The sequence below is a fragment of the Arachis ipaensis genome, chromosome B8, assembly GCF_059453495.1.
Source record: "Arachis ipaensis isolate K30076 ecotype BB chromosome B8, ASM5945349v1, whole genome shotgun sequence".
NCBI classification, from domain to species: domain Eukaryota; kingdom Viridiplantae; phylum Streptophyta; class Magnoliopsida; order Fabales; family Fabaceae; genus Arachis; species Arachis ipaensis.
In genome coordinates, this window is record NC_142443.1 from 19,087,168 (window position 1) to 19,231,346 (window position 144,179).

Below are 144,179 nucleotides of genomic sequence, written 5' to 3' on the forward strand. Positions count from 1 at the left end.
TTCATCTGCTAAAAATTTCCATTCAATATACTCTATCTTAGAGTGACTAATACATGAATCATGTATCTCCAAAATTTGTTTCCACATATCTAACTTTTTAAATCTTTTTGCAATTCTCCCATAACAACGATTTTATCAGCAAATTAAAGTATGCATCATAGTGCAAGTTTTTGGATATGCTTAATAAGTACCTCTAAGAACAAGTAGTGTATGTTAAAAGATATGGTATTTTAGATAACATTGGAATAATTAATTCTATACCAAGTATGAAAATTCCACTGATACACTACTTTGATTCTCACACTAGTTGTAACTAATTATATAGTAAATATCCTTAATTACAATATATGAGTTAATAGTCAAAATCGTCCTTGAAAGATATTTCGATTTTCATTTTCATCCTCGAAAGATAAATTTAATCAAAATCGTCCTCAAAAGATTTAAACTTAATCACGTTAGTCCCTCCGTCCATTCTGTCACTAACGACGTTAAGTTTGCTGACGTGGCAATTAGCTTCACAACTCAACCCAAACCAGATCCGGATCATACCCGCTTCCAATCTAACCCAAACCCAAACCCAGCCAGAAATAGTGTTCTTTCTTCCCACATTCAACAGCTTCTTCATCTTCTACCTGAAGCTCCACCACGCTGCCGCCCTGCAAGGTGTTCCACATCATCGTCAGTCCCTGTACGTTCCTCTACCACGATGCTGCCAGTCCTTACCCGCAGTTCTTCTCTTTGTTCCAATCCCATAATTTCTTTTCTCCTCCTCTTCCATCCCTTTCTATTATTCTTTTTGCCACCAACACTGAAACCCTTCTTCTCTATTGATTCCTGATTTAGATGAACATACACACTTGCTACTCTATACCTATTTCTTATTTTTCGGGATTTCAATCCCAGAACCCCAGTTGCTCAAAGATTGAAACTTTGATATAATATATGGGGTCTTTGTTCCAAGTCTCCCAAGGGTGGTGACAGGGTGGTTGCCACTACTAATAGAACCAAAGAAAACCATAACAGCTACAAGACCAGTGTGCCTTCTGATTTGGCACCTGTGCCTCACTCAAAGGAGGACATTAACAAGCAGAAACGTGGTGCTGAGAATGCTGCAGGGACTGGTGTTGTTGGTAATCAAAATATTGGTTAGTTTTATGTTAAGCATTTGATTCCGATTGAGAGGTTGGCATTTTGGGAATAGGTAGCTGCTGTTTTGCAGAACACCCTCCACCCAATGATGCAGAGATCGCCGCCGCTGCGCCCTCTAACTCCTCTCTATTCTATTCCTCAATCATCACTGCTGGCTTCTGGTGGAACGTGGTCTCTTCCTCCACTGCAACTTGCACCGATCTGCTCTGCTTGTGTCAGTCTTCCTCTGTGCTCTTCCATGGACACCGCCAAGTTGGAATAAAGACCATCACTGGAAGAATAGCATCGACGAAGAGGCAGCAGCTGTTGGAACTGGCATGGAGGCTGTGAGACGTGTAGAGGAGAAGGAAAGCTGTTGGATCGTTGGGTTGGGGCTCTAATTTAACTTCATTAGTGATAGAATGGACGGAGGAATTAACGTGATTAATTTTAAATCTTTCAAGGACGATTTTGATTAAATTTATCTTTCGAGGATGAAAATGAAAATCGGAATATCTTTCAAGGACGATTTTGACTATTAACTCTACAATATATATACAATTTTTATTCCTTTCTTCTCTAAAATGTTTAGTAGAATCTCTCTTTATTAATACCATGTTATCATATAACTAAATTTTTAATAGTTAATAATACTGTTTAAGAATTGGAGCGGACCGACAAATTTGACTAAAAAATCGATGAGCTTATAATCCGATTGGTTTGATTAGTTCTTTGGACCAGACTTATAGTTAAACTAGTCAACAGTGGTCAAATTTGTTAAAATTGACTGATTTGCACTTCGAACCGCTCCTAACCTGCATGGATCCACAATGCACTAGCATACTGCCAAACCACGAAAGAAGCTTCCGCAGGTAAATTAAATTCAAAAATCATGATGAGGAGAAAGGTTCGAACAGGAACACTATGGTTGAACCCGTTGTCTGATTGGTTCAATTAGTGTTCTGGACCAGACTTGTAGTTAAATCAGTCAATGAACCGATTTATACTTTGAATCGCTCTGACTTGCACGGGTCAACGATATGATGCACCAGCGTATCGCCGAACCAATACACCAACAAAAGTTAAATTAAAAAATCATGAGAGAGAGATTCGAACAGAAGCATCATGTGATGCTTCTTAATACTATATATGACAAAAATTAATCATATAGTAATCCTTGAATTTAATTTTATAGATATTTAATTTAATTTTAATTTATATTTTTAAACTAATTATATTTTTAATTATGTACCATTATTAATAAAAATATAAACTTTACTAAACATATATACATTAAAAAGAATTATCCTTCATTAATCATAATATATTTTTTTCTTTCGATAATTATATAATAGCTACCAATATTATTTTTAATAAATAATTATAATATAAATAAATAAATAATAACACAATAAGTATAAAATAATTAATAAATTAGTAAACTTTGAATATTATAATTATTTTAAGATAAAAATAAAATTATAAAAAGACACTTATTGCGAAAAAATATTTATATAATTATTTAATTATAATCGGTTCAACCAATTCAACTAATAATTCAATGATTGAATTAATAACCCAATAATTTAGTACTCTAACGGAATTGATTGCCGATTCAGTCTGATAACTATGGTCAATAACATGTATAGATCTTTCTTATTACTCTATATCTCTGGGCCTTTTTACCTAAATAAAACAAAGAGAATTCAAATTTATATGAATTCCCTAAATCAATTTCTAACACATGAATTCTCTCTTCCTATTTTTATGTAAATCATCACAGCCTAGTTAACTTTAGGTTAGTTAATTAACCACTAGGGCAAAAACAACTAGTTAATCGTCTCAGGATATTTAGGGTCATGGTATATACACGTTAATCATCCATAAGTACCATATTTAATGCTGAAGAAGAGTAAAATATAATTGTTTGGAACGATTTATGTGTTCTTTTAACTGGCAGAAGGCAAGGACGTTTTATACGGAAGGAATAAGCTCAATAGCATTTCATGATTAAGGTCTGATCAATTGGAAGCTATTGTCATCGCCGTGAAGCTTGTTGCTAACAGGAGATTGGAAGAAGAAGGAGGTAGCATGCTCATCAACGACAAGTTGTTGGCGACGCAAGTGAACAGTAGTATGCGAAAGAGGGTGGTTTGGACAACGGCGTGCACCGAAATACGGCAAAGAATAGCAGAGCTATGATCACTTAGAGATGGCTTAGGGAGGATGGCTGCCTTACGAAAGGGAGACATGTACCAGTTAGACGTTATTGCGCATGTGGTCAGATTCATTTTGTAATGTATATGTATTAACATGATATATTAGTGACTAGTAATTGATGAGAAGTGTTTTTCACGTTTTTTAGTTGTTGATGATACCATTGAATTAGTTTTATGTTTTGAAATGTCTTTAGTTGTTGTTCGAGTCATCCACCGTTCTAATAGGAGAAGTACGTAAACAAAGCTATAGTACCAGGCATATATATTTGAACTCTCAGGACCCATTTTGAAACTAGGTGGTAAGACTCTTCTCAATCTCTCTCTATATATATGTGCGATCGTCTTTAGCTTAGTTATAGCCATACTTTTCTATCTTTAACTTGGCTTGAAACCATATTTTGATGCTACCACATTCTGCAAAATCTTCACAAAGATTGATGCATCTGCCATAAACAATCATAGTATCGACGTACTTATGATATGATAATCAAACTGCATATGATCAGTGGATATCTTTGTTGTTAAACATGTGTACGACCCGTTGTATTTTTTTACTTTTCAGTAGTCTTTTTTCTGCATCATAGTCATACGTATCAACCAGTTACATTCATTCTCAAACTGCACACACTTTATACTCAACACCTTAGCGAATATTATAACTCTTCACTGTGAGTATAACTTTCTCTTTGCTTTGGAATCGCTTGCCGATTTTAAACTCGTCTATGCCAAACATCCCAAGTCCATCTCTATGAATAGTAGGGAGTTGTTGATTTGGAAATACAGATTGGTTCATTGTCTCAAGATCCAAATTAGAGAAGTGAAGATGGTGCTGTTGTGTCTGAGAGCTTGACTGGACTTGAGATCTTCCGACAGATGTTGTGTCTCTTTCACTGTCGCTATCATCACCAATAATGGGTGGATCTAAATCTGAATCATTGTCTCTTAAAGCTTTTGTAATTGGATCTCTATCTCTGACCTCCATGAATACAAGTGCACCTTCCAATACAAGTGCTGCTCTAATCTCATTGTAGGTGCAAGCTCCCCAAAGGTACGCACATCAACCAAGTCATCTCCATTATCTGCCTAGACATGCAAATCTACTGCAAATGACAAGGATGACACGTAGGCACTAACCTATTGACCTGTTGGAATGACACTATAACTACCCTCTATCCCGCCAGTTGGAGAATTTGGGGTAGATCCACTTGAACTACCATCCACATCAACCATCTTCGCAAATAACTCCATAGCACCCAAATATGGAAATTTAACTTGACTATGAAATATAACTCGCATGTTTCATCATCTTGAATTTCATAATTTTCAAATTTAACATAGTCTTGTTAAGTGAGATAGAAATTCTAAAAAAAAAAAATACTTACTTCACACTTTTTTTTGCTACACTTTCCCTATTTCTGTACTAGGTTATTTTGTAAATCCATCAAACACCAATATGCTTTTTACTAAAAAAAATAACACCCTCACTTGTGTTTTTATTAATTTTTTTTGAAAAGTCTAAGACCAGCAACTTTTGTGTTTTGTGGCCAGCACTTAACCATCAAAAGAAAAGTGAATGATCTCCTACCATTGGATGTAATCTCACACCATTAAAAAGACTATTGATGACTAATTGATGATTACAAAACACAAAAATTGCTGGCCCCCTAGCACTCCTCATTTTTTTTTTGGTGATGAATTAACAACAACACACTCTCAAACATTTTTTTTTTCTTTCTACACATTTAGACACGAGTTATGTCATACCCCTTAATTTATAGACTTTCTCTCCACGTAAATCGTCACAGGCTTTTGCGCTTTAACCATTCACACATAAGTTGTGCTGAATCTTTGTGTTTTACCTATTCTCACGTAAATCGTCCTACCCAAGTATGTTTTAAGCTAGAAAAATGTTAGGGTTAAGTTCGATTTTGGTCTCCAACGTAGAGGTCAAAAATCGGAATCGTCCCCAACATTTTTTTTTGCTACAAAATGGTCCCCAAAATTTCAGCTTGTTTTAAAATCGTCATTTTTATCAATTTTATTTTTTTATTACTAAATTACCCATCAATAAAAAAATATAAAATAAAATAAATATAAAATAAATAAAAAAAAAAGAAAGAAAGGGATAACAGAAGTGGGGGTAAGGAAAGAGAGAAGGGGGGGCGTGAGAAAAGGGGGGGAGGAGGGGGAGGAGGGGGGAGAGAAGGGGGATCGCCGCCCTACCGCGCTGCTGCCCTGCCGCCTGCCGCACCGCACCGCACTACCACCGCGCTGCCGCCCTGCCGCCTGCCGCATCGCACAGCACCACAACCAGCTTCTTCTTCTTCTTCTTCTTCTGTGAATTGGTTTTTATGTGAAATTTTGAATTTTTTTTGTGAAATTTGTTGTGGAATATTGTTGTTACTGAATTTGAATTTGGAATATTGTTGTTGCTGAATTTGTTAATTGAATTTGAAATCTGTGTATGTTGCTTGAATTTTCTGATGATGATGATGATGAGGCCATGATGATAATGGTGGTGGTGGTGGGTTCTTGTTCAGCTTGGACTTCTGATTGATTTTTGTTGATTTTGGGGAAAGTTCTGATGAAGATGATGATGACCATGATGATACTGATGGTGGTGGTGGTGGTCCTGATTGGGCGTAGGTTTCTGTTTTGGTGGTGGTGGTGGTGGTTGATTTTGGGGTGAAGGGAGAAGGGTATTTTCGTCCGAGGGACGATTTTAAAACAAACTGAAATTTTGGTGACCATTTCGTAGCAAAAAAAAAATTGGGAACGATTTCGATTTTCGACCTCTACGTTGGAGACCAAAATCGAACTTAACCCAAAATGTTACTTTTAATATCTTGGGACGATTTAATTATACTTTTAAATATTCATTATCTTAGAACAATTTATGCTCATTTTATAAAAGGAGTTTTAAACATAAATTGTCCTAAACTGTATTGTTTAACTAATAAACCTAAACTTCAATGGTCTTGGACGATTTATATATATATATATATATAGAAAGAGATGATTAATGTGTTAAAAAATTTTTAGGAGATTCATGTCATTTTGGTTCCTCTTTAATTTATTTAAGTAAAACAACCTAAATCTTATATTATGTATATTTTATGGTGGAAATTCAGATGCAGTCGACTTCACGTGAAGTTGATACCTGAGAGCCGTTCAATGTTTTATCTGATTTGACTAAATTTTTATCTAACGACTCTCAGGTATCAACTTCACGTGAAAGTCAACTTCACCTGAGTTTTTACATGATCACACGATGATCCAATGTGAAGAATTAAAGAGTAAATCTTTATGGAGACTAAGGGCCCGTTTAGGAAACTCTAGAAGTAGTTTTTTTTTTACTTTTGACTTATGAAAAGTAGTAGTATTAATGTTTGGTGCAATTTTCAAAACTAAATTACAACTTTCTAAGAAGCTATTTTGGAGTTTATAGAGAAGTTAAAAAAAATAACTTCTCTCATAATATTTTTACTTTTCATTATATTTCTATAAAATAAGCACTTTTAGAGTAAAAAATCTAGATAAAAAAAACTTATTTATAAATTATTTTTAACAGAATCATTTATTGTTTAAATTATTTTATCAAAATGAACTTAATTAAGTTGGTTACTTACACGGGCCTAATTACCATGAAAAAGACTTATTCACGCAACTTCATTCTCTTCACAAGTTGTCAGCTTCCTTCAAAACAAAATCCAAGTGAAAGGCTAGTTTCCCAAGTAACTTGTGGGTTATTAGCATTGCTCTTAACCATAAGGTCCTTGGATCGAAACTGGCACACAGAGGAAGCAAAAAAAAATCCAAGTGAAAGTGTGAAACTAGCACTTGCTAGCAATGCGGGTCAACTGCGGATCGATTTAAGTCAACCTTTTTTCTTTTTTCGGGTTGAAAAAAAAAAGAGAGAACTAGCGGACTTCCCTCCACCTTGAGTTCCAATCCATGTCCTCATCCTGCGGCCTGGAATTGGAACTCATCACAACAACGAAAAAATAAAAAGCAGATGATGGAAGTGGTTCTGAGTTTGATGCTAATTAGCAGTGCTCATTTTCTATTAACTGAAGAGAGCCAAAACGACAGCGTATCATCCTCTTCTGGAGGGAACGAAAGCTACTGCGACTTCCCTGGAATTTGCGGACCCAATGGGAACTGCGATGTTAATAAGCCGCTAGCTTGTGGATGCTTGGATGGTTTCACACCCAAGTCTCCCACTGCCTTCGATAGCCTCGACTACACGCACGGCTGCGTCAGAAAGAAACCACTCAATTGTAGCACCGACGTGTTCGTTGCCTATGCTGTGTTCCAAGAACCCACTGGCACGTCTTATTATCATTCTTTCTTCAACCAAAGTTCGGAAGCCGAGGGTTGCAAGGAGAAATGCAAGAGTAATTGTTCTTGCATGGCGGCTTATACAGAAATTGGGAGTGGTGAATGCAAATTGTGGAGTGGTGATCTGTTTGATGTTAGGGTCATACAGGAAGGACGCCAATATCTTTATATACGAATGCCTGCTTTAGACCATGCAGGTTTGATTTGATTTCTTTCGTTTCTCTTGTAAATTCTAATGTTATTTGTCTGCCATGACCGGGTATTAATCTATCAGAGCCCGGAGGCCGAAGTCACCGGCGCAGCGACCATAAGGTGGTGGGAGTAGTTGTTGGCAGCGCCGCTGTTGTGATTTTGGGTATGATCTTGGCTTCTTGGTACATGCTCTCCAAAAGAACAGACCCACAAGGTACATTCCTCCTGCTTAGTAATATTTGAGAAATTATAATTGTGCTATCTTTTTGGATAATAAAGAGAACGGTGATGATACATGACTACTCATTCTGGTAATCAAGTTAGTCCAATAGCTTATTAGCACAACAAAGACCAATTGAAGAAAAACAGGAGAGACGCATAAGAAGAAGAAAGACTGTTAAACTTGGGTTATATAAATACCTTGTTCAACTAACATTTTTCTTAAACGAAATCTGAACTTGGGTGCTTATGTGCGGAATAAATTTCAGATTATCCTTTATATAAAATAAAATGTTCTGTAGTTCATAAATTCATTATATTACCCGAACTTTCACTATTTCTTCTTTTGCTCATTCTGTAGTTCACACTTCATAATAAATTTCTCTCTTAGACCATTATTTTCATACTATCTTCCCTTTGAGAATAGCATTGGGAGATGTAAGGATTGGTGAGATGCTTAGTCATGCCAATGAACAAGAAGGGGATCTGGAGCTTCCATTACTTGACCTATCAAGAATAGCTATGGCTACTGATAACTTTTCTCTCAATAACAAGCTTGGAGAAGGTGGTTTTGGACCTGTATACAAGGTGAGGTTCTAACATTGCTAAATTACTGCTTGTAGAACATACAAGTACTGAGTATGCAACTAAGGGAATATTAATTAATTTGTATATGCCATCTGTTATTCAGGGCGTATTAGATGATGGACAACAAATTGCTGTAAAGAGACTTTCAAGTAGTTCTGGACAGGGTTTAAATGAATTTAAAACTGAGGTCAAACTAATAGCCAAACTTCGACACCGTAATCTTGTAAAACTTCTTGGTTGTTGCATTCATGAGGAAGAGAAATTGTTGGTATATGAATACATGCCTAACAGAAGTTTAGACTATTTTATTTTTGGTTAGTACCCAACAAGCTACCCTATGTCTCTAGTTACATATATAGTTAGAGAAATGATGTTAACTGATGTTTGCATTATTTTTGTATATATTCTTTTGTACACTCTTTTTACAGTATAAAAGAGAAAAAAAACCTACTACTCTCACATTTTATCAATTACTTTTAATATCAACTGTAGAAGATGTATAAGAGAAATATACACAAAAATAATGCATATAACATTCCTCTATGTAGTTATAGTCAATTTTGACAGCATTCTAATTTTGATGAAAATATCATTGCATCATGACTAGATCAAATGCGAAAGAAGACTTTGGATTGGCCTAAGCGCTTTAACATCATTTGTGGAATTGCTAGGGGCTTATTATATCTTCATCAAGATTCAAGACTAAGGATTATACATAGAGATCTTAAAGTAAGTAATGTTCTATTAGATAGTAAAATGAATCCAAAGATTTCAGATTTCGGTTTAGCTAGAAGTTTTGGAGGAGATCAAAGTAAAGGAAATACACATAGAGTAGTGGGAACTGTGTAAGTTGAACTCTACATTTCTTTTATATTCTCTTATAGAAAAATTAAAACTTTTTGAGTGTTTACTAATCAATGCATAATTTTTATTTTGTCTATCTAAAGTGGATACATGGCACCTGAATATGCTGTTCATGGAAATTTTTCGGTAAAATCTGATGTCTTTAGTTTCGGTATTTTGCTACTCGAGATAATATCAGGAAGAAAAAATAGAAGATTTTATTATCCAAGTTCCAATGCCAACCTATATGGACATGTGAGTTTGATAATTTTTCTTCCTCTTTTGGTATACCTCACATTAAGTTTTTAGTCCGGCAAAATTTGTGATTTGTATTTTGAATTTTGCAATTTTTTTTTGGAGGATCTACAAAGATTAAATTATTTAATTTTGATATTTATTGTAATGCTCTGTCAAAGGTGACATAATGTTAAATGTCAATGTGTTATTGAATCTCCTAGTTGATATTTAACTTATATCACCATCTAATTGAGACATTTAAGCCTTTTGACTATATCCAAGTTGATAACATTACTAAAATGTGTGTGTAATAGGCATGGGATCTATGGAAACAAGGAAGGTCATTAGAATTGGTGGATGAATGGTTGAAGGAGACATGGAATGTGTCTGAAGTGCAACGTTGCATCCACATTAGCCTCCTATGTGCACAACAGCATCCCCAAGATAGGCCAACCATGTCATCAGTGGTTCTCATGCTTGGAACTGAAATTGATTTACCTCAACCCAAATATCCTACGTTTTTTGTTGCTGAATCTTCTGAAGGCACAAGTTCCTCCTCTTGTAAAAACGAATTGAGCGTTACAGAATTGGAACCTCGATAACAAATTAAACATCATATATAGATTTTTTCTTTAATAAATTATGTTTGGGCAGCATATTTACTAGCCTTAAGTTGCATTACCGATAGAAAGCTTAATGATTGTATCCATTAAGCACTTTTTTTCTTGTTAGTGACAACACAAGTAATACACAGCATTACACAAGCGTAAATGGAAGAAAGAAAGAAAGGAAAATTACATATGGCATCTTTTTCTGGCCAACTAATTATCAAAGACTCCTTTCTCTTATATTCCACAACTCCACAACTATTAGACCAAACGATCACCTTTTACTATTTGAATGCTCATCACTTTGAACTATACCCAATCGAAACTGTTGTTTAACTTGTTCACTATACTGTTAAGGACTAACATAGAGACCAATCACACTACAAATTGAAACCATTGATAAGTAAAGTTAGCACCCCTGTCCCAAAACATTCTTTCACTAGTTTTACGTGTCTTAATTTTTTAGCATCATTAACACCACCTATTGTCATGCAGTCACTGTGATTAAGATATCTATATTCACTAGCCGCTCTAAGATTCAGCCTATCTGCAATGGAGAAAAATCAACGGTGTGAGTAAATACTTACAACTTCAACTGAGCTTAAAGAAATCACATTGCAGAGGCAACTATAAAGTATGCATAAATTGGTGATGAATTTACATATAAAGTTTAGATAGGGCACAAGTTACTTTTTCTAACAAAACTGTTCAAGTTAGTGAAATGGGATTGGCATATATCAGTTACTTGAAAATTCTTGCATGTTTGAATTTTAGCCCCACAGATTTTCCCCAGTGCGCTGAAATGAATTTCGATCAATTTCCCCTGAGCCGAAATAAAGGCTTATATCAGTTAAACTTCTCAGCCGTTCAATGCAATCCACAAAGTGCTACATTGAAAGGAATGAGTTCCGGCATAATGAAAGGAAAAACAAAACTCGCAAATCTGCTAGAGTTTCTCGACAAGTTCTTCAAGTCTTTGTTTCTGATCGTTACTTTCATGGCCACTACTCTTGGAGAAGATTTTTCAAGAAAGCACTCCATTTTGACGAAGTTCATGGTTCTTTTTCTTACTCTGCCTACTGGGAACAATGTTTTCAAAGATGCTATTCTGGATCATGTTACTAACTGCATGTGTTTCTTCAATTCTGATTTTGACCATTGTATCTCTACTCCAATCACACATGCATTTAAGAAATTGGTTGAGAGCTACCGTACAAGAAATGAATGTGTATAAAGTTTGTTATTTATATTATAAAAAGAAGATATACAAGAAATATATGTACAAAATATAATGCAAACATCATTTTCTCTAAAAGAAAAGTAGTAACTAATTTTCTGTGGTAGAATCATGTTTGCACTTTAATTTGGATAAAAATGTTGAAAAGGAAAACCTAAAGAGGCCTCCAATTGGTAGTAGTGTGTATTAAAAAAAAAAGGTAATTGTCCTACTATTCAGTATTATATAACTATGGAAATTTTACAAAAAAAAAAAAGGATTAATTTGGCAATTAAAAAGAAGTTAATAACCAACAACTATAGCATAATAACTAGAATTTTGATTTAGTTTTTAAAATTTTTTGATATTATAATTTTAAATAAATTAGTCGATTTTACAAAATTTATACTAAATTTAACAATTTTAAAATTTAAAATTTAAATTTTAAATTTTGTTACGTTTTATATTTTATGTAATTAATTTACGTTTTTTATTTTAGATTTTCTCTCCTTTATTTTTTATCTGGTTCAAACGAGTGCAAACATGGCAGCAGATAATCTTGCTAATGGTCATGAAACAACCTAATACTATATCTAAACACCTGTGGCTGTAACAAATAACGAATTAACAATGTGTAAACTACATAAAACAATAATGTGCAAAGCACTACAAACATATGATTTATCTTGAATTCTTGATTCCACAATAATATTCGAATAAAGGAAATAAACAGTCAGTTTTTCTTTAAACAGCAACTCTCATAATTTGCTTAAGAAATAAGAAACAAGGAGTGAATATTGTTATTTCAAAATTGATAATGTTATTTTAATTTAATAAGAAATTTTTATAGATATATTTTATATTGAAGTAGTATCACCCAAATCAAAAGAGATATTATCAATCTTGAAGTGGTAATATTCGCTTAAACAATTAGTGAATTCATATTTGAAATTAAAATTAAAATTAAATTAAAAAACTAAGGGCTTTCTGTGGCGTCAGTTTTCCTGTAACTATGGTGGCTACAAGGAGCCATCCAATGAGTTTTTGACACCTAGATATCAAAAGGGTATGTGACTTTTTGCTGGCTGGTCTTAGTTACGGTAAAAATGCTAACACTGAAGGTAAATAAAAAAAATTCAAAAAACCATTATCAGCACAGAATCGATAGAGATGAAGTATGAATTATGATTGAGTTAGAATTTTCTGAAAATTCTGTATTTTGGGTTGAAAATGTTTTTAAGAGTGATAATTGAAAACAAACAAAACGCGTTTTTAACTTTGTTCTAATTCTTGAAAATATTTTTAATGAAAATATTTTTAAAATATTCAATCATATTTTCATGTCTTACTTTTATTTTCATTAAAAATAAAAATAAAAACGTCTAACGGCCACCTCCTCCTTTGCGCTACATGTTTCCAAACAACCACCATTAATTCCACAGTTCTCCATTCTACAACACATCATCAACCCATTACAACACAAATTTGCGCTACATGTTTCCGAACAACCACCATTAATTCCACCGTTCTCCGTTCTACAACACATCATCAACCCATTACAACACAAATCCTAAGACGACATCTATTACTCAGTGGAAGATAGCCATTAGAGGAACTGCCATGGCTAGCCATAAAGAATCTCTCTATTTACAATCTAATTTCTACAGTAATAACCGTGCTTAAATTTTAAAAAGAGATGAATGAAAACAACTTTTTCTAGCACGTGTCTTCTCTTCATTGGTCGGTCAACGTGTAGCCATCGGTAGCTACTGCGGGCACGGCCACCAGAGATGTGGCCAAAAAAACTATAATTAAATATATTTAAACTAGAGTATTGTTAGTTTGAGCAATCCGATTAAAATTGTTTTCATCCTGCAACTCTGTTTTATTGTACTAACAAATTGGAATTTTGTTGTGCAATTTGCAAAACGAGAAAGTTGTGATTTAGAAATAAGCTTGAAAAAAACAAAACAAAACAATTGTTAAACTAAGATAAATCAAATTAAATACAAGAGGGAAAAAAGAAAACCTAACAAAAATCTCAGCAGGATTTCACCCATAGACATATTACATTATGTATTATCATTTATTAAAATATACCTCATGTTCAGCTTTTTGAAGGTTTTAACAAAAGAATTCAGAATGAAAAAAATTAAAAGATATCTTCTATTAGAAGTAATTATAGTAAAGAATTTGAAAATCAATTTTTTAAATTCTTTTGAAATGAATTTAGAATTTCACATAACTTCTTGTGTCTAAGAATATCCCAATAAAATAGTGTTGTAGAAAGAAGAAATAGAAATCTTTAAGAAATGACTAGAATTATGTTGTATATTGTAACACCTTACCACACTAAACTTTACGCTTAAGTCGTAAAACGAAGGTGGTGTGATATTACGACCTCTAAAATAAAATGAGTACGTATAATAGCAGAAGAATTATAATATGCTAGGAGTCTTGAAGAATAGGAAAAATAAAAATCGCGAAATAAAAGCGCAACGCTCAAGGAAAGAGTTAACTTGCGTGCTAAGAAAACCATAACTATCAAACATAAAATAACAGAAGTAGGAATAGAGTGTCAAAGATACAAGATAACAAGCTCCTGACTCAGCCTGCGAAGTCAAGACTGGCCGGAGAATATTTACATATATATACATACATATCCAAAACCTAAAAGTACATATATACAATCCTGCCTCTCCATAAACCTCTAGGAGGATCAAAAGAACAAGTTATGTGGAGAGAAACTAAGTACATATATATATACATCGTAACATAACAAAATAACCCTGTAACCACTTCGCTTCAAGAGCCCAGACGCCTAACAAGATGCCTCTCGACCTGCATCTGAAAAATAATAACATAGTATGGAATGAGAACCGGAGGTTCTCAGCATGGTAATGGTTCCCACATACATAATATATAAGGTCTCGGGAAAGCCAGAGGCGATCCTAAAACTCCGACACTCAGATTTAAATCTTAAAGTTTATAAATGGAAAACCATAAATAGGGTAGGTTATCTAAGGTTCTTACTTCTAATTCCTTTCTAACTTAAGTCCTAATTTCTGCCTTCCTCCAATCCTCCAAAACTCCGGTGCACAGACAAGCAATATAGACAAAGCAAACCCAAGTAGGATACAGATACAGCAGATAGCAAATATAACAGGTAAGCATAATAATCACGTAGGCAAGCTCAATTAATGCACAATCAAACAAAATACACATATGCAAATGATGTATGTCTGCCCTATGGCTGATGAGTCTCATCTGTCAGTTATATAGCCAATCCGACATGTCCGGTAGCTAACCCGGACATCGTCCTCTTGAAAACTGGTGAGCGGTACAGTACCACGATCCTCACCTGGTAGGCGGTAAACCACCTCGATCTCCACAGACGTTTTCAATTGGAAAATAGCACATACGTGGGCGGTAAATAACCACGATCCCCACAAAACAATTTTATATCAAATTCATCCTCTTCATCATTCAATTCATTCAACAATTATCATAATCACACCTCCCATTCCGTTCATCAATAATTCATACTCAAAACATAATTCTCTTCTTAACTAAGTAAGACTCAAAACATAATACTTTTCTTAATAAATCAAGTTCCAAAACATAATGCATTTCTTTTCTTTATAAATAAAAGCCAAACAATATAATTCTTTTATCCATATTTGTCTAAATAATACTTCAAACTAAATCTCTAATTTTTATAAAAATTTTGACAACATTTCCTTTAAAATTCGGACTTTGCCACCCTACTCAGGTCCCAACCAAACTACCTTTCAAACCCTTTTCAAATTATTTCTAATAAACCAAACCAATTCCAATATCAAATTCATTTCCAACTCTCAATTCATTCATTACTCAACAAACACACATATATAAATAACTCAACCAATCCTCAATCTTTCATCATCAATAATCATTCATCAATTCCCATCAACAACATTAATTAACACAATTCCTACGACCAACTCAACAAATCATTATTCATCAACTCATTCACAATATAATTCCACATTTCCATCAAGGTTATTAGCATTAACACATTCCCACATTTTCAACCTATCCTATGGTCATCTAGCCTATGTTTTCATCAAAACATTATATATTATCTATGAGAAACCAAAACCATACCTTGGCCGATTCCGTGTAATGATCAAGGCAATTTATTAAAACCAACACAACCCCAAAACCTCAACAAAACTCTAGTGTTTAGCTTCCTCCAAGTTTCAATATCCACAATTTCAAGCTCCAATTATTTATTCACAACCTAATACACATTCATAACACATATATAGCTAATTTAATATCTAAAGCTCAAATTTAGTAAAATTAAAATAGAATTATGGTATCCTCACCTTACCCAAACTTCACATAAGTAAGAGTGAACGTTTTCCTCAAGCTAATTGGATCCTAAAATATCAAGGAACGAAGAAATTCAATATCCCCACTTAATTTTCCAAAATTGGGGGGAAGAGATGGCTGGAAACAGAAAAACGAGTTACCTATAAAATTATTCCGGTAGAAGTGTAGTGCTCGACGCGGTGGTCGCGTGGTCGCAAACGGTACGGCGATCGGAGCTCGGATAGAGGAGTTACGGCGTTCAGAAGTTTACCGTAAGGGTTCGGACCCTTCTTTTCTCCTCCCTGGTGCGTTGCTTCTGCTGCATCTTTGAAGAAGAACATGAGCTTTAGCTCATTTAAATGCTGGCCGGTTGGGCCCACGGGCCCGGTTCAACCGGTTTGGCCCGTTCGATCTAATTTCAGACCGATTTCTTTGAAATTGGTGTCAAAATTCTCATTTCGATGAGCTCTATTCTAATTTAATATAATATTCACATTTCTAATCTTCTTTATTAAAAATTAATTTTATTGGCTAATTTCTTTTTAATTTAACGGGGTTTACATATGTGAAAGTGAAATTCCTAAGTTTTTTTAGGCTGAAACCGTGAACAAGACATATTACATCTTAAATAGAACAATCATAAGAAGACTTTTAAAAAAAACTCCTTATGAATTTTGGAAAGAAAATCTACCAAATTTGAATTACTTTCATATCTTTAAATGTAAATATTTTTTTTAAACAACAAAAAAAATTTAAAAATATTTGATTCAAAAGCTTATAAAAGCATTGTTGTAGGTTATTCCACAACTAACAAAACTAATAGAGTTTATCATCAAGATATTATTGAAGAATCCATTACATATGAGTTTTAAGCTAAATACATACGAGTAAGCATGGGGTTGGCATTGTTCATTGTTTCCTTTTTCAACAATTCTTTAGCATATTTTTGCTAAAATACTAAAATCGAACTATCTGTAAGATAAGAAATTCTAAACCAAGAAAGTAACTAAGTTTGTAAAGATCTTTAGCATAAATGTATCAATTTCTATGTTGTCACTTTTAGTAACAACTATATCATTGATATATACCAAAAGGAAAGTAGTAGAAAGAAAAGTATGATTGACAAATAAAGAAATCTTAAACTTTGTTATAGTGAAACCAAATCTGACCAGGGTTGCAGTCAATGTATTGAACCAAACTTTTGGAACTTATTTCAATCCATTGATTGCTTTTCTTAATTTTATTTGATAAACAGGAGGTGGAGCATAAATACTTCTTCTTCTAAATCGTCATTTAAAACGGCATTGTAGAAATCAGGAGCATAAATACTTCTTCCTCTAAATCGTCATTTAAAACGGCATTGTAGAAATCAAATTGCCTTAATGGCCATCCAGAAGACAATGCAATAGTTAAAATGACTCGTATAGTTATAGGCCTCACAACTGGACTATAGATTTGGCCATAGTCAACCTCTTCAACCTGTAAAAAGCCTTTAGGTACAAGCCTTGCTTTTTATCCAATAATGTTGCCTAAAGGGTCTCTTTTAATTGCAAAGTCCTACTTAAAGCCTATGACAGTCTTATTGTGTGGGATTTCAACTAAATCCCATATTTTACACTTATTAAGAAGTTGAATTTCAGAATCTTATCCTGTTATCAATGAGGACATTGAATAGTTTGTTTCCCTAGCTATTTTTGATAAATTCTGCACCAAATCAGAAGATTCTGAAGCAATTGCTCGAAGAGCTTGAGATAGGAAACTTTTAGTTTTAGATCTAGTCATCATAATGTGGGTGTTAGCATAGGTAGTGTTTGTATTGGTGGAAGAGATGTTAATGTTGCGTGTGAGGTGTATGAAATTAGTCTTACAGTAAAAAAAGCAAAGAAAAATGAAGAATTTATAAAAGTTAAGAGTGAAGAAAATCAAATGGTAAGCAAATCTCAAGATCTAAAATAGGGACAATATTATTATGGGAAGTATCATTGGGAGGAGGAGTTTCTGTAGTTACTTGAGGGTCAACGCATGTAGATAGTAAGGTTAAAGTTGCCAATTCTGTAACATTAGTAGTAGTAGAAGGTGCAGCATATCTGGTGTTAGTTGGAAAAATCTGATTAGAGAAAAACATTGATTTGTATAAAAAGTCAGTTTCATCAAAGATAGCATGTCGAGAATAATGAATCTTACCTTCTTTGTCATGCACTTATAACCTTTATAACTATTATCATAACCAAAAAATAAACATTTGTCATATTTAGAAGCAAATTTCATCTTATTATATGGTCTAAGATGTGAAAAGCAAGCACAACTAAAAATTTTTAAACACTTATAATCTGGAAATTTACCAAATCGAATTTTAAATGGTGGCTTAAATTCTAAAGCAAAACTAGGCAACCTATTGATGAGGAGGACGCTTCACTAAATCAAGAAAATCGGCCTCAATGCTAATTGTGTGGACAAGTAGGTCATGTAGTGCAAATCTATTATTTTCACATATTTGACCCTAATTTCCAAACTTATAGCACCAATTCTCAATCACAACAATCTGAATTTTCTTATTTCAATATTCAACCATCACCTCCACCACCACCTTCTCAATTTTATCAATCATGTGCTTATTTTTTAAGTCCACAGCACTGACAAAAATCAGTGTGGTACCCAAATTCTGGAGCAAGTCATCATGCATGTGACACTAGATTCTCAACTAACTATAACTAATTCTATTCACTCATAGTAATGATATTTGGTATACGAAAATAATAGAATCAGAATTTAAGTTATTTATTTCATTTCATTCAAGTATTCAACAATTATTTAACTTTTTTAATTACAAAATTTGATAATATTTACACGTCCAAACACATTAATTTTATGCCTGGACATTTTCATAATTTGTTGTTCGTTTATTTATAGTAATTTAAATAATAGGCTTAACACTCTAACCTTTTTTTTCGCTATTATACTATTAGGAAATTATGAATATGAGAACGTGGTCTTTTTTTTGGATCTTATCATTATTTTTTATTGAGTAAGGAGTGTTATATTTTTTGTTAATTAAATAAATCATAACTTTTTATTTATTATATTTTAGATTAATAATTTAGATTTATAATTTAAAATTTAAGACTTAGAGTTCAAAATTTTAAAATTTATAATGTAGGTGTAGGAATTAGAATTTAAGATTTAAAATTTATGGTTAAATCTAGACCTTAAATTTCAAGAAATGCTGCATTTTTTATTTTCTCTAAAATGCATTAGAATTCTTTCTGTTTTTGGACCCTAAACATTTATCAAGAAATAATTGCAAATATATCGTTATATATATTTTGGTTTTGGACATAGGATGATGTAATGGTTTTAAAATAAAAAAAATTATATTTGTAATATTTTTTATGTTCAAATTTTTTTACTAAATGAAAAGCTAATTTTTTAATTTTTTATTTTTGTCAATTATTTTTAATCTAAAATGAAGGTTGTGGTAGGTTTAGAGAAGGGGGGTTGAATCTATGCCTTCCTTTTTAAGTTGTTGTTATTACCTTTTTTAAACAAACTTTCAATTCAGGTTCTGTTTGAACTCAGCAGCGGAAATTTATGAGACAATTTATTTTTGTCTCATGAATATCAGAAAACAGAACTCAGCAGAGAAGAGAAAAGCTAACACCAGCATGTATCCTGGTTCGGTTGCCTTGTGCTATGCAACCTACATCTAGTCTCCTCCACAACTATGGAAGAATTTCACTATAGTTAACAGTATTACATACACCAATTTCACAGGATTAACCCAATCCTTTCACACTCAAGTTCTAACCTAACTTGACATTGGCTATGCTAATACCTAACTATTCCTCTTAGTGCTAACCCAACTAAGAAAGGGATACCTTACAAGTACAAGATACAAGACACTTAATCAACCTAAAGAAATCAGAAAATAACTCTAGGCTTTTCTCTTAAGTGTATCTCTCAGCCTTTTTCCACTCATGGCTTTTTCTTAAGCTTTCTCACAATGCCTTTTCTCTTAAGAAATTACAGAAAGATAAACTTAGAAAAGTACATTACAATCAGTAAAACATGAAGGAGATTGACTTCATCAGCAGCCTCTTTGCTATGTGCAAAACCGGATTCGCAAACCTCAGATACAGTTCTTCAGTATTGGCCGAATGCTTCTTTGAAAGAAAGCATTATCCAAGTAGAGGAACTTCCTAACAGAACACTGTTCTCACACTCTGGTTTTCTCTCCTTACTTTCTGAATGAACAGCAAGCTTCATTTATCTCCTTGCATGTTGCTGGGTTCTTCTTCCAAGGTCAACACCTTGAGCCTTGAGCTTCACCAACCCACAGAATCACTTTTTCACCTTAATCCTTATAGAAGAAACTTTCCTTCTGACTTCCTCATCTTGACCGAAAGCTATGAAACAGCAACCATAGAAATCTTCCAACGGTCAACATGATCTGAGCCCTTGAGAACCAACTTGGTCCCTAAGTCTTGTTTAAGACCATAGATACACAGCAGGGATGAACAGATATCCTCTTTCCCTTGTATCCCATTTCGGATAGAGCAGAGAGTTGGGAAGAAGAGATGAAGCCGAGTTGCATGTATGAGAAAAAGATTTACCTATAACCTAAGCTTGATTTGGTTTGGATTTGTTGAGATGACTTCTGCCTTTCAAACTTAGTTTCTCTTTCTTGCTTCTTTGGTGACTATCTTGGTGAAGAAGCTCTCTCTCTCTCTCTTTCTCTTTCTTACTTTTCTGAAGCTGATTTGACTTGGTCAGAGAGAGATGAACGTTGCTTTTGGTTAAGCAAAAGAGAGGGATTTGCTTTTCTGAAACCAGATCGGGCTTGGATCGGGTATTGGTATGCTTGGCCCGATTTGATTTCTTTGGCTTCTTTCTTTGCTTTTCCTTGGGCTCTTAATTTTGCTTTCAGCCCAATATCCTTGCTGATTGCTTTTTATTCCATTTGGGCTATTTACATTTGGCCTGCAACAATAAACAATTAGTTTATAAGTAGATATAAATAATCAACACTAATTATTTATTTTACCCAAAAATAATGTTTGTTATCACTAATTAATTTAGTTAATTTCTTAACTCAACAATCTCCCCCTTGATGACAAACATGGTTTAAGCAATCTTCAAAAGGAAATGAATTTGAGTAAGGTTTAGAAACTCCCTTTGAATGATGTTGCTTGCTAATGTGTTGCTCCCCTTTCTTTTTCAACAGTAGCTCCCCCTGAATTTATGCTCTTTACTTTTTGTTCCTGTTTACATTACACTTAAAGAAAGCACAATGAAGAGCTATACACTTATCTTGGCTAAGGGATATCAAATAAGTAACATCACACATAATCAACCCAATATCATGCTGGTATTATCAGCAAAATGATTCAGCATGTGAAAGCAAGTATTAATGCAGCAAAAAATTATTCAGCATGTGAAATCAAGTGTTAGCAACAGCTAGAATCCCATCAAGTATTTGCAACAGCAAAAATCCACAGCAAAGATCCCAAAGGAAATATTATCCTATTGCCTATTACTATTACTCCCCCTTTTGTCATCAAGGGCGGATAATAAACAAGATCAACAAAAAACAAAGTCTCGTATCCTGCAGAAAATAGTTAGAGCATAGTCCAAAGTACTAAATAAACTATCACAGGTGCAGCAGTATCTAGAGTTATTACAGTCATCCAAAATAACACAGTTCAAAAGTAGCTAAAGAAACAGAATTTATGAGACAAAAAGAGAGCAGCAACAGCAGTTTTCATGAGACAATTCTAGGCATCAGAACTATTCCCCTCCGAAGCAGCTTCCTCTTCAACATCAGTGGCAATGTCTTCATCATTGTGAAGGTTATCAATGAAGGTCATGAGCACAGCCACCCTATCCCTTGATTTTCTCATAAAATTCTCATGCTTGCTAGCTAGCTTCCTTTGTTCCTTGCTCATGGCAATCATGTGGTTTGATTGAGAAACAAATTCTTGAGCGACATCCTTGACCACATTCAACAGAGCAGATTTCTTCCCAGTGGAGATGGAAGTTCCCTCGGTGGAAGGAGGAGGAGAGTCATCTGGAATGAACTCTTCATCATCATCATCTAGAACCACTCTTTCAGATCTAGTGGGTCCTTTGTTCTGTTTCACTGAACCACCCCCTTTTAGGTATGAATGTCTATTTTCATAGTCCTCATTGGTCAGGTCAACACCAAAATACTCAAATATGCAAGTTAAAAACATGCCATAAGGTAGTGCTTTATCTTTTACACTTCGAACAGAATCAAACATGTATCTAGCCATCAAGTAGGCAAAAGAGATTTCTGTTTTAGTGATTAGGGCATACAAAACAAGTGTGTCAGTGTAAGAAACCCTTTGATATGAACCACTTTGAGGAACCAAGATGTGGTTGACAATACGGTGCAACTGAGCACGTTCATATCCTAGGACTTTGTGAGTGGGTGTGATGCCATCAATTAAGGAAACATGTTCACAAATGTGAGCCAAAGCATCATGGTAAGAGATACCAACACCTTCATCCCACTTCATAGATGTATAAGCGCACGGCCCAACATCAGTGTACTTTAAGGAATCACTGATAGTTTCATTATTCAAGATAATGTCTCTGCCCTTAACATAAGAGTGCACACTTCCTTCATGGTGAGTCATGTTTGTATAAAATTCTTTGACTAACAGAGGATATACAGGTTTTTTGATTTTGAAAAGGTGATTCCAGTCTAAAAACTCCAAATTTTCAACAAAAGGAAAGCCTTTCTTTTTCAAATCAGGTAAATCAGCCAGAAAAGATGGACAGAGAGTACGATACTAAATAACTCCCTCATAAAAATCGTGGTTCATGGCAGATTTGAAACGATGGGGTTAAAGTCTGAGTGAGATGCCATGTAGTATGATTTGTGAGCAAAAGGATCAATGTCTGGTTCTCTAACAGATTTGAGAGGGCGATGAGGGTTACCTCTTTGTGAGCGCACTGGAACCGACCTGGATTTGGGTTGAGTTGGTTCGGGAATGGGTTCTTCAGTCGCCGGACGTTTGCCTTTGGAAGAGCTAGGCTTTGCAGAACCAGGTTTTGAGGAGCCAGGTTTGGAAGGTGTGGTCTTTGGTGGTGGCGTCGGTTTGGTAGGAGCAGGGTACCTTGGAGTGGTCTTGGTTCGCGCCATGGGAGCAGTGCGAGGAGGAGAGGTAGGAAGAGAAGGAGATGGAGTAAAGGTCTGGTCTTGGGAGCGAGTGGAAGGTTTTGAGGGAAGCTTGTACACTTTTTCACGAGGAGGTCTTTTAGCAATGGTCTTCTTCCTCATTTAGTTAGTTTCAGTCTTTTGAGGGAAGGGAAGCAGTAAAGTGAGTGGGAAGAAACCGAAGGGTTTGAGGAGAAGTTATGGAGGGAAGAGAGGGAATGTTGGTAACCGTACCCAAAAGTGGATTTCCAAAACCATGCAACTGCATCACCTAGGGATGTCAATGGGGCAGGGCGGGGGCGGGGGATGCCTTCCTGCTCCCCATCCCCGCCCTCAGATTTGCTCCCCATCCCCGCCCCATTCCCTGCCGTGGGGGAATATTGCTCCCCATCCCCATTCTCCGCGGGGACCCCATTCCCCATCTACATAATAGTTCTAACTAATTATTAATTTCCATATGAATAGAGCTGCAAGTATCTATCTTATACAAAAACTGCAAGATTTTATACAAAAAGTCTAAATGACACGATGGTAACTTCTTTCGAAATAACGCAATGGGGGACGCAACGACGAGTCAAAGAAAAAAGCAGTGGACGAGGTGGGAGATGCGGCAATAGAGAGGAGAATGGACACGACGGCAGAGTTACGAAAAGGAATGCCACAAATAGAAATTACGACGCGGTAAGGGTGATGGCATGGTGAGGTGTGGCGATGCGGTGAGAAGGGTGACGAGGGAGTGGCTGCAAAGAGGTTGGATGGAGTATGGATAGCCTTAGAGATCTCTGAATTGAAGAAGGGTTATGCAAATAAAGATTAGGAGTTTTGGGTTTCTGTATATATATATGTGTGTGTGTGTGAGAAATGACTAAAAAACATATATGAGAAGTAAACTATTAAGGGATAATTCAAGGAATTCATAAATTTCGGGGAATAGCGGGGACGGGGCGGGGATCCCCGCTCGGGTCCCCGCGTCTGCTTCGGGGGAATTTTGTCCCCCATCCCCATCCCCACAGGAAAAATTCTCCACAATCGGATTCCCATTCGGGGCAGTCCCCGCAGGGATCCCCGCGTCTCGGGGAATTTTGCCATCCTCATCACCATTTGAAAAGACTTGAAAAGACATGACCTCATAAAATAAAGATTTGATTTGATTTTCAAAACAAGGAAATTGAATTTTAAATTTTCGAAATCCTTAAAAAATTAAATCAAACTGAAAAAACTTTTTGAAAAAAAGTTAAAATAAAACCTTTCAAAAAAAATTAAACACACAGGCCAACAAAAATTATTGACCAAAAATTGTAACATTCATATTTGGGCCCAAGGATGGTTAGACTTAAGGAAACACATTTGGACCACTCATGATCTGAATTTTGAAGTTAGTCCAGATTGAGTTTCACTTGAAACAAGCCCAGAACACGCTGATTTGAAGGAAACGTTCATCACCTACCCAGAATTGTCTCATACCTGTTTATGAGACAAAAAGCTCCAGCAAATACATCAGCATTTTTCAAATAAAGAATCATAACTCAGAATTTCTAGACAAGTCCTAAGCATGCAGAATCTGTCCTCAGCTAATGGTTTTGTGAAAATATATGCTAATTGTTCCTCTGATTTAACAAATTGAATACAAATATCCCCCTTTTGGACATGTTCTCTTATTGAGTGAAATTTCACTTCAATATGCTTAGTCCTAGAGTGCAAAACTGGATTTTTAGAAATATCAATGGCACTCATATTATCACACATCAAGGGAATGTTTTCAGCATTTAATTTATAATCAGCAAGCTGTGTTTTTAACCATAAAAGCTGAGAACAACAAGAGGAAGCAGCTATATACTCAGCCTCTGCAGTGGATAAGGCCACTGTTGGTTGCTTCTTACTTGACCAAACATTCAATGACTTTCCAAGGAAGCAACATAGGCCTGAAGTACTCCTTCTATTAACTCTATCACCAGCAAAATCTGCATCACAATAACCAACTACAGAAAAATCATCAATCTTAGGATACCAAAGACCAAAATTGGATGTGCCATGAATATATTTAATGATCCTTTTAACTGTAGAAAGATGTGACTCTTTAGGTTTGGATTGGAACCTAGAACACAATCCAACACTTTGCACAATATCGGGCCTAGAGGAAGTTAAGTACATAAGAGAGCCAATCATTCCTCTATACCTAGTCTCATCAACATCTTTCTCAGTTTCTCCCTTATCTAATTTAGAATTAGGATGCATGGGATTCCCATGGGTTTGGCATTTTTCATACCAAATTTCTTAACTAATTCCTTGGCATACTTTTTTTGATGAATGAAAATACCATTTTCAGTTTGTTTAATTTGCAGCCCAAGGAAAAAATTAAGTTCACCCATCATACTCATGTCAAATTCACTTGTCATGAGTTTTCCAAACTCAGAACAAAGGGATTCATTGGCTAATCCAAAAATAATGTCATCAACATATATTTGGACTAGAATGAAAGAATCATTAGAATTCTTGATACATAGAGTTGTGTCAGTGGTGCCTCTTTGAAAACTATTTTTTAAAAGAAAAGAGCTAAGTCTCTCATACCAAGCTCTAGGAGCTTGTCGTAAACCATAGAGAGTTTTAGATAATTTGAAAACATGATTAAAATGCTCTTTATTTTCAAAACCAGGAGGCTGCTCCACATATACTTCTCTATCTATCACACCATTCAAAAATGCACATTTCACATCCATTTGATATAATTTAAAACCACAAAATGCAGCATAAGCTAAGAGAAGTCTTATGGCTTCCATTCGGGCAACAGGGGCAAAGGATTCATCAAAGTCTATTCCTTCTTCTTGGTCATATCCTTGTGCCACTAGCCTTGCCTTGTTTCTTGCAATGCTACCATCTTCTCCCAACTTGTTCCGAAAAATCCACTTGGTGCCGGTCACTTTCTTTCCACTTGGCCTTGGAACCAAAATCCATACTTGGTTCTTTTCAAACTCAAGAAGCTCATCCTCCATAGCTTTAACCCAAGAAGGGTCACTAAGTGCTTCCTTGACGTTTTGAGGCTCTATTTGAGAAAGAAGGGCAATGTTTGATCCTTCATTTGCCTTTCTAGTGGAAGACCTTGTTTGCACTCCATGAGAGACGTCCCCAATGACAAATTCCTCAGGATAATTTTCCAAGAATCTCCATTCACGAGGTCTGGTGGACTTGGAGGCAGATTGAGATACCAAGGGATTCTGGGTGCTGCTGGCTTCAGGATTTCCTTCAGATTCATGAGACAAAATGGAATTGTCTCTCAAATTTTCAGCAATTACAGTTTCTGATTCAATTTGACCAGAATTTTCTTTTTCATTATTTTGAGTGGTTTCATCTTCCTTTTGAGCTTGATTTCCTGCATCACAATCTTCCAAAATGCTTTGTACCAAGTTAGTATCACAAAATGTGACATGTATGGACTCCTCAATAATCCTAGCATCTTGATAATAAACCCTATATGCTTTACTAGTTGTGGAATAACCTACAAACAAACACTCATAAGCCTTTGGATCAAATTTACCCAAATTTTCTTTGTTATTTAAAACAAAACATTTGCATCCAAAGATGTGTAAGTAATCTAAGTTTGGTGGATAGCCTTTCCAAAGTTCATAAGGGGTTTTCTTCAAAAGTTTCCTTATGATTGTTCTATTCAAAATGTGGCAAGCCGTGTTAACCGCTTCAGCCCAAAGGAATTTTGGAACATTACTCTCACAAAGCATAGCTCTTGTCATCTCTTGTATGCTTCTATTTCTTCTTTCCACAACACCATTTTGTTGTGGTGTTCTTGGACAAGAGAAGTTGTGAGATATTCCAAATTCCTCACAAAAGGATTCAAATAGATTATTTTCAAATTCAGTTCCATGATCGCTTCTTATAGAAGAGATTTTTAAATCCTTTTCATTTTGAATTTTCTTGCAAAAAGGTTCAAAGGCCGAAAAGGCTTCATTTTTGTGTGCAAGAAATAAAACCCAACCAAACCTAGTATAGTCATCCACAATTACTAAACCATAATGTTTACCACCTAGGCTTTGAGTTCTTGTTGGACCAAATAAATCAATGTGTAGCAACTCAAGTGGTCTTTTAGTGGAGATGTCTTCCTTTGGTTTAAAAGAACTTTTTGTTTGTTTTCCCATTTGGCAAGCATCACAAGTGATGTCTTTGTCAAACTTTATCAATGGAAGACCTCTTACTAATTCTTTCTTTACAAGTTTGTTTATTTGAAACATACTTGCATGGCCCAATCTCTTGTGCCATAACCACTTTTCAGATTCTTTAGAGTGAAGACAAGCTACATTTTGATCCTTTAGTTCATCAAGAGTAAGTCCATACATATTATTGAAATGCTTGGCAACAAACATTACTTCATTTATCTTTTCATTAACAACACAGCATTCAAGTCTTTTGAAAACTACCAAATATCCTAAGTCACACAGCTGACTTATACTCAAGAGATTGTGCTTCAAACCACATACCAAAAGTACATCATCAATGAAAGTAGATTGTTCATTACCTACTTTTCCAATAGCAATGATTTTACCTTTACCATCATCTTCAAAGGTCACAAAACCTCCATCATACTTGTTTAGTTTGATGAAGTAGGTTGACCTTCCAGTCATGTGCCTTGAACATCCACTATCCATGTACCATATGTCCTTTTTGTTCTTGGATGCTAGGCAAATCTCATCAAGATTGTTGTTTCCAGCCATGAAGCAGTCTTTGTCATCTCCTTCATATTCTTCTTCTTCATTTGAGTCATTCTCAAGATCCTCCCAAGCTGCCATGAGTACTCTTTTCCTTTCCTTCTTGCCTTTGTCCTCCTTCTTGAGCTTTGGACAATTTAGCTTGAAATGTCCAGCCTCCTTGCAATGATGGCACGTCACCTTGCTCAAGTCTATTTTGTGCTCCTTTGAACTTGAACCCTTTTATTTGCCCTTGTTCTTCATCATCCTTCTAAATCTCCTAGCAAAAAACAAAAGTTCGTCATCTGAAATACCGTCACTAGACTCACTCTCTTTCGGTTCTATTTGTGACTTGAGGGCTATTCCCTTTTTCTTTGAGTCTGTTTTTGTGTGTGTGGCTTCATAGGCATGGATTTTTCCTCTCAGCTCATCATAGGTTATGGGACTTATGTTGTTACTCTCGGTTAGGACAGTGGCAGTGTTTTCCCATTCTTTTATGAGGCTTCTAAGGAGTTTTCTCACTAAGGTTTGTTCTGCATAGTTTGTACCCATAGCATCAAGGTTGTTGATTATGATTGAGAATCTCTCAAACGCTTCATCAATGCTTTCTCCATCCTTCATGCTAAACATCTCGTACTCTTTTCGCAGCATATCAATCCTCGTTTCTTTGACTTGTTTAGTACCCTCATGTGTAACCTGGAGTTTTTCCCAGATTTCTTTGGCTGTCTTGCATCTAGACACTTTCCGGTACTCTTCAAAACTGATAGCACAGTGAAGAAGGTTGATTGCTTTAGCATTCAGCTCTATCTTCTTCTTGTCATCTTCATTCCATTCAGCTTCTTCTTTTGGAGTCACCACTCCATCAGCACTTGTTTTTGTTGGGATCTTGGGACCGCTCACAACAATCTTCCATATGTTGTAGTCAATGGATTGGATGAAAATCCTTATCCTTTCTTTCCAGTAGGAGTAGTTCTTCCCGTTGAAGAAAGGTGGCCGGCTGTTTGACTGGCCTTCAGTGAGGGTATAAGCAACTGTGGTTGTGCCCAAGTTGTTCGCCATTGGATCTTTGCTCCAAGCGGTTAAGCTTGATTCTTGAGACCATAGCTCCTGATACCAATTGAAGGTTGTGGTAGGCTTAGAGAAGGGGGGTTGAATCTATGCCTTCCTTTTTAAGTTGCTGTTATTACCCTTTTTAAACAAACTTTCAATTCAGGTTCTGTTTGAACTCAGCAGCGAAAATTTATGAGACAATTTATTTTTGTCTCATGAATATCAGAAAACAGAACTCAGCAGAGAAGAGAAAAGCTAACACCAGCATGTATCCTGATTCGGTTGCCTTGTGCTATGCAACCTACATCAAGTCTCCTCCACAACTATGGAAGAATTTCACTATAGTTAACAGTATTACATACACCAATTTCACAGGATTGACCCAATCCTTTCACACTCAAGTTCTAACCTAACTTGACATTGGCTATGCTAATACCTAACTATTCCTCTTAATGCTAACCCAACTAAGAAAGGAATACCTTACAGGTACAAGATACAAGACACTTAATCAACCTAAAGAAATCAGAAAATAACTCTAGGCTTTTCTCTTAAGTGTATCTCTCAACCTTTTTCTACTCATGGCTTTTTCTTAAGCTTTCTCACAATGCCTTTTCTCTCAAGAAATTACAGAAAGATAAACTTAGAAAAGTACATTACAATCAGTAAAACATGAAGGAGATTGACTTCATCAGCAGCCTCTTTGCTATGTGCAAAACCAGATTCGCAAACCTCAGATACAGTTCTTCAGTATTGGCCGAATGCTTCTTTGAAAGAAAGCATTATCCAAGTAGAGGAACTTCCTAACAGAACACTGTTCTCACACTCTGGTTTTCTCTCCTTACTTTCTGAATGAACAGCAAGCTTCATTTATCTCCTTGCATGTTGCTGGGTTCTTCTTCCAAGGTCAACACCTTGAGCCTTGAACTTCACCAACCCACAGAATCACTTTTTCACCTTAATCCTTATAGAAGAAACTTTCCTTCTGACTTCCTCATCTTGACCGAAAGCTATGAAATAGCAACCATAGAAATCTTCCAACGGTCAACATGATCTGAGCCCTTGAGAACCAACTTGGTCCCTAAGTCTTGTTTAAGACCGTAGATACACAGCAGGGATGAACATATATCCTCTTTTCCTTGTATCCCATTTCGGATAGAGCAGAGAGTTGGGAAGAAGAGATGAAGCCGAGTTGAATGTATGAGAAAAAGATTTACCTATAACCTAAGCTTGATTTGGTTTGGATTTGTTGAGATGACTTCTGCCTTTCAAACTTAGTTTCTCTTTCTTGCTTCTTTGGTGACTATCTTGGTGAAGAAGCTCTCTCTCTCTCTCTTTCTCTTTCTTACTTTTCTGAAGCTGATTTGACTTGGTCAGAGAGAGATGAACGTTGCTTTTGGTTAAGCAAAAGAGGGGGATTTGCTTTTCTGAAACCAGATCGGGCTTGGATCGGGTATTGGTATGCTTGGCCCGATTTGATTTCTTTGGCATCTTTCTTTGCTTTTCCTTGGGCTCTTAATTTTGCTTTTTCAGCCCAATATCCTTGCTGATTACTTTTTATTCCATTTGGGCTATTTACATTTGGCCTGCAACAATAAACAATTAGTTTATAAGTAGATATAAATAATCAACACTAATTATTTATTTTACCCAAAAATAATGTTTGTCATCACTAATTAATTTAGTTAATTTCTTAACTCAACATAAAATATAAAAGAAATAATATACGCAAAAATAAATCATATATAACATTGGACGAGTTTTAAGTGTACTAAAAATATCAGTATTCTAATTATTTTAACCGTTGATCTGAATTATAAAATATATATATAATATATATTAATTAAAATCAACGGTTAAAATAACGAAAACACTAGTGTCGGTACACTTGAAATTTTTCCTGTAACATTTTTTCCTAAAAGAAATCAGAAGGCAAAATAGTACGGAAAACAAAAGTCGAATAAAACGTTGAGGCCCACCAGTTTTTTATTTCCCGTAGTAGTATAATACAGTTCGGTCATTAAGAGAATTTTTTCTTTTTCTTTTCCTTTTCCTTTATCTATTTTAATTTCTCAAAATCTTATTGTCCTACTTCGCTAATTAATAATTATACTTCACGTACGAACCCGCCCTCTTAGTCAAAGACTCAAAGTAGTATAATACGTTTAGTACTCTAAATATAATAAATAAATAAAGAACTAACATAAGCCTAAGTGGGAAAATTTATATAATACAAAGTTCATAAATAACTAACTCGCCCTCTTTGTCATGGCACTATTTTCCTTTTCTAGCTGAGAGTTCCCTGATATGGATACTACACACAGAAATGAAGCTCCAATGAGGTAATTAGTTCGTATTAATTATTAAATGCTCATTGATAACACTAATTAAGTGATGAACTTGTGAATTCTTTGCTTCATTTCAGTGTTTCTCATACACTATATATTATCTTAGAACCTTTGTTTTGTCTTCTTAGGGAGGAAAACGAACATGTGGCTGCTAAGTTCAAAGAATCATTGGAAACCATTGTGATATACCTCAACCTTCAGCTTTCTCTCATTTCCTTCTTCAAAGGTCAAGATTTCTTCGCAACCCACCCCAATGTTGGGATGGCTATGGTTTTCTTTGTTCAGCTCTTGTTCTTTGTGGGGCTTCTGGGAACAATGCTTGGTGGCCGGGTCTCGATGAAGATCCTACGGTGGATCATACTAGTTCTTGGAGGAGTGTCCTCTGTTTTGGTTCAGACTATGATGATATAGTCACCAATTGCTTGCTTATGATTAAGGAGGTTGTTACCATGAGCTCTGTAAACTACTTATCTCTTCAGCTTTTGGACTTAGGGAGTGTATCGAATATGCTGTAACTTTCTTTGTGTTTGTGTTTGTGTTTGTGTGTGTTTTTTTTTTTTTAATTGTTGGTCTGTACCAATTTGCTTATCTTGAATGGATTGTATTAAACTATTAATTAATGCAAATATTCCAAAAGTGGGTTTTAGCAGCTAACGAGGAAAGAGTTTAGATTTTATTATGACCTTTTTGTAGGCAGGGCAAAAATAAATGATGAAACTTGGGAAGAAAGATCTTGTCTGCAAATTAATATATAATCTTTGTAGATCTTATATTTGTTCCCGTTTTCTCGGTCCACAGTAAAATAATAATGATAACAGAGTCATATAATATTTTTACACAAGAAAAAAATAATGAAATTTGATAATACAAAACAAGCAACCCAAATTTTGTAAGAAGACTACAGCAAATATTGAAAACTCAAAGATACAATGTCTTGTCTTTCGTTCAACAATTACACGGTAATTATCGCTGCTAGCCATCCACATTCTTATTACTGATACAAGTAATCATCACCACATGTTACATAGCTTTACACAAGCTAACATGGAACCCAAAAAAAGAAAAAAAATTACACAACTGCCAGATTTATGAAGCCATTTAATATTCTTCTCATATTTTGCTAGGAGATAAGCACTATACATGTTATATTTTTTTAAGCAATGTTTTCCAAATTAACGCAGTTTTAAAATGGACATACTTAATTCATTAACGGAAGGTAAACTACTCTGATTTAATGAAGAATGTTCTCCAACAAATAGAGCTGGTTGTTTTGGTTTTGGCAAATAAATTTGACTGCCTAACATCATAACCACAGATGACATGGTTGGCCTGTCATGGGGATGCTGTTGAAGACAGAAAACTAATATGGATGCATCGCAAGACTTCAGAACCACTGTAAGATTCTTTTAGGTCTTCACTTATCAAGTCTAAAGGCCTCCCCTGAGTCCCCTCCATCCACAAATTCCATGCCTGAAAAAACACATCAAATTACGAATCAATAATATTATTAATTCATAGTTTTATAGTTTGCAGTAAGAATTGTTACCATGATACAAAGAGTTTATAGAAAAAAAAACGAAGAATTATTTAAAAAAATATTTTTATTATTCATATTTTCCTTCTGTGATTACAAGGTTATTATCAATATATAGATCAAGAATACACTCGTTATAGAATAATATACTAATAAATTACATTATTTTTTTTTCTAATTTTCTTTGATATTTTCCTGATTTTGTTCCCTAATTATGATATCCTAATATTCCCCCTCAAGGTGATTAGTGGGATCACCAATACTCAACTTGGTTAGAACTTTAGCAGGCTTGCCTTGGAACTTTGGAACTGCTTAAGTAAGAATATCAGCCAACTGATCTTCTGATCTCACAAATAGAAGCTCAATAATGTCATTTTCAATTTTTTCTTTGATAAAGTGTTGATCCACCTCAACATGTTTTGTTCGATCATGTTGTACGAAATTCTCTAAAATGCTAATTGCGGCTTTGTTGTCACATTTCAACTGGCTTGGCAAAGCAATTGTGGTGAAAACCCAATCTCAGTCATCAATTTTCTTATCAATAATACTACAGTTAGGCCTTTAACGATCCTTCGAAATTCTGCCTCTGCGCTTGAGAGAGCTACAAAGAGTATAATTTTTATTATTCATATTTTTCTTCTGTGATTAAAAGGTTCTGATGAGTTTGGAAAACTCTAATTTAAATTGATGATGATCAAACATTATTAACAACAAAATTATTAATTTATTCTTGATTAAAGTATGTTAATTGTAATAATTTTTACTGTGCAGATTCCTTTATGGGCCGAACAAAAAAATATTAAAGCAAGCCCATTGAAATAATTTTCTCTCAGCCTTGTTGAATGTTTCCCATACTATGTGGCTGAATTACTTGTTGTGTTTATTTGGGCCAGTTTTACCCATTATTGATACAAGCCCAATTAAAAGTCTTGGTATGAGACCAAATATGCTTGGTCTGAAATTAAAAGGAAATGGGGCACAATATTGTTTTATTTATTTAACAAAAGAAACTCATTCCTTTGATTATGTTGCTGCATGCTCCAACGGATATCACTTTTATCTTTTGATGGAATCCAAATTTTATTAATTGGAGTTATTACAGACCTTGGGAACCATGAGAGAGAAAGTGTCAATTGATTTGACGGCTTCTTTAATGCTGCACGCCACCAAGAAACAAACGAAAGTGAACATTTAATTTGCTTTATCAAAATCCAAGAGTTAATGTTCAAATTTCTCTTTCTTCTCTCTCTTGCATTTCTTTCTTCTCTTCGGTTCTTACAAAGTAAACAATGGAGATTTTTAGCTATCAAAAAGAAGGGAAGACAAGCTACAAGACCATCTCAATAATGGCAAGAAAACATAACAAAATAAAAGTATGTTGTGGCTGAGATTTTCACCACAAATGGTAAGATTTGGTGAGGTAATCTCGAGCTCTTCATACTCAAAAGAAAGAAGAAGATTTGGCCAGCAAGGAAGAGATTCTTGGAGGAATGGCTTTTCTTTGATTCCGCTCAACCACCACAGGAAGTAGCTAGAGTGGCGAAGTGATGGAAGAGGCAGAGATTGGAGCAGAAGAAGTCATCATCATCATGAAGCATCAAGGGCCAGAAATCCATCTTGGAGAGCAAGCCAAGGATGGAGCGCTCGGATTGATGAAGAGTGGTGACCAAGGAAGGACTAGAGGTAATTGCATGTTGGATTTTGCATGGTTATCTCTTCTCTCTCTATGTGGCCGAACCGGTTTTGTTTCTTGGAGAAGAAGAAGTTGGCTTGGGTTTTTGGCTTCAAGTGTGGAGGCTTCTCTTTTCTATAAAAAGAGTGAATAGCCACTGTTTGGAGCAAGGAGTTAGAAGTAAGCAGTGAGAGTGCAAGACACAGGATTCTCAGAGCTACCTAAGCTTACAGATTTTCTTCTCCTTCAATGTATTTTGTTTTGTAATTTTCTGTTTAATTTTGTCATGTCTTGAGTCTTATGGAAAAGGCAAATAGTGAGGTTTGTATGAAAAAGTCATAGAGCGAAAAAAGACAGAGAGTGCAAAATTAAAAGAAAAAGTCATAGATGTCCTTAGAGTTCCTTTGTACATCTGTGTTGTGTTTCATGATTCTGTGGGAATCCCCTTGTAAGTTGGGTTAGCACTTTACAGTCTGTAATCAAGAAGATTATAGTGAAATTTCATCATTGTTGTGATGGAGACTGGATGTAGGCTGCACTGCACTTAGCAGCTGAACCAGGATATGTGTGTGTAATTTTCTCTCTTCTCTACTCCATTTCTGTTTCAACTGCACAGGAGCTAAAACTAAAAATATCTCGTGTCAAGTGACGAGACAAAAATAAAAGTCTCGTAGCTAAGGACGAGACAAAAATTAAAAAGTCTCCTGAAGTTATTTCAAAGGCCAGCAAGTGTTACTAAACGAAAAGGGGGCTAATATTCAACCCCCTTCTCTTAGCCACTGAAACCATCGGGTTCTTACCAATATATAGATTAAGAGTATGCTAAGAGTACGCTCGTTATAGAATAATATCCTAATAAATTACATTGATTTTTTTTTTAATCTTTTTGATATTTTTCTGGTTTTGTTCCTTAATTATAATATTCTAATAGGAATAGCAATAATGACAATAATATATGTTGTGCTGACTCAAATACTCTAAGATATTTGAGTTAAAAAACTAAAAAATCAATCAATTAAATAACAATATTACATGTAAGAAAACTACTAATTAAAAAAAACAAAACAAAATTGGGAGACATGGTGTCTATCATCAACCAAACTACTAAAATGTCTCTCAGCAGCTATGTCATCGTCAATGATTCATTTAACATTTCAACAGTTTTAGGCTTTTAGCTATAAGCATTGAGCAATTGTATGGGCATACTTTCGGACTTTTTGGTGGATTTACAAGAAACATGAGCAATGTAGCCAATAACACTCTATATATATATATATATATTCCATTGATTAAAAAAAATGGCTAAGTTCTTTTATGTGTTTGTTTGGACGTCATTATTGTAATAAAACAAGATTTTTTTTATTGAAAAAAAGTTTTTTTTTTAGCGTGTTTGGCAAATTTCTAGTAGTAAAAGTAAAAGTATTAAAAAAATAAAAAATAAAAAATATTTTTCTTAGAAGCTGTAATTTACAGCTTTTTTTAAAAGATCTTTTTGCTTTAAAAAAAAAGATGTTTTTCATATAATAAATAAACAAAAAAGTATTTTTATATTGTTATACTGAAACATAATTGATATATAAAAAGATCTTTTTTACATGAGATACCCAAATATAAAATTACTTTTACTTTTCCATAAGATCTTAAAAAAAAAAGATAACTCGAAAAAATATATTTTCTTAGAAGTTCACCCAAACAAGTCCATATTAATATCCTTGTTGTTTGTTACATTTTTTCATATTAATTAAAAGATAGGGATTTAAATATATATAGATTATTGTGTAAATTAATTTTCTAATTTGTAGAGTGACCCTCTTTTATGTTTTCTCTTATACAGTTCGCTTGCGCTGGAAGACTACTCTCAGAACAACAAACACAACAGTCTGTATAGCACCCACTCTTTTCCTGTCTTGACAGGAAGAGGCCGAACTGTGCCCATGTATATGGGAGCCCCATGCTGACGGCAATTAATAATAATTAAGTGTGTGTTTGGACTAGAGTTTGCAAACAAGAGTTTGTATAAAATTGATTTTATAAATTTAATTTTGATAAAAAGTGAGTTGGTGTTAACGTGATTTATATTTTGTAATTTTGTATCAAAATAGATTATAATAAAATGAATGTTGTTTGGATTACATGTATTAAAAATTACGTTTAAATAAAAATTACTCAAATAGACATAACTTTATATCATTCAAAACTATATTATTTTAACACTCTTTGACTATAATTTTTTTAAAAAAAATTAAATTTATGTGTTGAAATTTAGTTCTTTTTTGTTATAGATCAAGAGTACGCTAAGAATACGCTCGTTATAGAATAATATCCTAATAAATTACATTGATTTTTTTCTATTCCTTTTTGATATTTTCCTAATTTTGTTCCCTAGTTATGATATTCTAATAGGAATAGCTATAATGACAATAATATATGTTGTGCTTACTCAAATACTCTAAGATATTTGAGTTAAAAAGCTAAAAAATCAATCAATTAAATAACTAATACTACATGTAAGAAAACTACTAATTAAAAAAAAACAAAATTAGGGGTCCATGGTGTCCATCGTCAACCAAACTACTAAAATATCCCTCAGCAGGTATGCTATCATCAATAATTCATTTAACATTCCAACAGTTTTAGCTATAAACATGGAGCAATTGTATGGGCATACTTTCGGACGGATTTACAAGAAGCATGAGCAATGTACCCAATAACCCTATATATATCCATAGATAAAAAAAATGGCTAAGTTCTTTTATGTGTTTGTTTGGACGCCATTATTTTGATAAAAAAAGATTTTTTTATTAACTTTTTTTAGTGTGTTTGGCAAATTTTTAATAGTAAAAGTAAAAGTAGTAGAAAAATAAAAAATATATTTTTTTAGAAGTTGAAATTTACATCTTTTTTTGTAAGATCTTTTTTCTTAAAAAAAAGATGTTTTTCATATAATAAATAAACAAAAAAGTATTTTTATATTGTTATACTCAAACATAATTGATAGATAAAAAGATCTTTTTACATGAGATACCCAAACATAAAATTACTTCTACTTCTCCATAAGATCTTTTAAAAAAAGATAACTCGAAAAAAGATATTTTCTTAGAAGCTCATCCAAACAAGCCCATATTAATATCGTTGTTGTTTGTTACATTTTTTTCATATTAATTAAAAGATAGGGATTTAAATATATATAGATTATTGTGTAAATTAATTTTCTAATCTGTAGAGTGACCCTCTTTTATGTTTTCTCTTATACAATTCGCTTACGTTGGAAGACTACTCTCGGAACAACAAAACACAACAGTCTGTATAGCACCCACTCCTTCCCTGTACAGGGAGAGGCCGAACTGTGCCCATGTATACGGAGCCCCCATGCTGACGGCAATTAATAATAATTAAGTGTGTGTTTGGATTAGAGTTTGTAAACGAGAGTTTGTATAAAATTGATTTTACAAATTTAATTTTGATAAAAAGTGAGTTGGTGTTAACGTGATTTATATTTGGTAATTTTATATCAAAATGGATTATAATAAAATAAATGTTGTTTGGATTACATCATTCAAAATTACGTTTAAATAAAAATTACTCAAATAGACAAAACTTTATATCATTCAAAACTATATTATTTTAACACTCTTTGACTATAATTTCTTTAAAAAAAATTAAATTTATGTGTTGAAATTTAGTTCTTTTTTGTTATAGATCAAGAGTACGCTAGCACGCTCGTTATAGAATAATATCCTAATAAATTACATTAATTTTTTTTCTAATTCTTTTTAATATTTTTCTAATTTTGTTCCCTAATTATGATATTCTAATAGAAATAGCAATAATAACAATAATATATGTTGTGCTTACTCAAATACTCTAAGATATTTGAGTTAAAAAACTAAAAAATAATCAATTAAATAACTAATACTACCTGAAAGAAAACTAGTAATTAAAAAAAAAAAACATTGGGAACCATGTCCATCGTCAACCAAACTACTAAAATGTCTCTCGGCAGATATGCTATCAGCAATGATTCATTTAACATTCCAACAGTTTTAGCTATAAGCATGAAGCAATTGTATGGACATACTTTTGGATTTTTTGGCGAATTTATAAGAAGCATGAGCAATGTAGCAATAACTCTATATATATATCCATTGATAAAAAAAAAATGGCATTTTAGTAGTTTGGTTGGATTAAGTGTGTGTTTGGATTAGAGTTTGCTATAAAAAAAAATTACTCAAATAGATATAACTTTATATCATTCAAAACTATATTATTTTAACATTCTTTGACTATAATTTTTTTTAAAACAAATTTAAATTTATGTGTTGAAATTTAGTACTATTTTATTATTGATCAAGAGTACACTTATTATAGGATAATATCCTAATAAATTATATTATTTTTTTCTAATCATTTTTTATATTTTTTTAATTTTATTCCCTAATTCTGATATTCTAATAGGAATAGCAATAATGACAATAATATATGTTGTGCTTATTCAAATACTCTAAGATATTTGAGTTAAAAACCTAAAAAATAATCAATTAAATAACTAATACTACATGTAAGAAAACAACTAATTAAAAAAAAAAATTAGAAGACCATGGTGTGCATCGTCAACCAAACTACTAAAATGTCTCTCAGTATGCTATCATCAATGATTCATTTAACATTCTAATAGTTTTAGCTATAAGCAAGGAGCAATTGTATGGACATACTTTCGGATTTTTTGGCAGATTTACGAGAAGCATGAGCAATGTAGCAGGCATACTTTTTGAATTTTTGGCGGATTTACAAGAAGCATGAACAATGTAGCCAATAACTCTATGTATATATTCATTGATAAAAAAAAGCTAAGTTCTTTTATGTGTTTGTTAGGGCGCTATTATCCCGATAAAAAAAGATTTTTTATTGAAAAAAGTTTTTCTTTTATTTTTTAGCGTGTTTGGCAAATTTCTAGTAGTAAAAATAAAAATACTAGAAAAATAAAAAAAAATATTTTTTTTAGAAGCTGTAACATCTTTTTTTAAAAGATCTTTTTTCTTAAAAAAAAAAAAGATGTTTTTCATATAATAAATAAACAAAAAAGTACTTTTATATTGTTATACTCAAAAAAGATGTTGAAATTTAGTACTTTTTTGTTATAGATTAAGAGTACGCTAAGAGTACACTCGTTATAGAATAATATCCTAATAAAATACATTGATTTTTTTCTAATCTTTTTGATATTTTTTTGATTTTGTTCTCTAATTGATATTCTAATAGGAATAGCAATAATGACAATAATATATGTTATGCTTATTCAAATACTCTAAGATATTTGAGTTAAAAAGCTAAAAAATCAATCAATTAAATAACTAATACTACATGTAAGAAAACTAGTAATTAAAAAAAAAAAATTGGGGGTTCATGGTGTCCATGGTCAACCAAACTACTAAAATGTCTCTCAGCAGGTATGCTATCATCAATTATTCATTTAACTTTCCAATAGTTTTAGCTATAAGCATGGAGCAACTGCATACTTTCGGACTTTTCGGCGAATTTACAAGAAGCATGAGCAATGTAGTCAATAACCCTATATATATCTATGGATAAAAAAAATGGCTAAGTTTTTTTTTATGTGTTTGTTTGGTCGACATTATCCTGATAAAAAAAGATTTTTTTATTAAAAAAAGTTTTTTTTAACGTGTTTGACGAATTTCTAGTAGTAAAAGTAAAAGTAGTAAAAAAAAATTTTTAGAAGCTGAAATTTACAACTTTTTTTGTAAGATCTTTTTTCTTTAAAAAAAAATATTTTTTATATAATAAATAAACAAAAAGGTACTTTTATATTGTTATACTCAAACATAATTGATAAATAAAAAGATTTTTTTACATGAGATACCCAAACATAAAATTACTTCTACTTTTCTATAAGATCTTTTAAAAAAAAGATAACTCGAAAAAAGATCTTTTCTAAGAAGTTCACCCAAACAAGCCCATATTAATATCATTATTTGTTATATTTTTTTCATATTAATTATAATGTATGGATTTAAATATATATAGATTATTGTGTAAATTAATTTTCTAATTTATAGAGTAACCTCTTTTATGTTTTCTCTTATACAGTTCGCTTACGCTGGAAGACTATTCTCGAAACAACAAAACACAGCAGTCTGGATAGCACCCACTCCTTCCCTGTCTAGACAGGAAGAGGCCGAATTGTGCCCATGTATATGGGAGCCCCGTGGTGATGGCAATTAATAATAAGTAAGTGTGTGTTAGAGTTTGCAAATGAGAGTTTGTATAAAATTGATTTTACAAATTTAATTTTGATAAAATGTGAGTTGGTGTTAACGTGATTTTTATTTGGTAATTTTGTATCAAAATGGATTATAATAAAATAATGTTGTTTGGATTACATCATTTAAAATTACGTTTAAACAAAAATTACTCAAATAGATATAACTTTATATCATTTAAAACTATATTATTTAACACTCTTTGACTATAATTTCTTTTAAAAAGAATTTAAATTTATGTGTTGAAATTTAGTACTTTTTTGTTATAATTTGTTAGTACTCTTCTTTAGTACTCTTTTTGTATTTAATTATATCTTTCTAATGAAATTTATATTATAAAATTAACAAAAATAAATAAAATATATATTAATTGAAGAACATATAACAAAAAATATACAAAGTCAAATAAAAAAAATAAAATTCTATAAACAAAAATATGTATTAATAAAAATGATTAAAAAATAAAAAAAAACAGATAAGTCCTTGACTTTTTAAATTTTTAACAAATGCATCCCTCATAAAATTTAAATAAAAAAAAAGTCCTTGACTTTAACAAATGGAGGACAATTTAATCCTTCCGTCTATTTGCCTCTCATACACCAAATGGAACTAGCTGACGTGGATGAAATGGTGTCCAGGTGTCCGTTACGGTACCACGCTGGAAGGAGAATAAAGTTCAAAGGACAAATAAGTTCTTGACGTCATTTTGCAAATAAAGTTCGAAGGACAAATAGGTCCTTGAGAATTTAGTTCATTATGCTTCTATATGTATCATATATTACTATCTAATTGAAATATACCTATATTATGTATCATATATTACTATCTAATTTATTAATCAAATGTATCACATGACACTCTTATTAAAATTGAGAGAAAATATTTTTCTTCAAAATTAATAAACTCTCTTCCTAAATTCTCTCATCTACCTCTCTCCATTCTTCTATTTCTCTTTACTATTTTTACTCTATATATAATTTATATTTTATATTAGTAATTTGACAAATAAAAATACGTCATCCGATATTTTTTTACAATTAAAATATTTTAAATGTAAAAGTATACACGTTACATTATTTTAAATTTTAGATAACGAATGTTAAAATTAATTATTAATAAAAAATTAGACTTTTTCATATAAAAATAATAAATAAAAATCTTATTATTTAAATTTTTATCTACAGATATCATGGTCTTCTTAACCAGAGACTTTTGTCAACTTACGACTTTTTTGTAAAAGAAGTTTGATTTTATAAATCTTTTATACCATGCATAATTTATACTATCAGAATAAAGTGAACTATAATTTTGAAAAAAAATTATTCCCGTAATGTTATTACGGATAAAAATACTAGTTCTAATATAATACACAAATGCACTAATGCTAACTTCATACATGAATGATGCACAAGTGAACTAATGCTAACTTGATGCATAAATGAACTGATGCTAACTAATGCCACTGGTATGATGAAAAATGAACTAATGTAATTTAACAAATTCTAATATAATACACAAATGCACTAATTCTAACTAATGCTAACTAATATGAGAAAACTAAACTAATGCAATTTAAGAAAAAAAAAAGTAGAAACAGAACAAGCCCAATTTCTACAATTTTAATACAAATAATCTAAATTGCAGAACACAATAAGTTAACTAGATTTCAAAATACAAGCATAATTTTATAAACTAAATTCTCATAATAGAAGCATAATGAACTAAATTCTCAAGGACCTATTTGTCCTTCAAACTTTATTTGCAAAATGACGTCAAGGACTTATTTGTCCTTCGAACTTTATTTCCCTTCTAGCGTGGCATCGTGACAGACACCTGGACACCGTTTCATCCACGTCAGCCAGTTCTGTTTGGTGTATGAGAGGCAAATAGACGGAAGGATTAAATTGTCCTCCGTTTGTTAAAGTCAGGAACTTTTTTGTATTTAAATTTTATGAGGGATGTATTTGTGAAAAATTTAAAAAGTTAGGGACCTATTTATCTTTTTTCTTAAAAAAATTTATATGAACAATAAATACTAAAAATTTTATTTAAAAAATACAATAATATACATAAATAAACTTAAAAAAAATCTCTAAAATAAAATATTTATACTATTAACAAGAAAAATAAATAAAAAGTTGATAAAAATTAAAAGTTAACAAAGAGTACTAATAATAATATTAAAAAAATATTTATTTGTTAAGTATAGCTATAAAAAAAATTCAAAAACTCTGATAATTATTTTTTGTATCTTTTATTTATTATAAATGAGATTGAATGGTAAAATTGATAGAATAGCAATAAACTTTTTAATTTATCATTATAAGGCTCCACATTGGTTGAAAAATTCAAACATTCAATGTCTTGTCTTTCGTTCAACAATCACACAGTAACTATCGCTGTTAGCCATCCACATTCTTATTACTGATACAAGTAATCATCACCACATGTTACACAGCTTTACACAAGCTAACATGGAAGCCAAAAAACGAAAGAAAAAATTACACAACTGCCAGATTTATGAAGCCATTTAATATTCTTCTCATATTTTGCTAGGAGATATGCACTATATATGTTATATTTTTTTAAGCAATGTTTTCCAAATTAACGCGGTTTTAAACTGGACATACTTAATTCATTAACGGAAGGTAAACTACTCTGATTTAATGAAGAATGTTGTCCAATAAATAGAGCTGGTTGTTTTGGTTTTGGCAAATAAATTTGACTGCCTAACATCATAACCACAGATGACATGGTTGGCCTGTCATGTGGATGCTGTTGAAGACACAGAAAACTAATATGAATGCATCGCAGGGCTTCAGAACCATTGTAAGATTCTTTTAGGTCTTCACTTATCAAGTCTAAAGGCCTTCCCTCCATCCACAAATTCCATGCCTGAAAAAACACATCAAGTTAAGAATGAATAATATTATTAATTCATAGTTTTATAGTTTATAGTAGGAATAGAAATAATAACAATAATATATGTTGTGCTTACATATTCAATAAGATTTTCTATTTTTGTTTTTATTTTGGTCTCCTCTGTTTTTCTTTCCTGACACTATCTCCAACAACAGAATACCAAAACTGAAGACGTCTGATTTTAACGAGAAGTTTCCATCTATTACATATTCTAGTCTATGTATCCACTAATGAATAATATATGAACATAATAATTAAAAACCAATATTATAGATAATTCTAGACTATATAATAGAAATTAAGAAATGTCGAGTGTCCATACTATGTTCCAACAATGCGACGTGTATTTTTTGTGCTCTGGTCTCTTTTTAAAATTCGAGCTAAACCAAAGTCTGACATCTTTGGATTCATCTCATTATCAAGTAAAATATTACTTGCTTTGAGATCTCTATAAATTACTCTAAGTCTTGAATATTGATGAAGATAAAGAAGCCCTCTTGCTATACCAAGTGTTACGGACTGACAGCCCAGATAAGTCATCGGGTCGGGGCACTACTGAAGAACTGAAGATTGATGGTTTAGAGGTTATAGTAAACTCTCGTTGTAAGTATAGTTACTAAACCAAGCAATCAACCTTTCTTACAAAAGTTTTGGTTGTCACAAGTAACAAACCCCTTTGAAATTGATAACCGAGTATTTAAACCTCGGGTCGTCTTCTCATGGAATTGCAGGGAGGTATATTCTTATTATTGGTTATGAGTCTTGTAAATTAGGGATTTTAGAAAGTAAGGAAGCAGTATGTTGAATGATAAGAAAAATAAAATAATAATAATAAAATAAACTCTTGACAAAGTATTATAACTGGAAGTCCTATCCTAGTTATCCTTATCGATTGTAATGAGAATTGGATTTTTCTCCCACCTTATTAATCTCTAACTATGAAGGTAAGTTAAGTGGATGAATTAATTTTTATTCCTCAGATCCTAGTCTTTCCTTGGGAAAGGCTAGAGTCATTGGAACTCGAATTAATTCTTGAAGAATTCCAATTTTCAATCAACAATGAGTTTGATAACTCAAGAGTCACCAATTATTTAACCAAAGTCAAAAGGGAAGAAAGTCTATTTGAATGAAAATAATTTGGATAAACAGAGAGCATTAATAAATTAAAGAGAGCAATCATAAGTCTGAAATACCTCGAATTATATTAAATAAAATATTCAAATCTTAACATGGATATTCATAAATTAAATTGAAAAAGTAAATAAAAGGAACATTGAACCTGGGATCGAGAGACACTCCTAAAACTAAGAGAAATCTTAAATCCTAAATCCTAAGAGAGAGGAGAGAACCTCTCTCTCTAAAAACTACATCTACTCCTAAAATTGTGAATATGAATTCTTCTCTTTGAATGGATGCAATCCCTCTACTTTATAGCCTCTAATCTGTGTTTTCTGGGTCGAGAACTGGGTCAAAAACAGCCCAGAATTCACTGGTTGCGAATTCAAACATGCTGATTTTCGTCACTGCGACGCGTCCGCATGGAGCACACGTTCGCGTCGCCTATCATCAGGGAAACTATGGCATATTATATATCAAATCGAAGCCCCGGACGTTAGCTTTCTAACGCAACTGGAACCGCGTCGTTTGGACCTCTATAGCTAAAGTTATAACTGTTTGAGTGCGAAGAGGTCAGGCTGACAGCTTTGCAGTTCCTTCAACTTCTTGTATTCCTTCTACTTTTGCATGCTTCCTTTCCATCCTCCAAGCCATTCCTGCCCTGTAATCTCTGAAATCACTTAACGCACATATCAAGGCATCGAATGGTAATAAGAGAAGATTAATAATTAGCAAATATAAGATCAAAGAAACATGTTTTCAGTCATAGCACAAAATCAGGAAGGAAAATATAAAACCATGCAAATAGTATGAATAAGTGGGCAAAGAGTTGATAAAATCCACTCAATTGAGTAAAAGATAAACCATAAAATAGTGGTTTATCAACCTCCCCACACTTAAACACTAGCATGTTCTCATGCTAAGTTCAAGAGAAGCTATAAAGATGAAGAGGAATGGTAGATTAATATGAAATGCAACCTATCTATATGAATGCAACTATATGCAGAATGTTTCTACCTACTTGGTTAAAAATAAATAGATTCTTCAAGACAAATATAAATCAGATTCTACTAATTCAAACCATACAGTAAAAACAAGTAAACTTGTAAGAAGATAGCTCATGAAAGCAGGGAACATAGAATTAAGCACTGAACCCTCACTGGTAGTGTATATCACTCTAGTCTCTCAAGTGTATAGGGTAATTCACTCTACTCTTCTCTAATCATACTTTCTAAATTTTGTTCTTCATCTAACCAATCAACAAATATTTAGTATACCAATGCAAATATCATGAGATCTTTTCAGGGTTGTAATGGGGTTGAGGTAAAGGTAAAGGTACATGTATGGCCAAGTGAGCTATAGTATGAATCTTTGACTAACCTAAGCTCTCACCTAATATACATATACTCTATATACTGTTAAATTCATGCCTAACTACCCATAATTCCCACTTTTGTATGATTCCCATACTCATGTACCAAATTTTTTATATTTCTTTACTTTTATCACATGTGCATTGATCTTTTAGCATTGGGGTAATTTTGTCCCCTTATTTATTTATTGAATTTTTTCTCTTTTTCTCTTTTTTTTTTGAATCATAAAAGCAAACATAACTTATCAATGCACATGGATTTTTAATTTTTTTCTGGTTTTACATGAGTAGGTTCCCAAATTCTCAATATTTAAATAAATTAGAAACATGATACATTCCCTTATTAACCCATGTTCCCACAATTTCCCCACACTTAGTTGATGCACAATCTCTATCTTAAGCTAACCAAAGATTCAATTGGGGTATTTAATTTGTTTTTCTGCTTAAGACTAGTGATGTGGTAAAATATAGAATAAATGGGAATAAAAAGGCTCAAAGTGGCTAACAAAGGTAATTGAAAGGGTAGGCTTATTTGGGATAAGTGAGTTTAACAAATAATGGCCTCAATCATATGCAAGCATGTAAATATACTAAATAATGGACATATAGAATGGAACAAAGCAAAGATTGCAATCATAGAGAAGAAAACACACAAGAATAAAATTTTATGGTTAAATAATGTAACCATGTAAATAAGCTCAAAATCTCACAGGTTGTGTGTTCTTGGATTTTTAAACTATATTCCAAATACAACTTCAAACAAATTTAACAAAAATTTTTCAATTTAAATTAGTGAAATACTATAAAAATTTCTTGAAAAAGAAAGTATTATTTCAACCAAGTAGTAACTAAGTGCATAAAATTGAACAAGTATGCAATCAAACATGCAAATGCAACAACTAACAAAAAATAAACCATTGGTGTTGAGATAGAAGAGTAACTAACCCATGGAGATCGGTATCGACCTCTCTACACTTAAAGATTGCACCGTCCTCGGTGCATGCTGAGATGTGCAGGTGGACGGGTTGTTCCAACTGATGCTTTCCTTTAAGGATTGTGCAGATGGACTTGTTTGTCTCCCCTTTTAGAAGTTTCTCCCTTTTTTTGTCTTCAGTGGCCAGCCTGAAAGAAGAGAAAAAGAAGAACAGTAATACCCAAAAGTAAAGATAAGAAAATAAATGAAGTATGGGTGGGTTAATGCCAAATGATAAGGGTCTCAATTACATGGAAGCTTCAACATGTATGTGAGAAAACAATAGAAGCCATGGCATACTCGTGGTGTAAAATTTGCAACAAAGGGGAGGTGTGTGGGTAATGAAAATATCAATATAAGTTCAAGTCAATGCAAGTGAAGTGCAAGTATCATAAAAGATTGGCATTGGCAGATAATTAATATCATTCCATAGTGTAAAACAAGTCGCTTAGTACCAAAATAATTCAAGAAAAGATGCAATAGTTGAATATGAACAAGTGACACCAATGGAAAAATAATAATTTTAGAAAAGAAAAGAAAAATATGCATAAAATTAAAATGCAATGAATGAAATATGCAAATAAATTAAAATAAAATAAAATGAAAGATAATAAGAATGAGAAGGGAAAGAAGGGAAGAAGTAAGTAAGAGAGGAGGGGGAAAAATTAGAATTGGAGAAGAAAAGATAAGATATTTGGCAAATTAGGATAAGCTGTGCGGCGCAAGCGACGTGGACACGTAGGTGACGCGTTCGCACGACTTGCGTCTAGATGGATTGACGCGGTCGCGTCGGTCACGCGGTCGCGTGACACAGTTTATGCGACTGGCGCGAGGGCAGCCTCGCGCTCGCACAACTCTCTGTTCAAAATCATTAATTGCCAAATATTGGGTGACGCAATCGTGTGGGGCATGCGATCGCGTGAGTGGCCAGTTATTGGGATATGACGCGGCCGCGTGAGGCACGCGGTCGCGTGAGGCACACGGTCGCGTGTAGGGGTGGCAAGCGGGGAAGCCTGCCCCGCCCCGCCCCGCCCCACCCCGCCAGAAGCCCGCCATTTGGCGGGCTGGCCCGCCCCGCCCCGCCTAGTGAGGCGGTCCCAGAATCCTAGCCCGCCCCGCCTAACGGCGGGCTGGCGGGCCGGCGGGCTAAGCCCGCCAAATATCCTCTTTTTTTTTTTTTTTTTTTTTTTTTATACTTTTAACTATTAAATAATATATATAAAGATATAAAAAAATCTCTTTTGTTTTTTACTTTTAACTATTATAATTTCTAAAAGTATAAACAAATTATAATTTTTGTATTCACAAACATTAAAGTCTTTATAATTATAAATATTGTTTCCAAAGCAAAATAAACATAATCCAAAACATAATTAACAATATTGTCTCTAAAACAAAACAAACATAATCTAAAACACCCAATTTTAAAACAAAACAAACATAATCTAAAACATAATTCCCCGGCAACGGCGCCATTTTGAAGAACTGAAGATTGATGGTTTAGAGGTTATAGTAAACTCTCGTTGTAAGTATAGTTACTAAACCAAGCAATCAACCTTTCTTACAAAAGTTTTGGTTGTCACAAGTAACAAACCCCTTTGAAATTGATAACCGAGTATTTAAACCTCGGGTCATCTTCTCATGGAATTGCAGGGAGGTATGTTCTTATTATTGGTTATGAGTCTTGTAAATTAGGGGTTTTAGAAAGTAAGGAAGCAGTATGTTGAATGATAAGAAAAATAAAATAATAATAATAATAATAAACTCTTGGCAAGGTATTATAACTGGAAGTCCTATCCTGGTTATCCTTATCAATTGTAATGAGAATTGGATTTTTCTCCCACCTTGTTAACCTCTAACTATGAAGGTAAGTTAAGTGGATGAATTAATTTTTATTCCTCAGATCCTAGTCTTTCCTTGGGAAAGGCTAGAGTTATTGGAACTTGAATTAATTCTAGAAGAATTCTAATTTTCAATCAACAATGAGTTTGATAACTCAAGAGCCACCAATTATTTAACCAAAGCCAAAAGGGAAGAAAGTCTATTTGAATGAAAATAATTTGGATAAACAGAGAGCATTAATAAATTAAAGAGAGCAATCATAAGTCTGAAATACCTCGAATTATATTAAATAAAATATTCAAATCTTAACATGGATATTCATAAATTAAATTGAAAAAGTAAATAAAAGGAACATTGAACCTGGGATCGAGAGGCACTACTAAAACTAAGAGAAATCCTAAATCCTAAATCCTAAGAGAGAGGAGAGAACCTCTCTCTCTAAAAACTACATCTACTCCTAAAATTGTGAATATGAATTATTCTCTTTGAACGGATGCAATCCCTCTACTTTATAGCCTCTAATATGTGTTTTCTGGGCCGAGAACTGGGTCAGAAACAGCCCAGAATTCGCTGGTTGCGAATTCAAACACGCTGATTTTCGTCACTGCGACGCGTTCGCATAGAGCACGCGTTCGCGTTGCCTATCGTCAGGGAAACTATGACATATTATATATCAAATCGAAGCCCCGGACGTTAGCTTTCTAACGCAACTAGAACTGCATCGTTTGGACCTCCGTAGCTAAAGTTATAGCCGTTTGTGTGCAAAGAGGTCAGGCTGACAGCTTTGCAGTTCCTTCAACTTCTTGTATTCCTTCCACTTTTGCATGCTTCCTTTCCATCCTCCAAGCCATTCCTACCCTGTAATCTCTGAAATCACTTAACGCACATATCAAGGCATCAAATGGTAATAAGAGAAGATTAATAATTAGCAAATATAAGATCAAAGAAACATGTTTTTAGTCATAGCACAAAATCAGGAAGGAAAATATAAAATCATGCAAATAGTATGAATAAGTGGGCAAAGAGTTGATAAAATCCACTCAATTGAGCATAAGATAAACCATAAAATATTGGTTTATCAACTACCCCGCCCAAGCCCAAAAAACCATAGCGGATCTCTTCGGGTCGATTAGCTACAACCGACCCAAGGTCCAACCAACTCAACACGTCAAGCGCGCCACCGGTCAGGTCGGAACCCCCAGGGTCGGCAACCGAAGTACCGACCCCAAGTACGGACGACCCGCACGCGTTGAATGTGATAGCTCAGCTCCTCAACCAATGGGCCAGGCCACTACTAGGCCCACCCAGCATAGCATATAAAAGGGGGAGGACAGCTCTCCCCCCAATGTACGTCACATCCTTACCTCATTCTGCCACCCCTAGTACGGACTCTGACTTGATTGTTGGAGTGTCCTTACAGGTGGCCACCCCCCACTCCGTCCGCCTCCCGGTGCCGACCACACTCGCTCCACGCCCGCTCGGGATCTCTGGTGCACGAAATTGTGATCCCTGGTAATGGCTCCAACGAAACTTGGTACTCTAATCTTAATTCATAAATTGTCACAACTTCGATACAACTAACCAGCAAGTGCACTGGGTCGTCCAAGTAATAAACCTTACGTGAGTAAGGGTCGATTCCACAGAGATTGTCGGCTTGAAGCAAGCTATGGTCATCTTGTAAATCCCAGTCAGGCGGATATCAAATGGTTATTGAGTTTTCGAATAATAATATTAAATAAACAAAAAATAAAGATAGAAATACTTATGTAATTCATTGATGAGAATTTCAGATAAGTGTATAGAGATGCTTTCGTTCCTCTGAACCTCTGCTTTCCTACTGTCTTCATCCAATCAATCCTACTCCCTTCCATGGCAAGCTTTGTGTAGGGCATCACCTTTGTCAATGGCTACATCCCATCCTCTCTATGAAAATGGTCCGATGCGCTGTCACTGCATGGCTAATCATCTGGAGGTTCTCGATCATACTGGAATAAGATTCACCCTCCTTTTGCGTCTGTCACTACGCCCAGCACTCGCGAGTTTGAAGTTTGTCACAGTCATTCAATCCCTGAATCCTACTCAGAATACCACAGACAAGGTTTAGACTTTCCGGATTCTCATGAATGCCGCCATCAATCTAACTTATACCACGAATATTCTGATTAAGAGATCCAAGAGATACTCATTCAATCTAAGGTAGAACGGAAGTGGTTGTCAGGCACACGTTCGTAGGGAATGATGATGATTGTCACGTTCATCACATTCATGTTGAAGTACGAATGAATATCTTAGAAGCGGAATAAGTTGAATTGAATAGAAAACAGTAGTATTTTTCATTAATCTTTGAGGAACAGCAGAACTCCACACCTTAATCTATGGAGTGTAGAAACTCTACCGTTGAAAATACATAAGTGATAATGGAGTTCATTGGTCTCGGCCCCAGAGGGGAACCGGAGTAACCAAGACTAAAAATGATCCGAAGATCCAAATACAATAGTAAAAAGTCCTATTTATACTAAACTAGTTACTAGGGTTTACAGAAGTAAGTAATTGATGCATAAATCCACTTCCGGGGCCCACTTGGTGTGTGCTTGGGCTGAGCTTGAAGTTTACACGTGGAGAGGTCATTCTTGGAGTTGAACGCCAGTTTGTAACGTATTTCTGGCGTTCAACTCTGGTCCGTGACGTATTTCTGGCGTTTAACTCCAGACTGCAGCGTAGAACTGGCGTTCAACGCCCTTTTGCGTCATCTAAACTCGGCCAAAGTATGGACTATTATATATTTCTGGAAAGCCCCGGATGTCTACTTTCCAACGCAATTGGAAGCGCGCCATTTTGAGTTCTGTAGCTTTAGAAAATCTACTTTGAGTGCAGGGAGGTCAGAATCCAACAGCATCAGCAGTCCTTCTTCAACCTCTGAATCTGATTTTTGCTCAAGTTCCTCAATTTCAGCCAGAAAATACCTGGAATAATAGAAAAATACACAAACTCATAGTAAAGTCCAGAAATGTGAATTTAACATAAAAACTAATAAAAGATCCTTAAAAGTAACTAGATCCTACTAAAAATAATGCCAAAAAGCGTATAAATTATCCGCTCATCACAACACGAAACTTAAATTGTTGCTTGTCCCCAAGCAACTGAAAATCAAATAGGATAAAAAGAAGAGAATATACTGTAAATTCCAAACTATCAATGAAACATAGCTCTAATCAGATGAGCGGGACTTGTAGCTTTTTGCCTCTTGAATAGTTTTGACATCTCACTTTATCCATTGAGGTTCAGAATGATTGGCATCTATAGAAACTCAGAGTTCAGATAGTGTTATTGATTCTCCTAGTTCAGCATGTTGATTCTTGAACACAGCTACTTTATGAGTCTTGGCCGTGGCCCTAAGCACTTTGTTTTCCAGTATTACCACCGGATACATAAATGCCACAGACACATAATTGGGTGAACCTTTTCAGATTGTGACTCAACTTTGCTAAAGAGGTGTTTAGGGTTCTTAAGCACACTCTTTTTTTGCTTTGGACCTTGACTTTAACCGCTCAGTCTCATGTTTTCACTTGACACCTTTACGCCACAAGCACATGGTTAAGGACAGCTTGGTTTAGCCGCTTAGACAAGGATTTTATTCCTTTAGACCCTCCTATCCACTGATGCTCAAAGCCTTGGGATCTTTTTTATTTTCCCTTGCCTTTTGGTTTTAAGGGTTATTGGCTTTTTGCTCTTGCCTTTTGGTTTTAAGAGCTATTGGCTTTTTCTACTTGCTCTTTTTTTTCTATTTTTTTTCGCTATTTTTTCTGCAAGCTTTCTGTATTCACTGCTTTTTCTTGCTTCAAGAATCAATTTTATGATTTTTCAGATTATCAAATAACATGTCTCCTTGTCATCATTCTTTCAAGAGCCAACATATTTAACATTCATAAACAACAACTTCAAAAGACATATGCACTGTTCAAGCATTCATTCAGAAAACAAAAAGTATTGTCACCACATCAATATAATTAAACTAAGTTCAAGGATAAATTCGAAACTCATGTACTTCTTGTTCTTTTGAATTAAAAACATTTTTCATTTAAGAGAGGTGGTGGATTCATAGGACATTCATAACTTTAAGGCATAGACACTTAAATACTAATGATCATGTAATGAAAACACAAACATAGATAAACATTTAACATATAAAACGAGAAACAGAAAATTTAAGAACAAGGAATGAGTCCACCTTAGTGATGGTGGCGTTTCCTTCTTGAGGAACCAATGATGTCCTTGAGCTCTTCTATGTCTCTTCCTTGTCTTTGTTGCTCCTCCCTCACTGCTCTTTGATCTTCTCTAATTTCATGAAGGATGATGGAGTGCTCTTGATGTTCCACCCTTAGTTGTCCCATGTTGGAACTTAGTTCTCCTAGGGAGGTATTGATTTGCTCCCAAAAATTCTGTGGAGGAAAGTGCATCCCTTGAGGCATCTCAGGGATTTCTTGGTGATGAGCTTCTCTATGCTCTCTTGTTTGCTCCATCTTCTTCTTAGTGATGGGCTTGTCCTCTTCAATGAGGATATCTCCCTCTATGTCAATCCCAGCCGAATTACATAGGTGGCAAATGAGGTGGGGAAAGGCTAACCTTGCCATAGTGGAGGACTTGTCAGCCACCTTGTAGAGTTCTTGAGGTATAATCTCATGAACTTCCACCTCTTCTCCAATCATGATGCTATGGATCATGATGGCCCGGTCTATAGTAACTTCAGACCGGTTGCTAGTGGAAATGATTGAGCATTGAATGAACTCCAACCATCCTCTAGCTACAGGCTTAAGGTCCAGTCTTCTCAGTTGAACCGGTTTGCCTTTTGAGTCAATCTTTCATTAAGCTCCTTCCACACATATGTCCATGAGGACTTGGTCCAACCTTTGATCAAAGTTGACTCTCCTTGTGTAGGGGCGTGCGTTCTCTTCCATGTTTGGTAAGTTGAACGCCAACCTCACATTTTTCGGACTAAAATCTAAGTATTTCCCCCGAACCATGGTGAGATAATTCTTTGGGTTCGGGTTCTTACTTTGATCATGGTTCCTAGTGATCCATGCATTAGCATAGAACTCTTGAACCATTAGAATTCTGACTTGTTGGATGGGGTTTGTTAGAACTTCCTAACCTCTTCTTTGGATTTCATGTCGGATCTCCGGATACTCATTTCTCTTGAGTTTGAAAGGGACCTCGGGGATCACCTTCTTCTTGGCCATAACATCATAGAAGTGGTCTTGATGGGCTTTGGAGATGAATCTTTCCATCTCCCATGACTCGGAGGTGGAAGCTTTTGCCTTCCCTTTCCCTTTTCTAGAGGATTCTCCAGTCTTAGGTGCCATCAATGGTAATGGAAAAACAAAAAAGCTTATGCTTTTACCACACCAAACTTAGAATATTGCTCGCCCTCGAGCAAAAGAAGAAAGAATAGAAGAAGAAGAAATAGAAATAGAAGAGAGGGAGAGGGGTTGTGTTTCGGTCAAGAAGAGAAAGAGAGGGTTATGTTGTGTGAAAATGAAGAAGAATGGAAGGCTTTATATAGGGAAGGGAGGGTGGGTAAGGTTCGGCCATATGGGGTGGGATTGGGTGGGAAAGTGATTTTGAATTTTGAAGGTAGGTGGAGTTTATGAGGTAGGTTTATGGGGAAGAGTGGATGGATGTGAGTGGTGAAGGGGTAATAGGGAAGAGAGATTGAGGTGATTGGTGAAGGATTTTGGGGAAGAGTGTTTATTGGGAAGAGAGGATGAACATTGAGAAGAGGGAAGAGTATGAGTGGAGGTAGGTGGGGATCCTGTGGGGTCCACAGATGCTGAGATGATTCTGTGGGGTCCACAGATCCTGAGGTGTCAAGAAATTTCATCCCTGCACCAATTAGGCATGTAAAATGCCTTTGCATGCAATTCTGGCGTTTAAACGCCGAATTGATGCTTGTTCTGGGCGTTCAGCGCCCAGATGCAGCATGTTTCTGGCGTTGAACGCCAGTTCTATGCTTGTTTCTGGCGTTCAGCGCCAGCTTTCCTCAGTGTGCATTTCTGGCGTCTGAACGCCAGGATGCTGCTTGTTTTGGGCGTTCAACGCCAGAACCATGCTCTGTTCTGGCGTTGAACGCCAGCCAGATGCTCCTTACTGGCGTTTAAACGCCAGTGAGCTCTCCTCCAGGGTGTTCTATTTTTCAATGCTATTTTTCATTCTGTTTTCAATTTTTTTGTAGTTTTTGTGACTCCACATGATCATCAACCTAATAAAACATGAAAGAACAATAAAAATAAAATTAGATAAATAATAATTGGGTTGCCTCCCAACAAGCGCTTCTTTAATGTCAATAGCTTGACAGTGAGCTCTCATGGAGCTTCACAGATGTTCAGAGCATTGTTGAGACTTTCCAACACCAAACTTAGAGTTTGGATATGGGATCTCAACACCAAACTTAGAATTTGGTTGTGGCCTCCCAACACCAAACTTAGAGTTTGATTGTGGGGGCTCTGGTTGACTCTGTTTTGAGAGAAGCTTACTGTGCCTCTTTTTCATGTTTACAGAAGGATGACCTTGAGTTTTAAACACAAAGGATTCCTCATTCAATTGAAGGACTAGTTCACCTCTGTCAACATCAATCACAGCTCTTGCTGTGGCTAGGAAGGGTCTTCCAAGGATGATGGATTCATCCTCATCCTTTCCAGTATCTAGGACTATGAAATCAGTAGGGATGTAAAGGCCTTCAACCTTTACTAATATGTCCTCTACTTGTCCATAAGCCTGTTTTTTTTGAATTGTCTGCCATCTCTAATGAGATTTTAACAGCTTGCACCCCAAAGATTCCCAGTTTCTCTATTACAGAGAGGGGCATGAGGTTTATCCCTGACCCAAGGTCACATAGAGCCTTCTCAAAGGTCATGGTGCCTATGGTACAATGTATTAGAAATTTTCCAGGATCCTGTTTCTTCTGAGGCAATCTCAGTTGATCCAGATCACTCAGTTCATTGGTGAACAAGGGAGGTTCATCTTCCCAAGTCTCATTACCAAATAGTTTGGCATTCAGCTTCATGATTGCACCAAGGTACTTGGCAACTTGCTCTTCAGTAACATCCTCATTCTCTTCAGAAGAAGAATACTCATCAGAGCTCATGAAGGGCATAAGGAGGTTTAATGGAATCTCTATGGTCTCTAAATGAGCCTTAGATTCCTTTGGTTCCTCAAAGGGAAACTCCTTGTTGATCACTGGACGTCCCAGGAGGTCTTCCTCCTTGGGATTCACGTCCTCCCCTTCCTCCTTGGATTCGGCCATGATGGTTATATCAATGGCCTTGCACTCTCCTTTTGAATTTTCTTCTGTATTGCTTGGGAGAGCACTAGGAGGGTTTCAGTGATCTTCTTACTCAGTTGGCCCACTTGTGCCTCCAAATTTCTACTGGAGGACCTTGTTTCATTCATGAAACTCAGAGTGGCCTTAGATAGATCAGAGACTAAGTTTGCTAAATTAGAGGTATTTTGTTCAGAGTTCTCTGTCTGTTACTGAGTGGATAATGGAAAAGGCTTGCTGTTGCTAAACCTGTTTCTTCCACCATTATTAAAGCCTTGTTGAGGCTTTTGTTGATCTTTCCATGAGAGATTTGGGTGGTTTCTCCATGATGGATTATAGGTGTTTCCATATGGTTCACCCATGTAATTCACCTCTGCTATTGCAGGGTTTTCAGGATCATAAGCTTCTTCTTCAGAAGATGCCTCTTGAGTAATGTTGGATGCAGCTTGTATTCCATTCAGACTCTGAGAAATCATATTGACTTGCTGAGTCAATATTTTATTCTGAGCCAATATGGCATTCAGAGTATCAATTTCAAGAACTCCCTTCTTCTGAGGCGTCCCACTACTTACAGGATTCCTCTCAGAAGTGTACATGAACTGGTTATTAGCAACCATGTCAATGAGTTCTTGAGCTTCTGTAGGCATTTTCTTTTGTGAATGGATCCACCTGCAGAGGTATCCAATGACATCTTAGCTAACTCAGACAGACCATCATAGAATATATCCAGGATGGTCCATTCTGAAAGCATGTCAGAAGGACACTTTTTGGTCAGTTGCTTGTATCTCTCCCAAGCTTCATAGAGGGATTCTCCTTCCTTTTGTTTGAAGGTTTGAACATCCACTCTAAGCTTACTAAGCTTTTGAGGAGGAAAGAACTTGGCTAAGAAAGTCGTGACCAGCTTATCCCAAGAGTTCAGGCTATCCTTAGGTTGAGAGTCCAACCATATTCTAGCTCTGTCTCTTACAGCAAAGGGAAAAAGCATGAGCCTGTAGACTTCAGGATCTACTCCATTAGTCTTAACAGTATCACAGATCTGCAAGAATTCAGTTAAGAACTGAAAGGGATCTTTAGATGGAAGTCCATGAAACTTGCAGTTTTGTTGCATCAGAGAAACTAATTGAGGTTTCAGCTCAAAGTTGTTTACTCCAATGGCAGGGATGGAGATGCTTCTTCCATGTAAATTGGAATTAGGTGCAGTGAAGTCACCAAGCATCCTCCTTGCATTATTATTATTTTCGGCTGCCATCTCCTCTTCTTGTTCGAAAATTCCTGTAAGGTTGTCTCTGGATTGTTGTATTTTAGCTTCTCTTAGTTTCCTTTTCAGAGTCCTTTCAGGTTCAGGATTTGCTTCAACAAGAATGTTCTTGTCCTTGCTCCTGCTCATATGAAAAAGAAGAAAACAGAAAATAATAATAGGGATCCTCTTTGCCACAGTATAGAGATTTCCTTGTGTGAGTAGAAGAAAAGAAGAAGAAGGATGAAGAAGAGAAGAATTCGAACTCAAAGGAGAAGAAGGGGTTCGAATTTTTGGGTGAGGAGAAGTGTTAGTAGATAAATAAATAAATAGAAGGAGATGAGAGATAAGAGAATTTTCAAAAATTAACAATTAAAATTTAAAGTTGAATTTCGAAAATAGTTTTTGAAAAAGGGTTAATGATTTTCGAAAATTAAGAATAAAATAAAATTAAAATTAAAAATTGAAAACAATTAATTAATTAAAAAGAATTTTTGAAAAATAGGGAGGTATTTTCGAAAATTAGAGAGGGATAGTTAGTTAAGTAGTTTTGAAAAAGATAAGAAACAAACAAAAAAATCAATTGGTTAGTTGAGAAAAGATTTGAAAATCAATTTTGAAAAGATAAGAGGATAAGAAGTTAGAAAAGATATTTTTGAAAAAGATAAGATAAAAGATATTTTTGAAAATATATGATTGAAATTAGTTTTAAAAAAGATTTAATTTTTACAATCACAATTAATGACTTGATTCACAAGTAATCACAAGATATGATTCTAGAACTTAAAGTTTGAATCTTTCTTAACAAGCAAGTAACAAACTTGAAATTTTTGAATCAAAACATTAATTGTTGATGATATTTTCGAAAATATGATATAAAATTAAGAAAAAGATTTTTGAAAAATATTTTTTAAAATTTTCGAAAATAAATAAGAAAAATGAAAAAGATTTAATTTTTGAAAAAGATTTTGAAAAGATAAGATTTTTAAATTTGAAAATTTGATTTGACTCATAAGAAACAATTGAATTTTAAAACTTTTGAAAATGTCAATCCAAATTTTTGAAATTTTGAGAGAAAAAAGGAAAAGATATATATATTTAATGAAGAAAGAGAAAAATATGAAAAAGACTCATAACATAAAAATTATGAATCAAAACACACAATGCATGCAAGAACACTATGAATGTCAAGATGAACACGAAGAACACTTTGAAGATCAAGATGAACATCAAGACTTATTTTTGAAAATTTTTAATGAAAGAAAAACATGCAAGACACCAAACTTAAAAATTTGCAAACTTTAGAAACTAACAAATTAAAAATGCATATGAAAAACAAGGAAAGACACAAAACAAGAAAACATGAAGATCAAACAAGAAGACTTACCAAGAACAACTTGAAGATCATGAAGAACACTATGAATGCATGAATTTTCGAAAAATGCATGAATTTTTTAGAAAAAAAATGCAATTGACACCAAACTTAAAAATTGACTCAAGACTCAAACAAGAAACACAAAAAATATTTTTGATTTTTATGATTTTGTGATTTTTTTGGTATTTTTCAAAAATTATTTGAAAAAGAAAAATAAGGATTTCAAAATTTTTAATATGAATTCCAGGAATCTTGTACTCTTAGTCTAAAGCTCCAATCTAAGGGTTAGACATGGCTTAATAGCCAGCCAAGCTTTAGAAGATACAAATCAGGCATACAACAGCAGGTGGATCAGGAACAGCTAGCTTGCTCTTGTAATGATGATTTGGAAGCCTCAGTCTAAATGAATTTAGACATGGCTTTACAGCCAGCTAGGCTTCAACATTTTTTATGAAACTCTAGAATTCATTCTTGAAAATTCTGAAGAACATAAACTAATGTAAAATATTTTTTTTTTGAAAACAAAAGAGAAGTTTTTGAAAGATTTTTGAAAAACTTTTTGAAAATAAAACAAAAGAAAATTACCTAATCTGAGCAACAAGATGAACCGTCAGTTGTCCAAACTCGAACAATCCCCGGCAACGGCGCCAAAAACTTGGTGCACGAAATTGTGATCCCTGGTAATGGCTCCAACGAAACTTGGTGCTCTAATCTTAATTCATAAATTGTCACAACTTCCATACAACTAACCAGCAAGTGCACTGGGTCGTCCAAGTAATAAACCTTACGTGAGTAAGGGTCCATCCCATGGAGATTGTCGGCTTTAAGCAAGCTATGGTCATCTTGTAAATCTCAGTCAGGCGGATATCAAATGGTTATTGAGTTTTCGAATAATAATATTAAATAAACAGAAAATAAAGATAGAAATACTTATGTAATTCATTGGTGAGAATTTCAGATAAGTGTATAGAGATGCTTTCGTTCCTCTGAACCTCTGCTTTCCTGCTGTCTTCATCCAATCAATCCTACTCCCTTCCATGGCAAGCTTTGTGTAGGGCATCACCTTTGTCAATGGCTACATCCCATCCTCTCTGTGAAAATGGTCCGATGTGCTGTCACTGCATGGCTAATCATCTGGAGGTTCTCGATCATACTGGAATAGGATTCACCCTCCTTTTGCGTCTGTCACTACGCCCAGCACTCGCGAGTTTGAAGTTCGTCACAGTCATTCAATCCCTGAATCCTACTTGGAATACCACAGACAAGGTTTAGACTTTCCGGATTCTCATGAATGCTGCCATCAATCTAACTTATACCACGAAGATTCTGATTAAGAGATCCAAGAGATACTCATTCAATCTAAGGTAGAACGGAAGTGGTTGTCAGGCACGCGTTCGTAGGGAATGATGATGATTGTCATGTTCATCACATTCATGTTGAAGTACGAATGAATATCTTAGAAGCGGAATAAGTTGAATTGAATAGAAAACAGTAGTATTTTGCATTAATCTTTGAGGAACAGCAGAACTCCACACCTTAATCTATGGAGTGTAGAAACTCTACCATTGAAAATACATAAGTGATAATGGAGTTTATTGGTCTCGGCTCCAGAGGGAAACCGGAGTAACCAAGACTAAAAATGATCCGAAGATCCAAATACAATAGTTAAAAGTCCTATTTATACTAAACTAGTTACTAGGGTTTACAGAAGTAAGTAATTGATGCATAAATCCACTTCCGGGGCCCACTTGGTGTGTGCTTGGGCTGAGCTTGAAGTTTACACGTGGAGAGGTCATTCTTGGAGTTGAACGCCAGTTTGTAACGTATTTCTGGCGTTCAACTCTGGTCCGTGACGTATTTCTGGCGTTTAACTCCAGACTGCAGCGTAGAACTGGCGTTCAACGCCCTTTTGCGTCATCTAAACTCGGCCAAAGTATGAATTATTATATATTGCTGGAAAGCCCTGGATGTCTACTTTCTAACGCAATTGAAAGCGCGCCATTTTGAGTTCTGTAGCTCCAGAAAATCCACTTTGAGTGCAGGGAGGTCAGAATCCAACAGCATCAGCAGTCCTTTTTCAACCTCTGAATCTGATTTTTGCTCAAGTCCCTCAATTTCAGCCAGAAAATATCTGAAATCATAGAAAAACACACAAAATCATAGTAAAGTCGAGAAATGTGAATTTAACATAAAAACTAATAAAAACATCCCTAAAAGTAACTAGATCCTACTAAAAACATACTAAAAACAATGCCAAAAAGCGTATAAATTATCCGCTCATCAATCTCCCTCTCTCTCTCTCTCCTAGTCACCGCCCACCGACAACCCGATTACCCCAGGTAACGAACATTGGTGCCGTCTGTGGGACCCGGTGCGGACATGGAGCGACACATCACCTTGGAGGAACTCCACGAAGGAGGCGGAGCCCGTTTGAGCAGAGCGAGCTCGACGGCCCGTGATGCCGAGCACCCAACACCATCCGTGCAGCCCAACCAAATGTATACCCAGACCCCCGAGAGACGCCGCCCTTTCGGGGGAACGGGGGCTGACAGCGCCAAGATCATGCAAGAGCTTAGACACAGGGTTCAGAACCTTGAGAGGGAGTTGGCGGCAAGGGACCAATCCCAGGGAAATGCCAGCCGCTCACACGGCGGTGCTAGCTGGTCCCACGCCCGCACCCACTCTCCCTCTCGTGCGCACGATAGCCAAGGAAGAAGCCTAACAAGGCACGAAGAGACGCACACACAAGCAACTTCCAGACCCACCCGAAGAAAGTCGGAAAGCCGTTGGGGGTCCCAGAAAGAGGAGACCTGGAGACAAGAAGATCCCATCATTCATGGGGGCAACCCCTTTTCACCCCTCAATTCTCAAAGTCCGGCTCCCGAGAAACTTCGACAAGCCAACGGACATGAGATATGATGGGACCAAGGACCCCCAGGAACATGTCACAGCTTTTGAAGCAAGAATGAATCTGGAAGGAGTAGGCGATGCAGTCAGGTGCCGGGCGTTTCCCGTAACGCTAGCCGGCCCAGCGATCCGATGGTTCAACACTCTCCCGCAAGGATCCATCACGACTTTTGCAGACATATCCCAGAAGTTCCTAGCACGGTTCACGACGCGCATAGCCAAAGCAAAGCACCCGATTAACTTTTTAGGGGTTACCCAAAAACCCAGTGAGCCGACCAGGAAGTTCCTGGATAGGTTTAACGACGAATGCCTAGAAATTGACGGCCTCACGGACTCAGTCGCTAGCCTATGCCTAACAAACGGCCTGCTGAATGAAGACTATAGGAAACACCTAACAACCAAGCCTGTATGGACCATGTAGGAAATCCAAAGCATAGCCAAAGAGTACATCAATGACGAGGAGGTCAGCCAGGTTATGGCAGCCAATAAACGGCAGCCCACCAACCCGCCAGCCCGGCAGGCGCATCAGACCGAACGGTATAAGGAAGCTCCCAGAGATGGCACCCTAAACAAGCTACCCAAGTAGCCACGGGTAGGAAGGTTCACGAACTACACTGCCACTTACGGTGCCCATAGTGGAAGTCTACCAGCAAATTGCAGACAAGGGAATCCTATCCAGCCCCAGGCCTCTAAAGGAGAGAATGGGAGGCAACAAAAGCCTTTACTGCGATTACCACAAAGGGTTTTGTTCATACCCCGGGTCGAACTACCCGACCCGAGATGATTGGTGACAAAGCGACCGACCTCTTCAGGTCAGACTACCCGACCTCTTTTAAAGAGCTCGGTCAAATCGACAGGAAAGCCCTATAAAGGGCCCAAATAGAGGAACACGACCCAAATCCAAAGGCAATCCAAGCCTATAGAGATAAAGGCGGTTCCCTTAAAGATTAGCTGACTTCACTCAAGATAAAGATAAGATAAGATAAGATAACTAACTTATCTTATCAGAAAGGTCAGCCCACACTACTATAAATACACTGAAGCACCCAGGTATAACTCATACTCTGATTCTACATAAAACCTGTTTAATACCCATGCTAACTTAAGCATCGGAGTCTCTTGTAGGTACCCCCCACCCTCCGGTGACCAAGGATCAGCAGTGCAGCCAGTCAACAAGTCAGACACGACAGCTCTGGCCGCCATCAACAAGTCGGACATAACAGCTCCGACCAGCACAGAAGATCTCGTCCGAGATCGACCTACAGTTTCAGGTAACCCTCGGAACATTGGTGCCGTTGCCGGGGACCTGGAAGTCATCCCAACACCATGGCGGACGGCCATGACAACGACCACAATTCAGATCTGGAAAACAGAACACCACACAAGAACGTGGACACCACGCTAAAGGATAGTCTGGAATCCAACAGAGATAAAGATTCATCAAATCCGGGGATAATAGAAGCACTTCAAGACTGTTTAAAGAAACTTGAAAAAGAAACTCAACAACAATGAGAGGTCGGAAAGGATCTACAAAGAGAGATACGGCGACGACGAGACTTAGAAGATAAACTACTGCAATTAGAAGCCGATCTCAAATCAAAGGCTCCTCGGACCACTCCTGAGGAAAATTCACGCAAAGAGCAAGATCCATTCACCAGGGAGATTATGAAAACCAAGATCCCAAAAGACTTTAAACTCCCGGATATGACTTTATATGATGGCACCACCGATCCCAATCATCATCTCAGCAATTTTAGAAGCAGAATGTACCTTACCGACGCCCCAGACGCAGTTCGTTGCAAAGCTTTTCCAACAACTCTCACAAAGACAGCAATTAAATGGTTCGACAACCTACGTCCAAAATCCATCTCAAAATTTGATGACCTGGCCAAAAAGTTCCTGGTTAGATTCTCCATCCAGAAGGATAAGGCCAAACACGCCCCCAGTTTACTGGGGATCAAGCAAGAAGATCGGGAGAGCCTCCGTAACTATATGGAAAGATTCAACAAAACATGCATGGACATACAAAGCTTGCCAACAGAGGCCGCCATCATAGGGCTCATCAACGGCTTACGAGAAGGACCTTTTAGCCAATCTATATCAAAGAAGTACCCGACCTCCTTAGACGAAGTACAGGAGCGAGCAGAAAAATACATCAACATGGAAGAGAACGCTCAGTTGGGGGAAACCTCTAAATCGGGGGTCCCCTCCCGAGATAAAGATAGGGATTCCAAAAGGAAAGAAGAACGACAAGGGGAGAAAATCAAAAGGTATCACAATTACACCCCCCTCAAGGTATCTCTAGTCGACGTATACAAAGAAGTCTGCCATACCGAGAAAATACCCCCGGCCCGGCCACTCAAAGGCAAAAGAGGGGGAGGAAACCGGAATGAGTACTATGAATACCACCGGCTGCGAGGACACTCCACCAACGAGTACTTTGATTTAAAGAACGTCATTGAAAAGTTGGTAAGGGAAGAAAAACTAGATCGGTTTTTGGCAAACCGAGACGATGATCAAAGAAAGAGACGAAGGGATGAAGAGGTCGGACGAACTACACGATCACCCCGTACGCCAGAAAGACACGTCCACATGATACATGGCAGATTTACAGGGGGAGGCATCTCCAAATCATCCCGTAAAAGATACCTCAAAGAAGTGTATCATGTCGAAGGAAAGGAGGAAGCCCCAGACATCCCTGCAATCACGTTCACTAAAGAGGACACATCAGGTATCATCTCGGGGCACGACGATCCCATGGTTATTACCATCATACTGGCAAACGCAAATCTCCATCGTACACTAATAGATCAAGGAAGCTCTGCCGACATCTTATTCAAAACGGCCTTCGACAAGCTCGGCTTAGAAGACAAAGAACTTAAGGCATACCCGAATAGTCTGTTCGGACTAGGAGATACTCCGGTACAACCATTAGGATACATATCGCTACATACAACCTTCGGAAAGGGGAACCAATCCAGGACACTCAAAGTAGACTACATCGTGGTCGACGTGAGCTCAGCCTACAATGCTCTCATAAGTCGGACAACATTGAATCAACTCGGAGCCATAATCTCAACTCTACATTTATGCATGAAATTTCCGACTACAGAGGGGATAGCCACAATAAAAGCAGATCAAAAGATGGCACGCCGCTGTTATAACGAAAGTCTAAACCTCAGAGGCAGAGGAGAAGAGTTTCATGCAATAGAGCTCGGCGGAGTTCAGAGACGAGAAGAACTGCGACCGCAGCCAGAAGGAGAGATAGAGAAGATTCAGATCGAAGACACCTCGGACAAAACAACTAATATCGGCACGATCCTGAAAGGAGATTCGAAAGAAGGGCTGATACAATTCTTACGAGACAATGTCGATCCCTTTGCATGGAAAGCCACAGACATGCCAGGCATAGACCCCAAACTAATGTGCCACAAATTAGCAGTTTACCCAGGATCTCGGCCAGTACAGCAGAGATGAAGAAAACTCGGGCCAGAGCGATCCCAAGCCGTGGAAGAACAGGTTGAAGCGTTATTGGAAGCGGGGTTCATAAGAGAAGTAGAGTACCCACAATGGCTAGCTAATGTCGTCTTGGTGAAAAAATCAAATGGGAAGTGGCGAATGTGCATCGACTACACCGATCTTAACAAAGCCTGCCCAAAAGATCCTTATCTACTCCCAAGTATCGACGCTCTGGTAGACGCTTCATCCGGATATAGATATCTCTCATTCATGGATGCATATTCAGGATACAATCAAATCTCCATGTATCCACCAGATCAAGAAAAGACTTCGTTTTTTACACCAAAAGCAAATTACTGCTACATTATAATGCCTTTCGGTCTCAAGAATGCGGGAGCTACTTATCAAAGGCTAATGAATAAAGTCTTCTCAGATCACATCAGAAAAATCATGGAAGTCTATGTAGACGATATGTTAATAAAGACACAAAGCGAAGAAACACTATTGTCCGACCTGGCTCAAGTGTTCGATACCATAAGGAAGCACAACATGCGACTCAATCCTGCGAAATGCACCTTTGCAGTAGAAGCAGGCAAATTCTTAGGCTTCATGCTAACACAAAGAGGAATAGAGGCCAATCCGGATAAATGTCAAGCCATACTCAACATGAAGAGCCCAACATGTATCAAAGAAGTACAGCAACTCAACGGGAGATTGGCCGCCCTGTCCAGGTTCTTAGCAGGATCAGCAATAAAATCTCTCCCCTTTTATGCTACTTTGAGAAAGGGAAAGCAATTCGAATGGACAACAGAATGTGAACGAGCCTTCCAAAACTTTAAAGAATTCTTAGGATGGCCACCTATCCTATCTCGGCCACGAGAAGGAGAACCACTCATATTATATCTCGCAGTAAGAAGCCGAGCAATAGCTTCAGCACTAGTCAGAGAAGATGAAAGAGGGCAACAACCCGTCTACTTCGTTAGTAAAGCGCTTCAAAGATCCGAGTTGAACTACCAAAAAATAGAAAAGTTTGCCTACACCCTCATTCTAACATCCCGACGACTTCGCCCGTACTTCCAAGCTCACACCCTCAGAGTTCGAACTAACCAGTCCATAAAAGGAATATTGCAGAAAACAGATCTGGCAGGCAGAATTCTATAATGGGCAGTCGAGCTATCCGAGTTCGACCTCCGATACGAAGCTCGGACAGCCATCAAATCACAATATCTAGCCGACTTCATCTCAGAGTTCACAGATACCCTGGAAATCCCCACAGAATGGAACCTCTACGTGGATGACTCTTCAAATAAGACTGGAAGCGGTGCAGGTGTGATAATAGAAAGCAACCAAAGAACCCAAGTCGAGCTCTCCCTCAAATTCGGGTTCCCAGCTTCAAACAACCAGGTGGAGTATGAAGCGTTATTAGCTGGTTTGAAGCTGGCTAAAGAGGTCGGAGCTCAAAAACTCAACATCTACAGTGATTCACAAGTAGTCACCTCACAGATAACAGGGAGCTACCAAGCCAAAGATCCCACCATGAAAAAGTATTTAGATAAAACCAAACAACAGCTCGAACTCCTCGGGGAATATAAGATCTGCCATATACCCCGTGATGAGCGGATAATTTATACGCTTTTTGACATTGTTTTTAGTATGTTTTTAGTAGGATCTAGTTACTTTTAGGGATGTTTTCATTAGTTTTTATGTTAAATTCACATTTCTGGACTTTACTATGAGTTTGTGTGTTTTTCTGTGATTTCAGGTATTTTCTGGCTGAAATTGAGGGACTTGAGCAGAAATCAGATTCAGAGGTTGAAGAAGGACTGCTGATGCTGTTAGATTCTGACCTCCCTGCACTCAAAGTGGATTTTATGGAGCTAAAAAACTCGAAATGGCGCGATTCCAATTGCGTTGGAAAGTAGACATCCAGGGCTTTCCAGCAATATATAATAGTCCATACTTTGGCCAAGAATTGACGACGTAAACTGGCGTTCAACGCCAGCCTTCTGCCCAAATCTGGCGTCCAGCGCCAGAAAAGGATCCAAAACCAGAGTTGAACGCCCAAACTGGCACAGAAACTGGCGTTCAACTCCACAAATGGCCTCTGCACGTGCTACACTTAAGCTCAGCCCAAACACACACCAAGTGGGCCCCGGAAGTGGATTTATACATCAAATACTTACTCATGTAAACCCTAGTAGCTAGTTTATTATAAATAGGACCTCTTACTATTGTATTAGGCATCCTGGATTGTATTTTGATCCTGTGATCACGTTTTAGGGGGCTGGCCATCTCGGCCATGCCTGGACCTTCACTTATGTATTTTCATACGGTAGAGTTTCTACACTCCATAGATTAAGGTGTGGAGCTCTGCTGTTCCTCAAAGATTAATGCAAAGTACTACTGTTTTCTATTCAATTCTTCTTATTTCACTTCTAAGATATCCATTCGCACCCAAGAACGTGATGAAGGTGATGATTATGTGTGACGCTCATCATCCTTCTCCCTTATGAACGCGTGCCTGACAAACACTTCTGTTCTACATGAATTAAGCTAGAATGAGTATCTCTTAGATCTCCTAACCAGAATCTTCGTGGCGTAAGCTAGAATGATGGCGGCATTCAAGAGAATCCGGAAGGTCTAAACCTTGTCTGTGGTATTCCGAGTAGGATTCAATGATTGAATGACTGTGACGAGCTCCGAACTCGCGATTGCAGGGCGTTAGTGACAGACGCAAAAGGATAGTAAATCCTATTCCAGCATGATCGAGAACCGACAGATGAATAGCCGTGCCGTGACAGGGTGCGTGAGCATATTATTCACTGAGAGGATAAGATGAAGCCATTGGCAAGGGTGATGCCTCCAGACGATTAGCCGTGCCGTGACAGGGCATTGGATCATTTTCCCGTGAGATGACCGAAAGTAGCCATTGACAGTGGTGATGTATCACATAAAGCCAGCCATGGAAATGAGTAAGACGGATTGGATGAAGATAGCAGGAAAGCAGAGGTTCAGAGGAACGAAAAGCATCTCCATTCGCTTATCTGAAATTCCTACCAATGATTTACATAAGTATCTCTATCCCTATTTTATCATATTAAATTCGAAAACACCATTATCCATTTATATCTGCCTAACTGAGATTTACAAAGTGACCATAGCTTGCTTCATACCAACAATCTCCGTGGGATTCGACCCTTACTCACGTAAGGTATTACTTGGACGACCCAGTGCACTTGCTGGTTAGTTGTATCGAAGTTGTGACAATTATGAATCTAGATCAAAGCACCAAGCTTTGGAGCCATTACCAGGGATTGTTCGAGCATGGACAACACAATTTCGTGCACCACCCCGCGAACAAAATGCCCGAGCTGACGCACTCTCAAAACTAGCCAGCACCAAACCAGGGGACAACAATAGAAGCCTCATCCAGGAAATGCTACAGAACCCGTCAATCGCGGAAGAGGAAAAATTCCTAGCCACAACAAGTCAGGACCAAGGATGGATGACCCCCATAATTAACTATCTCAAAACAGAAACACTCCCCACAGGAGAAAAGGAGGCGAAGAGGCTGAAAAGGGAGGCTCAGTACTACACCATCATAAACAACACCCTATACAAAAGAGGGATCTCAATACCACTACTAAAATGTGTACCGACCTCCAATATAAGGGAAGTTTTAGAAGAAGTACATAGTGGTTTTTGTGGCAATCATCTCGGAGCACGAGCTCTTGCCAAAAAAGTACTCCGGGCGGGATTCTACTGGCCAACCCTACAGAAAGAGGCTATAGAATTAGTAAAGACATGTCTACCATGTCAGAAGCATGCCAACTTCCACATCGCCCCGCCAGAAGAGCTCATCAGTGTAACCTCGCCCTGGCCGTTCGCAAAATGGGGACTCGATCTTCTCAGACCCTTTCCCCAGGGATCAGGACAAGTAAAATTCCTCATAGTCGGAGTAGACTATTTTACAAAATGGATCGAGGCAGAACCCCTAGCCAACACCACTACTCAAAGAAGCCGGAAATTCCTATACAGGAACATTGTCACGAGGTTCGGAGTCCCACACTCCATCACCACGGACAATGGTACCTAATTCACAGACGCAGGCTTCAGGAGACTAGTCGCCGACTTAAATATAAAGCATCAGTTCACCTCCGTCGAGCACCCTCAAGCCAACGGATAGGCTGAAGCCGCCAACAAAGTCATATTGGCTGGGTTGAAACGGAGACTACAAGACGCAAAGAGAGCTTGGGCCGAAGAGCTTCCACAAGTCCTATGGGCATATCGAACAACGCCACACTCCACCACAAATGAATCACCATTTCGACTAGCATATGAAGTGGAGGCAATGATCCCAGTAGAGATCGAGGAAGGGTCATCCAGAGTAGTCCTCTACAATGAAGAAGCCAACTCCCAACTTCAGAGGGAAGAGCTCGACCTATTACCTGAAATCCGAGAAAGAACTCGGATCAGGGAAGAAGCACTAAAACGTCGAATGGCTTCCAGATATAACCAAAGGGTAGTGCCGAGAAGTTTTGAAGAGAATGATCTCATCTTAATCCGAAATGACATCGGGACAACTCGGCCAGGAGAAGGAAAGTTGGCAGCAAACTGGAAAGGACCCTACCGAGTCGTAGAAGTACTCGGAAAATGTTACTACAGACTGTCCGAACTCGACGGACGAGAGCTTCCCAGATCGTGGCACGCCTGCAACCTAAGAAGGTACTACAGCTAGAAAAAGTAAAAGAAATCATTATTGGATGCACTCTTTTTTCCTAAAAAGGTTTTTAATGAGGCACCGAGTGAGACCTGGACATTATCCAACTTAAAGGGATGAAAAACTCCCACATGTATATATTTGCATTTTCTTTTGAATAAAATATATTTTTAGATATTCTACAAGTTTTCAAGACGCATTAATCTGAAGCATTCATCGTCCGATTATAAAGCAACAGATCGGCAGAAAGTGAAAAACAATTTCACTGCACGATCACGATAAAGAAAATCGTCCGATAAAGGTGAAAACGCGATTCACCTAAAAGACGATCTAGAGATACCAACCACCTTCTACAAATCGGCAAAGATAAACACAGAATAATGTAAGAAGTTATCGAAAGTGATCCTAAAAAGAACCTGACGAGGTCTTATGGATTGCTAAATAATAACTTAAAGACTGGCCGACGTTAAGAAGTCGGACCAAGTCAACCCAAGTTATAAGTAAACCCTGGAAAGAGGTCTGGTCAACCCTATTAAAGAGGATTACTTTAACTTAGAAGGGCCCGACATGACAGAGACGGCCCAAAACGAAAAAATTATGAAAGTAGTCCCTGAAAGAGACCTGACAAAGGTCCAAAAAAGAGGACTACAAAAATAACTTAGAAAGAGACCGACATAACGAAGTCGAACTCCTTCTACAAAAAGTTATAAAAGTAATCCCTGAAAGAGATCTGACAAAGATCCAAGAAAGAGGATTACAAAATAACTTAGAAGAGACCGACATAACGAAGTTGGACTCTTACTACTAAAAAGTTATACAAGTAATCCCTGAAAGAGATCTGACAAAGATCCAAGAAAGAGGATTACAAAATAACTTAGAAGAGACCGACATAACGAAGTTGGACTCTTACTACTAAAAAGTTATACAAGTAATCCCTGAAAGAGATCTGACAAAGATCCAAGAAAGAGGATTACAAAATAACTTAGAAGAGACCGACATGACGAAGTCAGACTCTTGCTGCTGAAAAGTTATAAAAGTAATCCCTGAAAGAGATCTGACAAAGATCCAAAAAAGAGGATTACAAAATAACTTAGAAGAGACCGACATAACGAAGTCGGACTCTTACCACTAAAAAGCTATAAAAAGTAATCCCTGAAAGAGACCTAACCAAGGTCCAAAAAAGAGGGTTACAGAGATAACTTAGAAAAGGACAACGTAAAGAAATCAGCCTACTACAAGACATGTTACAAAAGTAACCCCTGAGAGAGACCAAACAAAGGACTACCAAAACAACTCGGAGAACCAACTTGAAGAAATCGGTTATAGATCGTCAGAAATACAAGCAAGAGCGAGAAAACCGAAAAACAAGTTAGACCCGCATAACCACAACCACAAAGGATTCAAAAGTACAAAGTAATCCAAAAAGGTTGAGTTGCAAGATTCCAACATTCCCAGAAAATAGAAGAGATACCAAGTCAAGCACGAAAAGCATGATATAATCTACAAAGTTATAAAAGCCTCGGAGGCCACCAAAATTAAGCAAGCTACCTTTTGTTTTTCAAAAATAAAGGTTGCTAGGCAAGCAACGAGAAAGTGTCAGCAGTTAAACAAAACATAAAAGAGTTTAAAAAGCCCACAAGCCGGGCCAACTACACAAATATCCAGAATAAGTGAGCTAAGGGTCAAAAGACTTTTTAACAGCATCAGTCCGAGGAGACGGAGGGCGAGTCTGGAGGGGAACAGCATCCACAGTACCGTCATCCCGGTTTAAAATCTGGCAGTCAGGATCAGAAGTGGAAGGGTCGACCTCGGCAGGAACAGCAAAAATCCACACCTTAGCAGAGGACACAGGGGCAGGTTCAACATTATCATCATCCTCGTCATCAGGAACAATCTTGCCATCCTTGACAACATTATCCAGGCTGAAGAGGGTCAGGTCAGCCTCGGGAGCAATAACTCGAACTTGCTCCTTTAGGTTCTCATAAGCAGCAGTCACGCTGCCAACAAGATGACCTTGAAGTTCATAATAATCTTCCCGGGCACTCTCCAGCTCCCCCCTCAGGTGCATCACCTCCCGATAGGACGTAACGTAACTATCCTTATGCATCATTGCCGTGTCCTCGGCCAACCGCACAGAAGCTGCCAGAGAAAGGGAACTTGCCTTCTCGTTTTCTAGATCTTTTTCCAGCTTGGCCACCTTTACCTCGAGCTCCTCCTTCAGCCCCCTCATCCGATCGAACTCTTACTTTGCCTCCTCCATAAATGCTTTGGTGGCATGAAGAGGAAGGTTCTGAGCAGTGCGGTGCAGAGCAGCCCCCATATACACCATCTTTATGCTGTTTTGGGTCATAAATTCCAAATGATGAAGGATGGACACATCGTCTATAGAAAGGACACCATAGGGACCGATTTGCTGATCCACAAATTCAATTGCATTAAAGTCGGGAGCATCAAAATTGAAAAGTTCAGCCGTTTTTTGTTTTTTACTGGAAGGAGCGACAGAAGGAGCAACAGAAGTTGAAAGAGGGTCAGCCAGACAAACTCGGGGAGTGGGGATCACCTTCCTCACCCCAGGAGAACTCGGCATGGACTGCTTCATACACACTTGGGAAGATCCCTCCCCGGCTGCCTTAGCCGAGATGTTTTTGGCAGCAGTCGCCTTCGATGCCCTCTTAAAAGCCTTCATGGATTCATTATTCTTCATTGCCTCTGCAAATAAGACACAACAGTAAGAAATTAAGCTACAAGTCGGAAAGGCATTCACAAGCAATATAAACAGACAACAAAGGAAATGCAAAATACCCAGCTCAGTTTGAAGAAGAGAGGGATTGGTTAAAAATTTCTTTGCATCAAGATGGGGAGATTGACCCCAGTGTTCTTCCAAGACAGTCACAAAAGCTCGCTCAGCCTCATCCAATATTTCCCACGTATACCTGGACACTCTCACATCTTTTTTCCATTCCAAGGGAAAGGTAGGCTCATCATTCTCATCCAGAAAAAAGGGCCGAGCTCCTTCAACAGCTCGGACCTTGAAAAAATAGTTCTTAAAATCACAAAACGATTCATCAAACATGGAAAAGACCTTCTTTCCCTGGGAAGATCAGAAGGAGACCCAAGCTGCCTTCTTTTTTACTACTCCAGGCTTCGTCAAGACAAATAGGTAGAAAAAGAGAGATTGCGAGGCAGGGATACCAAAACCATTACACAACAATTGAAAAATTTTAATAAAACCCCAGGAATTAGGGTGAAGTTGAGAGGGAGCAACATTACAGGACCATAACAGGTCGGTTTCAAATTCAGTAAAAGGAAGGGTCATACCCAGCTGACCAAAGAAGAAGTCATAAGCATAGAAAAAAGGCGATCATTAACAACCCGAGTAGAGAAACAAACTCTCTCCTCAGAAGAGGGAGGGACAAGTTCATAATTCTTCTCATCACCAGAATTACTACAGACCCTATGAAACTGCCTAAGCTGCGCACAAAACTCGGAATCAACCAAAGAGACACACATAAGAACCATCGAGTCCACCCAATCGGCCATGCCCTCGGGAACCTGAGAAGACATCTCTACAACGTTATTGCGAGAAGACATGAGGCCAACTAAATCCTACAATAAGAAAAGAAGAGTGGATTACTAATAAAACATCTCGGACGAGGGGCAAAACAACTCGACAGACGAACAAACAGGAAAAGAAAACCCCAAGACTCAAACCAACGTCCTGGGGCATCCTTTGGAGGCAGTAACAAAGCAAGGTTTCAAGAAAATTCTACAGCTTACGTCCCGGCACTCATCAAAAAAGAAAAAATAAGGTTTCGAATGAAACAAAGGAAGTAAAAACACAAAAGTCACTACCTTTCTACAGTTCATCAGCCAAAGCATTGTCAAAATCAAAAATGCCCAACAGAAAATCACCAAAGACGCAAATTTTTTCAGAATCAAGCAAAACCATCATCGAAGGCACAAGCAACAACAAACATGCAAAAGCCCCAATTTTTAGATTCAGGCAACAAAAAGAGAAAAAAGATTCACACCAAAAACGAAGAAATTCCAGAACACATCGGGTACAGTAAAGGCAGAAAAGATGCAAACTTTCTCTGAGCGAAATTCAAAAAACAGACATATAAAGAAACAGAGGAAGAAAATCGAACCTGGAAAATAAAAAGGAAGCTAAAGAGAAGAAACACCAAGAGCCACCCCTCGAAGCGGAAAACCGCGAAGATAGAAGGAGAAATCTGGAAATCACCCCTCTTCCTCAGAAAGCAGTAGCAGAACAGGCGTTGCGGGAAGGAACTACGAAAGAAACAGAAAATGAGAGAGTAAAGGGAGAAGTTACGAAGAAGAGCGAAGAAGAGAAACCATTTTTTGATTGAGAAATTCAAAATAAAAACCAAGAGAAAACGGGGCAATTAATGCCAATTAATGAAGGTATTAAACCCTTTCACATCCCCAAAAAAAACAAAGCGCTGATATAAAAGCGCGCGCTTTTAGAGGAAAACGTTCTACATTCAAAAGGAGTCTACAAAAGGAAGAAATCGACAAAATGCTTGAACTCGGTTTCACTAAAGAAGGATCGAAGTCAAAGGACTCGACCTCAAAAAAGAAGACCGAGCTCAAGCAGGGGCACTGTTCATATCCCGGGTCGAACTACCCGACCCGGAATGATTGGTGACAAAGCGACCGACCTCTTCAGGTCAGACTACCCGACCTCTTTTAAAGAGCTCGGTCAAATCGACAGGAAAGCCCTATTGATGACATGTCACCATGTCATGTTTTTCTATGTTTTTTCTTTTGTTTTCAATAGGTTTTATGCACTTTCTTAAGCCATAAGCAAGCCAATTGGGTAGATTTCCATGTTTCCTTTGATTCAATCAACCATGGATGAATTAATGCACTTTCATGAGATTTTGTGCTATAATTGTCATATATTATGAAAGAAACACAATCTTATGATTTGGGGCATAGCTTTGATTGTTTTGATTGATTGATGATAGGTGAAAAGAGTTTTGAAGAAGGTTGAAGGAAGAAGGAATGACTAGGAGCAAGAGAGAACAAAAAGTTTGAGCCAAAGTTTGCCTCAAACTTTAGCTCAAACTTTTAGAAGAATTGAAAACACTCCAGAGGAAAAAAGTTTGAGCCAAAGTTTGCCTCAAACTTTAGCTCAAACTTTTGGGAGAAAAGCTTGAGCCAACGTTTGCCTCAAATTTTTTGGCAAATGTTGGCATCACAAAACCTACACCCTGGAGGAAAAAGCTTGCGCCAACGTTTGCCTCAAGCTTTTTGGCAAACGTTGGCGCCACACACCACAACAGCCTGAAGGGGTATACTTCCAACAAGAATAACTTGAGCTACAGAGCTCCAAATGAGATGATTCAAAAAGCAATGGAAAGTAGGAATCGAGATCTTTCCAAGCATATATGGCACTGCATGGTGGACACTAAAATTGAGGGAGAAAACTGCCCCGAAATGTGCATAAATGAACATGGTGGCAACTTGCAGTGAGGCCAACTGACCTCTGCACCTTCGACAGAGTATAACGCGAGCTGTGGAACTCCAAATGATGCGATTCCAACGGCATTGGAAAGTAGACATTCAGGGCTTTCCAACAATGTATAATAGTATGGGGTGGACAATGTGTTTGAGTCTCCAAAATCTGGCGTTTTCGACCACGTTTGAGGCAAACGTTGCCTCAAACGCTGCCCACCAAAGCCAGCGACCTTGTCCTCTTCAAAGGAGCATAACTTGAGTTGTAGATGTCCAATTGAGATGATTCTAAGTGGGTTAGAAAGCTGACATTTAGAGCTTTCCAACCATATTTAATAGTCTATATTGGGTATAAAATTTGCAACGTGACAAGAGGACAAAGTAGCCCCTAAGAAGCATACAAAAGGGATCCACGTTTGGCTCAAAGTTTGACCTCAAACTTTGGCTCAAACGTGAATGGCAGCAAGGAATGTTAGCTGATATGAAAAGTTTGAGTAAAAGTTTGACCTCAAACTTTTACTCAAGCTTTTCTGGTTCATGGCCCGGTTCACAAATGGGTTTCTCTCCAACTCCAAGAGCAATCAACAGAGGCTATCTTCAACCCAATTCCATCAAGAGCAAGGGCCCAATTGACACCACTCAAAGGCACAAGAGATAGTTAGAATAGAAATTTCATTTAATGGTAATTTGTTTTGAATTTCAATTTCATTTTGTAAAAGCCTATATAAAGGCATTAGTTTCATTTTACAAGGGGAGCTCCATTAGAGAACATTGGGGGGCGAGCTCCACTAGGGAGCATTAGGAATACAGAACTCTCTCTCTTTAGTTTTTCTTTTTGTTTTAAATCTTGGGTTGAGAATTGAAGAAATTCTGTTTCAATCTCACCTTGAGAATTCTCTCTGTTTTCTTCTTCTGCAAACTTTCAAGTGAATTGTGATTTGAATCAAAGTTCGTTTCATCGCTTTCATCTTTAATTTTCCTGCATCTTGTTTGCTAGCGGATCAAGGAAGGAATTGAGATCTAGACTTGTTTTCTAGTCTCATTGATTTTCTGAGATCTTCAACCTCTCATTTAGATTTTGCAATTGAGCTGCATTTCATTTTCTGTTCGGTTCCTCAATTCAATTTACATTAAGCCTGCTGCAAATCTCATTTACATTTCCTGCACAATTTTAAATTCTTCTGCAATTGCTCTAAGTTCTAATTCACTGCAATTTTGCTTCTCTGTTTACATTGCTCCCAATTTACTTTCCTGCAATTTAAGCTTGCTGCAAGAGTTTTGAATTCTGATATATTGCTCTATTTAATTTCCAGCACCCCAGCCCCTTTACTTTTCATGCAATTTACTTTTCTTGCAATTTAAGTTTCAGCTATTTTACTTTCTTGTTCTTTAAGTTACTTGCAATTTTACTTTCTGCACTTTATAATTCCTGCAAATTTACATTCTGTTGGCTTCAATTATAACTCAAATCACTCAATGTTAGCTTGACTAAACTAATCACCCACTAAAATTGCTTGATCCATCAATCCTCGTGGGATCGACCTCACTCACGTGAGTTTTATTACTTGATGCGACCCGGTATACTTGCCGGTTAGATTTGGGTGTTTTGGAAATTCATTTTTCCACAAATTTTCCCATCAAGTTTTTGGCGCCGTTGCCGGGGATTGATTTAGATCAACAATGATTAAGTGGGTGAGAAGTCTAGATCAAGCATTTTCTTTATTTTCGTTTTCTATTTTAGATTGAAACCAAGGTGTTTGTGTTTTTGCCTCACTAAGAAATTCTCATCTCTGATATGAGTAATTTCAATTTTCATTGATGTTTGCAAAATACAAATGGAGTTCAACTCATCATTTGGTCAAAAAAATTTTTTTGGGATATTACCCACCATCATCAATCTCTAATGATGGCTGGGAATATCACCAAGAAACTTCAAATTCTGGGCACTCCAATTCATGGAGCTATGCCTCAGAACCACAAGATGAGAAAGAAAATCATATGGGATATTTCCCTCCACCACAAAATGCTGCAAGTCATGATTTTAATGGTGGATGGGAAGAGAATTCTAATGCTCCATATGATATTCATCCGAAGATATCATCACTTGACCACGCTTCAACAGAAAGCCTCTGTCAAAACTCACCACCCACACAAACTTCCATGAACCAAAGACTCTCAAAGCTTGAGTCCATGCTCAAAAGAATTGCGGAGGAGAAAGAGAAATACCAGAAAGAACAAGAGAACTCCCTCAAAAACATGGAAGCGCAATTAGGCCAACTGGTGAGTGCAATGAAGAAGAAGGAAAAACAAGAGGAAGAGGCTACTGAGTCAAGTGAATTTTTAGTGAAAAAGAAAAAGGTGGTGGAAATAGTTGAAAATGAAACTGCACTTGAGGTGACAAAAGAACCTGAACACTCACAACCTCCTCAAACCCCCCTGGACCAAAAAGTCTCAACAATTGAATCTGAGATTAAAAGATATGAAGAGGAGATGAAGAAATGTTGGGAAGATCAACAAACCTCCTCCATGAAAGAGCTATTAAAACAAATGTTGAGTGTAAAAGAGGAAGTGGAAGAGCAAGAAAGTGAGGAAATCATTCCAAACTCAAGTGAGGCAGAGAAGTACATGAAGGAGGAGTTCATGGAACCACCAGTTCAAAAGGCTCTGGATGAATATAAAACTCCAATAATCACACAGCAACCAAGTCTTGAATCCAAAGAAGTGAAGGAAACTAGCAAGAACACCAATTCTGTCCCTAATCCAGCAAGCAAGATCAATCAAGCCATTTGCAAAAGGAAGCTTGCTGAGGAAAGGCCAAGACAAGGGACACTAGCTGAATCCTTCCCTCCTTTGAGGTCATTCCTCTTAACAAACTGGAAGAAGAGGAAGAAAGTGAAGAACAACATGTCAAGCTAATGACACTAAAAAAGCACTTGTTGGGAGGTAACCCAACCATAGGTAACATTTCTTCTTTGCTTTGTTTTCTTTTTCTTTGCTTTGTTTAAATTCAATAAATTGGCATATGGTTGCATTCTAAGTTTGGTGTTGCTATGCAACAAAATTTGGTTCTAATCCTTACAAGATACTTGCATCAATTCCAAGTGAAAGTGTCACACTAAGTTTGGTGTGCCACTTATCTTTTATGCAATGTATTGTGCACACCTTCTTATCTATGCAATCAAAATGTCTCTGTCTCTTATGCCTTGATATCTTTAATTTTGCTTGTTTAAAACACATGTGTTACTAACATTTCATTGTGTAAGACATTCATAATCCATCTTAAGCCCATAGCCACGGTTCTAATAGTTGCTTGAAGATGAGCAAGCATTCTGAGTTGGTATGGGAAGGAAGAGAATGGGAGGAAAATGACAATAATAGAGAAGATGAACTACAAGGTTGTAAAGTTCCTTTTCCTCTCATTTGTTTCAAGCACTATAAACTGCATGATTGTCTTTACCTTCTCTGTATGCATGTGTGTATGAAAAGGCATAGTTTGATTTCTAAATTGCAACATGGTGCTGTGTCATTATGATTACCAACTTGAGTTTTGTGAATTCAAAAGCAATAAAGTATCATGATCATAAACAAACAAGGCATTAAAGAAGATTTTAGCATGTGCATAAAAGTATTGGAAAGCTAGTATGTTTGGTTGTTGCTTAATTGCATTGGATTTTATTTAATTGAAGTTTTCATCTAGGACATTTTGTGAAATCTTTTGAAAATCATGAAAACCTTGAAGAGGCAAATACAATTAAAGTAAGAAAAGAAAAAGGGAAAGAATGAGAAAGCTGAAGGCTCTGAGTACCAATGGCAATTTATTTGTTAAGTACTTGTGGTGTTTATGTATCAAGCCAAATGCTTGAAAACAAAACACTTAGAAGTCAAGGTTAGGCTCAAAGTGCAAAAGCACTCCCTCAAAGCTCAAGGCTCTGAGCATCAATGATTAGAGAGTCAAGAAAAGAAAAGAAAAATGAGCTTAATGAAGTCCTCTAATCAAATGCTTGTGGTGCTTATGTATCAAGTGGTAATACTTGAAAACAAAGTATTTAGAAGTCGTAGCTTTGTTATCAACTCATGGGGCAAAGCACCCAAAAGGAGAAGCTAATAAGAAAATCAAAAGCTTGTTTCAAGGAAGAAATATAAGAGAAAGATTTCATAAATTGAGCTAGATGGAAGCATCAATCATTTACACTTCTTTTGTGATTGTAGCATGCTTAGAAAACTAGCTTACCATGAACATTTAGTTGCTATTCTTCTCACCTTAGTTTGTCAATCTTTATTGCATGATTCTTTTCTTGCTTGGGGACAAGCAAGGTTTAAGTTTGGTGTTGGGATGACATGTCACCATGTCATGTTTTTCTATGTTTTTTCTTTTGTTTTCAATAGGTTTTATGCACTTTCTTAAGCCATAAGCAAGCCAATTGGGTAGATTTCCATGTTTCCTTTGATTCAATCAACCATGGATGAATTAATGCACTTTCATGAGATTTTGTGCTATAATTGTCATATATTATGAAAGAAACACAATCTTATGATTTGGGGCATAGCTTTGATTGTTTTGATTGATTGATGATAGGTGAAAAGAGTTTTGAAGAAGGTTGAAGGAAGAAGGAATGACTAGGAGCAAGAGAGAACAAAAAGTTTGAGCCAAAGTTTGCCTCAAACTTTAGCTCAAACTTTTAGAAGAATTGAAAACACTCCAGAGGAAAAAAGTTTGAGCCAAAGTTTGCCTCAAACTTTAGCTCAAACTTTTGGGAGAAAAGCTTGAGCCAACGTTTGCCTCAAACTTTTTGGCAAACGTTGGCATCACAAAACCTACACCCTGGAGGAAAAATCTTGCGCCAATGTTTGCCTCAAGCTTTTTGGCAAACGTTGGCGCCACACACCACAACAGCCTGAAGGGGTATACTTCCAACAAGAATAACTTGAGCTACAGAGCTCCAAATGAGGTGATTCAAAAAGCAATGGAAAGTAGGAATCGAGAGGTTTCCAAGCATATATGGCACTGCATGGTGGACACTAAAATTGAGGGAGAAAACTGCCTCGAAATGTGCATAAATGAATATGGTGGCAACTTGCAGTGAGGCCAACTGACCTCTGCACCTTCGATGGAGTATAACTCGAGCTGTGGAACTCCAAATGATGCGCTTTCAACAGCATTGGAAAGTAGACATTCAGGGCTTTCCAACAATGTATAATAGTATGGGGTGGACAATGTGTTTGAGTCTCCAGAATCTGGCGTTTTCGACCACGTTTGAGGCAAACGTCGCCTCAAACGCTGCACACCAAAGCCAGCGACCTTGTCCTCTTCAAAGGAGCATAACTTGAGTTGTAGATGTCCAATTGAGGTGATTCCAAGTGGGTTAGAAAGCTGACATTCAGAGATTTCCAACCATATATAATAGTCTATATTGGACATAAAATTTGCAACGTGACAAGAGGACAAAGTAGCCCCCAAGAAGCATACAAAAGGGATCCACGTTTGGCTCAAAGTTTGACCTCAAACTTTGGCTCAAACGTGGATGGCAGCAAGGAATGTTAGCTGATATGAAAAGTTTGAGTAAAAGTTTAACCTCAAACTTTTACTCAAGCTTTTATGGTTCATGGCCCGGTTCACAAATGGGTTTCTCTCCAACTCCAAGAGCAATCAACAGAGGCTATCTTCAACCCGATTCCATCAATAGCAATGGCCCAATTGACACCACTCAAAGAACATTGGGGAGCTCCATTAGAAGGGAGCTCCATTAGAGAACATTGGGGGGGCGAGCTCCACTAGGGAGCATTAGGAATACAGAACTCTCTCTCTTTAGTTTTTCTTTTTGTTTTAAATCTTGGGTTGAGAATTGAAGAAATTCTGTTTCAATCTCACCTTGAGAATTCTCTCTGTTTTCTTCTTCTGCAAACTTTCAAGTGAATTGTGATTTGAATCAAAGTTCGTTTCATCGCTTTCATCTTTAATTTTCCTGCATCTTGTTTGCTAGCGGATCAAGGAAGGGATTGAGATCTAGACTTGTTTTCTAGTCTCATTGATTTTCTGAGATCTTCAACCTCTCATTTAGATTTTGCAATTGAGCTGCATTTCATTTTCTGTTCGGTTCCTCAATTCAATTTACATTAAGCCTGCTGCAAATCTCATTTACATTTCATGCACAATTTTAAATTCCTCTACAATTGCTCTAAGTTCTAATTCACTACAATTTTGCTTCTCTGTTTACATTGCTCCCAATTTACTTTCCTGCAATTTAAGCTTGCTGCAAGAGTTTTGATTTCTGATATATTGCTCTATTTAATTTCCAGCACCCCAGCCCCTTTACTTTTCATGCAATTTACTTTTCTTGCAATTTAAGTTTCAGCTATTTTACTTTCTTGTTCTTTAAGTTACTTGCAATTTTACTTTCTGCACTTTATAATTCCTGCAAATTTACATTCTGTTGGCTTCAATTGTCACTCAAATCACTCAATGTTAGCTTGACTAAACTAATCACCCACTAAAATTGCTTGATCCATCAATCCTTGTGGGATCGACCTCACTCACGTGAGTTTTATTACTTGATGCGACCCGGTATACTTGCCGGTTAGATTTGGGTGTTTTGGAAATTCGTTTTTCCACAAATTTTCCCATCACCTATAAAGGGCCCAAATAGAGGAAGACGACCCAAATCCAAAGGCAATCCAAGCCTATAGAGATAAAGGCGGTTTCCTTAAAGATCAGCTGACTTCACTCAAGATAAAGATAAGATAAGATAAGATAACTAACTTATCTTATCAGAAAGGTCAGCCCACACTACTATAAATATACTAGAGCACCCAGGTATAACTCATACTCTGATTCTACATAAAACCTGTTTAATACCCATGCTAACTTAAGCATCGGAGTCTCTTGCAGGTACCCCCCACCCTCCGGTGACCAAGGATCAGCAGGGCAGCCAGTCAACAAGTCGGACACGACAGCTCTGGCCGCCATCAACAAGTCGGACATAACAGCTCCGACCAGCACAGAAGATCTCGTCCGAGATCGACCTACAGTTTCAGGTAACCCTCGGAACAGGTTTGGTCACAAAACACAAGACTGCTTCGACCTCAAGGTTGCCTTGGAACAAGCCATCAGAGAAGGGAAATTGAGCAAATTCTCCGGACTTATCAGAGTGCCGAGGAGGCGAGAAAGAGGACGCTTCGAGGAAGACTGAAATCGGGCAGTCAAACCAAGACAAGAACCCCCAGGGGATGCCAGTAATCCCCCAACTTTTGTGGTTAACATTGTGGTTGGATGAGATAGTCCCCCCAAATCTAAGTCAGCAACAAGAAAGGACTCCCTGGTGCTCTCCATCTCGACGGATAGCCCCACCACCAGCAAGAGACTCCTGACAATATCATTTGGCCCAGAAGACATATGGTTCAAAGATCTCCCTGAGAATCCTCCCATGGTAGTCATGGCAATGGTCGGGACAGGGCTGGTTAGGCGCATCCTTGTCGACACGGGAGCCGACTCGAATATCCTATTCAGAAACGTATTCGACGCAATGTGACTCAAGGAACCCGACCTCAAAAGTCACAACATGGAGTCATGGGACTTGGTGATAACTACATCAAACCTGACAGAACGACCTCCTTCTCGATCAGCCTAGGAACTGGCGACGCCAGGAAATCAGTTATGGCAGACTTCGTAGTCCTTAGAGACTCCATCGCCTATAACATTATCCTAGGGAGAAAAACTATCAACGAATTTTTAGCTGTAATATGCACCAAGTACCTAACAATGAAGTTCATAACGAACAAGGGAATGTTTGGTTCCATAAGGGGAGACCTAGAAATGGCAGTCGCCTGCGACAGCGCCAGTCTCTCCCTGAGGAAAGAATCTAAGAAGGCAGCTGGCGTGTTCCTAGCAGATCTGGACGTCAAGATGGAGGACAAACCAAGACCTGAACCAGAAGGGGACATGGAAAAGTTCCAGATAGGGAAGTCGGTAGAATAATTCACCTTTATTAACAGAAACCTACCCCATGAACTCAAGGGTCCCCTCATAGAAGTCGTAAGGGCAAACAACGACCTCTTTGCGTGGACCCCATCAGACATGCCAGGGTTAGATCCCGAAGTCATGTCCCACCGGCTAGCCATAAAGCCAGAAGCTAAACCGGTAGCCCAGCGGCAAAGAAAGATGTCACATGAAAGAGCTGAAGAAGTTGCTAAGCAAACAGCAGGACTACTGGAAGCAGGGTTCATCAAGGAACTCGAGTACTCAACATGGCTGTCCATTGTTGTCTTAGTCAAGAAAGCCAGTGGGAAATGGAGAATGTGCGTAGACTACTCCGACCTGAACAAAGCATGTCCAGAAGACTCCTTTCCCCTCCCCAATATTGACACCCTAGTAGACTCGGCAGCGGGATACCGTTTTCTCAGTTTCATGGACGTCTATTCCGGCTACAATCAAGTCCCGATGCACCGACCTGACGAGGACAAGACAGCTTTCATAACACCAGGAGGCACCTATTGCTACAAGGTAATGCCCTTCGGACTGAAGAACGCAGGGGCCACCTACCAAAGGCTGATGAGCAGAGTCTTCTACGACCTCATCGGCAAAACGGTAGAAGTGTATGTCGACGATATCCTGGTAAAAATGGCAGAACCGAGCAATCTGATAAACGACCTCCAGGCCGTCTTTGGGGCATTAAGGAAATTCAAAATGCGACTTAACCCACTAAAATGCGCATTCGCCATGGAAGCAGGAAAATTTCTAGGATTCATGATAACCCAGAGAGGGGTAGAAGCCAACCCGGACAAGTGCGAAGCCGTCCTCAAAATGACGAGCCCCGGGTGCATCAAAGATGTACAACGGCTTACCGGGAAGCTCACGGCCCTATCTCGGTTTCTCGGAGCCTCGGCTGAAAGGGCCATCCCATTTTTCAACTTAATGAAGAAAGGAATCACCTTTGAATGGACCCAGGAGTGCGAGGAGGCATTCAACCATTTCAAGAGGATACTCTCGGAAACCCCCGTACTCAGTAAGCCCAAAGAAGGTGAGCCCCTGTACCTGTACTTGGCCGTGACCATACAAGCAATGGCAGCAGTCCTAGTCAGGGAGGAGGACAAAACCCAGCGCCCAATATACTTCATCAGCAAAACACTTCAAGGGGCAGAGACGAGGTATACCAAGTTGGAAAAGCTAGCCTACGCCCTATTAGTTTCATCAAGAAGATTAAAACAATACTTCCAAGGGCACACAATCATCTTGAGAACCGACCAAGCCATCCGACAAGTCCTCCAAAAACCCGACCTGGCGGGAAGAATGATGGCATGGGCGGTGGAACTATCCCAATATGACTTGCGATATGAACCAAGGCAAGCAATCAAAGCCCAAGCCATGGCAGACTTCCTCGTTGAGGTCACAGGAAAAGCCCCCGACATTCCGAGCACACGGTGGAGGCTCCACGTTGACGGAGCATCCAACCAAATGTTCGGAGGGGCCGGAATCATTCTCGAGAACTCGGCAGGAGTAGCATTCGAACAATCCATCAAGTTCAAATTCCCAGTCTCAAACAACCAGGCCGAGTATGAAGCTTTGATTGGTGGATTAATGCTAGCCAAAGAGGTCGGAGCATCAAGAGTAGAAGTTAGCAGCGACTCCCAAATCGTCACTTCCCAAGTAAACGGCAGCTACCAAGCCAGGGACGCACTGCTACAAAAAATACTTGGAAAAAGTAAGAGAACTATGAAAAAGCTTCGAAGAAGTCACAATCCAGCACATTCCCAGAGAAAGGAATGCCGAGCCGACCTCCTCTCCAAGCTCCCAAGCACCAAACCCGGAACGGGGAATAGATCTCTGATCCAAGGGCTAGCAACGGAACCTGCGATCATCATGTGCACGGCTCAAACACCAACCCCCCTCATGGATGGACCCCATCTCCCGATATCTGGAGCACGCAGAAACACCCCCCAACCAAAAGGAGGCGAAATCTGTTAAAAGGGAATCTCCTAAGTACACAATCATACAAGGGCAGCTATACAAGCGAGGGCTCCACCAACCCCTACTAAAGTACTTACGCCCCGACCAGACGGACTACGTCCTAAGAGAGGTACACGAAGGGTGTTGTGGTCACCACATCGGGGGAAGATCTCTAGCAAGAAAAATCATCAGGGCGGGATATTACTGGCCCACAATGATGTCGGATGCCCAGGAGTTCGTAAAGAAATGTAAAAAGTGCCAAGAGAACGCCAACTTCCACAAAGCACCTCCCGAGGAGCTCAGTCTAATGATGGCCCCCCGACCTTTCGCCCAATGGGGAGTCGACCTCTTGGGACCATTCCCACCAGGACCCGGGCAGGTGAAGCACTTAATAGTGGCCATAGACTATTACACCAAGTGGGTAGAAGCAGAACCACTAGCCAGCATATCCGCAGCAAACTGCCAAAAGTTCATGTGGAGACAAGTGGTCACAAGGTTCGGGATACCGGAAACCGTCATATCAGACAACGGGACACAATTCACCGACAAGAAGTTCAAAGGGTTCTTAGAGGGACTAGGGATTAAGCAAAAGTTCTCCTAAGTTGAACATCCCCAAACCAACGGCCAAGTCGAAGCAGCCAACAAAGTCATCCTAAAGGGGCTGAAAAAGCGACTCGAAGGGAAGAAAGGCTCATGGGCAGATGAACTAGCCTCAGTACTATGGTCATACAGGACCACCTCCCAATCATCCACCGGCAAAACCCCCTTCCGACTCACATACGGGGTCGACGCCATCATCCCAGTCGAGGTCGGGGAAACAAGTCCGAGGCTGCTCCTCAGAGGAGGGAGCGAGGCGGTCGAAAAAGACCTAGCCGACGAGACAAGGCAAATGGCACACCTAGCAGAAGCAGTAATCAAACAGAGAGTAGCCCTCAGATACAATGGCAAAATATTGAAAAGAAACTTGGGAGAGGGCGACCTGGTCCTATGACGTAACGACATAGGACCACCAACACCAGGAGAAGGCAAGCTAGCTGCAAACTGGGAAGGACCTTACAGAGTAAAAGAAGTCCTCGGCAAAGGGGGTTACAAGCTAGAAAGACTGAATGGGAACGAAGTACCAAGAACATGGAACATGGCGAACCTCAAGAGGTTCTACTCGTAAGAAGGGGCGATCACACGACCCCAATCCCCATTCCCATGTCCCGCTTTGACGTTCTCTATTTATGTTTCATACAAATATCTTCTTTTTTGCCTTCATTTATTTATGCATTACATATTTCCTTGTCTGACAATATGATAAGCTTATCTTTTACAAGTTCACTCTCTCCCAAGTCTCAAAATAAAAGCGCGACGAAAAGAAACAAAACGGTCGACCTAACGGTAACCCGGGACTGATCACCCCGGGAACCATAAGGGACCAAAGCAAAATCGGCTCAAATTAGTAAGTACCATAATAAACAGATTAAGCAAAAAGCCATGACGGCCCGAGCAAGCAAAAAATAAAAAGCAAAGGCCACGACGGCCCGAACAAAATCCAACAAATACCTAAAACAGCACTTGAGCATAAGCAAAAAGAAGTGTTCAATACAACCAAAGGGCGCCTACTAGCAAGCCCAAAATAAAAAGAACAAATTACAAACAAAAGCAGAAGAAGACGGGAATATCCAAATGTTCAAAGGATGTCAACAATCTTCCCACCCTCCACAGTCTTCATCGCACCAACTTGAGAAAGGTCAAGGTCGGGAGCCAATACTGACACCTGAAGCTTTATCCCTTCCTCAGTCAGCTTAACAGCATCACGAGCTCCCTTCGCAAGATCTTTGTTCCTTTTCTTCAAGGCAGCCATCTCCCGAGAAACCGCCTCCGCCGAACTCTCAGCCAACTTCAGCTTCTCTCCAACTCCTCAACCATCTTCTTCATGGCCGCAGTCTCACCGCGGGAGGCATTCAGGTCTTTCATTAAAGCCATATCCCGATCTACCAGCCTATTAATCTCCCTGGCATCCTCCTCAGCCCTCTTCTCACGATCAGCCAACTTAGTCTTCAGAGACTCCTCCCGAGATCGTGAGTTCGTCAAATCTTTTTGGGAGTTCTGAAGCCTCACCTCCATGGCATGATAGTTGCCCAAGATAGGCTCCACTTTCTTGGCGATGGCAGCAGCACGAAGAAGGCTGCGATAAATCCACCTAGCCTGACTGGAGAGATCGGCTTCATGGAAATACGCCTCGGTACCGGGAAGCAGCTGGGACTCGATAAATCCCCCAGCATCAAAGTTCTTCTCCATGACCGAGAGGGCCTTGACAGTATCCCTCTTCCTCTTCTTAGGGTTACCTACAGCCCCCAGCTCATCATCACCAAAATCATCCTCAAACATCTCCGTCTCCACGCCAGCAGCCTCCTCAAGCTTCTCGGAAGAAACAACATTTTCTTGATGAGCCGGGTCGGGCCCACCTACCCGACCACTAGCCTCCACGGCCTCCCCTTGCTCCTGGTTCGCCGAAGGAGTAGACGGGGAGTCACCCTCACCTAGGGGTGGCAAGCGGGGAAGCCCGCCCCGCCCCGCCCCGCCATAAGCCCGCCAATTAGCGGGCTGGCCCGCCCCGCCCCGCCTAGTGAGGCGGTCCCAGAATTCCAACCCGCCCCGCCTAACGGCGGGCTGGCAGGCCGGCGGGCTAAGCCCGCCAAATATTCTCTTTTTTTTTTTACTTTTAACTATTAAAATAATATATATAAAGATATAAATTTTTTTTGTTTTTTACTTTTAACTATTATAATTTCTAAAAGTATAAACAAATTATAATTTTTGTATTCACAAATATTAAAATCTTTGTAATTATAAATATCTAATAAACATGATTATAAACCAAGTTTTCATCCAAAACATAATTATAAATATTGTTTTCAAAGCAAAATAAACATAATCCAAAACATAATTAACAATATTGTCACTAAAACAAAACAAACATAATTTAAAACACTCAATTTTCATCTTCATTCTCTTGTAAGTTGGGTTGGGGGAAGTTAGGTTTTGGTAAAAAAATTGTAAAAATACCCCTTACTAAAAAAATACTAAGCCCGGCGGGGAAGCCCGCCCCGCCCCGCCAAAGCCCGCCAAAACCCACGGTTTAAGCGGTGCGGGTTAAGCGGGCTTTTGCTATTTGGCGGTCCCAATTTTTCAGCCCGGTCTGCCTTTTTTGGCGGGTTACGCGGGCCGGCCCGACGGGTTTAGGCCCGTTTGCCACCCCTACCCTCACCTTCCTCGTTCCCTTTAATAAGGCTCATCAGGTCAGCCAAAGTCTTCTTCCCACTAGCCATAGAAACTAAAAACAAAAAGGGAGGAGAGGTGTCAACAGTAGAAAAATAAAGCATAAAAAACCCAAAGGAAGAAAAACCCACCAACATACGACCGACCGGCCTCCCGGTCCCCCATCAACATGCGAGGATTAAGGTTCTTCTCGCCGAAAATGGCCAAAAGTATATCAGCAATATTACGATCTTCCAAACTCAGCCAGTCATAAGACACTTTAATAAGATAATCGGACCCCGCACTAAAACTCCAATAGGTCGGGATCCGCCGAGCTCCCTCAGCCGTGAGCCAAAAAGGCTGGTGACCTTCTACCGGCCTAACCTTAAAAAAGGTAGACTTGAAACCATGAAAAGAATCTTCAAAAAGGCCAAAGATTCTACGCCCCTGTTGGGCCCTAAAAGACATGTAACCCTTCTTAGCCTTCCCTTGGCTAGAAGGGTTCATGAGCAGGAAGAGATAGAGAAAGACGTTCATTGAAAGTGGCAGTTTGAGGTACTCGCAAACCATCTCAAAGCACCGAACGGAGGCCCAACTATTCGGATGAAGATGCGACGGCGCAACGTCGCAGCGATTCAGTAAACTCATAACAAAAGGAGAAAAGGGTAAACGAAGCCCCAAAGTCGTGAACATAGGCTCATAAATCCACAGCCAATCAGCAACCCGTGGAGAAGCCAAGTTCTTTTGACAGACGCGCTCCCGACCAGCAGGGACATAGACCTGGTAAAACGCCTCCTCGAGACCCCCTCCACATAAGAGCCCTGATTATCGTAACTTCTGGATCCCCTCCTTGGTCATCTTAGAAGGAGTATCCCTCACATCGGAAGAGACCCAAGCATGATGGTTGACGAAGTCAGCCAAAGGGTGCTGGGCCTGACTCGAGAAAGCGAGACGCTTGTCCATACCTACAATGGGGGCACCACTCAGTCAACACGGGAAGTCGGAAACCCTCAAAATAAGAAAGCAAAAGAAAAACTATGAATCTCCCCCTAACCCCCTGCATACTAACCCAGAAACATGAACAAAAATCCAGAAAAACCCAGAAACACGAAAGCCAGTGGCACCCCCTCTAGAAGAAAAAGAAGACCCAAACATACACAAAGCAAATGCACAAAAGATAAGGAAAAACAACCAAAATAACAAAGAAGCCATAAGAGCTTACCAGAAGAAGTAGAACTTGCAAAGAAGGAATAGGGAGCAAGAATTCTTGAGGCAACGGCAGTGATAGGAATAGGAGCAACAACAGCGTAAAGAAAGGAAGGAGGAAGAGAAAGAAAAAGTAAAAAGGAGAGAGGGAGTTACGAAATAAAAGGAGGAGAGCATAACCGCCGAGGAAGAGCGCCAAAAGGCAGGGGCATATTTGCCATTTCACCCGCAATTTCAAATCATTGAAGCGATGGACATTTAATGCCCGGCGCCAAAACCAAGAAAGCAACACGAAAACCGAAAGACCAAACGAAAGGAAAACAAAACGCCACCAACAAGCTGCCGAGGAGAGAAGAAAATCTGCCACCTCAGCAAGACAAACGCGCTCAGCCACGAGCCCCAGACCTCAAGGCTGATGCGTTGGGGGCACTGTTACGGACTGACAGCCCAGATAAGTCGTCGGGTTGGGGCACTACCCCGCCCAAGCCCAAAAGACCATAGCGGATCTCTTCGGGTCGATTAGCTACAACCGACCCAAGGTCCAACCAACTCAACACGTCAAGCGCGCCATCGGTCGGGTCGGAACCCCCAGGGTCGACAACCGAAGTACCGACCCCGAGTACGGATGACCCGCACGCGTGGAATGTGACAGCTCAGCTCCTCAACCAATAGGCCAGGCCACTACTAGGCCCACCCAGCACAGCATATAAAAGGGGGAGGACAGCTCTCCCCCCAAGGTACGTCACATCCTTACCTCATTTTGCCACCCCTAGTACGGACTCTGACTTGATCGTTGGAGTGTCCTTGCAGGTGGCCACCCCCCCACTCTGTCTGCCTCCCGGTGCCGACCACACTCGCTCTACACCCGCTCGGGATCTCCCTCTCTCTCTCTCCTAGTCACCGCCCACCGACAACCCGATTACCCCAGGTAACGAACACCAAGAATGATATGAAATCGTGTATGCCAATCCAAAACCATTATTTGCATTTGATCTAGTAAGATGTACATGCAAGTCAAAATTTGCACATATTCAAAGCAAGAAGTTTTACAGCTAATATTAATTTTAACATGCATCTAAATTCTAGATTTTGTACCAAATATAAAAGCATCCAGGCTTTTATTAGGCATATATTCATATATAAGTACTTTCTCTTCATTCTGAATGCAATATCCTTGCAGTTTGATGCAATTACGATGCTGAAGTTTGGCAATTGATGTAATTTCATTCTTAAATTCTTTGATCCCTTGTCCATAACCGGTCAAGAGCCTCTTAACTGCTATTCTTTGTCCATTTTCCAATGTACCCTGCCATTTATCAATTGCAAATTAGCTTAAAATTTTTTCATTTTGCTATTCTAATATCCTTGAAAAAAGTAATATGTTTGTTACCTTAAACACAGATCCAAAACCACCTTCTCCAAGCTTGTTTTTGTCTGAAAAGTTATCAGTGCAAAAAGCTATAACTGATAGGTCATACAATAGAAGCTCTGGATCTTCCTCTTGTTTTTCCTTGATATGATCCATTAATTCTGCATTGGTCTCTAAATTATCTTAAGACAAGTTAACAATTACTCTCCATTATAAAGATAATAATTCAATAAGTTACTGCACAAGAAAAAAAGAAAGGAGAATTCTTTACCTTTTAGAGTGGCCTTTTTTCGTCCATTCCATATCAAACATGAAACGAAGAACATGCCATATAATACGCCAATTGTGACCCCAACTGCAATTCGTATCTTGCCCTTGCATCCATTTTTTGTCTCTTGAATTGTTTAATGTCATAGTACAAAACACAAAGATAAACCATGTGATATAATTTAGGATTAGAGAAAGATTAAGAGCAGTTTAAGGCCAGGTAAATGTATTACATACCTAACTCTGAAGCAGGAACTCTAATATAAAGATCTTGGCCTGCATCTGGTAGAATCCTCAAGTCATTAAGATCACCAAACCACAAAGCACAACCACTCCCTTCACCTCTAATATCCGAATTTGCATAAGCAACACAAGAACAATTTCTCAAGCATTTGTCTCTGCAGTCAACAAGGTTCATGCTCTGATTCAAGTACCAACAATTTTCAGTGTCTGGTACTTTCATCTTCTCATACTTAACAAACTCATCGCTTTCACATTTTAGCGGCTTGTCAAGCTAGTGTGTGAATTGTTTACATGTGCAAGCTAGTGTGTGATCTAGTGTGTGAATTTTATAAAACGGTGATCAAGCTAGTGTGTGATCTAGACGCAGCAAAGGACCAAAGGTCAAGAAAAGAGAAAATTGATTTTTGGTTATTATTTACATGTGCCACTTGTCGATTATACAAAGCGCCATTTGTCATTCAACAAACCTATACACTTGTCAGTCAACAAACCAATTACTCTTCTTTTATTATATATATATATATATGTATATATATATATATATATACTAGCAGAAGACCCGTGCATCGCACGGATTGAAAATTTATATTTCTTTTTTTAGTCATTTTAGATTGTCATTTTTTACATTAATAAAAGTATTTTTGTTGCTCAATTTTTTATTTAAAGATAAAAAATTTAGAGTAAAAGACAAATAGGTCCTTGACCTTTTTAAATGTAGACATTTTCATCCCTCAAGATTTAAAAATACATTTAAATTCCTCACCTTGTAAAACGCGTGACAATTAGACCCCTCCGTCGAGTTAGAGTTCAAAACGGCAACGGAACATGCTGACCTGGAAGGGTAGAGTGTCAAGTGTCCGTTTTAGTTGCTGATGTGGCTGGAAAACAAATTTTTAATGGACAAATTAGTCCTTGGGGTTCAAAACGACGTCGTCTTTGTCAACTGTGAACAATTCCCATTAATCCCTCTTCCTTTCTTCAATCAAAACTTAAACTTTCCTCTTCTTTGAGCAGAAGAATCCAGATCATGAAAGGATCGAAGATTTCCCATCACAACAAATCCTGGGTTGAAGACATTTATTGGAACCATTTTCAATTCCTCCATTTCGCATAGTTTATGCCCAACACTTATAATCAACACCTTGTAAGTATCTTCTTCCTCACTTTTGTAAATCAACAAAAATTACATACCCTTTTAAGTGTGTGTAAGGAAATGAGTGATTTTTAATTTTGGAATGTGGGGAAAATTGAATTTGGGGATTTTAGTTCATGCACGGTGTCTACATACTCTTTTTGCTCCATTGATTAATTTTTTTCCTTCAATTTGTTTCAACTATGTTATTTGCAATGTAGGGTTTGTGTTTAGGTTCTATAGAAAGAATTTTTGTTTAATTCACTGTTGTTTTAAGTTCTGCAAGAAGTGATTCTACAACTAGAAAATTGCTATATAATTGAAAAGGTTTGAGCTTGCATTGTAGTAGAAGAAAAGTATGCATCAACATTGTAGGTTCTGCCCTTACTATGATCCTCATTGTGAATGGTGACAATGTTTAAATCTTTCTAATTGAAGGAGAAACTAAAACAAAAGAAAATAATAAAGTGGAGAAGTAGAAAATAATATGTGGGTTGTTCCTGCATAATTATTTTGGTGGTGGTTATTCAATCACTAGCTATACTTGAGATATATAATGGTAAATGTAATATTTCATGACATGACATCATGGCATCGTGATCTATGTTCTGGGTTTACCTAGTAGGGTTTGAGTTACATTGTGTTTGGAGTTATGTTGCCTACACCAAGATCTCGCTCCCATGCATTGAATGGAGTGACAAGATTTAGCCTTCCACTACCTGTTAGCCTGAATCAAGTTTTTGTTGCTTTTTCCATTCATTCATGTTCAGGGGATTTTTGCTTTTTTCCATTCATTCCTACTTTTTCTCATAGCTGGAATTTAAATTTTGACTATAGGCACTTCCCAAAGCATTTTATGGTAATTTGAATAAGAAGCTGCCAGAAAATTTGAGCCTTCGAGATCCTGATGGTGCCCTGTGGAATATAGAGTTGGCAACAAGAGGTAGATGATACTTTATACTTCACACACGGTTGGAAACAGTTTGTGAAAGATCATTCCTGAACCTCGAGATCTCAGAATCCGAAAGGGATTTGTGAAGGTGAACCGTTTTGGACATGATATTGGCTACTTCAAAAGAAAGAATGTCAATGGTTACCTTATCGTTGTTCTTGATGGTGCTGCTATGTTGCTGCTGCTTCTTCTTTTCCGAAGAAGTTTCTAGAAGAAGGGCGTGGAGAGAGGACCAAAGTGGTGTCGTTTTTGGAGAGTGTGAAGAGAGATGTAAGGTTGGCAGCTAGGGTTTCTGAACGGCGGATGAAATCGGCGTAGGAGAGGTGGCGGCCGGTGGCAGAGTCGATGAGAGTGTTGACGGAGTCGGACCAAGGTGAGTTGCGACGGAGAGAGAGAACGTATGATGGCCACAAGGACTAATTTGTCCATTAAAAAATTGTTCTCCATCCACATCAGCAACCAAAACGGACACCTGACACTCTACCCTTCCAGGTCAGCATGTTCCGTTGCCGTTTTGAACTCCAACTCGACGGAGGGGTCTCATTGTCACGCGTTTTACAAGGTGAGGGATTTAAATGTATTTGTAAATCTTGAGGGACAAAAATGTCCATGTTTAAAAAGGTCAGGGACCTATTTGTCTTTTACTCAAAAATTTATTTATTCTATCACTACTCAAAATACATAAGTATCATTTCTTAATCTATCATAATTTGTAATTTTTTTTAATTAAGACCAAATTTATACTCATTCTTTCTATTCTTATTTTTCAAAACATTCACTTGAATGTCAGTATACTATTTGATGAGCACTTAGAATTGGATAAAGAAATCCTACTATTTGATGAGCACTTAGAATTGGCTAAAGAAATCCTACCTCACAGTATATTGTATCATATTCAACTTCATAAATTATGCGACAACAAATACAATTTAAACATATAAACTACACAATTTAAAAGATAAAACATAAATAAAAACCATAACCAATATCATTTATGTAAAATTCTTTGATTTATTGTGTTAAAATAATTTATTTCTTAGATAAAAAAATTATTTTACAAAAATATAAGTTATCATTTTTCAATGCTAATGAAAGTCTATAAAATTCAAAAGATCCAGTGCATAAAAAGATGAAGAACTTAAAGATTTGAAAAAATTACTATTTTAACCTTTGATTTTATTTATTTGTTGATTGAAAAAAAAGAGAGAAAGAATAAATGTCCGAAATCTCTCATCAAACTTATTTTTCAAGATGAAAAAAAGAAATACAAAAATAAAAATAACTTTTTTTCAACTTGAACTATCCTTCAAATCTCTTAACCATTGCCTTTTAATTTAAATCCTAACTTAGTTTAAAGAAAGCACTATAGAGAACTTTTTGCTTTTGGACGTTGCTTTTTGCTTTCCCTTTTATTTAAAAGGTAAAGCAAATTTGAAAAATAGAGAGTAGTATTCCAAAAATACTTCCTAATGTGCCTCTAAATTTTTTTCAACCTATCAAATTCAACAAATCATGTTGACTTATACTACTATTACTAAAAATATCTATCCAACCAACAAAGACATAAAATTGAAGTAGTACAGAGTTGTAAAATAACAATAAAAAAAAGAGGTCAACTCAAACAACAATTGCAAAAAATAAAAAATGCATGTGTAGAAAATGCAAATTTCTAATAGCCTCATACCACTCTAGTCTAGCTCTATATTAAAATTTTAAAAAACATGAATTCTCAAAGGGTGTTTACAGTCAACAAATACTCTCTTCCTCTTTTTTTCTCTTTCTTAATTTCCAACCATAATTAAATCATGAATCCCAGTGGATAAGCTTATGGCATAATGAATCATCTTAAAAAATGACACAGGTAAAGTAATAACTTTAATGGTTTAAAAAAAAGGTGATATGAGTAATTGGTGCACGAATTTGTTACATGTCAATGTCAATATTACTATTTCTCACAAATTCGCACAACTAACCAGCAAGTGCACTGGGTCATCCAAGTAATACCTTACGTGAGTAAGGGTCGAATCCCATGGAGATTGTTGGTTTGAATCAATCTATGGTTATCTTGTAAATCCTAGTCAGGAAGTCAATAGAATATTTATCAGTTTGAATTGCGAAAAATAAAAGAGTACAAATTAAATACTTGTTATGCAGTAATGGAGAATGTGTTGGAGTTTTGGAGATGCTTTGTCTTCTGAATCTCTGCTTTCCTCTGTCTTCTTGTTCACGCACGCACGTTCCTCCTATGGCAGGCTGTGTGTTGGTGGATCACCGTCGTCAATGGCTACCATCCGTCCTCTCAGTGAAAATAATCCAGGTGCGCTGTCACCGCACGGCTAATCATCTGTCGGTTCTCGATCATACCGGAATAGGATTTGCTATCCTTTTGCGTCTGTCACTACGCCTAGCACTCGCGAGTTTGAAGCTCGTCACAGTCATCCAATCCCTGAATCCTACACGGAATACCACAGACAAGGTTTAGACTTTCCGGATTCTCATGAATGCTGCCAATGGATTCTAGCCTATACCACAAAGATTCTGATTAAGGAATCCAAGAGATGTTCATCCAATCGAACGTAGAACGGAGGTGGTTGTCAGGCACGCGTTCATAGATTGAGGATGGTGATGAGTGTCACGGATCATCACATCCATCATATTGAAGTGCGAATAAACATCTTAGATAGAAACAAGCGTGTTTGAATAGAAAACAGAAATAGTTGCATTAATTCATCGAAACACAGCAGAGAGTCTCACCCCCAACAATGGAGTTTAGAGACTCATGCTGTCAAAGAGTACAAATTTCAGATCTAAAATGTCATGAGGTACAAAATAAATCTCTAAAAGTTGTTTAAATACTAAACTAGTAACCTAGGTTTACAGAAAATGAGTAAACTATGATAGATAGTGCAGAAATCCACTTCTGGGGCCCACTTGGTGTGTGCTGGGGCTGAGACTTAAGCTTCTCACGTGCTTGGGCTGTTTTGGGTGTTCAATGCCAGGTTGTAACCTGTTTCTGGCGTTGAACTCCAACTTGTAACCTGTTTCTGGCGCTGGACGCCAGACTGCAGCATGGAACTGGCGTTGAACGCCAGTTTACATTGTCTATTATTGAGAAAAGTATGGACTATTATATATTACTGGAAAGCCCTGGATGTCTACTTTCCAACGCAATTAGAAGCGCGCCAATTGGACTCTTGTAGCTCCAGAAAATCTATTCCGAGTGCAGAGAGGTCAGAATCCAACAGCATCAGCAGTCCTTTTTCAGCCTTAATCAGATTTTTGCTCAGCTCTCTCAATTTCAGTCAGAAAATACCTGAAATTATAGAAAAATACACAAACTCATAGTAAAGTCCAGAAATATAAATTTTTCCTAGAAATTAATGAAAATAAACTAAAAACTAACTAAAACATACTAAAAACTATATGAAATTAACCCCAAAAAGCGTATAAAATATCCGCTCATCACAACACCAAACTTAAACTGTTGCTTGTCCCCAAGCAAGTAGATAAATAAAATAGAATACGAATAAGTCAAGAAGCAATAATATCTCAGAGTTTTTGAGTGAAGCTCAGATTCTAATTAGATGAGCGGGACTAGTAGCTTTTTGCTTCCGAATAGTTTTGGCGTCTCACTTTATCCATTGAAGCTCAGAATGATTGGCATCTATAGGAATTCAGAATTCAGATAGTGTTATTGATTCTCCTAGTTCAATGTGTTGATTCTTGAACACAGTTACTTTATGAGTCTTGGCCGTGGCCCTAAGCACTTTGTTTTTCAGTATTACCACCGGATACATAAATGCTACAGACACATAATTGGGTGAACCTTTTCAGATTGTGACTCAGCTTTGCTAAAGTCCCCAATTAGAGGTGTCCAGGGTTCTTAAGCACACTCTTCTTTTTGCTTTGGACCTTGACTTTAACTGCTCAGTCTCAAGTTTTCACTTGACACCTTCACGCCACAAGCACATGGTTAGGGACAGCTTGGTTTAGCCGCTTAGACCAGGATTTGATTCCCTTAGGCCCTCCTATCCACTGATGCTTAAAGCCTTGGATCCTTTTTATTACCCTTGCCTTTTGGTTTTAAGGGCTATTGGCTTTTTGCTCTTGCCTCTTGGTTTTAAGAGCTTTTGGCTTTTTCTGCTTGCTTTTTCTTTTTCTTTCTATATATATATATATATATATTTTTCGCAAGCTTCCTGTATTCACTGCTTTTTCTTGCTTCAAGAATCAATTATTGATTTTTCAGATTATCAATAACATGTCTCATGTTCATTATTCTTTCAAGAGCCAACATATACATTCAAGAACATCAAATTCCAAAGACATATGCACTGTTCAAGCATTCATTCAGAAGACAGAAAGCATTGTCACCACATGTAAATAATTAGAATTTTTCTTATTAAAAACTCGAAAAATATTGCCTCTTATTCTAAAGAAATTCTTCTATTTTATTCATGTTTAATGATGATGAGAAAATTAAATTATAGCTTAATTGGAGCTAAAATCAAAATATAAATACTAATTACTAATATTTATATATATAACTTCTAAGGTAAAATTCAAATAAAATAATTATCACAGAGTTAAGGCTAAGATTAGAACTCAACAACCTTGAAGTTGGGAAGTGGATGTTCCTCTAGTCTGTGGGGTGCTTGGTCCTTCAAGAGATAACATCTGACGCTTCAATTCCTTTAAATCACGCCCTTGCTCTTCTTGTTCCCTGAGCAGTTTGCAGAGCATGCTGTTTTGATTTTGCTGTTCTTCTTTTATTTGGTTCATAGCTTCTTGCAACTTAGTAACAGATGCTTCAAGATGTTCCCAATATTCAAATTGAGGAATCTCTGGGAGAATTTCTTGCGCCCTCCTCTTGATGGGGTCATCCTGCACTTGTTGTTTTTCCATTGTGATTTTAGTGATTGGTTGCTCCACTGAGATGTACTCTGTTATTCCCATCTTTACTCCAGTATCTTTGCTGAGCATAGAGATTAAGCTTGGATAAGCCAGCCTGGCATCTTTGGAGTTTTTGTTTGCAAGTATGTAAAATTCAGTTGGAATCAGTTGATGAACTTCCACTTCTTTTCCCAGCATAATGCAATGGATCATCACTGCTCTTTTAACGGTGACTTCAGAACGGTTGCTAGTGGGCAATATAGAACGCCCAATGAAGTCCAGCCATCCTCTGGCGACTGGTTTGAAATCTTCTCTCTTGAGTTGATTTGGGACACCCTTGCTGCTGGTGGTCCACCTGGCTCCAGGGATGCATATATCCTCTAGAATCTTATCCAGGCCCTTGTTTGTTCTCATCATCCTCCTATTGAAGGAGTCTGGGTCATCTTTCAGCTGAGGTAGCTTAAAGATCTCCCTGATTTTGTCAGGGTGGATGTGAACAATCTTTCCTCTGACCAAAGTCCAATAGTTATAGAGGGCAATTCCAGATATTCTCTGCCTGTCTGTTTGCCACAGATTAGCGTAGAATTCCTGAACCATATTCCTTCCCACTTTTGTTTCAGGATTAGCTAGGATTTCCCAGTTCCTGTTTCGAATCTGCTCTTGGATCTCCGGATATTCATCTTCTTTCAGATTGAACTTGACTTCCGGGATCACTGATCTTAGACTCATTATTTTGGAGTAATAGTCTGAATGTTCTTTGGTTAAGAACTTTCCTTGATTCCAAAGTGGTTTTGGAATACTCTCTTTCTTGCCTCTTGGAGTGGGTTGTTTTCCTTTAGGAGCCATGATCTCAGTGGGTATAATTTAGTATCACGGATAAACACACCAAACTTAGAGGTTTGCTTGTCCTCAAGCAAAAGAAAAGAAAGAAGAGGGATAGAAGGAGAGCTAGTGTCGAATAGTGGATGAGAGGAGGGAGGCCGAATGTGGATTTAAAAAGGGAGGGGGGATGGGTTTTCGAAAATTTTAAAAAAGATAAGATAGGAGATATGATTTAAAAATAATTAAGTATGATATGGAAAGATGTGGTTTAAAATTGAAAAGATATGAAAGATATCTGAAAAAGATAAATTTGGATTGAAAAAAGAGATAATGTGGAGATTTGAAAAAGATATTGATGAGTTGAAAAGATTTTAGAAGGAAAAGAGATATATTTGTTTTGGAAAATTTGAAAAAGAGTTGGATTGGATTAAAAAAAAATTTGTGTTTATAGATTAAGATACATTTGATATTTTTAAAGTAGGGTTTTTAGAAATTAGGGTTTTTAGAAATTAGGGTTTGTAACATGTTTATGCAAGAAATCATGAATTGAAACATGAAAATTAAAATTAAAATGAAAAATGTGAAGTAAAAACGAATTTACCTCCTCCCCACCATCCTGGCATTAAACGCCCAAATGCTGCATGTTTTGGGCGTTTAACGCCCAAATGCTGCTTCTCCTGGGCGTTCAACGCCCAGCTGTTGCTTCTTTCTGGCGTTGAACGCCAGGAACTCCTTTGTCACTGGGCGTTTTTCTGAACACCCAGGATGCTGTCAATCTGGTGTTAAACGCCCAAAAGCTGCTTCTTTCTGGCGTTTAACACCCAGATGGCTATCATTACTGGCGTTAAACGCCCAGTAGATGCTCCTTTTGGGCGTTTAATGCCCAGCTGTGCCTCTTACTGGCGTTTTCTTGCCAGTGAGCTCTTTTTCTCTGTTTTGGGTGCTGAATCCTTCTGTAACTCTGTGAACCTATGCAATTGACTCTTTACCTTATTAAGGGTGAACTTTATATAAACAAATAAATTCAAGAATAGGGCAAAATAACAGAAAAAGTTTTCCCAATGGCTGGGTTGCCTCCCAGCAAGCGCTTCTTTATTGTCTTTAGCTGGACCTTGCTGAGCTTTTAATCTAGCCTCAGCCTTGAGCACTCTTGCTCAACATTGCTTTCAAGATAGTGTTTGATTCTCTGTCCATTAACAATAAACTTCTTATCAGAATCAATGTCTTGAAGCTCCACATAACCATATGGTGATACACTTGAAATCACATATGGTCCCCTCCACCGGGATTTCAGTTTCCCAGGGAATAGCCTGAGCCTAGAGTTAAACAACAGAACCTTTTGTCCTGGTTCAAAGACTCTAGTTGACAGCTTTCTGTCATGCCATCTTTTTGATTTCTCCTTATAAAGCTTGGCATTTTCGAAAGCAGTGAGTCTAAATTCCTCTAGCTCATTTAGCTGGAGTAATCTTTTTTCTCCGGCTAATTTGGCATCAAAGTTTAGGAATCTGGTTGCCCAGTAGGCCTTATGTTCCAGTTCCACAGGCAGATGACATGCCTTACCATACACAAGCTGGTATGGAGAGGTTCCTATAGGAGTTTTGAATGCTGTTCTGTATGCCCACAGAGCATCATCCAACCCTTTTGCCCAATCCTTTCTACGGATACTTACAGTCTGTTCCAGGATTCTTTTTAGTTCTCTATTAGAGACTTTAGCTTGTCCATTTGTATGTGGATGATATGGAGTGGCCACCTTGTGGCTAATCCCATACCTGACCATAGCAGAGTAAAGCTGTTTATTGCAGAAGTGAGTGCCCCATCACTGATTAGTACTCTAGGGACACCAAACCTGCTGAAGATATGTTTCTGGAGGAACTTCAGCACTGTCTTAGTATCATTAGTGGGTGTGGCAATGGCCTCTACCCATTTTGATACATAATCGACTGCCACCAGAATATAAGTGTTTGAGTATGATGGTGGGAAAGGTCCCATGAAGTCAATTCCCCATACATCAAACAACTCAATCTCCAAGATCCCTTGTTGAGGCATGGCGTAACCATGAGGCAGATTACCAGCTCTTTGGCAGCTGTCACAATTACGTACAAACTCTCGGGAATCTCTATACAAGGTAGGCCAGTAGAAGCCACATTGGAGGACCTTGGTGGCTGTTCGCTCACCTCCGAAATGGCCTCCATATTGTGATCCATGGCAATGCCATAGGATCTTCTGTGCTTCTTCTCTAGGCACACACCTACGGATTATTCCGTCTGCACATCTCTTAAAGAGATAAGGTTCATCCCACAAGTAGTACTTTGCATCAGTAATTAATTTTTTCTTTTGTTGCCTGCTGTACTCCTTGGGTATGAACCTTGCAGCTTTATAGTTTGCAATATCTGCAAACCATGGTGTTTCCTAAATGGCGAATAAATGCTCATCCGAAAAGGTTTCAGAGATCTCAAAAGAGGGAGGGGACACCCCTTCTATTGGCTCTATCCAGGATAGATGATCTGCCACTTGGTTCTCTGTCCCTTTTCTGTCTCTTATTTCTATATCAAACTCTTGCAGAAGCAACACCCATCTTATAAGCCTGAATTTTGAATCCTGCTTTGAGAGCAGATATTTAAGAGCAGCATGGTCAGTGTACACAATCACTTTTGATCCTACCAAGTATGATCTAAACTTGTCAATGGCATAAACCACTGCAAGCAATTCTTTTTCTGTGGTTGTGTAATTTTTCTGAGCATCATTTAAAACACGGCTAGCATAATAAATGACATGCAGAAGCTTGTCATGCCTTTGCCCCAGTACTGCACCAATGGCGTGATCACTGGCATCACATATTAGTTCAAATGGTAATGTCCAATCTGGTGCAGAAATAACTGGTGCTGTGACCAGCTTAGCTTTCAGCGTCTCAAACGCTTGCAGACACTCAGTGTCAAATATAAACGGCGTGTCAGCAGCTAGCAGATTGCTCAGGAGTTTTGCAATTTTTGAAAAATCTTTTATAAACCTCCTGTAGAATCCTGCATGCCCTAGAAAGCTTCTGATTGCCTTAACATTAGCAGATGGTGGTAATTTTTCAATTACTTCCACTTTAGCTTTATCCACCTTTATTCCCTTGTTTAAAATTTTATGCCCAAGGTCAATTCCTTCAGTCACCATAAAGTGACATTTTTTCCAGTTTAAAACTAGGTTAGTCTTTTGGCATCTTTTCAGAACAAGTGCTAAATGGTTAAGGCAGGAGCTGAATGAGTCTCCAAATACTGAAAAGTCATCCATGAAGACTTCCAGAAATTTCTCTACCATATCAGAAAAAATAGAGAGCACGCACCTCTGAAAGGTTGCAGGTGCATTACACAGACCAAAAGGCATCCTTCTGTAAGCAAACACTCCAGAAGGACATGTGAATGCTGTTTTCTCTTGGTCCTGAGGATCTACTGCAATTTGGTTATAACCTGAATAGCCATCCAAAAAGTAGTAGTATTCATGACCTGCTAGTCTCTCTAGCATCTGGTCTATGAATGGTAAAGGAAAATGATCCTTTCTGGTGGCTGTATTGAGCCTTCTGTAGTCAATACACATGCGCCACCCTGTAACTGTTCTTGTAGGAACCAGTTCATTCTTTTCATTATGAACCACTGTCATACCTCCCTTTTTGGGGACAACTTGAACAGGGCTCACCCAGGGGCTATCGGAGATAGGATAAATAATCCCAGCCTCTAGTAGCTTTGTGACCTCTTTCTGCACCACTTCCTTCATGGCTGGATTTAGCCACCTCTGTGGTTGAACCACTGGCTTAGCATCATCCTCCAATAGGATCTTGTTCATGCATCTAGCTGGGCTTATGTCCTTGAGGTCACTTATGGACTACCCAAGAGCTGTTTTGTGTGTCCTTAGCACCTGAATTAGTGCTTCCTCTTCCAGTGGATTTAAAGTAGAGCTTATGATCACCGGAAAAGTGTCACCTTCTCCCAGAAATGCATATTTCAGAGATGGTGGTAATGGTTTGAGCTCGGGTTTAGGAGGTGTTTCCTCTTCCTGAGGAAGTTTCAGAAGTTCTTTCAATTCTTCTGAATCCTCCATATCAGGCTGAACATCTTTAAAAATGTCTTCCAGCTCTGATTCGAGACTCTCAGCCATGTTGATCTCCTCTACCAAAGAGTCAATAAGATCAACTTTCATGCAGTCTTTGGGTGTGTCTGGATGCTGCATGGCTTTGACAGCATTTAACTTGAACTCATCCTCATTGACCCTCAGGGTTACTTCCCCCTTTTGGACATCAATGAGAGTTCGTCCAGTTGCTAGGAAAGGTCTTCCTAGAATGAGAGTAGCACTCTTGTGCTCTTCCATTTCCAACACCACAAAGTCAGTGGGAAAGGCGAATGGCCCAACCCTGACAATCATGTCCTCAATCACGCCTGATGGGTTTTTAATGGAGCCATCAGCAAGTTGGAGACATATCCGGGTTGGTTTGACTTCTTCAGTTAAACCAAGCTTTCTGATAGTGGATGCAGGTATTAGGTTGATGCTTGCTCCAAGATCACATAAGGCTGTCTTGGTGCAATTACCCTCTAATGTGCATGGTATCAGAAAGCTCCCGGTATTCTTAAGCTTTTCTGGGAAGCTTTTTCAGAATGACTGCACTACATTCTTCAGTGAGGAGAACTCTTTCAGTTTCTCTCCAATCCTTCTTATGACTCAAGATCTCTTTCATGAACTTGGCATAAGAAGGTATTTGCTCAAGTGCCTCTGCAAACAGAATCTTTATTTCAAGAGTCCGGAGATAGTCTGCAAAGCGAGCAAATTGCTTATCCTGCTCCTCTTTGCGGAGTTTTTGAGGATAAGGCATCTTGTCTTTGTATTCCTCAACCTTAGTTCTTGCAGGTTTACTTCCTACAGAGGTGGTTGGGGAAGCCTTTTTAGAGGGGTTGTTATTAGCACTTGTGTATGTCTGATCCCTCACTGGCATTTGAATGCCAGAGTCAGAAGCTGGAGTGGCATTGGACGCCAACTCCTTACTTGTTCCTGGCGTTTGAACGCCAGAATTGAGCTTTCATTGGGCGTTTGACGCCATATCCTTGCTTGTTTCTAGCGTTTGAACGCCAGAGTTATTCCTCTCTGGGCTCTTACTGTCCTCAGAGGGATTGTGAATAGCAGTTTGTTCATTTCTTGGCTTCCTGCTGCTTTGAAGTGAGGTATTTAATGTTTTCCCACTTCTTAATTGAACTGCTTGGCATTCTTCTGTTATTTGTTTTGATAACTGCTGTTCTGTTTGCTTCAACTGTACTTCCATATTTATATTAGCCTTTCTTGTATCTTGTAATATCTCCTTGAATTCGGCCAGCTATTTTGTTAGAAAATCTAATTGCTGATTGAATTCAGTAAGTTGTTCTGTAGGACTGAGTTCAGCAGTTACTGTTTTAGCCTCTTCTTTCATGGAAGATTCACTGCTTAGGTACAGATGCTGATTTCTGGCAACTGTATCAATGAGCTCTTGAGCTTCTTCAATTGTCTTTCTCATGTGTATAGACCCACCAGCTGAGTGGTCTAGAGAAGTCTGAGCTTTCTCTGTAAGCCCATAATAGAAGATGTCTAACTGCACCCATTCTGAAAATATTTCAGAGGGGCATTTTCTTAGCATCTCTCTGTATCTCTCCCAGGCATCATAAAGAGGTTCATTATCTCCTTGTTTAAAGCCTTGGATGTCCAGCCTTAGCTGTGTTATCCGTTTGGGAGGGAAGTATTGATTCAGGAATTTTTCTGATAGCTGTTTCCATGTCTTTATGCTAGCTTTAGGCTGGTTATTTAACCACCTCTTAGCTTGATCTTTTACAGCAAATGGAAACAGTAATAATCTGTAGACATCCTGATCTACTTCCTTATCATGGACTGTGTCAGCAATTTGTAAAAACTGTGCCAGAAACTCTGTAGGTTCTTCCTGTGGAAGACCGGAATACTGGCAACTTTGCTGCACCATGATAATGAGCTGAGGATTCAACTCAAAGCTACTGACTCCAATGGAGGGTATACAGATACTGCTCCCATATGAAGCAGTACTGGGGTTAGCATATGACCCCAGAGTCCTTCTGGACTGTTCACTTCCACTTAGGTCCATGATGGAGAAAAGGGAGTTGATGTGAATTGTAAATAGAATAATATATATATATATATATATATATATATATATATATATATATATATATATATATTAGAAATTAAATATAAATTTTGAAAATAAAAAATTTAAAACTAAAGTAATTACTTAATTAAGAAGATTTGAAAAACTTTGGATATGATTTTTGAAAAAGATTTTAAATTTTGAAATAAAAATCTGAATTTTAAAAGTAAATTTTGAAAATTTGCTTCAAAATAGTGAGAAAAGATATTTTTGAATTCAAAGAGGAAAGAGAAAAACAATAAGATAGCACAAGACTTAAAATTTTTAGATCTAATGCTCCTTGTTTTCGAAAATTTTGGAGGGAAAACACCAAGGAATACCAAACTTAAAAATTTTAAGATTGAGACACAAGAAAAACTCAAGAACACTTTGAAGACTCACAAGAACAACAAGAACATGAAGAAAGAACACCAAACTTAAAATTTTTAGAAAACCAAACTAAAATTTTCGAAAATTATAAAAAGATTAACAAGAAAATACCAAAGTTAGAGTTTGGCACAAGATTTAATCAAAGAAAAATTATTTTAAAGGAAAAAGATTTTAAAAAGATACCCAATTACCAAGAACATAGACCAACGCTCTAGCCAATTGGGCAGTAAATGTAACACTTGTTTTAAAGAAGTATTTTTAATAACTAAGAATAAATTTTTTTTGCAAATTAATGTTTTGAAAAAGCACAAGAAAAATAAGAAAAATTAAAGATCAAACAAGTAAAATAAACAAGAACAACTTGAAGATTAAGAAAGAACAATGAACACAAATTCAAAAATTTAAAAGAAAATAAAAACATGCAATTGACACCAAACTTAAAATATGAAACTAAACTCAAACAGAAAAACTCAATTATCAGTTAATAAAATTTTCGAAAAATTTAAAAAGAGAAAATAAGGATTTAAAAAAAAAGTTCAACCAAAAACAATAATAGCAGACTCTAAACCAAAAAGAAAATTTTTTTCTAATCTAAGCAACAAAATAAACCGTCAGTTGTCCAAACTCGAACAATCCCTGGCAACGGCGCCAAAAACTTGGTGCACGAATTTGTTACATGTTAATGTCAATATTACTATTTCTCACAAATTCGCACAACTAACCAGCAAGTGCACTGGGTCGTCCAAGTAATACCTTACGTGAGTAAGGGTCGAATCCCACGGAGATTGTTGGTTTGAATCAATCTATGGTTATCTTGTAAATCTTAGTCAGGAAGCCAATAGAATATTTATCAGATTGAATTGCGAAAAATAAAAGAGTACCAATTAAATACTTGTTATGCAGTAATAGAGAATGTGTTGGAGTTTTGGAGATGCTTTGTCTTCTAAATCTATGCTTTCCTCTGTCTTCTTGTTCACGCATGCACGTTCCTCCTATGGCAGGCTGTGTGTTGGTGGATCATCGTTGTCAATGGCTACCATCCGTCCTCTCAGTGAAAATAATCCAGGTGCGCTGTCACCGCACGGCTAATCATCTGTCGATTCTCGATCATACCAGAATTGGATTTGCTATCCTTTTGCGTCTGTCACTACACCCAGCACTCGCGAGTTTGAAACTCGTCACAGTCATCCAATCCCTGAATCCTACTCGGAATACCACAGACAAGGTTTAGACTTTCCGGATTCTCATGAATGCTGCCAATGGATTCTAGCCTATACCACGAAGATTCTGATTAAGGAATCCAAGAGATGTTCATCCAATTGAAGGTAGAACGGAGGTGGTTGTCAGGCATGCATTCATAGATTGAGGATGGTGATGAGTGTCACGGATCATCACATCCATCATATTGAAGTGCGAATAAACATCTTAGATAGAAACAAGCATGTTTGAATAGAAAACAGAAATAGTTGCATTAATTCATCGAAACACAGCAGAGCTCCTCACCCCCAACAATGGAGTTTAGAGACTCATGCCGTCAAAGAGTACAAAGTTCAGATCTAAAATGTCATGAGGTACAAAATAAATCTCTAAAAGTTGTTTAAATACTAAACTAGTAACCTAGGTTTACAGAAAATGAGTAAACTATGATAGATAGTGTAGAAATCCACTTCTGGGGCCCACTTGGTGTGTGCTGGGGCTGAGACTTAAGCTTCTCACGTGCTTGGGCTGTTTTGGGCATTCAATGCCAGGTTGTAATCTGTTTCTGGCATTGAACTCCAACTTGTAACCTGTTTCTGGCGCTGGACGCCAGACTACAGCATAGAACTGGCGTTGAACACCAGTTTACGTCGTCTATCCTTGAGCAAAGTATGGACTATTATATATTGCTGGAAAGCCCTGGATGTCTACTTTCCAACGCAATTGGAAGCACGCCAATTGGACTTCTGTAGCTTCAGAAAATCTATTTCGAGTGCAGAGAGGTCAGAATCCAACAGCATCAGCAGTCCTTTTTCAGCCTGAATCAGATTTTTGCTCAGCTCCCTCAATTTCAGCCAGAAAATACCTGAAATTATAGAAAAACACACAAAATCATAGTAAAGTCCAGAAATATAAATTTTACCTAGAAATTAAGAAAAATAAACTAAAAACTAACTAAAACATACTAAAAACTATATGAAATTAACCCCAAAAAGCGTATAAAACATCCGCTCATCAGTAATATAATTATATAGGTGACTTAACAACTGTACAAATAATTATTCAGAATCACAAAATCAAAATATAAGAAAAGTGCTTCATCACATATACTTGACCCTCTGACAAAATCATAGGCCTCCGAACAGTAACTTGTATTTTGCACCTCTGTCAATACACAAGATAATTTGTATCAAATTTGGCATCACTGACCAAGAAAAAAAATATATAATTGGCACATTAAATGAAATAACAGTTCGAAAAATAAAAAGGACAAAATATAAGACAAACTACAAAGAGCCAAACATTAAATACAAAAAAATCCAAGAGTAGATTAAAGTGAGAATGAAATAAGGACACAACATGCTAAATTTCACATGTTTAAGAGTTACAAACAACAAAGAAAACACCCCAAATCAACCCAAGAACAATGCATTTAAAAGATTAGACCATAATATATTAATTGAGGCATGCTTGGAACACAAGAACTCACAGATTCATCAATTAAAATCAACATCATAGAAATTGGGAAGAGCTGACCACTAAAATTGGAAATAGTCCTAAGCCTAATCACCCTAACCTTAAGACTCAATGTTTCCTTCTCAAGATTAATTTTATTTATCATATTCATGGGAGTTCTCATTTTGAAATGGGATGAAAAAGATGAAGAAAAATCAGACTACATTTAATGAAACAAACTCTATTAGAAAATACAATGGGCCAGATAAAAGTGAAAAAATTCTGAATCAACCAATGAAAGATAGTAACCCAATCTCAATTAAACGTAAATGGAGCAAAAATATAACATCTCTCTTATCTAATATCCAATTATCTATCTCATTTTTATTAGTTCTAATGTTTATAATATATGAAGTGAGATTATTTTCTTAAACTCAAATTGGTCATAGACGTCAAATATTAATAAATTTATAGATCAATTGCCAATGCTTAATACGCCACAATAACTTAACTCAATCAACTTTAAACCAATAAAAATCGATATCATGCAAAGTCACCTCATAAAAATGCTTCCACAATACATGTTTCAAATGGCAAAAATACATAAACAAAAGGTGAAATAAAAAAGAAACACAACAACATTTCATCTAATCTACATCCGACACATGCATAACTCTGAATCCCAGACCTACAGAACTTATTCAACCTAATTCCTAAATTGTGAAAAATAACATACTAACTTCTTTTAGGAAATATGAATAAAAAACAGTGAACATTCCATACAAACAAACTAACCCATTTAATATTAGAACAAAATAAAGCCAAAAAAAACCAAAATGGGCGAAGCCAGAAAGCAAATCCTAAAAGCTAACCTTTAAAAAATAAACAGAATGGGCGAAACTTAAACTGACCTACAAAAAGTGATCCACACTAAAACCCTTCACCGTAAAACAAATGACCTTCAAGTTGCTGTCCTCCTCCATACTCTACACTTCATAATTTTAAGACCTGTATATTTGTCCGGTGATTGAAAAATTTTTCAACATAAATTCTCATTTTCTTGAGTAGCAATAGGCATTTTAATAAAAGAGAATGCATTAAAATCAAAAGAAAGCCAAAACACAGGATGTTCTTTGTTACTTTTATTTGAACAACTGGAGTATTAAATTGAATCCATTTAGAGTAACCAAATTCTTCAGCTACTGAAAACAACTGTTTCATCGTTGCAAAAAAATATAAAAGAGCAAAGGTTAGCACCATATGTTTAGATCATGTCTTGAAATGACATAAAAGGATAACTTTCATCATTGCATCTACCTTTCAAGTTTTAGCAGTAATTTAATTTACAAAAGTTACATGTAATAAAATGAGTACATGATTTCAAATCATAAATTATGCGAGATACCTTTTTTGTTAATTATAAGGTGCAAGCAAGGAATATCCTTATGCAATCTCAGGAACCATGTTTGTCCTCTATCAAGCATTTCTTTTTCATTAGATTCTGCAAAAGCATTTGGATAACAGAGCCATAAAAAACAAATTTCCTTTCCAACTTCTTCTGCATAATTGTTTCAATAAAAATAGGTAAGACATCTATTTGTAAAGCAAATATGCATTAAAAATACAAAGTAAATAATTTCTTCCGTAATATTTCATGTTTTCGAGAGGAAATAATGTCATTTCTAAATTATTCCAATACAAAAGGCCCATCGCACATACCCAATAATATCAGTATCAATTTTGCTTTTTGTTCTTTTCTTCCATGCGTGTATCTAATATATATCACTTGCACAAATATTTAGCCGAATTCCAATCAAATAGTAACTGATTGTCAAATTTAATTGAACAAATCATGAACATTTTTGTACCAATACAAATGGGAGTTCCATAATATTCAATCACCAACCAATTTTCCATTTTAATTCAAGAAAAAAGAAACGAAGACCACATTGCATAAGACTAACTATTGAACCAAATTAGAGACGATAAAAAGAATTCAGAGGCAAATAAGAAAAATCCTGATCTCAGGCTTTGAAACTACAAAAATTCATCCAACTCCCCCTATTGTTCCTTTTTGCTAGAGAGACCAAAAAACAAAGTAATAAAATAAATTTCATCTCAGATTAAAAAAAAGTGAGAGACTGTAAATTTAATGGCCAAATAACATTAAACCAGTTAGAATCAAAATTTACAGAAGATAGTGTATAAATTACCTAAATTTTTTTATTTTGGACATCAAGAAGGGTTATTAAATAATTACTACTAACATACATGCAAGAAATAGCTTGGGGAATCTTCTAAGCAAAGAAATCAAATAAATTTTATATCAAAAAATACTTTAAATACCTGAGAAAAATAGAAAAAAAAGAATAAAAAATTAAATTCAAACAGAATGAAAAGATTAAATAAAAAAAGATTAGCAAAAAAAAACATATGAATTAATAAGAATAGTAAGTTCAAATTACACTAACCAATATAACTTATCCCCTTACAAAGATACTTATGAATGACGAAATCAAAACAAAAGCAAATGAACAAACCTTCAATTTCTCATGAGCTTCATTCATAAAATTTTCCAGCATTCCTTTATTTGGTGAGTATTATTTATATAACTGAAATATGATCAAGTAATAACCATGTGTTTAGATTGAATGCCAATTTATAGAAAATAGTAACAAAAGAGTAAGAATAATAACACTTTTTTATATTAAAAAATGTTGCTGCATTGTTTCTTTTATATGATTGAATTCATTTGCTTAGCTTAAGATTTTAGAATAGTAAAAATAAATCAATAAAGCAATTAGAAGGTAGCAGAAATACTTACATCAAATGCCTTGGACTCAAATTGTTTTTTATTTGCATGTTCTCACAGATTCACCAAAGAGTATTGCCTACTCATCATATCTATTGAAATCAGATGTTGTTCACATAGTGTAAGACCTTGAATATGCTACATCTGAGTATTTGCAACCTATAGAAATTGTACAATGATAAAAATGAAATTTTCATGTATCAATGTTCAAAGAATTGAAAAAGAAGCTCACACATTGTTGGATCAATAAAAGTAATGAACTTGACACAAAAGCAATCTCTTCAACAAAGAAAACGACCATACAGACAGAAAATACAGAACAAAGAATAAAAGGAGCATCTTTTTCCCATTAATTGAGAAGTTATTTTATCTTTTAATTGAAAATCTTAAAAGTTCTTTCCCTCCATCAATAAGTAGGGCACAACTATAACCCATTAACCACAATTATAAGGAAGCTAAGGTAACATAACTATATGATGCCAGATCTACAGTCTATAGTTCAACAAACCAATAAAGCAAGCAAACAACATAACCATATGCAACGTTCTCAGCAACAAAAACAACAATTAAATTAAAACAAAAAGATAAAATGAAGCAAATCAGTTTAAACAAATCAAAATAAGATTTTAGGTAAAGAAATAACAGTGCACTATATTCCATCAGAATAAGAAGTAAGAAAAAGTTCTAGATGTACTTTTCTAGTGGCTTGCCTCTGCAAGGAGCTCCTACTTTGATCTGACCTAAATCCAAACACACACACACACATGAAACAAACTAAAAGAAGGGAAACAAATGTTCTGAAATAACAGAAGATTAGGGGAAAAAATTAATATTTTTTTTAATTTTGAAATTAAAAAATTTACCTTTGCCTCACAGTCGATAACATCTTCAATGGCAAGATATCTACCACCATTCTTCTCTTCCAGCTCCAACGGTGAATCTCTCCACCGATTAGCTTTCCGGCATCACGACCTTGCTACCAAGCTGCTTCCTCTTCGCTTACAGCAGCATGATTTAGTGCATCTAAAACCGACAATGGTCAGTAAAAAAGAAAGCTAAATAGTTATATCCAAATTAGTTGAGCCTTCTAAATAAGAAGAACATAGCGAAAAGAGAACGATGACCGAGCAGCAGTAGAAGAAACACATACCGTAGTAACCATATTTGACATTGGCATGAGAGCTTCTTCTCCACTGTAAAAGCCATGTTCGCCTCTGCTCCTGAAGCTCACTTCTCGTTGTCTGCCTCCTCTTCTCTCAGATCTTGCTCTCCTCTTCATCCTCTGTAGAATGTAATCCCAAGTAAATCCTAATCCTCTAGCATCCACCCAAAGAGGTGCTAATCTATGTAGAACAGAATCAGCAAATGCCCAACCTGCCACAAGAAAAGTTCCATTAACACTGAAATAAGGATTAGAGATGCACGGAAATACAAGAAAGAAGTACAAAGGCTGCTGATATGGGAAAGTGAACATCACTTCCATGATATATTCATGGATTGCCAAGACAAAACTTTTTCTTTCTGCAAAACTCAAAGAATATTGATCTTGCAAACCAATCAAGTTACCAATAATTGGCTTCGAATATGAGACACAAATAGTTAGATTTAGATGAGAAACAATTAAGGCCTTAAAAATTACAACAGTAGATGAAGAAGACAAGGAACTAACCCCTTTATTACCAGAGAAGTGGCTTTTCTTGTCAACTGAGACACAATATAAGCAGGCAGAAGATCAGACCGAATTTTAAAAAGCCAATGTGAATAATAGTTGTAAGGGATACATAGAGAAATTTTTAACACACAGGATATCCTTACCTACAAAATCCTGCAAGGCAAAAGAATTTTCACCAGAGCACAATGCTTCCAAAGCGTACCTAAAACACCAGCATTGTGATCTCCAGAGAGTCCCGATATCTGATTCCCATTTGTTTAGTATTGTAAAGGCAAAACATCATTTGAAGAAGTATATAATTTCACGGAATGGGAATAAACATTTTCAAAACTATCAATATTTCCATTGTTGGGTTGATTATGGATATCACTTGAAGGATCAATCATAGCTCGACGACATCCACCACTCCCCAACACAGCTTCATCTTGCAGAGCCTCACACTTTCCACTGCAGTCGCAAAGACACAAACAATAACTACCAATGAGAAATCACATTCCAAAATCAACACATTCATTACATTCTAATTCTAAAACTATTAATAATTTGTAGCTCATGCCAACCCATCATTCACCTCCAAATCAAAAAAAGGAATCTCAATCAGTTGCATGGTGATTATGCTTATCAGGGGCTGGATCAGATCCAGAAGCTCCTTGCACGGTGCCTCCATTTGGAAACCTGAAACAAAATTAAAAAAAAAAAAACCCTAAGAGGAAGTAGGCCAGAGAGAGAGAACACACCGGCCAAAGGTCACACTCACCGCCTCAGAGGGAGAACTCCCTTCCCGTCGAGCCCTCCTCGACCCCGTTATAGTCCATCTTGCCTCTTTGACTCCTCATCACCCTCTTTTTCTAATCATTCCGCTGCTGCTGCGTTTGAGAGGGAGAGTCACAACCTCAGGAGGAGAAGTCTCGACCTGTCCTCCGCCCTATTATAGCCCATCTCGGCTGTGAGTCTTCATCGCCCTTTTCCACTGCTCATTCTGCCGCTGCTGCATTTGGGATGGATAGAGAGAACTTTGAGACATTAGAGTTTCGAAGAGAGAGAGAATGTGATTACACGGAAGATCAAGGAAACCAAGCCTTATTCTTTATTTTTTATTCCAAAAAACTCAATTAATCTCTTATATATTTTCATATACCAACAGATCACAGTATATATAATAGTAATTAACATTTATTTGAAACAAAACCAAAGAAATCCTTAAAAAAACGATGACGAAGCATTCGATATCTAAGCTGTTCTGGTGCGCGAACATTTGGAATTAAAGGACTTCTGCTGTGTTCGGGCCACTTTTCCAGCCCCTCATCCGAGGTCTACCATTTCAATCGCGAACTCGCCACAATGGTTTCCGCCGTGGCCTCCGCAATGCCTCCGGATACTGTTCTGAGGGGTCATTGGCGGCAGAAAACAGCGATGAAACTCGGTAACGTTTGCCTTTAGGGCTTCCGTCGCCAGCCCCCCTTCTCTTTGACTGGACCAGATCCCGATTCCGCTGGGCATATACCGGCATTTTGAGTAATTAAAGAAATCGTTTCTTCCTCTTCATAGATGTTGTCGGTGTCACTGCAGCCGTTTACAGCATCCGTCCATTGAGATCAATAATGTTCCTAGAGAGATATCGCAGAGCAGCATTGAGAGAATAGCCAGATTTGAAGAGAAACCCGAACTAAAGGGAGGAAAACGGGGTTGAAGGGCTAGGGTTTCAGAGTAAGAAAAACATCGAGAAAGAAGGAGAGTGTGTATCTCAAGCAAAAGCAAAGGATGGTAGAATGCAAAAAAGGATCGAGAAGCAAAGAACTGGGTTTGAGAGTCAGAGCAACACTGTGAGAGAGAAAGTGAGAAAATGAGAGAGAAAGAGAGTGTCACACAGAGGAGAGGGAAAGATCGAGGTCACAACACCGACGAAAATGATCCAGGCCAGAAGGAGAGAATAGCCAATCGAGAAGAGAACGAAGGGAACGAGGGGATTAGGGTTTTTGAGAGAGATAGAGAGAGGAGAGACAACGTCAAATGAAAGATAGAGAATGGAGAAAGAAGATGAGGGCAAGGTTTTGAAAACCGGACCGATCATCAAACTGCTCTAGTTACTGGTTTATTGGTTTATTGGTCTAACCGGTCCAACCGGTGGTTCAACCGAAAAAATTGTTTTAGAATAAAATAATAAATAAATTATAAATAAACATCCTAAAATATCTTCCAAATTTAAAATACTACAAAAAATCATCAACCAAATTCATATGATTTTATCAAAATGCAAACTCAAAAGTTAAATAGTAAAAAGTAATATCTAAATATTAAATTTTGACTTTGAGGGTTAACAGGATCACTTAACACCTCAGATTCTAATTTAGAAACGTCAGAAGACAAAGGATTATCAATTTCAAAAGAATCTTAAGCTAGTTCAGTTAGAAAATGTTGATCATTCTGTGGTATTATGCTAACTGAACATGAACCTGAACCTTGCAAGATGACCTTTTCGGTTTAATCTTAGGCGCGTTGCGTTCATCTGTTGTAAGAGAGCTCTCTTAGCAACAGATTTTTCTTGCTGAGCAAGCCATAAACGGGATCTAGTGTTGTTTCCAAGTTGAGGTATCAACATAACAAGTAGTCATTGAATAAGAAAGCATAACATATCACCAACTACCTATACACTTTGACTCTCCTTCCACTACCATCATCATCATTCATCAGTTTATTTATATATGACATTAGCAGGTAGCTACCCTAATCATTCAACAACAACCAACATTTGATTTGATTTTCATTTTTAGCATTTAGCAACAACCATTACAAAACAGCAGCATAACAACAATAGTACCATAACAAAACAGCAGCATAACAACAACAGCAGCTTAACAAGTCATTAATCACAAATTCCAAATTCAAAACACTGATCAATGATCACACAATCACAGTGCCATAACAAAACATCATCATAACAACAACAGCAGCACAACAAGGGGAAAAGAACAATGAAAGTCACAAAAGAAATTAGCAACCATATTTCTGTTTCGTGCATTTAATTACTCATAAACAAAACTCAACTCCACCTGAATTGTTAATTTAACCTTGGTCTTAGCAATTCTGCCTACAGCAATTCTGTCTAGTGCCTACAACATTCAACAATATTGCAAAACAGAGTAAGTTTCCACTTTCTAGCATTAACAAAACACCAAAACACTAAAACGGAGTAACAAATTAGGTGTTCTGGACTAAAACAGAGTAAGTTTCCAGCATATTAGGTGTTCTGGACTAAAACAGAGTAACAAATTAACAATTACAAAGCAGCAAAACAATAAAACACCAATATTAGGTGTTCTGGAATCAGAACCATACATTCTAAGAAGACAGAAGAACGAAGAACGCAGACCCAAGACCCAAGATGAATTGAAGAATTATGGAACGAAAATTGAAGAAGAAGTTCAGAGAAGATGAAGACGAGGAGTCACTCACCTGGGTTCGAGAGGCCAGCGAAGACGAAGAGGATCTGCCCAGTGATTGGGTTTCGGACACGGGGAAGAGGAAGAAGCGGCGATGCTGAGGACCTGGCGACGGCGGTGGCGCTGACGACCAGATAACTGTGGCGACGATGGAGGGCTACTGGGCTAGGGTACGTTATTCCTTTGCTTCAGAGGGCTAGGGTTCACGAGTGGAGTGAGACTGAGATGAATGAATGGGGGAAGAGGGGGGGTGGTTCATGAGTGGGTCCGGGTCGGGTTTCATTTTTTTTTAACCAATTAAAAAACGGCGTCGTTTTAGAGGAACCGGCCGGTCACCAGTCTAGCCCAACCGGCCAATTCTTGATCGGTTCATCGATTTTTCAGCGGTTTTCTCTCCAACAGTTATTGGAAGAGGACCGGACCGCTTGCATCGCCGGTTTGCAGTTGAACCGGTCAAACCGGTCGGTCCGGTCCGATTTTCAAAACCTTAGATGAGGGTGAGAATCAAATGCGTTTAGGTTACTCCTTTTTCATTTTTTTATTCCAGATTAACGTGAGAGTGACGCGTGGCTTGATGAGCTACTACTATTATACAAGTAATAGATATAGATACTAATACTAATACTAATACTAATATACTAATATATATATATATATATTAGTGTAAAACCCGGGCGTAGCCTAAGTTCAAATATTGATCCATTATAAAAATTTATTAGTGCATATCTATTAATATTAATAATTATTTTTAATTTTAAAAAGTTTTTTGTAAATAAAAATTTATTATCTGATGTATATGATTGTTTTAGCCTATATTTATAGAGGTCAAATAATTTTATTTTTTTTTAGTCCATATTAATATCTATTTACAAAAAAATGTATATACTAAAATTTATTTCATTGATTATTTTTAAATGAATTAGACATTGTTATTGTAGAAACTAAATTAAAAAAATAATATAAAAAGTATATAAATTATATCTTATTAATAAATTACACTTTAATATGATTTTAACTAATATTATTTAAACGTATTTATTCTCTTAATGTTTAATGTAAAAAATATCCCAACATAAATTATATGACATTAATCTATTTTTTAATCATAATCAATTTTGTAAAGTCACATTTATACCAACATTTTTTGTCTATAAGTATTTTTACATATGATGAATTAGAACATAAAATTATTTTCTGCATAGCAATTAGAACATGATATATTAAATAAATACAAATACCAATACGAAAAGAGAAAAAATATATTTCTAAAGAACTAAATTTCAATTTAATTTATACTTAAAAGTTGGAATAAAAAACTCTTACTCTCAAAAAAAAATTACTATCACAAAATTATTTTTTTTCTTTTGACAATTTGCATTAACATGATAGAACACTACAAATTTGCACATATTTTTCTTAAGATTAAGATCTCTTTAAAACCATAAATAATTTTAAGTGGACCGCGTGCTGCTTAGTAAATTTTTATGGTTTAAAATTTTATTTTTATGTGTTTTTATATAACTTTTTTTAAATTTTTTTATTCATTATATATGAGGCATTTAATAGTAGATTCAAATAATAACTGATGATTGGGGCAAAAAACAGAAATAAACCAAGGGAAGCCATATTTTACGTGAATTGATGCGTGAGTATCTTTTCTATCTTTTTCTAGTGAATTTGCATCTAATTTGTTGAGTTTAATTAAGAATTAATTATATTTTAGCCACTATGGATGCTATTTTGAGTTTTGTGCAATTTTATTTATTTTAGGTAGCATTCGGATGGATTTGATAAAGTTTCTGCAGAGAAAGAGAAGAAACCAAGGAAATGGCAGTGAGGAGCTATGCGCACGCGTGATCGACGCGTGCGCGTGATCTGGAAGTATCACCCATGTTCTAATTGAGTTCTTGTATAACTTGGAAAAGCTCTTTACTTGAACAATAGTTTGAAAACATATTATCCTGAATTTCTAATTGTTTGTATTTAACGGGATACGTGACATATAATTCTTTTATTTTTGGACAATTAGGATTCTTGTGGCATATAAATTGGAATTTGATCATCACCTTCTAATTAGAATCAATTGACTAAGGAATTGGCAGTTGATGAATTTTAGGAGACTAGGAAAGTCTAAGGAATTATAGTCTAGTCACAAATAGTTTGCCATGAATTAAATTTTACATGATTAAAATTAGTTAATAAGAAAAGTCAATCCAGAAAATAGATAACTCTAAAACCTTACCTGTTTCTTCATATTTTATTCCTCACCAATTCACCTGCCTGTCTTCAAACTCTTCTTTATTTTTTAATGTTTTTGAAGTTCCAAACACTATTTTCTGTTTGTTTAACTAATCCTATCAAACACTATTATTGCTTAATCCATCAATCCTCCAGGGATCGACCCTTACTCATGTAAAGTATTACTTGGTACGACCCGGTGCACTTGTCGGTTAGTCTATGGTTAGAAATTCCGCACCAAATTTTTGACACCATTGTCAAGGATTGATAGTGATTAACAACTATTCGTTGTTTGATTGCTTATATTAGATAATTTTTACTTTGATTAGATTTTTTTTAATTTTTATTTGTTCGTCTTTTTTTTTCTTTCTTTATTTCCGTTCACCCCTCCCCTACCCCGTTTTTCTTTTTATTTCTTTTACTTTCGTTTTTTTTTATTTTTATTTTTTTTTCTCTTTCCGTTTTGTTTTCTTTTTAATTTTTTTTTCTTCTTTTCCGTTCAGCATCCCCCTCCCCTGCTGTTTCGTTCTTGTTTCCCATTCCCCTGCCCTGTGCCTTTTTTTTTACTTCCTTTTATCTTTAATTTTTTATTTTATTTTATTTTGTTTTCAAAACCTTTCGTTCGTGATTTATTGTTCTTTTTTATTTTTATTTTCTTTTATTTTTGTTTTGTTTCTTTCCATTAATTTTTTTTATTTTTTATATTTTATTAGTCTTATTTTAATTTTATTTTTAATTTAAAGAAAAAAATAATAAAAAAATAATTTTAAATAAATAAATAAACTAATATTTTTTTTAATTTCTGAAATTAGGTTTGGTGTTTTCTAGTTAATTTAATTTAATTTTTTTATTTTAATTTTTAAAATTCTGTTCTTTCTTCTTTGCTTTTCTGTTTACCACATGGTGCATTTAATTTTGTTTGGTGTGTTGTGCTAAGGAAAAATAATGGAGAGAGATCACATGGGTTACTACTCCCACCCAAGTAGTAATTCATATGATTGTGGATGGAGGAAATATCCGAATTTTGGTTGGCAAGGTCAAAACCAAAGAAACTTCAGTGCTCCATGTTCCAACTATCAAGAACCCCCATCTCCATATTCATATCAAGAACCACCACCTCTCTATCCGTATCAAGAACCATCATCTTTCTACCCATATCAAGAGCCACTATCTCCCTATCCATACCAAGAACCATCCTCTTTTTTACACTTATCAAGAACCATCACCTCCTCCTTATTCATCTCAAATACCATCAGATCTTGAGCTTCTCATGAAAGAATTCTTACATGATATAAAGACAAGTGTCAAAAATGTAGAAAAACATGTGCAGTCGATTATCAAACCACAGGAAGAGGAGCAAGCAAATTCCTTCCCGAGAGATATAATACAAGATCCTATAGAAGAAAGTGAGGAAATCAATCAAAGGAGTTCATACTCCAGTGAACTAGAGAACTTTCCATCCTCACACATGGAAGAAGAGGAAGATGCAAAAACAAAAGAGGAAGATGCACAACCTCCCATGCCCTTGGTAAGCAATAAAGAAGAGATTGAATTAGAAGACAACTACCAAGAGGAAGAGGTTGAAATTGAGGAAGCTTGCAAAGAAGTGGAAGAATTCAAAGAAAAACACAACGGAGTGGAGCTTGCAAGACCTCTCCCAAGGCCATTACCATCCAATACAACATTCAAGAGGGTAAAATTTCTATCCTTAACATTTACTTTCCCACTTGAATATGGGTTACTGGAGACGGATGATCAACTTAGAGTTCTTTGTGACATTAAGAGTGAGAGGAAGATGGTTAGTGGTAAGAGTTGTCAAGCAAGGTTCAATATGGTTGTATGCTCCAAATTGAAGTGCAAGGATTGGTGTAGAGCTCAATTGAATAGGTCTAGAAGGTTGTTTGGATATTTCTGTGAGAATTCAGATTAATTGCCACCCGGTGGGAACAATGGTGATCCACAAGAAGACGAGTGTAAAAGAAAGGTTTGGGACCCTGGAATTCATTCTCACAATCAACACTATTGGGGCCTTGTCACTTGCTTCAACTTGCACGAAGGAGTTATGCGCCTAGTTTGGAATCCCAGTGGCCATTGGATTAACAAACATTGGTAGAGATTCCTGGATCAGTACAAGCACAAGCCACCATGACAAGGAGCTCACCACATGTCCAACTTAAGGACTTTAACTAAAAGTGCTAGGTGGGAGACAACCCACCGTGGTGTGATCATTCCTTTTCATTCTTAGCTTTATTTTGTTTTATTTTTATTAGTAGTATTTTTCTTACTTATTTGATTTTTATTAAGTTCTTACTAATTTTCTGATCATGCAGCTATTTTATCACAGGAACCGAACACCTCAGGCTAAAAAAAAAAAAAAAACACACGACGCGCAAGCGTCGCTGACGCGTACGCGTCATATGGGTGTGCGTGAAAAAATAAAGTGAATAGAGAGTTGCGCGTGCGCGCGGCTGGCTTCGCGCGAATCGCGTAAAACCCAGGGCACGCGGACGCATGCCTGACGCTGACACGTCATTAAGGAAATTCGCAACTCACGCGTACACGTGCCGTACGCGTACGCGTCGCCTTCGCCGCCCAGTTTTAATTTTCTTTCTCTCTCTCCCAATCCTAATTCTCTCGTGTTCTTTTATCCTTTTATTTTTCTTTTCTCATAATATCTGTCTCTTTTTATTTTCAGTTCTTCTTTGCTTGAGGACAAGCAAACATTTAAGTTTGGTGTTGATGCTTCGCTTAAGAATTTTCTGTCTATTCCGATGGCACCAAAAGGGAGGCGAATCATCTTCACTGAGGAGCACAACCTGAAGAATAAAACGACCGCTCAGATAACTAAAGTGGTTGAGTTCCTTTCATTTTTATTCCCTCTTGCTTTTATTATGTATGTTCCGGTTTTTTGCTATTTTGCTTTGTTTCCTGCATGATCCTTTATTAGTAGATTCATAGGTTCTAGTTTAATTTTTCTGTTAAGTGCTTTAATTCTGAAAGATGTCTCATGTATTGCCCACTAAGCTTGAAATCAAAAAGAAAGAAGAACAGATGTAGTGCATGAGAATTTGAGTTTAATTTTTAGAGTAGTCTCATTTACTTAGATGTGGTAGTATTTTTCTGTGATTCTGAATGAATGCTTGAACAATGCATATTTTTTATAGTGAAGTTTATGAATGTTAAAATTGTTGGCTCTTGAAAGAATGATGAAAAAGAGAAATGTTATTGATAATATGAAAAAACAAAAAATTGATTCTTGAAGCAAGAAAAAGCAGTGAAAAACACAAAGCTTGCGGAAAAAATAATAATAATAATAATAATAAAATTAAAAAAAAGCAAGCAGAAAAAGCCAATAACCCTTTAAACTAAAAGGCAAGGGTAAAAAGGATCCAAGGCTTTGAGCATTAATGGATAGGAGGGCCCAAAGGAATAAAATCATGGCCTAAGCGGCTAAATCAAGTTGTCCCTAACCATGTGCTTGTGGCGTGAAGGTGTCAAGTGAAAAGCTTGAGACTGAGCGGTTAAAGTCGTGGTCCAAAGCAAAAAGAGTGTGCTTAAGAACTCTGGGCACCTCTAGCTGGGGACTCTAGCAAAGCTGAGTCACAATCTGAAAAGGTTCACCCAGTTAGTGTCTCTGGCATTTATGTATCCGGTGGTAATACTGGAAAACAAAATGCTTAGGGTCACAGCCAAGACTCATAAAGTAGCTGTGTTCAAGAATCAACATACTGAACTAGGAGAGCCAATAACACTATCTGAATTCTGAGTTCCTCTGGATGCCAATCATTCTGAACTTCAAAGGATAAAAGTGAGATGCCAAAACTATTCAGGATTGCAGTTGTAAACCCCACTATCAGAAGAGACGTGAGCTTAATCGAACTCTCATTCCCATGCAAATTCACATCCTAAGCTTATATTAGTTTTGGTTGCTTGAGGACAAGCAACAGTTTAAGTTTGGTGTTGTGATGCGTGAGCATCTTTCCTATCTTTTCCTAGTGAATTCGCACCTAATTTATTGAGTTTAATTAAGAATTAATTATATTTTAGCCACTATGGATGCTATTTTGAGTTTTGTGCAATTTTATTTATTTTAGGTAGCATTCGGATGGATTTGATGAAGTTTCTGCAGAGAAAGAGAAGAAACCAAGGAGATGGCAGCGAGGAGCGACGCACACGCGTGATCGACGCGTGCGCGTGATCTGGAAGTATGACCCATGTTCTAATTGAGTTCTTGTATAACTTGGAAAAGCTCTTTACTTGAACAATAGCTTGAAAACATATTATCCTGAATTTCTAATTGTTTGTATTTAACGGGATACGTGACATATAATCCCTTTATTTTTGGACAATTAGGATTCTTGTGGCATATAAACTGGAATTTGATCATCACCCTCTAATTGGAATCAATTGACCAAGGAATTGGCAGTTGATGAATTTTAGAGGAGACCAGGAAGGTCTAAGGAATTAGGGTCTAGTCACAAATAGTTTGCCATGAATTAAATCTTACATGATTAAAATTAGTTAATAAGAAAAGTCAATCCAGAAAATAGATAACTCTAAAACCTTAACTGTTTCTTCATATTTTATTCCTCACCTATTCACCTGCCTGTCTTCAAACTCTTCTTTATTTTTTAATGTTTTTGAACTTCCAAACACTATTTTTTGTTTGTCTAACTAATCCTATCAAACACTATTATTGCTTAATCCATCAATCCTCGTGGGATCGACCCTTACTCACGTAAGGTATTACTTGGTACGACCCGGTGCACTTGCCGGTTAGTCTGTGGTTAGAAATTCCGCACCATGAATCAGCCAAGTTGAAAATTGCTTCATCAATCAACCAAAGGACATTTCTATGTAATTCGAATGAGCTAAATTCGAATTACATTTCTATATAATTCGAATCTACTCAACTCGAATTCTACAAGAACAAAATGCACACTAATTCGAATCTACATGATTCGAACTATAAGCATACATAATTTGAACTAGGTGAGTTCGAATTACATAGGTGCAAGCTTCCCCAAGTAATTCGTACCAAGCTGATTCGAATTACCTCCATGCACGCCATGCAACGTAATTCAAAGTGAGTCAATTCGAATTACACAAATCGTATTTTGAACCAGGCTGGTTCGAATTAGTGAGGACCAGACCTGAATATATATGGTGTGAACTTGAGTTGCTCTCATTAGAGGGGTAAGATGGCTATTGATGAGAGTTTTGTAGTGTTAGTTCACCACAGAGGATCGATTAAGAGGAAAACTTGTTCCGGTGTGAAGTTCACTGATAAGGATCCTCTCTGTATTATCGTGAGGCCTACGACGAGCTATGATGACCTTGTTAGCTCTGTACTGCTGAAACTTGGTCTGGAAGGTGTGAAACGGGTTAAGAAGTTTTTCTATCGCATTCCAATCACGGTGCTCCAGGAAACGGTGAAGTATGATTGTTTCACGATCGGGAGTGATGAGGACTTGTTGGTCATGTTTCATTATCGCCGGCAGTTTCCGGAAGTGAGGACACCAGAACTGTTGGCAAAGTTGGTTGATGTGGTATCCAACTCGGGGGGTTCGAACCGGAATACCACCACTTTAGCCACGGTAGCCGGTTCTAGCTCCAGACCTGCCATTGCTTCTTCCTCCGTCCCTGCGTACGAGCCACCCGTCCAGCCTGTCGCCTCCCCTTTGTTCGCTGTTGATCTCAACGGCAGTGTAGGCGACGAGGTCGGAACAGGGGAATTTCTGCCGACCTCTTTACAGTGTGCTGCACCACCTGGGGTTGGAGATGGATTGTTGGATGATCCAGAGGATGATGATGTCGAGCCGGATATGATTGCTGATGACAGTGGCGATGATATTAGAGCGAGTGAGCCTGCTGGGGCGAAAGGTGGTTCTAGCTCTGGCACACAGTAGTACCCTCCACATTTTTCCTCTTTGGACTTGGATGCCATGAGGCAGGAGAGGGTTCCTGGGCAGCCTGCTGGATTTGGCGCTAGAGATGCGGAAGGGTCTGCAGGTCTGACAGAGTTCAAGGTTGGTCAACAATTTCAGGATAAAGATGAGGCCCTATTAAGTGTGAAGACTTACAGCATCCGCCGAGGGGTACAGCACAAGGTAGTGGAGTCTGACTATCGCCGGTATGTGGGCAAGTGTTATGAGTTCGGGAATGTGTGCACATGCTTGATTCGGCTGAGTCTCCGACAGCGCAAGGGCCTTTGGGAGGTCAAACGGTACAATGGACCGCATACGTGTCTCGCCACCTCCATCTCCAGCTACCACAGGTAGGGGTGTTCGCGGTACGGTTTGGTTAGGTTTTTGAGAGAAATGTCATCCAATCCAATCGTCTAATTAAACTGCGGTTCGGTTTGGTTTGGTTCGGTTTGTTCGATTTTTTCAATCAATTCAAAAAAAATACTACAATACTATTTCACAAAGTCTTATACAATAAAATCGACCAACACAAATACACAATTGAAATCAACAATCCGGTGTCACTCATATTCTCACTTGAACTGACATCAAACTTACTAAACAAATACATTAAACAACAAAATCAATTTACAAGCAATTTACAAAATCAAGATCTTGTTTACAAAATCAAGATCCTGTTTATAAAATCAAGCAATTTACAAAATCATTAACCAACCAGCAACAATACCGACAATAAAATAATTCAACAATAATTCAGTAATTCAAAACCTCCAACACTTGATCCAAAACCTCCAAAACACTTGATCCTATTTTGTTCTTTATTGTCATCAAAATGCAGTGAAGAGGATTTGTATATCTCTGGACTCTGGATGCATCCTATACCTGTCATGATAAAAAAAAATCAAGAAAATGATTCAGCTTTTATCACAAAATAGGACAATGTAAAATTATAGTCATCTTTGCCTAACAAAAAATAAGCCATAAATTAGAACAACACTAAAATTAAAATAACATAAATTAGAACACCAAACCACAAACTCAAATTAAATAAGTAAAACAGAGAACACTATAAACTTAGATAATAAAAATAAGATCACAGAACAAATTTTCAAACAGAAATTATCAAATAGAACCACAAATTACCAAAGCTGCAAGAACAAATTAGAAAGAACAGAACCAAAAATCCTAAACCAAAAATCATATAGCAAAATAAAAATAGAACCAATTATTAAAACAAAACTAAGAACACCTAATTAGATCCCAAAAAATTAGAACAAAACCAGCAATAAATAGCAACCAGCAAATTACCAACAATAAACATCAACCAGCAAGGCAGCAAGCCAGCAACAAAACCAACAATAAAATAATTCATCAAATTAACAATGCACCCACCAGTAAACAGCAAGTAGCAACAAATAAACAATGCACCAGTAAACAGCAAATGGTTCAAATTACCTGAATCGGTGGCTCGGGCTCCATATTGACTTGGGAGGAAGGACAGAAACCAGCAATAAACTGAAGTTTAAATCAATGACCAGCAACTACCAAGAATAAACTGAACAAAACCTGATAATCTGAACAATAAATCAAGGACAGAAAACAGCAATAAACTGAAGTTTAAATCAATAACCAGCAATAAACAAGCAATAAACTGAACAAAACCTGATAATCTGAACAATAAATCAAGGACAGAAACCAGCAATAAACTGAAGTTTAAATCAATAACCAGTAATAAACTAGCAATGCCTGAACAAAACCTGATAAACTGAACAAAACCTGAACAATAAATTGATAACCCTAAACTGAACAATAAATCAGCAAGACCAAATTACCAACAATAAATTGAATAGATGGTAAACAGCAATACCAACAATAACCCTAAACTAAATAAACTGAACAATAACCAGCAATACCAACAATGCATCAGTAAAGATTACCTGAATAGATGGCTCGGGCTCCATATTCACTTGAATCGGTGGCTGGGTGGGAGATTGGGAGGTGCTGTCTTGATCGTGGGTGACCCTAAACCCAGAACCCAGAAACGCTGCTGGGTGAGGTGGCAAGGTCGGAGGTGGCGAGGTCGGAGGTCCTGTGTTGATCGTCGCCCGTCGATGCTGTCTGGCATGTCTGCTGTGCTGTCCTGTGGCTGTTGGGTCAGTGGGTGACTGGGTGGTGACGAGCCAGGTGAGGTGCTGTGTTGAGCTGGGTCTTCGTCTTTGTGGTGCATCGGCGGTGGGGGATCTGCTCTCTTCAGCGGTGGGATTTGGAGGAAGGCTTCGAGACTCAAGGACGTGGGTGGCTCAGGCTGGCTCCGTGGCTGGGTGAGTGGGTGCGCAGGCCGTAGAGGGCGAGATATGGTGGCTCAGGCTGGCTCCGATCTGGGATTTGGGGGTTAGGTTTTCATGGGGGATTTGGGGAGGGAGGGAGTCGTGCAGCACTAGGACTCGTTTGGAGGGTGGGGGTCTGGGGGGGTGGGGTTGGTAGATTTTAATTTTTAGGATTTTTGGTAGAACCGGTTTGGTTCGGTTGGGTTAGGGTTTTGGTGATAAGAACCGAAAACCGAACTAAACCGCAAAAAAATAGCAAAATAACATTTTTTTGGTTTTTTCAGTTTTCGGTTAGTTCGATTTTTGGTTTTTTCGGTTCGGTTCTTCAATTTAGTTCCGTTCGGATCGGTTTTGAACACCCTTAACCACAGGAGTTTGGATTATCATGTGATATCGGCATTCATTATGCCAATGGTTAGGGCTGATGCATCCGTCAGCATCAAGGTGCTCCTAAATGGCATGGCCGCACACTTTGGGTTTAGGCCAACGTACAGGAGGGTCTGGTTGGCGAAGCAGAAGGCTGTTGCCCTCATCTATGGTGACTGGGATGAGTCGTACAACGAGCTCCCTAGGTGGGTGTTAGGAGTCCAGTTGACGATGCCTGGTACTGTTGCAGTCCTTAGGACGAGCCCTGTTCGAGTTGGTGGACAGCTGGATGAGTCTCAAGCTTATTTTCACAGACTATTCTGGACGTTTTCACTGTGTATCGAGGCATTCTGTCATTGGAAGCCACTGGTTAGTATTGACGGCACCCATCTGTATGGCAAGTATGGGGGAACGTTGCTTGTCGCGATTGCACAGGACGGGAACTCCAACATACTCCATGTTGCATTCGCATTAGTCGAGGGTGAGAATGCTGAGTCCTGGTCCTTCTTTCTCTCCCACCTGCGTCAGCACGTGACATCTCAGCCGGGTCTGCTGGTTATATCGAACAGGCATAACGGCATCAAGGCCGCGCTTGAGGCTCCCGACGGAGGCTGGTTACTTCCATCTGCATACCAGGCATTCTGCATTCGACATGTAGCGGCAAATTTCGCACTAACCTTCAATGGCAAAGCCGCAAGGAGGCTTCTTGTCAACGTGGCGTATGCTAAGACCGAGGTAGAGTTCAATTACTGGTTTGATATTCTGCGGTCTGAAGACCCGGAGATGTGTGACTGGGCGAACCGGATTGAGTATTCCATGTGGACACAGCATTGTGATGAGGGGCGGAGATTCGGGCACATGACGACAAATATCTCTGAGTGTGTGAACTCAATCCTCAAGGGTGTCAGAAACCTCCCTGTGTGCTCGCTAGTGAAGGCAACATACGGAAGGTTGGCCAAACTATTTGTTCACAAGGGGAAAGAGGCTAAGGCCTAGCTGGGAACCAGACAACAATTCAGTCAGCACTTGGTGAAGTGTATCGAGGCCAACTTGAAGACGGCGAGGTGCTTCACGGTGACTTTGTACGACAGGGATAACTCGGAGTTCACCGTCGCAGAGACGACTCCGACTGGTTTGTTCTCACTGGGTAGCTACAGAGTCTCGCTTGCATCTCAGACATGTGGCTGCGGATACTTCCAAGCACTTCATTTCCCGTGTCCGCACGCACTGGCATGCTGTGCCTACTCACGGCTTATATGGTAGCCTTACGTCCACCAGGTGTATCGTCTTAGTTCGGTGTTCAGTATGTATCGGATGGGATTCACACCTCCCATTCCGGAGGGTTTCTGGCCACCATATGATGGGCCGACTGTGATCCCGGATCCTAACAAGAGGCGTGCGAGAGAAGGTCGTCCGAGGTCAACTAGGATACGGACCAATATGGACGAGGCAGATCCGAACCGGCCAAAGAGATGTGGCTTCTGTCGACAACCCGGACACACACGTCGGAGTTGCCCACAGGTCGGAGGAGCAGAGCACACAGGGGGACATGAGTAGGTGTATTGTTAGCTTTGGTACTTTGTTTATTTCACTTTGGCATTTAGATTCCACTGTTATAGGTTTCCTTACTTGTAGTTGATAAATGATAGAATTTGTTAATGTTAATGCGATGTACTTTGCATGGGATCTTAATTAATGAATATGATATGTTTCCGGAGTTTTGAACAAAATGTCTGTTGAATGCACACGACAATAAATAAATCTACAAATTAAATTAATACATGATGCGGAAACTATGCTAGTAACTGAAATAAACAATAAACAGCCATTTTCAAAGTACAATATCATGATTTGGAATAACATACTAAAACATAAATAACCAAACTACATGTTGGATCGTCAAAATACATCAACGACAATAATAAACTTGGCTAAGATACAACAATGAACATGAACAAACAACATACAGGATACATGAATCATCTAAACAGATGCGAGCTGGTGAAGCAACGACGGGGTACCCGTGTCCTGTGGCCTCTCCGGATAAGCGGCTCCTCGTCCTCGATCTCATCCTCCTCCTCATCCGGGGCAGGCTGTGCAGGTGGCCTAGGTTGGATGGGTGCCCCAGACGGCCCGGCAACTGAATGCAATAGAGCAGTGTAGGCAGAAGGAGGAGTACCACCCAATGCAAAATGGTCAGCAGCAGGCATCGTAGGAGGCTCGTTCAGATCGACATCTAAAGGTGCCTGTGTGCCGGAGCTCTGACTACGCCTACGGGCTGCATCATCCTCCTGCATAATGGCAGTAATCTCGTCTAGAAAGTGTGACCCGCCGAAGTTGGCATCAAACCCATCACCTGCCATGAAGTCTGAAAACATCGTCCCCGGGCTAACCCATGGCGTACTCTCCTGAAGTGTCTGGTCATCGGCTGGGACACCAACGAAGTAATCTCCAAGCGACCCCGAACCAAGTCCTCCGTCACCATGGTCAGCCCCATCACCCATACCTGACCCATACTACTCGCCTCCATGCCCGCCAACATGGGGACTAACACCACCAACTGTAACATGCCTAGCAGCAACCCCCCCCCCCACGGGCCCGTGCTGATCGTCGTCATCATGATCACCGTGCTCGTCCGCCGCAGCACGCCCTCTCCGTCTTCCTCCATGCGCTCGTCGTCTTCCTCCACGTCGACCGTCCCCGTCAGCCTCATCCATAGCCTGGTCTAGCCACCACTCATGATGGCTCTGTCGTGTCCCCACACGAGCTCTCCTCTCGACCCGACCCTATCCGGCACGTCGTCAACACGATCCATGTTAGGAACTCACCCAGCACCCCTCTGTGACGCCTCCACAGGAATAGGAACGGCTTTCGGATCCCCCAAATACATCTCTGGTGACAAGAACCTCTTTCCATGCTGACTCCACCAGTCCAGGAAGTCATGTGAGGGTCCAGGGTCTGCAACAACATCGAACCAGAGAACGTAGTCTGCATGGCTCTCCCAATGAAGATGCCAGAACTGCAAAGCAGACGGGAACCAACGATCACCGCCTCTCCCGTCCTTCGACATCAGAAAGTCGATGTTCAGGGCGGGCTGCGGACGGGGCTGGACTCCGCCGAACTGCGGTAGAACCCTATCTATCTGATGCCACTCTATAACGGCAAAGTATATCAGTGACGTCACAGACCACCACATCGCCGTATGCCGAGGCTCCAACACCTCCGGATGCACAACCTGCAGTACCTCGGGGTAGCTATACGGCATCCAGATAAACTGCACAAAGATTCCAACATTGTCAGGCCAACTCATGCTCCAAATTCATAAAGTTTAATTAATTAAATAAACTTAGCCGGTAGTATACTCACATCCCTGGCCTGTAACATGTCTATCCTCAATCTCCACATCTGCACTATAGGTCCCTTCTCGCTACCGGAAATGTTGTAACCTGACCACCTGCATCTCACATGGGTGTTATGGCTAATTAAAAGTGTAACAGATTTGTAATATATTACAAGCGTACATGGAATTAACTATTTTAACTTGAAATAGAAAAGTCTGAGTAGGTGATGAGCAGATATTTTATACGCTTTTTGGGGTTAATTTCATATAGTTTTTAGTATGTTTTAGTTAATTTTTAATTTATTTTCATCAAATTTTAGGCAAAATTCATATTTCTAGACTTTACTACGAGTTTGTGTGTTTTTCTGTAATTTCAGGTATTTTCTGGCTGAAATTGAGGGAGCTGAGCAAAAATCTGATTCAGGCTGAAAAAGGACTGCTGATGCTGTTGGATTCTGACCTCTCTGCACTCGGGATGGAATTTCTGGAGCTACAGAAGTCCAAATGGCGCGCTTCCAATTGCGTTGGAAAGTAGACATCCAGGGCTTTCCAGCAATATATAATAATCCATACTTTGCTCAAGGATAGACGACGTAAACTGGCGTTCAACGCCAGTTCCATGTTGCAGTCTGGCGTCCAGCGCCAGAAACACGTCACAAGTTGGAGTTCAACGCCAGAAACAGGTTACAGCCTGGCGTTGAACGCCCAAAACAGCTCAGGCACGTGAGAAGCTTTAGTCTCAGCCCCAGCACATACCAAGTGGGCCCCAGAAGTGGATTTCTGCACTATCTATCATAGTTTACTTAATTTCTGTAAACCTAGGTTTCTAGTTTAGTATTTAAACAACTTTTAGAGACTTATTTTGTATCTCATGACATTTTTAGATCTGAACTTTGTACTCTTTGACGGCATGAGTCTCTAAACTCCATTGTTGGGGGTGAGGAGCTCTGCTGTGTCCTGATGAATTAATGCAAGTATTTCTGTTTTTCCATTCAAACACGCGTGTTCCTATCTAAGATATCCATTCGCACTTCAACATGAATGTGATGAACGTGACAATCATCATCATTCTCCCATGAACGCGTGCCTGACAACCACTTCCATTCACCGTAGAATGAATGAATATCTCTTGGATCTCTTAATCAGAATCTTCGTGGTATAAGCTAGATTGATGGCAGCATTCAGGAGAATCCGGAAAGTCTAAACCTTGTCTGTGGTATTCCGAGTAGAATTCAGGGATTGAATGACTGTGATGAGCTTCAAACTCGCGAGTGCTGGGCGTAGTGACAGACGCAAAAGGATAGTAAATCCTATTCCGGTACGATTGAGAACCTGCAGATGATTAGCCGTGCGGTGACAGCGCACTTGGACCCTTTTCACTGGAAGGATGGATGGTAGCCATTGACGACGGTGATCCACCAACACATAGCTTGCTATAGGAGGACGTGCGTGCGTGAATCAGAAAACAGAGGAAACCAGAATTTCAGAAGACAAAGCATCTCCAAAACTCCAACATATTCTCCATTACTGCATACAAGTATAATTTGTGTTCTGCCTTTTTTCTTTTTACAATTCAAACTAAAAATTATTATTGATATTATATCCTGACTAAGAGTTACAAGATAACCATAGCTTGCTTCAAGCCAACAATCTCCGTGGGATCGACCCTTACTCACGTAAGGTATTACTTGGACGACCCAGTGCACTTGCTGGTCATGTGTGCGAAATTGTAAGAGAGTAACAATTTTGTGCACCAGTAGGGTACCTCGAGGCCAACGGCCAGCTGCACGTATCATACCCGGCAGGCCTAAACCTAGGAAAGCGCCAAAAGATCCAGGACTGAAGTAGCTGAAGTGGGCCTGCTAACTTCACCACATGTCTGTTCGCCACTCGGCACATGCACCGGTACAACCATGCCAGTGCTGCAGACCCCCAACTGTAGGTACCCATCTCCTCAAGCCTAGGTACGTAGGGAAGCCATCTGATGTGAATGCGGTTGCCAGACTTGTCAGCAAATAGCTGAGTGCCCAACAACATCATGATATAGGCACGAGCAAAGCGCCGCACAATCTCCTCATCGGCTCCCTCGAGGCACTCTCCAAAAGTCTCCTGGAACCAAGTGCAGTTTACTGCGAACTTCTGAACCTGGCTCGGAGGAGGAATCACTCCAAGCAACTCCTGGAACCACACCCAAGTTGGACGGCCACCCTGGATGTATATCTGGAAATCTGTAAGGCAACCGCTGACATAACGCCCGTCCACTGGCAACCCCAACTGGTACGCCACATCCTGAAGTGTGATCGTGCACTCTCCGAACGGCATATAGAAGGTGTGCGTCTCCGAACACCACCGCTCGACAAAGGCACTGACAAGGGGCTCATTTAACCGGAACCATCTATCGTTCAGCCTCGCAAGATGGTATAATCCGGCCATCTGCAAGTACGGAACATACCGCTCATTGAATGGCATGCCCTGCTGCCGCCGCATGCTGGAGATGCATCGCTGTGGCTGCGCATTACATGGACCGCATTATTAGAACCACTTTGAAAACCAGTAACAAAAATAACTAATACCAGAAACCACTTATGGAAACCACTAACAGAATCTACATGCAAAACCAATATAACAAACCACTAGCAAAACCACATGCTTAAACCGCTAACATAAACCACATACAAATCCACTTATGAAAAACACATGCAAAACCACTATCATAAACCCCTTACAAAAGCACATAGTAAACCACTTCCAATACCACCAAAATAAACCGCCAAAATAAATCATCAACAAAACCGCATACAAAACAACTAACAAAAACCACTAATAAAAACTACTAACCTAAACCGCCAACAAAATCACATGCTTAAACCGCTAACATAAACCACATACAAATCCACTTACGAAAACCACATGCAAAACCACTATCATAAACCGCACACAAAACCACATAATAAACCACTTCCAATACCACCAAAATAAACCGTCAAAATAAACCATCAACAAAACCACATACAAAACGAGTAACAAAAACCACTAATAAAAACCACTAACATAAACCGCCAACTAACACGATTTTAGTTGGCGGTTTATGTTAGTGGTTTTTGTTAGTCGTTTTGTATGCGGTTTTGTTGATGGTTTATTTTGGCGGTTTATTTTGGTGGTATTAAAAGTGGTTTATTGTGTGGTTTTGTGTGCGGTTTATGATAGTGATTTTGCATGTGATTTTCGTAAGTGAATTTGTATGTGGTTTATGTTGGCGGTTTAAGCATGTGGTTTTGTTGGCGGTTTAGGTTAGTAGTTTTTATTAGTGGTTTTTATTAGTTGTTTTGTATGCGATTTTGTTGATGATTTATTTTGGCGGTTTATTTTGGTGGTATTGGAAGTGGTTTACTATGTGGTTTTGTAAGCGGTTTATGATAGTGGTTTTGCATGTGTTTTTCATAAGTGGATTTGTATGTGGTTTATGTTAGCGGTTTAAGCATGTGGTTTTGCTAGTGGTTTGTTATATTGGTTTTGCATGTAGATTCTGTTAGTGGTTTCCATAAGTGATTTCTAGTGTTAGTTATTTTTGTTGCTGGTTTTTTAAGTGGTTCTAATAATGCTGTCCATGTAATGCGCAGCCACAGTGATGCATCTCCAGCATGCGGCGGCAACAGGGCATGCGGCTCGATGAGCGGTATGTTCCGTACTTGCAGATGGCCAGATTATACCATCTTGCGAGGCTGAACGATAGATGGTTCCGGTTAGATGAGCCCCTTGTCAGTGCCTTCGTCGAGCGGTGGCGTCCGGAGACGCACACCTTCCATATGCCGTTCGAAGAGTGAACGATCACACTTCAGGACGTGGCGTACCAGTTGGGGTTGCCAGTGGATGGGCGTTATGTCAGCGGTTGCCTTACAGATTTCCAGATATACATCCAGGGTGGCCGTCCAGCTTGGGTGTGGTTCCAGGAGTTGCTTGGAGTGATTCCTCCTCCAAGCCAGGTTCAGAAGTTCGCAGTAAACTGCACCTGGTTCCAAGAGACTTTTGGAGAGTGCCCCGAGGGAGCCGATAAGGAGACTGTGTGGCGCTTTGCTCGTGCCTATATCATGATGTTGTTGGGCACTCAGCTGTTTGCCGACAAGTCCGGCAACCGCATTCACATCAGATGGCTTCCCTACATAGCTAGGCTTGAGGAGATGGGTACTTACAGCTGGGGTCTGCAGCACTGGCATGGTTGTACCGGTGCATGTGCCGAGTGGCGAACAGACATGTGGTGAAGTTAGCGGGCCCACTTCAGCTACTTCAGTCCTGGATCTTTTGGCGCTTTCCTAGGTTTAGGTCTGCCGGGTATGATACGTGCAGTTGGCCGTTGGCCTCGAGGTACCCTACTCAGACTTTTCTATTTCAAGTTAAAATAGTTAATTCCATGTACGCTTGTAATGTATTACACATCTGTTACACTTTTAATTAGCCATAACACCCATGTGAGATGCAGGTGGTCAGGTTACAACCCTTCGGGTAGCGAGAAGGGACCTAGAGTGCAGATGTGGAGACTGAGGATAGACATGGTACAGGCCAGGGATGTGAGTATACTACCGGCTAAGTTTATTTAATTAACTAAACTTTATGAATTTGGAGCATGACTTGGCCTGACAATGTTGGAATCTTTGTGCAGTTTATCTGGATGCCGTATAGCTATCCCGAGGTACTGCAGGTTGTGCATTCGGAGGCGTTGAAGCCTTGGCATACGGCGATGTGGTGGTCTGTGACGTCACTGATATACTTTGCCGTTATAGAGTGGCATCAGATAGATAGGGTTCTACCGCAGTTCGGCGGAGTCCAGCCCCGTCCGCAGCCCGCCCTGAACATTAACTTTCTGATGTCGAAGGACGGGAGAGACGGTGATCGTTGGTTCCCGTCCGCTTTGCAATTCTGGCATCTTCATTGGGAGAGCCGTGCAGACCACGTTCTCTGGTTCGATGTTGTTGCAGACCCTAAACCCTCACATGACTTCCTGGAGTGATGGAGTCAGCATGAAAAGAGGTTCTTGTCACCAGAGATGTATTTGGGGGATCCGAAAGCCATTCCTATTCCTGTGGAGGCGTCACAGAGGGGTGCTGGGCGAGTTCCTCACATGGATCGTGTTGACGATGTGCCGGATAGGCGTCGGGTCGAGAGGAGAGCTCGTGTGGGGACACGACGGAGCCAGCGTGAGAGGAGGTCGCTGGACCAGGCTGACGGGGACGGTCGACATGAAGGAAGATGATGAGGGCATGGAGGGAGACGGAGAGGGCGTGCTGCGGCGGACGAGCACGGTGATCATGGTGACGACGATGACGACGATCAGCACGGGCCCGTGGGGGGGGGTTGCTGCTGGGCATTTTGCAGTTGGTGGTGTTAGTCCCCATGTTGGCGGACATAGAGGCGAGTGGTACGGGTCAGGTATGGGTGACGGGGCTGACCATGGTGACGGTGGACTTGGTTCGGGGCCGCTTGCAGATTACTTCGTTGGTGTCCCAGCCGATGACCAGACACTTCAGGAGAGTACGCCATGGGTTAGCCGGGGACAATGTTTTCAAACTTCATGGCAGGTGATGGGTTTGATGCCGACTTCGGCAGGTCACACTTTCTAGACGAGATTACTGCTATCATGCAGGAGGATGATGCGGCCCATAGGCGTGGTCAGAGCTCTGGCACACAGGCACCTTTAGATGTCGATCTGAACGAGCCTCCTACGATGCCTGCTGCTGACCATTTTGCATTGGGTGGTACTCCTTGATGAGCGGATAATTTATACGCTTTTTGGCATTGTTTTTAGTATGTTTTTAGTAGGATCTAGTTACTTTTAGGGATGTTTTCATTAGTTTTTATGTTAAATTCACATTTTTGGACTTTACTATGAGTTTGTGTGTTTTTCTGTGATTTCAGGTATTTTCTGGCTGAAATTGAGGGACTTGAGCAGAAATCAGATTCAGAGATTGAAGAAGGACTGCTGATGCTGTTGGATTCTGACATCCCTGCACTCAAAGTGGATTTTCTGGAGCTACAGAACTCGAAATGGCGCGCTTTCAATTGAGTTGGAAAGTAGACATCCAGGGCTTTCCAGAAATGTATAATAGTCCATACTTTGGCCAAGAATTGATGATGTAAACTGGCGTTCAACGCCAGCCTTCTACCCAAACCTGGCGTCCAGCGCCAGAAAAGGAGCCAAAACCAGAGTTGAACGCCCAAACTGGCACAAAAGCTGGCGTTCAACTCCACAAATGACCTCTACACGTGCGACACTCAGGCTCAGCCCAAACACACACCAAGTGGGCCCAGGAGGTGGATTTATGCATCAATTACTTACTCATGTAAACCCTAGCAGCTAGTTTATTATAAATAGGACCTTTTACTATTGTATTAGGCATCTTTGGTCTCAGTTTTAATCCATTGTTCATCTTAGGAGACTATTGATCACGTCTTAGGGGGCTGGCCATCTCGGCCATGCCTGGACCTTCACTTATGTATTCTTAACGGTAGAGTTTCTGCACTCCATAGATTAAGGTGTGGAGCTCTGCTGTTCCTCAAAGATTAATGAAAGTACTACTGTTTTCTATTCAATTCATCTTATTTCGCTTCTAAGATATCCATTCGCACCCAAGAACGTGATGAAGGTGATGATTATGTGTGACGCTCATCATCCTTCTCCCTTATGAACGCGTGCCTGACAAACACTTCTGTTCTACATGAATTAAGCTAGAATGAGTATCTCTTAGATCTCCTAACCAGAATCTTCGTGGCGTAAGCTAGAATGATGGCGGCATTCAAGAGAATCCGGAAAGTCTAAACCTTGTCTGTGGTATTCCGAGTAGGATTCAATGATTGAATGACTGTGACGAGCTCCTAACTCGCGATTGCAGGGCGTTAGTGACAGACGCAAAAGGATAGTAAATCCTATTCCAGCATGATCGAGAACCGACAGATGAATAGCCGTGCCGTGACAGGGTGCGTGAGCATATTATTCACTGAGAGGATAAGATGAAGCCATTGACAAGGGTGATGCCTCCAGACGATTAGCCGTGCCGTGACAGGGCATTGGATCATTTTCCCGTGAGATGACCGAAAGTAGCCATTGACAATGGTGATGTATCACATAAAGCCAGCCATGGAAAGGAGTAAGACTGATTGGATGAAGATAGCAGGAAAGTAGAGGTTCAAAGGAACGAAAAGCATCTCCATTCGCTTATCTGAAATTTCTACCAGTGATTTACATAAGTATCTCTATCCCTATTTCATTATATAATATTCGAAAACACCATTATCACTTTATACCTGCCTGACTGAGATTTACAAGGTGACCATAGCTTGCTTCATACCAACAATCTCCGTGGGATTCGACCCTTACTCACGTAAGGTATTACTTGGACGACCCAGTGCACTTGCTGGTTAGTTGTATCGAAGTTGTGACAATTATGAATTAAGATCAGAGCACCAAGCTTTGGAGCCATTACCAGGATTTGTTCGAGCCTGGAGATCACAATTTCGTGCACCACTCCTCCTTCCACCTGCACTGCTCTGTCACATTCAATTGCCGGGCCGTTTGGGGCACCCGTCCAGTCCAGGCCACCTGCACAGCCTGCCCCGGATGAGATATACTAGTGTAAAACCCGGGCGTAGCCCAGGTTCAAATATTGATTCATTATAAAAATTTATTAGTGAATATTCATTAATATTAATAATTATTTTAATTTTAAAAAGTTTTTTGTGAATAAAAATTTATTACCTCTGCAAAGATGATTATTCTAACTTTTAAGAAGCAAATTACCTCTGCAACACCGTCAATGGCAGGTTCTCAGATCTTTGCGTTCTTTTCACCGGTATCGTCAACTTGCCGCTAGCTACTTCTTCACTGACTGCAGCAACACAACTCACAACTCACCTCTGCCCCTGTTCTTTCTCTTCGACACTGCATCAACAACTATTATCACCTTTCGCATATTGTCCTTCATCTCTACTGCTCGATGGAAGCAGGTTCGGAGCCTCTGCCACCATTTTCTATTTTTTTTTTCGCTAGGCACTCTCCTAACTGCAACACCGACAACCGCCATTCTTTATCTTCTTGGCCGGTTACTGGTTCCAATACCAGTGAGATTCTTCTACTTCTTCATTGGTGATTTGTCTAGGTATTTTGAACCACAAATTATTTTGTGTATACTCCACATCTGCTCAATCACAGAGAGAGAGAGAGAGAGAGAGAGAGAATAGAAAGAAGAGAGAGAGAGATAAAAGAAATCAAGTAATGATCTTATTTTTAAAATCTGAATTTAAATTTGTTCAGTATAACTCTCATTTCAAATGTTCAAATTCTGATCCAAAAATACAAAGATTGCGCTGAAAATCAATTTTTCCTTGCTTTCAAAATTCAAAACCTGAACTCTTTTTCTATTTTTTATTTTGCCACTTGTCATGCAAATGAACCCACCACTTGTCGAGTAAATAAATTGAACACTTGTCAAGCAATGAATCAAGCACTAGTTGCTTATTATATATTAATAATTAATTAATAATTAATAGATAGATAGATAGATAAATAGATAGATATTAATAGACTAGTATTAACAGATAGATAATAGATTAATAGATTAGCATATGTTGAACATTGCAGCAAAACAAAGAAGGCACAAAAAACATAATTTTAAATGACCTAATTGAACACCGAAAAAAAAGGAACAGAGCACAAAAAAAGTACAGCACACCAGCAGAGCTAATCAATAATCAATATAATTTATCAGTATCAATTTATCAAAAATAAATAAACCACAAAAAATAGAATGAGAATAAAAAAAGAAATATAATAAATAAAAGAAATATTATTCTAATATAAACATTAATAGAAATCTAAACATATCAATAATCAATAACCATTGAACAATTTAGCAGTAATCATCAACAATTTATCACTATCAATCTATCATCAATCGGTAGGCCAGTAACAGAGTTAATCAACCTAGAACAAGCTAGTAAGCCAGTAACAGAATTAATCAACCCAGAACAAGCTAGTAAGCCAGTAACAGAGTTAATCTTTATCATCAAGCAGTGAGCCAAAAAAACACAAAACACTAACAGTGAACACTAGCACTAGTAGTGGGCAAAAAAAATGATGAGCACTGACCTTGGAAGAACAAGCCCGAAGAGGGTTTGATTTCTGAACAAGCACAGTAGCAGAAAGCAGAGTTAATCTTTAACAATTCAATCTGGCACTAGCAGTAGCAGAATCCTAAACCGAAGAACAAAGAACCAAGAACAAAAACATTCAAAATAAAAAAACAATCTGAGTAGTACTAGCAGAATCCTAAACCTTCGTTCTCACTTCAGAACAGAGCATTAAAGAAAACGAAGAACAAGCCCTAGCAGTGAGCACTGACCTTCGATCTTAGCAGTCTGGGTAGACAATGACGGATAGCAGTTGAGCGCGACGGTGAGCAGATGAAGACCAGACGACAAGAACTGTTATTCCTTCTTCTTCACTTCACCACTGACGACTGACGAGCCAGCTTCCAAGGGCAGAGACCGAACAGACATATCGTTCAGAAGACGACGGCGGCAGCGGCGAAAGTTCAAGGTCGTCCTCCTTGGCGCAGCGACGGCTACCAGACAACGGCTAGCAGACGAAGCTGCGATCGGTGAAAGCCAACAGGGGTTCGAGACTTGGAGAACGAGGGAAGCTAGATGGACAGACGGACAGATGGAAAGACGGACGGCGGCTTTGAGTGCAACGGACGGCGGCTCTGAGTGCGACGCTGCTTGCGGCGGTGGCGAGGCTAGGGTTTTTTTGGCTCAATTTGTTTCTGAATGAAAGACAGAAAGGGAGACAGGGCCCGGGGGTGAAGAGACAAAGCAATTAGGTTTTTACCATTTTTGGCCATTTTATGAAAATCGGCCGGGTCCCGATTCGGTCGGACCGTCCGATTACTGGCCAATTCATCGGCTTACTAGCGATTTATATAATGGCGGTATTTTTAGTATAGACCGAATTATAGTTCTCTGATTCCCGGTCGGAACGGTTCAATTGGCTGATCCGGTCCAGTTTTAAAAATCATGATGCTAACAACCTTTGTCGTTATGCAAAACTTTGCTACCAAAAAGATCTTGATTGGAATTTTTCGGTAATCCCAAAATCATAAATGCTGTTTCACTTATGATGAGACTCGCAAATAACTTATCCTCACATAAGGTGGAGATCATTTTTTAATAAATTTGTTTTATTCAATTTAAAATTATTAATAGAACAAAATTATTATTTGCACACTAAAATTAGTTACCAAAATCAATTATCATGTATTAATTTATTGTTTCTTAAAGCTTTTGCAACTGAATCTCTATTTCTGACTTCCATGAATGCAGGTGCACTTTCCAATACAAGTGTTGCTCCCTTTGTATGTGCAAGCTCCCCAAAGGTATGCAGATCAACCAAGTCATCTCCATCATCTGTCTGGGCATGCAAATCTGCTACAAGCGATGGAGATGACACATAGGCACTAACCTATTGACCCGTTGGAATGACACTATAATTATCCTCTATCCTGCCAGTTGAAAAATTCGAGGCAGATCTACCTGAACTACCATCTACATTAATCATCCTCACAAACAACTCCATAGCGTCCAAATATGAAAATTTAACTTGACTATGAAACAGAAATATAACTCGCATGTTGTCATCGTCTTGAATTTCATACTTTCCAAATTTAACATAACCTTACTTAAGTGAGATAGAAATTCTAAAAAAAAATTACTTACTTCACACTTTTTTTTTTGCTATACTTTCTCAATTTCTGTAATATGTTATTTTGTAAATCCATCAAACTCGTTGATAGATTTACAAACACACCAATATGCTTTTTACTAGAGAAAATAACATCCTCACTTGTGCTTTTATTTTTTTTTTTTTGTGCTGAACTAACAACACACTCTCAAGTAATTTTTCTTTTCTTTCTACACGTTTGAACACAGGTTACACCATACCCCTTAATTTATAGACTTTTTCTTCACATAAAGCGTCACAGGCTTTTGAGCTTTAGCCATTCACACGTAAGTTATGTTGAGTCTTTGTGTTTTACCTATTCTCACGTAAATCGTCCCACCTAGATATGTTTTAAGCTAGAAAAATGTTACTCTTAACACGTAAGGGCAGCGTTGGAGATCCCAAGAATGCACTCTCGAATGATGTATAATCTCGGGATGCAGACTCTCAGGAGGTCACCCCTCCGAAAGAAAAACTGTCGATCTCAAACTCCTTTTCAGAAGACATCATAAAGTTCTAGATGTCAAAGAACTTCGTACTACCTACTACATTGAAGTCTTACGAAGGGTTCAGAGACCCTCGCATCCATGTTACCAAATTCCAATCAATGATGTTCTTTAACGGTGCTTTTGATCATATACTTTGTAGATCTTTTTCAATTTTTTTAGATGGTGCTGCATTACTTTGATTTTTTAAGTTGCATGTAGGTTCAATTTCATCTTTTGAGTAGTTAGCACGATCTTTCATCGACTACTTTGCTACCTCAAAAATATATGTGCATGGGTCGAATTATCTTAGCAATATCAAACAAGGACAGCATGAGAGGCTGAAGGACTACATGACCCGGTTCTCAAAAGCAACTTTGGAGATCCCGGACCTCAGCCCCGAGGTATATTTGCACGCACTCAAAAGCGGCCTTTGTAAGAACCGGAGTTTTTCACGCAAAACCGTTTTAATAAAAATAATAATTTTAAGTGCCCGAGATAGATTCAAAATTTAGAAGTTTTAATTTGAACATAAAAATGTGAAATTTGATTTCAGTGAATTTTTTTAGTCAGAAAATGTATTTTCTGCGAAAGACCGAGAACTGGCAGCCGAACCGGTCGAACCGATGTAAGCCTGTCCGGTACTGTGTTTTGAGAAAAATAATATTTTGAAAATGGATTTATTGTTTTGAAAAGGTAAAAATAATTTAGAAGTAAAAACCCGGTACTAATCTTAAAGGTTTTGTCCCAAAGTGGGGCAAACGGACTTAAAACGCTAACGGGTTGGACCGGACCCAAACCGGGCCCAAGGCCCAATATTTATATCCCATTTAATGAGAATTTCAGCTCATTTCTCTTCAATTTGAAGAGAGGGGCGCAGCATAGAGGGAAGAGAGGGAGAAGAGAAGTTACTATTCACTCTCCTCTTCCGAGAGTCATAACTTTTGATCCGAAATTCTGATTGACAAGACGTTTACGGCCACGCGAAGCTCTCGACGAGCTCTTCCTTTCTATCTAAGTTTTTCTGGTAAAAACTCGAAGCTCACTCCCCAGTTTTCTGCCCTAAGTTTCTGCACGATTTTGGTTATGGGTTTTGAGTAGATTTTGTGATTTTGCTTGTTTAGGTGATCTCTAGTAGCGGGTAATTATTAGATTTTACCCCTACTCACGTTGGATAAGGTAAAGTTCCACTAAACCCTTGTGTTTAGTTATTTTGTGTATCTTAAGTTTTGATTTTGGGGATATATGTGTTGTTAGTTTGAGCTTTGGTGTTTGTTGAAGTTGGTTGAGGCTTTGGATCAAGCTTGGTGGCTTTGTTTTGGTGTTTTGGTGCGTTTGGGTATCATCCAAGGTATGGTTTCAGTTTCATTTATGGCATATGTAATGTTTCTGGACACTTAGGCTAGTGACCCATAGGATAGGATTGAATTGGATATGTGGTTGTTTGTGATATATGTATGATGATGGTGATTATTGAGGATTATTGGTGCTAATGATGTTTTATAATGTTGGTTAATGTTAGTTATTGTTTGGTGATAAATTGTTGGAATTGATGAGGATTTGTAGTGGTTGTTGATGTTGGTTGGTTGGTTGATGATGCTTGACGAGTTAATTTTGTAAATGTTGTTAAATAATGATGTTGAGGTATGATGCATATTGAATTTGAATGAATGTATATTGTTGATTATTGGTATAAAGTATGAATGAGGTTGTTGATGAAGATTGATAGTGAAAGAATGATGATTGGTGAAGGTGTTGGTGGAGGATTGATTATAGTGTTTTATATTTGATGTTTGGATTGATGAGTGTTAAAGAGGTTGATAATTTGAGATATTAAATATTGGATGTGGTATAGTTGGATAATGATGGAAATGGTGAGAAGTTATATTGATGTTAATAAGGTTAATGGAAATTTGGAAAATGTGAATTAGGTTGGATTTAGACTTGTTAATTGGTTTAGAAGGTTGTGTGATTGAGAAAATGGTTGAACCAGTGTTTGGTATGAATTTTGGGTTGTTTTGGTATGGTTGAAAAGTGATTGAGTTTGTTTTGGATTGAGAGTTTGTTAAATTTGAGTGTTAGTATTTTTGGTAAAAATTGGTTTTTAGTGAACTTTGACGGAATA

General features: G+C 38.0%; 3 protein-coding genes, 1 long non-coding RNA gene, 1 other non-coding gene and 3 pseudogenes across 6 annotated transcripts; 4 read left to right on the top strand and 4 right to left on the bottom strand.

The window, feature by feature from the left end:
* The first annotated feature begins 7,138 nt into the window (after nucleotides 1-7,138).
* Nucleotides 7,139-10,592, top strand: LOC107612677 (G-type lectin S-receptor-like serine/threonine-protein kinase SD1-1). Of its 2 annotated transcripts, XM_016314382.3 has the most exons (7): nucleotides 7,139-7,885; nucleotides 7,963-8,094; nucleotides 8,527-8,687; nucleotides 8,791-9,001; nucleotides 9,295-9,532; nucleotides 9,635-9,785; nucleotides 10,082-10,592. In XM_016314382.3, exons 1-7 carry the CDS (start codon nucleotides 7,363-7,365, stop codon nucleotides 10,367-10,369), a joined length of 1,704 nt encoding a protein of 567 aa, XP_016169868.1. In that variant the 5' UTR covers nucleotides 7,139-7,362; the 3' UTR covers nucleotides 10,370-10,592. The 2 variants fall into 2 exon arrangements, with proteins under 2 accessions (XP_016169868.1, XP_020964676.1); XM_021109017.2 differs by lacking the exon at nucleotides 9,635-9,785 and having other exon boundaries at nucleotides 9,295-9,416.
* Nucleotides 10,593-14,127: 3,535 nt separating this feature from the next.
* On the bottom strand, nucleotides 14,128-16,261 carry LOC110265768 (uncharacterized). Its single transcript, XR_015895949.1, has 4 exons — nucleotides 16,109-16,261; nucleotides 15,962-16,016; nucleotides 15,738-15,873; nucleotides 14,128-14,438 (listed from the first exon to the last, which is right to left on the bottom strand). It is a non-coding gene; the product is annotated as an uncharacterized LOC110265768 (long non-coding RNA).
* Nucleotides 16,262-24,520: 8,259 nt separating this feature from the next.
* On the bottom strand, nucleotides 24,521-28,877 carry LOC148547365 (uncharacterized; annotated as a pseudogene).
* Nucleotides 28,878-43,053: 14,176 nt separating this feature from the next.
* On the bottom strand, nucleotides 43,054-91,907 carry LOC107610635 (G-type lectin S-receptor-like serine/threonine-protein kinase SD1-1; annotated as a pseudogene).
* On the top strand, nucleotides 56,983-57,090 carry LOC148547366 (small nucleolar RNA R71). The gene has a single exon (XR_015897888.1). It is a non-coding gene; the product is annotated as a small nucleolar RNA R71 (small nucleolar RNA).
* Nucleotides 91,908-127,695: 35,788 nt separating the features above from the next.
* On the top strand, nucleotides 127,696-128,460 carry LOC148547367 (uncharacterized). Its single transcript, XM_088495411.1, has 2 exons — nucleotides 127,696-127,833; nucleotides 127,900-128,460. The coding sequence occupies exons 1-2, from the start codon at nucleotides 127,696-127,698 to the stop codon at nucleotides 128,458-128,460; spliced, it is 699 nt and encodes a 232-aa protein (XP_088351537.1).
* Nucleotides 128,461-129,443: 983 nt separating this feature from the next.
* On the bottom strand, nucleotides 129,444-130,181 carry LOC148547368 (uncharacterized; annotated as a pseudogene).
* A 4,356-nt stretch (nucleotides 130,182-134,537) lies between these two features.
* LOC148547369 (serine/threonine-protein phosphatase 7 long form homolog) lies at nucleotides 134,538-135,809 on the top strand. The gene is made up of 5 exons (XM_088495412.1): nucleotides 134,538-134,546; nucleotides 134,644-134,897; nucleotides 134,952-135,059; nucleotides 135,282-135,369; nucleotides 135,462-135,809. The coding sequence occupies exons 1-5, from the start codon at nucleotides 134,538-134,540 to the stop codon at nucleotides 135,807-135,809; spliced, it is 807 nt and encodes a 268-aa protein (XP_088351538.1).
* Nucleotides 135,810-144,179: the final 8,370 nt, after the last annotated feature.

Excerpts from the sequence above, each read along its gene's own strand:
- LOC107612677 (XM_016314382.3), top strand. The coding sequence starts at position 7,363 with ATGATGGAAGTGGTTCTGAGTTTGATGCTAATTAGCAGTGCTCATTTT. Across the intron at positions 8,688-8,790 it reads GTTTTGGACCTGTATACAAG|GGCGTATTAGATGATGGACA; the intron begins GTGAGGTTCTAA and ends TCTGTTATTCAG. Across the intron at positions 9,786-10,081 it reads ATGCCAACCTATATGGACAT|GCATGGGATCTATGGAAACA; the intron begins GTGAGTTTGATA and ends TGTGTGTAATAG.
- LOC148547367 (XM_088495411.1), top strand. The coding sequence starts at position 127,696 with ATGCCTGGTACTGTTGCAGTCCTTAGGACGAGCCCTGTTCGAGTTGGT. Across the intron at positions 127,834-127,899 it reads TCTGTCATTGGAAGCCACTG|GACGGGAACTCCAACATACT; the intron begins GTTAGTATTGAC and ends GCGATTGCACAG.
- LOC148547369 (XM_088495412.1), top strand. Across the intron at positions 135,060-135,281 it reads GAGTGGCGAACAGACATGTG|GTGGTCAGGTTACAACCCTT; the intron begins GTGAAGTTAGCG and ends TGTGAGATGCAG. Across the intron at positions 135,370-135,461 it reads ACATGGTACAGGCCAGGGAT|TTTATCTGGATGCCGTATAG; the intron begins GTGAGTATACTA and ends ATCTTTGTGCAG.